This window comes from Pelobates fuscus, chromosome 11, assembly GCF_036172605.1.
Source record: "Pelobates fuscus isolate aPelFus1 chromosome 11, aPelFus1.pri, whole genome shotgun sequence".
Lineage (NCBI taxonomy): Eukaryota > Metazoa > Chordata > Amphibia > Anura > Pelobatidae > Pelobates > Pelobates fuscus.
Window position 1 is genome coordinate 82,861,927 of NC_086327.1, and position 125,401 is coordinate 82,987,327.

At 45.1% G+C, this 125,401-nt stretch overlaps 2 protein-coding genes across 2 annotated transcripts; both read left to right on the top strand.

Moving 5' to 3' along the window:
* The first annotated feature begins 8,785 nt into the window (after positions 1–8,785).
* On the top strand, positions 8,786–82,148 carry FOXR1 (forkhead box R1). Its single transcript, XM_063435570.1, has 7 exons — positions 8,786–8,906; positions 12,191–12,280; positions 13,319–13,515; positions 37,653–37,861; positions 47,750–47,982; positions 80,905–81,036; positions 81,979–82,148. The coding sequence occupies exons 1-7, from the start codon at positions 8,786–8,788 to the stop codon at positions 82,146–82,148; spliced, it is 1,152 nt and encodes a 383-aa protein (XP_063291640.1).
* Positions 82,149–87,393: 5,245 nt separating this feature from the next.
* TTC36 (tetratricopeptide repeat domain 36) lies at positions 87,394–104,562 on the top strand. The gene is made up of 3 exons (XM_063437041.1): positions 87,394–87,566; positions 95,638–95,826; positions 103,945–104,562. The coding sequence occupies exons 1-3, from the start codon at positions 87,455–87,457 to the stop codon at positions 104,208–104,210; spliced, it is 567 nt and encodes a 188-aa protein (XP_063293111.1). The 5' UTR covers positions 87,394–87,454; the 3' UTR covers positions 104,211–104,562.
* The last annotated feature ends 20,839 nt before the right edge of the window (positions 104,563–125,401 follow it).

The window sequence follows — 125,401 nt, forward strand, 5'->3', positions numbered from 1 at the left end:
AAAAAAAAACTGAATGGCTGCGTCTCAAATGTGGCCCTTCAATATCCGACATAGCTGAGAAACATATGAGGTATTATACAGTCGTAGCACACATACATTTCCAAAATATACTGTGCAAACTCACTTTGTGTGTAGGGGCGGAGCTAGCAGCGCAAGGAGAAGGGCGCCATTTCCAGCAGCTCCGGTAAACCGGAGCCAAAACCGCCGAAAATCATAGAAACCAAAGCCCATCTGCCAACAAAAGCAACGGGAACTAACCCCTGACACCCGGCGGACACCGCAGATGCCTTTTGTGCAGAGATCGGGCACCAAACGCCGCATCAAAGGAGCAGGGGCCTACCACACACGCGACCAGGCTCTAACCAGGGAGCTGACGTCGTGGCTCGGGGAGAGCCCATACTGCACTGAAGCAGACTTCTATACCCCAGAAGAAATGGGACGGAGATCCCACAAATCAGCCCCAGGTACCTCCATACCGCACAAAGATATAGGCAGCATGTTACAAGCTCCCTCACTGATGAGGAGCCGAACTGCCACGGCAGTCTCACCCGAGCGGTCTGAAGATGGAGACTCCACACACAGCACGGACACAGCAGCCTTAAACAGCACATGCACACAAACAACTGAAGACTCAATTCCAGCAACCAAGAGGGACATCCAGACAATGCTGACCGGACTCCAAAGAAACTTGCAGCAAATGTGGCAGGCGGACCTGAAAGGGCTGGCAGCAGAGGTACAAACGGTCTCGGCCCGCACCCAAGCCGCGGAACAAGAGGTGAGAGACCTGCGCCAAGACTTCACCTCCCTAAAAGACACAGTCACCCAGATACAAACCGCACAAGCCAACATCAACAGGCAAGTCAATGTCCTAGACGACAGGGGCAGGAGAAAGAATATCAAAATAAGAGGGGTATCAGAAGCTGTGCCACTGGAAGAACTGCCCCAATTTGTAAGGCGTCTGACGGCCTCACTTCATCCCAATAGGCAGGAGAAACAATTTACTTTCAACGGCGTATATCGCATTGCAAAACCACGACAGGCACCACAGGCGGCCCCACGCAACATTATACTGAGATGCCAATCACTAACAGACAAAATAGCCCTAATGTCGGCCATTAAAGGGAACTCACCACACGAATTCGAAACACACCGACTTACCTTCTTTCAGGATCTGAGCAGAGACACTCTACTCTGGCGCAAGAGCATGCAACACATCACAACCACACTGCAAACAGCGGGCATCCCATACAGATGGGCAACCCCAAGAACGCTGTGGGTAACTAAAGGCGAACTTCATTACAAGCTTACTGACCCGGGAGAAGGCCCAGCCCTCCTGACCACACTGGGACTGACCAACAATGACACGGCCCCACCCGCCGAGCACCCTGGACCTACGACCTGAAGCCTGCAGTGACCACGAGCCACGAATCACGTTTACATATTGTTTGTTCAAGTTTCTTTTGCACCAAATTATGCATAATACTCCCAACTCAAACCAAATTTAACGAACCAGACGAGGCCAGAGGGCCCAGTAGGGAAGATGCACGCAAATAACAGAACCCTACCCTTTCCCCCTCACCCCCCCATTAATGCCCTGGGGTTACAGGGCATAGTAAAACATGGAGCACCCACATGAACCACTCGATGGGATCACGGGCGTAGAAACACCTTCATCGGCAGCCAAGTAAGGCTCAGATAGCCAAGCTCCTACTCCAGACGTACCTACACATAGACGAACCACAGAAACCCAGCCCTCACGCTATCGCAAAATTTACAAACAACCTAACGACACGCACAGGGTTAGGGAACCCACCAGCACACACTTTGTGCCAGGGTTATACCATAGCCCAAGGACCCCAAGGGGCAGCACCAACCTTTCACATCACCCACACTAAGGGCACAGCCCTTACTCTCGATATGACCAACTAGCCCACTACACTAAAATGTGCAGAGCTCACCTCAGCCCAACACATTTAAAGCATACAGCAGGCTAAAGTGCTTTAGGGGTCAAGAGTGTTTATGTCCTTCAAAGCAAAAAAAATAAAAGAAAGCTTAAAGAGTACACGGCAATTAATATGATTTAATATGGTATTTTAAAGAGTTCTAAAGGCGCTTTAACCAGATGATTGCCCTATCCACTAAGGCGCAGCATTTAAAAGTATTTTAGATCTACACCGGTACCAAGACAGATAATAATGTTTTTAACGTCATAGTCAATATTATGTTTAGCAGCCAATATTTACTTATAGCCATGTAATTGTCTTAAACGCAGCCTACACTGGCGACGATTGATAATGCCACGTTTCAAATAGCATGTCATACTCACACTAGTGCACTAACCTACCAAGCTGCCTAGGATTTGCATAGCCTGGTATCACTCACTAAGCGCAAGTATCTTCTAGCCCCAGGGGCATCCAGAGGCAACTGTAATGCAGAACTAGCTATGCATCACTTGTTATCACTTACCCATATCAGTATAGCACTAACATCTCGCCAATAACGTGAACTTCATTACAAACGTAAAGCTCGCACATGTATATTTTAATCTGCATTTTCAAGTATCACTCACACGACTAGCAAGTCCATACAGTTAAATACCCAACTCCAGCTAGGACTAGACATGATTGTTTTGACTATATTGATTGCTTTGATGGTGGATACGCCTGTTTATAATTTGTTATCACTCGTGTTTTCAAAAACAAAAAAAGTGCAGCATACCATGATGACGCTAATGACATACTGTAACGTTCTCTCTAATGCCTTGTGATACTGCTGAAATGTACGTTTAACACTGCACTCAAAAATAAAGATTTAAAAAAAAAAAAAAAAAAAAAAAAAACTCACTTTGTGTGTCAAAAAGGCAGAAAAAACGCTTATTAACACTATACTTGGTACAAGCCAGCGGAAAAATTATCTCAAAATATGCCTTTTGAAATACCCTGGGATGTGTTCTTTAAGAAATAGTATGCCTTTATGGTGTAGTTGTAATATGTAGCCTGCTCAAGTGGTCCAAAGTGGGACACGGACACATCAAAACCCTCCATGAAAATTCACACTTAAAAACCTGAACTTGTCACGTCTCTTTTACAGTACTGTAACTTCACATTGCAGCTCTAAGTCTGCCCTCTGTAGCTACCAGACAGCCACTGGTGGCGTTTCCCAGATTCGTAACAGACTTTTGGTACGTTATCTGACGCTGGGCGTCCTCACAGACCTCCAGCGTCAGATTTTCCCCACAGGAAAGCATTGAATAATGCTTCCCTATGGGGAGGTCTAATGCGCGTGCAGCCATTGCCGCACATGCGCATTAGGTCTCCTCCGCCCACTGACGTCGGCCTGACCCAGCACCGAGGGACATCGGTGATGGATTCAGGTAAGTCGCTGAAGGGGTTTTAATCCCTTCTGCAACATGGGGTGGGGGCACTTCAGGATTCTCTAGTGCCTGGGAAACAGGTTTGTTTTCCTGGCACTTGAGAATCCCTTTAACAAATAATTAGTGTGTGTATATATATATATATATATTATATATATATATATACACACACACACATACATACATACACACACACACACACACACACACACACCTTTAATGTTGATTGGACCCTGGGCAAGCATTTGCTTGGGCCCCTGGACCCTGCCCTCCCACTCCATAGCATGCAATTACACCATCCATTCCAACATACAAAAAAACAGCAATAAAATATCAGTGCTCCTCAACCTTTTCTCACGTAAGGCACACCATAGCTCTTCTCAGAATTCCACAGCACACCACAAACAACAATATATGGCCACAGGGTCGCCATGCACCAGCACACTTGCAAAAGGGTCACACTGCCCCCACAGTGCCACACTGCCCCCACATCGCTTGCCATAGTGCCCCACAGCACTAATATGTTTCACATTTCCTCATATCAATTTCCACATTGCTCCACATCACAGTGGAAATTTAACACACAACACTTGCCTGTTACCAGTATCACTTTGCCAAACAGAACAAGCCAAAGTCAGTTTGCTCATTAAACATATGCCAAGCTAGGTGCCCATTATAAAATATCACGGTCAGTGTGCCCATTTGTAAATACCACAAAAAGTGTCCCCATTAATACCACAGTAAGTTTTCATTGTAATTAATATCACAGTGTGCCTGTTAATACATATCACAGTCCGTGTGCCCATAAATAAATACCACAATCAGTGTGCCCATTAATAAATATTACAGTCAGTGTGCGCATTAAAAAATAACACACTGATGCACAGACACACACGGACAAATAGAGACCTGCAGTCACAATGTGTATTGTAAGGCTGTCTGTATTTCTGCGTATGTCTGCCATGGTCTACCTGAGTAGGTGCCTGAGAGTAGCCTTGTATTTGAATGTATGTCTCTGTGACCATGTGTATGTTTGTGTCTTGGGCATGTCTATGTTTGTGTGTGGGGTAACTGCTTGCAGTGTGTTGAGTTTATGAGGGGCTGCCAGTGGTCCTTATGACAAATTTATGTTTAAGACATATATATATATATATATATAAATATATATATGTAGTCGTACATTTTTAAGTCAATTCTCCATAGTCCATCTACTATTTGGCACATTCTTGATCATTTCCAGTTATACTTATCCCTAATTAAGCTCCTGTCTCTCCATGCTTATAGGGTGTTATTTATGTACATATCATATTCTTTGTAATCTATATGGTGACACCTCTACTTGTATATACTGGCTCTTACAGATGCTTGTTTTTTAAATGCATGTTTTGTATCACTTTTAAGCACATACTTGCTGTCATTTTATATGTACCTTTTTAAATTCCAATTCCATTTTAAACCCCCTATCAGGACTTTATATCCTGTTCTATAAATTTCCCTTATATATATATATATATATATATAATACCATTTATTACTATTTTTTGATTGGAATTTAAATTATATTTACTACCACCTATGCTTATTATAAGCAATTTTTGTAATTTTTATTTTGTATTTCAATTATATGCCTTGTTTGGCCGAATCCACTTTCTCCATGAGCAAAACTGAACATTGTCAGCTAATTTTGGACTATTTTTTTCCTTCTAATCATGAACTCCTTTGATTATTCCGCCTGAACACAGCGACGCCATTGTGGCACTGTTTGCGTTCTACACGCGGAACGCATATACTACCACGGTCTTAGAGTGCTGCGTAACGTCCGGTGTGACGCGTGCGTTTCACCGGTGGTTACAGGAAACAGGAAGCAATCTCTACACGACACCAGGAGAAGATTATCGCTAATGAACTCCCTATATAAACGAAAGGTACCAGGACTTTATCCACACTTCTTAAGAAGCCTTTTTATAGGTGAAAATGGATTTTACAATACTTTTTATACAGCATTTTTATTATTTTTGTTGTTAAATAAATAGCCTTTTAATTTCAATACTTATTTGGATTTAAATTTCTTTTTACTTCCTGGTTACCATCCTTTTCCTTGGTGGGGATTATACCACCTACCCTATACTGACTAGAGCAAGTTCTGCTCTAGCAAATGTGAGTACAGTATTTTATATTTTCCTTTATTCATTTTATCAGTACATACTGCACTATCTGGATTGTCTGTCTCTCCACGTATTATCTGCCTGAGATTGCCAAGATACCTCCATACATATCCTCAGACGGGGATTGTTCCGTCCACGCGTATTAACAGCTAAGCTCTGAGTTAGCTCTGCAGAGTGTGTGTGTCAGTGTAATTAATGCAGTGTGTGTGTGTCAGTGTAGTGAATGCAGAGTGTGTGTGTCAGTGTAGTGAATGCAGAGTGTGTGTGTCAGTGTAGTGAATGCAGAGTGTGTGTGTCAGTGTAGTGAATGCAGAGTGTGTGTGTCAGTGTAGTGAATGCAGAGTGTGTGTGTCAGTGTAGTGAATGCAGAGTGTGTGTGTCAGTGTAGTGAATGCAGAGTGTGTGTGTCAGTGTAGTGAATGCAGAGTGTGTGTGTTAGTGTAATGAATGCAGTGTGTGTTAGTGTAATGAATGCAGTGTGTGTTAGTGTAATGAATGCAGTGTGTGTGTGTGTAATGAATGCAGTGTGTGTCAGTGTAGTGAATGCAGTGTGTGTGTCAGTGTAGTGAATGCAGTGTGTGTGCTAGTGTAATGAATGCAGTGTGTGTTAGTGCAGTGAATGCAGTGTGTGTTAGTGCAGTGAATGCAGTGTGTGTTAGTGCAGTGAATGCAGTGTGTGTTAGTGCAGTGAATGCAGTGTGTGTGTGTGTGTAGTGAATGCAGTGTGTGTGTTAGTGTAGTGAATGTAGAGTGTGTGTTAGTGTAATGCATGCAGTGTGTGTGTTAGTGTAATGAATGCAGTGTGTGTGTTAGTGTAATGAATGCAGTGTGTGTGTTAGTGTAATGAATGCAGTGTGTGTGTTAGTGTAATGAATGCAGTGTGTGTGTTAGTGTAATGAATGCAGTGTGTGTGTGTTAGTGTAATGAATGCAGTGTGTGTGTGTTAGTGTAATGAATGCAGTGTGTGTTAGTGTAATGAATGCAGTGTGTGTGCTAGTGTAATGAATGCAGTGTGTGTGCTAGTGTAATGAATGCAGTGTGTGTTAGTGCAGTGAATGCAGTGTGTGTTAGTGCAGTGAATGCAGTGTGTGTTAGTGCAGTGAATGCAGTGTGTGTTAGTGCAGTGAATGCAGTGTGTGTTAGTGCAGTGAATGCAGTGTGTGTTAGTGCAGTGAATGCAGTGTGTGTGTGTGTGTGTGTGTTTACTAGTGTATGTATGTAATGTAATAAAAGCTATTCCCCCCCTCCCTGTTTCTTACCTGGTCCAGGGAGGGGGGAGATTCCATGATCCCTGGTGGTCTGGTGGCATGGTGGGGCCCCCGGCTCTCTGTATTTGCAGAGGGGGCCCAGCGGACTGCAGGAGCACTTTACAGCTCTTCCTCTCTCTAACTCCTGCGAGATGCAAGTACATCCAATTCCCCTTCCTGCTTTGCTAGCTTAAAGGGACTCTCCAGGGAGGTGATTTTACTCACCTCGTTCCAGCGCCGGGAGCCTCGTGAAGCCGCGCCCCCTATTTCGTCAAAATGTCGAAATAGGCGGGCGCGAGCAGGGAGCAATCAGACGCTTCCATTTGGAAGCGTCATTGCTCCTTTGTGCGCATGCGCGGCTTCGCCGCACATGCGCACATACTCTGAACACACACTGCATTCTGAAGTGCGGTGTGCGCGACCGCGAGCTGAGCTGAGTGACAGCTCAGCTCGCGGTCTTTGCCCGCCCCCCTCCTCCGCTGACAGGCTGGAGAGAGAAGGCGCGCACACAGTGCCTTCTCTCTCCTGAACACGTCAGACGTATTTTAATACGTCTGACATGTACAGGGCCTTTTTAGGGCCCTGCGTGATAGGAAGTCCCTCTAGTGGCCGTCTGAGTGACGGCCACTGGAGGTATTCCTATCAATCAATGTAAACACTGTATTTTCTCTGAAAATACAGTGTTTACATTAGATTGCCTGCAGGGAGCTATAGATATTACCCGAACAACTACATTAAGCTGTAGTTGTTCAGGTGACTATAGTGTCCCTTTAACAATATTACAAATGCGACTCCTGTCTCTGTGTGCAGTAGCTCCAGGAAGACATCTCACAAGGCCACTATTGTACAGCCAACTCCACACCTGTTATGATAGAAACCCCATAACAACAACTGCTTTCTATCAGGCCTCACTTTATCCTTTTTGTCATTGGCTGCAGACTTGCACAACTTTGACATTGAGGATGGTGGTATCACAAACTCTGTGCCTGAGCCTGTCTCCATCACACCACTACACTCGGTGCCTGAGAATGTCTCCATAACACCACTACACTCTGAAAGTGCTGAAAATGAATTATGTAGAGCAACAGACTGTGCTTTTATCCACAAGTCTAGCAGATCCTACAGTAATCCATCTGCCATTCCTAGTATGGCTCTGCCGCAGTGACTTTAACCCCTTAAGGACCAAACTTCTGGAATAAAAGGGCATCATGACATGTCACACATGTCGTGTGTTCTTCAAGGGTTCGAAAACAAAAGGATTTAACCCTGTCAGAAAATTGAGCTGTGAGACTGCAGGGTTATAATCTATACACCCAAATTTCTTTGTTTTTGGTGCCTATAATATCCCTTTAAATTATATCCTCACTTATGCCTTTGTGGGATAGATCTGTGTAGTAAGAAAAAAAAAAAAAGTAATGAAAATAAACTGGATCAGCGAGATAAAGCTTCCTGGCAATAAAATGCTAGGAAATGAAACTCAGGAGGCAGTGTTGAGTTTCTTTTCTCCATTCAATTTTAAAACAGTACAGTATAAAACTGCATGATTTGATGGTATCCCCTTGAGTACAAAACAAACTGAAGCGGTGTCACTAAGGGGTTAAAATGCGTTCCTATAAGACACAGCATTTGCACAGGTGTTACAATCATGCAACCTGCAGAATAAAATACCCTTAACCCCTTCATGGTATGCAATGTACCAGTATATATTTGAATTGTTCTACCTTCAATTTACTTCACCTTATTTTAGGTGTTTAATTTGAATATTATTATGAAAGAATATTATGCTGAAATACAATGAAAACAGAACTTTACAGGCTTCTAACCTTGAAAGGGTTAATACAGATTACTCCCAAACTAACCATTTGGATTTCACCAGCCCTTTATAATAAAGGATTAAAGAAAGGTGTGATGGCCTTTTGGGTCCAAAAAAAAAAAAAAGAAAGAAAAAAAAAAATATATAATAAGAAAAAGAAAGCAAGTTAAAACTCCATATAGTAAAAATGTATTTACGGTTTTCAAATCGAGAACCATATGAAAAACTCCATCTAACAACTGGTTTGGAGGACTGGGACATGATGGAAGAGCTTAAGCTAGCCACAACAGCAGATCAGTACTTTGCTGGTAAGTTGCCGGATATATCAGCAGTGTTCTTTGTTAAACTGTTTTACATAAAAACACCCTGTTTGGTCTTTGTAGGGGAAGAGTGATGCACTAGCCTAAATACCTTCTTTAATCTCCAAAACTATACTAACATTACTCAATGTGCTTTCTGTCTCCAGAACCTGTATTGTTACTTGCGTGGCTTTGCAATAATTGATATTACAATGTATTCATTGTCTGTTTGACATTACTGAATCTCAGCCCTGGTGGGATAAATATTTTACCATAGTAAATAGGATTTATATTTTTTTTTTTTGTGGGACACTTATGAATTCTGTAGGCAATTGCATCAAAGTGCTGCCTGACAGTGTATGATTTATATTGGAAAATTAATGTACCATGGCCAGGATTTTAAATAAAACACTGTGAAAGACTTCATGTTAAGGAGTTTCACAGCGTCAGTGCATATAGACCTCGGTCAATGCACAGAGTGCCATTGCAGATCTTATTGTAATAAAACTATAAAAATACGATCCGTATTTGTGTGTAGTGTGGCTGGGATATGTCTCAGCACAATAAAATGCAAAGCACTATGTGATGTATAGAAATTCTCATACAGTTCAACTGCAGTAAAACTCCCAGAAATACGTATTGCACAGTAATGTTTAACTTTATCTTCATGAAGTGGTTTTGGTGTATAGGTCACGCCCCTGCAGTCTCACTGCTCAATTCTTTGCCATTTAGGAGTTAAATCCCTTTGTTTATGCAGCCCTAGTCACACCTCCCCTGTGTGTGTGTGATATCTACCTCCTGCTCTGTTAAAGGACCACTCTAGGCACCCAGACCACTTCAGCTTAATGAGGTGGTCTGGGTGCCAGGTCCCTCTAGGATTAACCCTTTTTTTTTTTTTATAGACATAGCAGTTTCAGAGAAACTGCTATGTTTATACTGAGGGTTAATCCAGCCTCCAAAACCTCTAGTGGCTGTCTCATTGACAGCCGCTAGAGGCGCTTGCGTGCTTCTCACTGTGAAAATCACAGTGAGAGCACGCAAGCGTCCATAGGAAAGCATTGTAAATGCTTTCCTATGCGACCGGCTGAATGCGAGCGCGGCTCCTGCCGCGCATGCGCATTCAGCCGATGACGTCGCGAGGAAGAAGGAGAGGAGGAGGAAAGCTCCCCGCCCGGCACTGGAGAAAGAGGTAAGTTTAACCCTTTCCTCCCCCCAGAGCCTGGCGGGAGTGGGTCCCTGAGGGTGGGGGCACCCTCAGGGCACTCTAGTGCCAGGAAAACGAGTATGTTTTCCTGGCACTAGAGTGGTCCTTTAATAGCTTGGTAGGCCCTGCAGGAGCCTCCTGTGTGTTTTAATGTTCGATTTACAGAGCAGGAAATAGAAACCTTTTAGTTAGCATTTCACTGAGAATTAAACCTTTTTTTTTCATGCATGCTGTGGGAGTCAAAGCCAATACAGGTGTGGCTAGGGCTGCATAAACAAAGTGATTTAACTCCTAAATGGCAGAGAAATGAGCAGTGAGACTGTGTGGGCATGATCTATACACCAAAACTACTTCATTAAAGCGGCACCGTCATGCTGAACTTACCGCTTCCTCTTCTCTTCCTCTCTTAGAATCTGTTCTTCCTTTTTTACTTTTCTGATCTAGTTTACTTTAAAACATAAGATAACGTAGGGACTACCTTGTCTTATGTATTTTTCCTACGCTTGACTTTGACCAAATGAGGAGCTTAAGTCAGCTTCATTTCCTGTGTCTAAATGACGAAATCGGGGGTCCCAATCAGACGCTTCTCTCACTCACTCAGTCAGTCAGTGACCCACTCAGTCAGTGACCCACTCAGTCAGTGACCCACTCAGTCAGTGACCCACTCAGTCAGTGACCCACTCAGTCAGTGACCCACTCACCCTCAGTCACCCACCCACACTCAGTCACCCACACTCACTAAATAAGTTTACTTACAGTTTGAATCCTCCCCTCCTGCTCGGTCTCTGGTCTTCAGCCTGTCAGCTCCAGACTGTGTGCTGATCTCCCACAATCCCGCGGTGCTGACAGGCAGACAGGATGCTCTTGCACAGAGCTGCCCTCTGTCTGCTGACAGCAGATCAGAGTGGATGGAGGCGTTTTATGCCTCCATCAACTCAGAAGTCTGAGTGACTGTAACTGGAGGTGTTCCTAGCTTTCAATGTAAACACTGTATTTTCTCAGAAAATACAGTGTTTACATGAGAGGCTGCAGGAAGCTATAGTTCTCACCTGAACAACCTCATTAAGCTGAAGTTGTTCAGGTGACTATAGTGTCCCTTTAAGCTAATGTGTTTAAGATGCCTATAGTGTTACCTTTAACGTGTTACTTTTCACCTATCCATTGCAACATTGTTGCTTTTCTAACTTTTAAGTCCCTTTGCCTAGTTACGCTACATGTTGAGGACTACATCTCCCAAAATGGTCTTAAGCCATAATACTGCTAAAGCATCAAGAGGATATAGTCCAAAACATCTGGAGTGCAGAATGTTGCCTAGATGGTGGTTAATACTATTTTGTATTCAAGTTGCTATTACTTATGAACTTTGCTTTGAACAGATATCTAGCTGGTAATGACATTTTGCACTTGGCATTTAAAGGAACACTATAGGCATCACATTAACTTTAGCTTAATGAAGAAGTTTTAGTGTGAGATCATGCCCCTGCAGTCTCACTGTTCAATGCTCTGCCATTCAGGAGTTAAATCACTTTTGTTTCTGTTTTTGCAGCCCTAGCCACACCTCTCCTGGCTTTGACTCACAGCCTACATGGGAAAAAAAAGCTTAATTTTCAATCAGATGTTAACTTGCTGTACAAGTCACATGCTGGGAAGTGTGACTAAGGCTGTATAAACAAACTAACTTAACTCCTAAATGGCAGAGAATTGAGCTGTGAGACTGCAGGGGCATGATCTGTAAATCAAAATTGCTTCATTATGCTAAAGTTGATTTGGTGCCTACAGTGTCCCTTTAATTATTGTCACAGATTTCTATATCAATTATATGGTAACATACTGTGCATACAAGAGTATTCTATGACCTCACTTGCATTGAAAAAGAGGTGGACGTAATGAGGTCATATTTGTTGTAGTGACACACTAAAGATTTTTTTATTAAATCATTTTGCAAGTGATATAATGGAATATGCTCTACGTATTTCAATATCAGAATTCTAAAACAATTTGGCAAATGAACTGTGCAACCTGTTGGTTTTTGACAGGATCCAAGGTTGAAAAAAAGCCAAAAGAGTTTTATTCTTTTTGTTTCCAACAGGTGCTGATGAAAAAGTGGAACGTTACTCTCTAAGACGTCATCAGAGTACTGAGCTTTCTCCTTGTAAGTCAGAAGAAGGCAATCCACAGGGTAAGGCTGTCAAGTGCCACCAGCAGCAATAGGTCCTCCAACACATTCACGTTGGGCACCAGTAATAATTGCTAGCAAATTAGTCTGGAGCTGACAGAACATTTAGACCTATCTATCTAAAATCATACCCAAAATATCAGTTGTGCACAGATGTAAACCTATGAAACATATCAACGTGACTTTGGCATAAGAGTTCCAGGGTTCCAAATGTGAATTCTGTGCATAAATACATCCGTTGTAGGTGCGTACAGTATGCTAACACATATAGGGCTTCCCCTTGCAGGCAGTGCTTTTCTCCCCTCCCCGTCTCCCAATAAAATATCTTTATTTATTTTTTTAAAGAGACCCACTCCTCTTCCCCTTGCCAGTTCAGATTGCATGGATATGGTTTCAGCCGGCAAAACTGTCGAATCACCGGCTTCTCTCTGAGAAGCCTGTAATTGGACCACACAAATCATTGGCTTAGGTCAGGAAGGCATGTGGAAGGCAGCGCTCGGGATTTTCCAGGTACGTAAAAATCTTTATTGCAGCTTTAGTGCACAGCTAGGGGGAAACATATTTAATAATGACCACTAGAGCATTTTACGTAGAAGAGGGTTAGAGTGACCCTTTAAAATAGAAAAGGCAGACCTAATAGGCAGAGGGATTTGGGTCCAAAATAAGGACTGTCCCAACTACTAATGGACACATGGGAGATATGCACTTGGGTTGTTTGTGTTTAACCATGTAGATCACATCTTTACATATACAGTATGCATGTAACGTTCAAAATTCAGTAAGTGTGTTTGTATGTGTCTGATACGTATAAATATGTATGCAATGTTTTAAGCGTGAAATATGTAAAATATAACAAGTGAATGTTGTGTCCATTATATGTTGGTGCAATGTGTGTTTTTATGTAAATATGGATTTCATTAAAATCTGTCTGCTTCATATTTTTCCTTCTCGTTCCATATTATTCCATTTTATGTTTCCCATCTAGCTCTAATCGAACCTATCGTGCCTACTGATATTCTGCTTGTTGTTTTTCTTATCCAGAGTGCAGTTTCCAGCCGAGCCTGTGGCTAATTGTGAACCCCAATCTGGTAATGCCAAATCCAGAGGGTATTGCTAGAGTGCCACCCGAACCTCCTAAAATTACTGGATTGCGCTCTCCTCTCCAATCATACATTGCCATTGATTATTCCACCATGGAGGATTCCGAAGAGGAATCCCAAACCTCTTGCAGTGAGCTGGTAATAACTAACGCAGGAAACAACCAAAATTAAAATATAATAGAAGGGACAACCAATTAAAAACATATTATTATTTTTATAATTGACAAATGTCACGTATATTTGTTTTACTGTAATTAATGTTTTTTTTTTTTTTTCATTAATCAAGTTTTATTGATGTACGTCAATAGGTAAATTTGGGCTCGCAGGCCCACGTTAATAGCAGAATACAAAGTTACATAGTAAAAGCACAACATAATATAATATACATCTGAGAGTAGAATCAGTGACAGTTGCAATATCAGGGAACATAAGATCGCTAGTGTCAGTCAATACTTTGTTCCTCCCTAGGTGGCACATCCCCACCGCTCTTGATAATCCTAGTTAACCGGATCATTCAACCGAGGGCTAGGGCGGTGCGGGCAAATCAATATGTATCGGTGCCTTGGAGTTGCGTGTGAACCAATGGTTGGTGTCAGGGCCGGACTGGGAAAAAAATTCGGCCCGGGCATTTTTCGATCACAGCAGCCCCCTGAGAAAGGGGTGGGGCTAGAGAGGGTGTGTTTTGTCATCACTAATGACAAGCACGCCCCCTCTCAAAGTGAGCATATTGGTTTAATGCGCAGAGCCCTGCTGAAGAGCTCTAGCATGGGAAAAAGGCCCTGTATTTGTTCTGCGCAGCGTAAGCAAATGTAATAACATGCTTGCGCTGTGTTTGGTTTTAACTTGTCTCTGGTGTCTCCATAAGGGGGATACCAGAGGAAAAAAGGGCCAGAAAAGCATATGGTGCATGTGTTTGGAGCCTGCTTGTGGGATTGCGTGTGTGTTGAGTAAGCTGATTGTGGTGTGGTATTGTGTAAATAGGTCAATTTAATTTGTGTTTGTGGTGTAATATATGTGGCTACGGGCTGTAGCGAGTGTTTATAGGGGGCATAGTGTGTATAGGGGATGTAGTGAGTGTGTACATACGGGCTTTAGTGTGTGTAGGGGTTGTTGTAGAGAGTGTGTGTTTAGAGAATGTAGTATGTGTTTGCTTGCAAGGAATGTAGTGTGTGCATAGGGGATCCAGAGTCTGTATGTCAGGAATGTAGTGTGTGTATGTGGTGCAGTGTGTGTAGGGGATCTTGTGTGTAAAGGACCCAGAGTGTGTATAGGAGAGTGTGTGTGTGTGTGTGTGTGTGTGTGTATAGAGGATTCAGAGTGTATATAGGGTAAGGGATCTAGAGTGTATCTGGAGCGTAATGTGTAGTGGTGCTGTAGTATATAATATTGTAAAGTGCTACGGAATCTGTCGGCGCTATATAAATGCCAATAATAATAATAATATTATGCATGCTGCACCCTTCACACATACACACAGCACACCCAACACACTGCACCCTTCACACATACAATACCTCCAAACACATATGTGTTTGGACGTATTGTATGTGTGAAGGGCGCAGTGTGTTGGGTGTGCTGTGTGTATGTGTGAAGGGTGCAGCGTGTGTGTAAGAGGGGTGCTGTGTGTGTGAGGGTGTTCTTATCTACTGTCACATTCTATGTTTCTAATGTATTTGTCTGTTAACTTACTGAGGGTTATTTTATATATTATACATACGTGTGTGTGTGTTGTATATGTGTGAGAGTGTGCTGTGTGTGTTGTGTGACTGAAGGTGCTGTGTGTGTGTGTGTGTGTGTGTCTGAGGGTGCTGTGTGTTTGTGTGTGTGTGTGTGTCTGAGGGTGCTGTGTGAGTGAAGGTGCTGTGCAGGCCCGGACTGGCCATCGGGCATACCGGGCAAATGCCCGGTGGGCCGCGATGGCCGTGGGGCCGAGGCCGGCAGGGGAGATCACAGGATCTCCCCTACCAGCCCCTGCAGGGCCAGCGCTACCCGAGCGCCGGCCCTGCTCTGTGCCTCCATGGGCCGGTGGGGAGATCAAAGATCTCCCTCACCGGCCCAGAGACACTGAGATGCGGCCTCCTGGGGAGTGAGGGAGGGAGGCAGGAGGAGGAGAGGACCGGCGGAGCTCTAGCAAGCAGCTCCGCCGGATTCTCTCGCGAGGTCTGAGCGTTGCCGCGGTTACCGCGGCAACGATCAGATCTTGCGAGACTCTCACCATTGGACCACCAGGGATGAGGCAGAACGGCACCCCCCTCCATGGAAACCGGGCTTCCCACCCCCTCCCAGGCTAAAGGTAAGAAGGGAGGGGGTGGGATACATAGTTTTTAGTTTTTATAAAAAAAATAATAATAATTATATTTATATATTACATTTATACAAACACTGTGCTATAAACACTCACACTAAGAGCACTCACACACATCACACTCATACTAACATCACCCTCAGACACACACACACACTCACACAGCACCCTCAGACACACACACACACAGCATCTTCACTCACACAGCACCCTCAGACACACTCAGCACCCTCAGACACAGACACACACACACACACACAGCATCTTCACTCACAAAGCACCCTCAGACACACACACACACACAGCATCTTCACTCACAGCACCCTCAGACACACACACACAGCACCCTCAGACACACACACACACAGCACCCTCAGACACACACACACACACAGCACCCTCAGACACACACACACACAGCACCCGCAGACACACTCAGCACCCTCAGACACACACACACACACACACAGCACCCTCAGACACACACACACACACACACACACACACCACATCTTCACTCACAAAGCACCCTCAGACACACACACACACACACACAGCATCTTCACTCACAGCACCCTCAGACACACACACACACACACACACACACAGAGCACCCTCAGACACACACACACACAGCACCCTCAGACACACACACACACAGCACCCGCAGACACACTCAGCACCCTCAGACACACACACACACAGCACCCTCAGACACACACACACACACACACAGCACCCTCAGACACACACACACACACAGCACCCTCAGACACACACACACACACACACATGCTAGAGCTCTTCAGCAGGGCTCTGCGCATTAAACCAATATGCTCACTTTGAGAGGGGGCGTGCTTGTCATTAGTGATGACAAAACACACCCTCTCTAGCCCCACCCCTTTCTCAGGGGGCTGCTGTGATCGAAAAATGCCCGGGCCGAATTTTTTTCCCAGTCCGGCCCTGGTGCTGTGTGTGTGTGTGTGTCTGAGGGTGCTGTGTGTGTGTGTGTGTGTCTGAGGGTGCTGTGTGTGTCTGTCTGAGGGTGCTGTGTGTGTCTGTCTGAGGGTGCTGTGTGTGTGTGTGTGTGTGTCTGAGGGTGCTGTGTGTGTGTGTGTGTCTGCGGGTGCTGTGTGTGTGTGTGTCTGCGGGTGCTGTGTGTGTGTGTGTCTGCGGGTGCTGTGTGTGTGTGTGTCTGCGGGTGCTGTGTGTGTCTGCGGGTGCTGTGTGTGTGTGTGTGTGTGTGTGTGTGTCTGAGGGTGCTGTGAGTGAAGATGCTGTGTGTGTGTGTGTGTCTGAGGGTGCTTTGTGAGTGAAGATGCTGTGTGTGTGTGTGTGTGTCTGAGGGTGCTGTGTGTGTGTGTGTCTGAGGGTGCTGAGTGTGTCTGCGGGTGCTGTGTGTGTGTGTGTTTGAGGGTGCTGTGTGTGTGTGTGTCTGAGGGTGCTCTGTGTGTGTGTGTGTGTGTGTGTCTGAGGGTGCTTTGTGAGTGAAGATGCTGTGTGTGTGTGTGTGTGTGTCTGAGGGTGCTGTGTGTGTGTGTGTCTGAGGGTGCTGAGTGTGTCTGAGGGTGCTGTGTGAGTGAAGATGCTGTGTGTGTGTGTGTGTCTGAGGGTGCTGTGTGAGTGTGTGTGTCTGAGGGTGATGTTAGTATGAGTGTGATGTGTGTGAGTGCTCTTAGTGTGAGTGTTTATAGCACAGTGTTTGTATAAATGTAATATATAAATATAATTATTATTTTTTTTTTTTATAAAAACTAAAAACTATGTATCCCACCCCCTCCCTTCTTACCTTTCGCCTGGGAGGGGGTGGGAAGCCCGGTTTCCATGGAGGGGGGTGCCGTTCTGCCTCATCCCTGGTGGTCCAATGGTGAGAGTCTCGCAAGATCTGATCGTAACCGCGGCAACGCTCAGACCTCGCGAGAGGATCCGGCGGAGCTGCTTGCCAGAGCTCCGCCGGTCCTCTCCTCCTCCTGCCTCCCTCCCTCACTCCCCAGGAGGCCGCATCTCAGTGTCTCTGGGCCGGTGAGGGAGATCTTTGATCTCCCCACCGGCCCATGGAGGCACAGAGCAGGGCCGGCGCTCGGGTAGCGCTGGCCCTGCAGGGGCTGGTAGGGGAGATCCTGTGATCTCCCCTGCCGGCCTCGGCCCCACGGCCATCGTGGCCATCGTGGCCCACCGGGCATTTGTAGTGTGTTAGGGTATGGCAGGACCCAGAGGGAGCCCGGTGTTGGTTGATAGTAGTAAAGAGGTATGGCACTGGGCGGCCATTGTAGATGTAAAGGGAAGGGAATTGTGCGGGTTCAGTGAGGACACATGATAGTATGAGAGGTTCCCTCCAGTGATATGAACTTCCAATCGTGGTGTCCTCGTTCGCACCCCGACTGCGCGGTAGGTTCAGTGCCGGAGAGCCCTGTCCCACCGTGGAGTCCCCAAAGATCCGACCGGACTGTCTAATAGCCACCTTATGACCCATGTCGGGCTATGTATTGTCGGGTTGTGCGTGTCGTAATTGGTGTGCGAGGGAAGTAGTGTAGCAGATGTCGTGTATAGGTGGAGGTGTGAGATCCAAGCTGTCTCGGGTTCCTCGCGGTAGGAATAAAGTCTTGTCGTCGTGTGTAAGGGGTGTGGGAGTGCGAGGTTCCCATTTGTGGTTGTCGGTGAGTCTTGCGCCTCCCTTACCATCAAAATGTGGTGTGTGTTTGGTCAGTTCCCGGTCAGTCATTATTGTCGCATATTGTAAGACCAGGGTCTCCATGAAGATCAGGCCAGTGCGTTGAGTGTCTAGTAACTGGTCGTGTGTGGATATCGTGTAGCGTCAGGTCTGTCTCAGTCCGTCCCCTCTCACCTGTGGGGACAGGGGGAGTCTGAGGTCCACCACCTTTGCCTGTGAGGGCTCGCGACCCGTGATTTTATCACGTTGTCTAAGCATTGGCGGCGTGTGAGTGTAGACCAGCTAAATAATTTTGTGCGTGTATGTACGTCCCCCTGGGGCGTCTTTGTTATTTCGAGCTATCCATGATAGTGCCTTATCCAGTCGGGGTGGCGTGGTCGGTTCGTGAGGTGTGGTGTCCACAGTCATTAATGGCATAGAGCAGCTGTAAATCGCAGTGCATGAGATGAGTATGTCGCAAGGGCTGCGCCATCCCCCGGCCCCAAGTCCCCCCCGCCAGCACCCCCCTACGGCCGCGCACGGAAGGTGAACCACGGCGCCCATATATCCGCGTATTTTGCCTCTCTGCCTGTCAATTCTGCTTGGAGCGCCTCCGCCGCCCTGATATCCTCAACCCTATGAATCCACTCTTCCCTGGTGGGGGTATCCGTTGTCTTCCAGTATACCGGGATGAGTGATTTGGCCGCGTTCAAGAAATTACGCAGTAACGTTTTTTTGTATGCAGACAATGGTTGTGAGGAGATGTGCAGTAAGGCTAATTCTACCGACCATTTGGTATCGTCTCCAAGGATTAGGAGAATGTCTGATTTGATTCGATTCCAGAATGGTGCGATAAGTCTGCATTCCCACCAGATGTGCAATAGAGTCCCATTGTCTTCCTGGCATCTCCAGCACGTTGGTGGGATAGAGGGGAAGATCCTATGAAATAGTACTGGTGTTCTATACCACATGGATATCAGTTTGTAATTTACCTCTTGATAGCGAGAGCTAGAGGAACTCTTATGTTGCCAGATCAGTGCTTTGTCCCATTGCGTCGGGGTGAAAGTCTTGTCCATGGCCCATTCCCAGCGCCGCTGGAAGGTGTTATTGTCCGATGTGGGGTCAGTCAGCAGATTTTACTGTAATTAATGTTACTGTCTGTGCCATATAAACTTTGAGTAGTAGACTGTGTTTGATTCTCAGTGTGAACATCTTGCGGAGCACTCCGCTATGCAGGTTTATTCACTAAAAGGAGACTTGCTGGGAATTCAAAATGGCAATTGTCTTATTACTGAAAGGTCTTGGTGGTGTTTTGTCCATTATTTCATAATCCTCTTCTTCCTCTTTTTTTTTTTTTTTTGTGATGAACAGCTTCATAATGAGGACAAAAAGGAGAGGGGACAGGGTGCACATGCCATTTCTAATAAGAACAGGATTGGACAGTTGTCCATTAATTCAGATTCTAGCACTGGGGTTCAAGTAAATTACATTTGGCCATTTTAGTCAAGTAGGTCATAAGCCCATAGTTTGTAAGGTTTGAAGAGTAGGGACAAGTCAACTTGTCGAATGCCTTTTTGGTATCAATTGAGAACATTCAATTTGAGCGTTGGAGTGTTTGGAGAAATGAATTACAGTAATCAGTTTGGTGGCATTATTTTAGCCTCTCTTCCTGGAATAAGGATGTACTAGCCCCTGTATAAAGACCACATGCCAGGATTTTGGTAAATAATTTTAAATTTAGGCCTGTGAGGTTTGAGATAAGTAAAATGTGAGTTTGGAGTTTGGTAGAGAATTTCTGTAGGTCAAAACAGTGAAGGTTTCTGCGATACTGATGTACCAAGGGTGGTATAATCTAGGTACGGGGTACAAAGAATTGTATCATAAGGATGCAACATTAACAAATGTGAAAAAAGTAATACTTTCTGAATTAAGTGTGTGTGTGTGTGTTTATATATATATATATATATATATATATATATATATATATATATAAAGAAAGGATGCACTCTCCGGTCTTCCAAAGTAAGAAAAGTATTTATTCCATCAAACGGTATATAATAAAGTGATCGACGTTTCGACCCATTCGGGTCTTCCTCAAGATCAACATATAACCATAAAGACAAACTTTATATAGAAAAAAATAAAGTGTACTCACCAATTGTGATTATGACCCTCCTCCCCTTACTCGAAACCCCGAAGTGTCTGCCGGTCGTCACGTGATTTGCGTAATGACGTAACCACATTGGGCGTGCGTGATTACGAAAGCGTGGTTACTAGGAAACCAGTGTATACAATAAACGACCGGTTTGATATGGTTCCGTGTAAAGTGAATAGTAAAGTCTGTGTGACTATCTATTGGGATATTAGTGAATATGATATATACTATATACATCATGATAATCATATTAGAACACATATTATGTGGAGCATTCCATAGATTCAATTAAGTGAAAAGAAAAACGTGCCATATGTGTATAAAAGCACCTGTGAAAATAATAACAGTGAAAAAACTATGGAAAAGCTGTGACCATGCCCCACTGTAACAGCAATGTGTATAAATTCATAAAAAAGTTAAAATAGGGGGCGGGGCCTGACCATCATGGCGGGGAGTCGTGATTTCCATGAGCTCCCGCACAGACTTGCCAAAAAAAGCAAACCACGCTCACACAAGCAAAACAAATAGCAATACCGAACACCCACTTGCCACCTGCAACAAAGGGCACACAGAGGGACGCTACTAGGCTCTATTGGGGCCAGCTGGCACCACAAACGACTTTGCGGCCTGGTACACACCGGGCGGGGGAGGCGGCCGCTCCCCTGACCTGCAGGGATCCTGAAGTCGCTTTCAGAACGAGCAAGCCCTGCTACCCCCCCCCTTGGACCGGCGGGGGTGATTCCGGTCCACCCCAGAGAGGCTACCCCAAGCATTCCGCGAAGTGGGATGTCGCTAGCAAATGAAAACCTACCTAAGATGGCGGACACTGCATGTGTCGATGGCCCTAAAGACGCTACACAAGACATCCTCACATGGCTGAATAACCACTTTGATGCATTCTGGAGGAAGTTGTAGGGAGTACTATATCAGCCTGCCCCACCACGGCCTCCCACTCTTTCACGGCGGACACCAACCATCTACTCCCATCAAGCGATCCAGCGCCCACAAAGCCGCCCAGCACCCACATGCATCCGAGCGGGGCACCAGAGGCGGAGGAAAAGACAGCAGCGAGCAGTGAAGCAAAAGCCACACAAGCCTCTACCTAACACCCGAGAGGCCAACAAAGGTCTGGCAGCAGGAGACAAGGTGAGAGGGGGTGACCAACTGCTCACAAGAGCCCACCCGCCTACATGTATGCCACAAGGCAAGCGGTGTGGCACACTCCCAGAGATGGGGGTCTGGCCGATGGAGGGCATAGGCTGATTGATGCAATGGGCAATGGACTCCCCTGGTGCTGGACTTAAGAGACTTACTCTCTCTCATGAATAATGTTGATATGCCGCCTGCCCCTAAGATGATCCTGTCTCAAGACCTTCTACACTCCCAATAGGGGGACCCTCTGGGGGACTTACCTTGTTATGCTCCACAATATACATCTCTCGCTGTATTATTATTTTATTGTTTAATTATTGCCTATTCAAACCAGACTAATCTGGGTGCATACAGCTCTTAAGATACCCATCTCAATCTGCACCTCGTTCTACTCATTTATCTTTCGCTAACATATATAAAATGTGCAGTTATATCTAATGCCACAGTTATACTATGTGTGTCTAAGCGCTTGCTCCTGCTGTTGTGGCAGCGCAAGACCGATTGTTATTTGTGCACAACAAAAATAAAGAATAAAAAAAAAGTTAAAATAATGTTGCTCGGAGCGAGCACACCAGCACCGTTGACGGACGAAGACATACCACACATGGCGTACACACCGGCTCCCCTGGTGATCAGATCTCAAAACTGCAGGGGCCTGAACACCCCAGAAAAAAGAACACACCTATTGCGGAGCTTCAAGAGACAGCAGGTCTCCATCGCCCTCCTACAGGAGACACATCTCAGAGAGGTCTCGAACGCCCTAGTGAAAGACAAGAATTACCCAGTCAACTACTTTAGCAATCATCCAACGTCACGCAAGGGAGGAACCGCGATACTCCTTGCTGCCCACTTACAATTTACGTCCACGGACACGATGATTGACGACGGAGGACGGTATCACTTTATCAAAGGTGAAATAGCGCGGAAAACATATACCATAGCCACGGTCTATACGCCCAACACCGGGCAAGCTAGCTTCCTCAGACGAACACTGTCAAAGTTATCAAGATTCACAGAAGGTATACTCATACTTGGCGGGGACCTCAACATCCCATTGGATCCACTCATAGACACCACCACGGGAAGCAGCAGCATACCTCACTCGGCTATCAGAACGGTACACAAAGCCCTCAGAGATTTGAGACTGGTGGACACATGGAGAGCGCTACACCCCGACGATCGGGATTACACGTACTACTCCACAATCCACGACAGGTACTCCCGTATAGACTACCTCTTTATCCAACAGGAGGGGCTCTCATACTTGCAAAAAGCGGACATCCTCACCACACCATGGTCAGACCATGGGGCAGCACAGATAACGCTACTATCGCCCCTGTACCGACCCACCAGGATCTCATGGAGACTCAATGATGCACTCCTGACGGACACGCTCCTCAAGACCCAAATCGCGGAACATCTCAACCACTACTTCGCTGAAAACGCAATAGAGGGGGTCTCGGATATGACGATATGGGAGGCACACAAAAGCGTCATCAGGGGACACCTGATCCAAATGGCCACCAGGAGGAAACAGGACGTCTGGCACCAAGTAGCCGACCTGACACGGAAGATCTCTGAACTGGAAATGGCCCACAAACGAGACCAGCAGGACCAAACCTACAGGGACCTGATAGCACATAGACGACAACTTTCCGATCTACCTGAGCACAAACACGCCAGTAACACCCGACGGTCGCGTGCATTTTTCTACATGCATGCCAACAAGAGCGGAAGACTACTGGCACGGATGCTACGGGGTGAACAGGGACGAGCGCAAGTCCGCGCCATACGCACAACTTGGGGCACAACCACCCAGTTCCCGGAAGACATTGCAAACTAATTTCACAGGTTTTACTCCCAGTTATACAACATACGAGGAGACGAGGACGACCCGGTTCGGAATGCGAGGAAAGAGGATACAACAAGATACCTAGAGAGCTTTCAACCGGACGCCCTCACCCAGGAGGAAGCGGAAGCATTGGAGGCACCCATCACCGAGGAAGAAATTAAACTGGCACTGAAAGCAGCAAAAACCGGAAAGGCCCCAGGACCAGATGGCTTCCCGATGGAATACCTCAAAAAATTTGGATCCATCCTCATACCACACCTAACTAAGGCCCTCAACAGCTTGCGGGAAGGTACAAAGTTCGGCAGGGAATCACTGGCCGCCATAGTCACGGTTATCCCCAAACCAGGCAAATGCCCGGAACAAGTAGGCAACTACCGCCCAATATCACTCCTTAACACCGATATAAAACTCTTCTCCAAGGTGCTGGCGATGAGACTTCAAACGCACCTGAAGAGACTCATACACCCCGACCAGACAGGTTTCATACCGGGCAGAGAGGCTAGGGACTGCACCCTCCGTCTCTTCGCAGTACAACACTTGGCCAGATTAACAAAGACGAAACTACTCCTACTCTCCACAGACACTGAGAAGGCTTTCGACAGAGTAGACTGGCACTTTATGACGGAGGCGCTACGCAAGATGGGCATAGGACTGGGTATGCTCACATGGATTACCGCATTATACAGTGGACCGAACGCTAGAGTCAGAGTGAATGGGGCCCTCACGAACAGCTTCGACATTCAAAGCGGCACAAGACAGGGCTGCCCGCTCTCCCCACTCATATTTGCCCTCACCCTGGAGCCGCTTCTAGATCGCGTTCGGAAAAACCAAGGGATCACGGGCCTCAACTTCAGATCGCATGAACATAAAGTCGCCGCATACGCGGATGACATGCTGTTTTTCCTCCGGGACCCTACTAACTCCATCCCGCGACTACTCAAGGAATTCGATGAGTATGGAAGCATCTCAGGACTGAAACTCAACTTCACAAAGTGCGACATCCTTAACATCACGGTACCCGAAACTGAATGCACACAACTGAGAAGACAATTCCCTTTTCACTGGTGCCAAGATCGGATGAGGTACCTGGGACTGTGGATAACACACGAAGCAAAAGACTTCTATATGTGCAACTATCAACCCCTACTGACCACCATACTGGGGGACCTGAAGAGATGGAGCTACGCACACATATCATGGCTGGGAAGGATAGCGGTAATTAAGATGAACATCTTTAGGATTTTATACCTCTTCCACGCGGCGCCCCACCCGGTACCTCCCGCGTTTTTTAAGACACTGAAAACGGCGCTTATACAATATGTCTGGAAGGGGGACAGAGCACGAATTAGCTACGAAAGACTCTGCCTCCCAAGGAGATGGGGAGGGCTAGCTATGCCGGACATTCGAAAGTACCACCAAGCCACCATCCTCCAGAGAATAAGAGAGCTTCATGTGGCCCCTCCGGACAAGCGATGGGTGCGACTGTGGAGAGACTACACAGATCACCGAATACACACACTGCTGTGGCACAGGGATGATACGGCACAGGACACCCTAGGGGCTGACTCACCAGTGGCACACACGCTCAAACACTGGGATAAGCTGCGAACCGACCAAAGGATTTCGCCCAAACCGAGCCCACTGATACCCATAACCCACAACCCAAACCTGGGGGACGGTCTCGCCCAGTCCGCATGGCCACTAGCTCATCAAGACGGATACATACCGATACATGCTGTGCTCACAAATGCAGGAGTGAAATCACTAAGAGAACTATCGGAAGATAGACCACCCACGCTCCTGCACCAGTTTCACTAAGCCCAATTGCGACACTATTATTTTAACCTTCCGCACAGAACCAAAATTCATAGAGAACTAACATGGTTCGAGACACTATGCTCGCAAACACCGGACTCAGACGGGAGAGTCTCAGTTCTATATCAGACCCTGATAACCCGCCCGAAAAACAACCTGTTCAAACGTCCATGGGAGGAATGGACAGCCAAGACCTTTTCGGACGATCAATGGGAAAAAATCTTAACCCTGCTGCACAAGAGTTCCTCTAGCACACACTTCCAGGAGGTCAACTACAAGTTGCTAACACACTGGTACCGCACGCCAGCCCAACTCAACCGATACGTCCCGACTATCCCCAACATCTGCTGGAGGTGCCATGACGGTGAAGGCACGCTACGCCATATTTGGTGGGATTGTCGGAAAATTAAAACATACTGGAGGAACATTGGACAGGAAATAAACATCATACTAGATGAACCTCAGGACCTGACAATGGAAGGGGCCCTCCTACATTACACAGAAAAACCCTTGCAGGTTTACAAAAAATCGATATTGAGGCACCTGCTAAATGCAGCCAAATCCTTAATCCCACTTCACTGGAAGAAGGAGGACACACCCACGATGGAACACTGGAAACGCACAGTGGAGGAAATAAGAACGTCCGAAGCACGGATAGCAGATCTTCAGGGACGGGGAGAGCGACATACGGAATCCTGGAGGCCATGGCTATTATACATAACGTAGGAGTTCACACAAAGCGGATGACGAATTGGACCCCACTGAGTGGTGCGGGGAACGGACCTGGGCGCGCCGAGGATGCGGAAGCATACCCGAGACCTCATGGTCTTTCCTACCCTCCCCTCAACCTCTAATTGTTCCCTATACCCCTACCCACATAGGACCCGCACACGAACACCTGCACTCACGACACAACAAGACACAAAACATTCGACACACCGATGTCGCCCGGAGTACGACTGGTGATGAGACTTGAGACACGAGACATGAGAGGAGTACACCTCATGGCTTAGACCGACTCACCACTGACATATAGGGACATGACGCCTCAACACGCCATATGGAGCCTAGGCTACAAAGTACAACTAAGATTCACAGAACATACCATCACCAAACACGTTACAGAGACTGAGGACAACCACAGATACACATCAACCAACACAAAGACGGACCGCTAGAAGACCGACATTACACCCAAGGGACCTAGAGAATACCCACACTTAGCCTAACTACCTCATGGACACACTTGGAACCCTACTGAACATACAGACAAACATTGACCGCACACGACAACACTGGGCTGTTCCCGAAGGGAGACCAGCAATTACAGGGCAACCTAGAAGACGATGCCATCCAGCATGACCTACTGGCAGGCAGATACGCAAGGGAAGAGCACCCTGGGAAGGAGAGACGGGGGAAAAAAAAAAAAAGGGAATAAATAAATATAAATAAAAAATAAAAAAAAAGACTAGGGAGGACTGACCACAAAACACTCGAATAACGCTGCACAACTACCAAATGCACACCGGACACATTGGACAGGCCTTAGATGTGACGCCTCCCTGAAGAGCCGACAACGACTCACTTTATGACACGAACCCGGGACCCAGCATAGGGACCATATATCTTACATGGGAACAACATTACAACCACAAATTCCCTACGGAGGTCCTCATAGAGGGTCTTGGCACACCAACCGACGACACGTACTACCCTAGCTAGACGACTCGCAGCCAGAGAGTCACGGTCATTCACAATGAGCCAGCGGGACCGATTAGGATACTTACCCAGAGAGGAGCCCAGAAGAGGCAAGGGACCCGAAAGGGAACCCATTACCAAGGGTGCCTAAGAAGTTGAAACAGGTAGTCACACAATAGGCAGGGTTGTATGAGCACAAACCCGAGACCTGCGTGGCCTTATGCTCACACAATCTATTACAGTATACATGCTTCCCCACACACGAAAATCGTCTTACACACCAGCAGAACACTGCCAGGTCATGCTGGAAGGGCATCGAAATTGTTACCGTGCATCAATGCAAGATATATGCATGTTGTCTGATGAACACTCAGTTTACCTTGAGACCTGTGTGTCCCCCTTACCATGGTTACACATGAGATCTGCGTATCTCGATTTGAATAATTACTAATTGGTTTTTTTTTAGTTCATTTGCTCATCTGAAACCTGCGCGATTCTTAGCATTTCAACCTTTCTTGTTAACTATTCTGAGAATCTTTTCAATAAAAAGATATTTACAAAAAAATAAAATAATGTTGCTATACCATAGGAAGATCATATATCAAATCCTCTATTATTAAGTAGACTAATGGGCAAACAATATCTTGTATCTACTCAGAAATTAGGGTTCTGTTAAGAGCATATAAACCTAGAACTGCAAACAGATATATTTGTATTGAGTAGGTTCTGTCAAGAGCGAACCCACAGTTTAACAATTATACCATATAGCATATATTATATATATATATATATAGATAGAGTAAACAATATTTTCGTTCAGTCCTTTAGGTGTCAGTGTCTAAACGATGTATCCAATGGGCCTCCCTTTGTAGCAGCTTTATGGATCGGTCTCCCCCTCTAGGTAGGGGGGAAATATGGTCAATAGCTGTGAAACGTAAAGTCGGTAGTCGATGTCCTAAGTCCAAAAAGTGTTTTGTTACCAGTGTTTTGTTCCAGCAGCTCCTCCGGGTCCTCCTCTCGCGAGATTTGGAGCGTTGCCGCGGTTACCACGGCAACGCTCCAAATCTCGCGAGAGTGAACTCTAGCCCTGGAGCGCGGGCTAGAGTTCACTCCTACCACTGGAACCACCAATGAACCCCACTGGACCACCAGGGAACGAAAGATGTCCCCCCTCCTCCCAGTAAAGGTAAGAAGGGAGGGGGGACATAACATTTATATTTTAATTAAATTTTAAAAAAAACACACACATTAAAAAAATAAATAAATAAAAGCCCCCCATCCTTCTTATCATACACACACATTGCCCCTGCCCCCTATACACACACACACACACATTGCCCCTGCCCCCTAAACACACACACACATACACACATTGCCCCTGCCCCCTATGCACACACACACACATTGCCCCTGCCCCCATACACACACACACATTGCCCCTGCCCCCCATACACACACATTGCCCCTGCCCCCCATACACACACATTGCCCCTGACCCCATACACACACATTGCCCCTGACCCCATACACACACATTGCCCCTGCCCCCATACACACACATTGCCCCTGCCCCCATATACACACACATTGTCCCTGCCCCCATACACACACACACACATTGCCCCTGCCCCCCATACACACACATTGCCCCTGCCCCCCATATACACACATTGCCCCTGCCCCCCATATACACACATTGCCCCTGCCCCCCATATACACACACATTGTCCCTGCCCCCCATACACACACACACACACACATTGCTCCTGCCCCCCATACACACACACACACATTGCCCCTGCCCCCCATTTACACACATTGCCCCTGCCCCCATATACACACACATTGCCCCTGCCCCCCATACACACACACACATTGCCCCTGCCCCCCATACACACACACACATTGCCCCTGCCCCCCATACACACACACACATTGCCCCTGCCCCCCATACACACACATTGCCCCTGCCCCCCATACACACACACACATTGCCCCTGCCCCCCATACACACACATTGCCCCTGCCCCCCATACACACACATTGCCCCTGCCCCCCATACACACACATTGCCCCTGCCCCCCATACACGCACACACACATTGCCCCTGCCCCCATACACGCACACACACATTGCCCCTGCCCCCATACACGCACATTGCCCCTGCCCCCCATACACACACATTGCCCCTGCCCCCCATATACACACACATTGCCCCTGCCCCCCATATACACACACATTGCCCCTGCCCCCCATACACACACATTGCCCCTGCCCCCCATACACACACACATTGCCCCTGCCCCCCATACACACACACATTGCCCCTGCCCCCCATACACACACACTGCCCCTGCCCCCCATACACACATTGCCCCTGCCCCCATATACACACACATTGCCCCTGCCTCCATACACACACACACATTGCCCCTGCCCCCCATACACACACACACACATTGCCCCTGCCCCCCATACACACACATTGCCCCTGCCCCCCATACACACACATTGCCCCTGCCCCCCATACACACACACACACATTGCCCCTGCCCCCCATACACACACACACACACATTGCCCCTGCCCCCATATACACACACATTGCCCCTGCCCCCCATATACACACACATTGCCCCTGCCCCCCATATACACACACATTGCCCCTGCCCCCCATACACACACACACACTGCCCCTGCCCCCCATATACACACACATTGCCCCTGCCCCCCATAAACACATTGCCCCCATATACACATACATTGCCCCCACACACATACATTGCCCCACACATACACTGCAATACACACACACACTGTAACTGTCACACACATACTGACCCACACACACACTGCACCCCTGACATATACTGCCGCCCTCACGTACACACTGCAACCTTCACACACACACTGCTAATACACTGTCCCCCTCACACACACACACACTGCACCCCTCACACATTGCACCACTCACACATACCACTGCTCCTCTGCCCTACTACAGCCCCATTTCCCAGAGGACCTCAGGTAAGTTGTCAAACAGTTCTTAAACAGTTTGACTACTTACTTTGGGAGGGGGTCTTGGCATTATTGGCACTAAAACCACTACACTGAGCTGTAGTGGTTATTGTGTCTGGATTATTTATTTAAATAATCTACAAATGCCCCTCCCGAGATCAGGCTCTGGATCCGCCACTGTTTGTAGGAATATATTATACATTGAGATATGCAAATCTCTGCGTAAGCTTCAGTAATAAGGAGATTCGCAGGTCTCTCAGCAAGATGTATATCATGTTTACGTTCTTCAGAAGCGAGATTGTAAGTCACCAATACCGGTGTTAGGCTGATTGACTTTAGTCGTTTATCGTACGGTGAACTATGTGCAGGTGTGTGTAGTAGTACACTCTACTATAAGTCTAGGGTTGTTTTCCTAGGTTTCGCTGTCGTCTCCGTCTCGATGACTATCGGTGTGGTCGTTTCTCTCGTGACACACAGGACTTCATCCAGAAGATCAATAAAGCACCTTTGATAGAAGACACTTCTCTGTTGGTCACCCTCGATGCAGGGCCGGACTGGCCCACCGGGATACCGGGAAATTTCCCGGTGGGCCGCGGCACCTGGGGGCTGCGCAAGTATGTGCCACCGGGTGGCCGGTCCGGTGGCACACTCAGAGGGGGGCCGGCGGCCGCGTTCCACACTGCAGCCTCGCCGGTCCGGCTGCACTCCTACTGCTGAGGGCTGAAGGGGGAGGGAGCATATCTTTACCATGCTCCCTCGCGGTTCCCACAATCCCCAGCAGCATCCGTGCGGGAGCCGCGAGGGAGCATGGTAAAGATATGCTCCCTCCCCCTTCAGCCCTCAGCAGTAGGAGTGCAGCCGGACCGGCGAGGCTGCAGTGTGGAACGCGGCCGGCCCCCTGACTACTCTAAGGTGGGTGGGTGGGTGGGTGGATGGGGGGGTGAATAGAGAGAGATACAGGGGGGGGGTTGAATAGAGAGAGATACAGGGGGGGGGGGTTGAATAGAGAGAGAGACAGGGGGGGTGAATAGAGAGAGAGACAGTGGGGGGGTGAATAGAGAGAGAGAGGGGGGGTGAATAGAGAGAGAGACAGGGGGGGTGAATAGAGAGAGAGACAGAGGGGGGTGACTAGAGGGGGGGGGGTGAATAGAGAGAGAGACAGAGGGGATGGGGGGTGAATAGAGAGAGACATAGGGGGTGGGGGGTGAATAGAGAGAGAGACATAGGGGATGGGGGGGTGAATAGAGAGAGAGACATAAGGGATGGGGGGGTGAATAGAGAGAGAGAGACATAGGGGATGGGGGGGGTGAATAGAGAGAGAGACATAGGGGATGGGGGGTGAATAGAGAGAGAGACATAGGGGATGGGGGGTGAATAAAGAGAGAGACATAGGGGATGGGGGTGAATAGAGAGAGAGACAGTGGGGGGGTGAATAGAGAGACAGAGGGGGGTGAATAGAGAGAGAGAGGGGGGGTGAATAGAGAGAGAGACAGGGGGGGTGAATAGAGAGACAGAGGGGGGTGAATAGAGAGAGAGACAGAGGGGGGGGAATAGAGAGAGAGACAGAGGGGGGGTGACTAGAGAGAGGGGGGTGAATAGAGAGAGAGACAGAGGGGATGGGGGGTGAATAGAGAGAGACATAGGGGATGGGGGGTGAATAGAGAGAGACATAGGGGGTGGGGGGTGAATAGAGAGAGAGACATAGGGGATGGGGGGGTGAATAGAGAGAGAGACATAGGGGATGGGGGGTGAATAGAGAGAGACATAGGGGATGGGGGGGTGAATAGAGAGAGACATAGGGGATGGGGGGGTGAATAGAGAGAGAGACATAGGGGATGGGGGGGTGAATAGAGAGAGAGACATAGGGGATGGGGTTGAATAGAGAGAGAGACATAGGGGATGGGGTTGAATAGAGAGAGAGACAGAGGGGATGGGGGGTGAATAGAGAGAGAGACAGAAGGAATGGGGGGGTGAATAGAGAGAGAGAGAGAGACAGAGGGGGTGAATAGAGAGACAGAGGGGATGGGGGGTGAATAGAGAGAGAGACAGAGGGGATGGGGGGTGAATAGAGAGAGAGACAGAGGGGATGGGGGGTGAATAGAGAGAGATACAGAGGGGATGGGGGTGAATAGAGAGAGAGACAGTGGGAATGGGGGGTGAATAGAGAGAGAGACAGAGGGGGGGGTGACTAGAGAGAGGGGGGGTGAATAGAGAGAGAGACAGAGGGGATGGGGGGTGAATAGAGAGAGACATAGGGGATGGGGGGTGAATAGAGAGAGACATAGGGGGTGGGGGGTGAATAGAGAGAGAGACATAGGGGATGGGGGGGTGAATAGAGAGAGAGACATAGGGGATGGGGTGAATAGAGAGAGAGACATAGGGGATGGGGTTGAATAGAGAGAGAGACAGAGGGGATGGGGGGTGAATAGAGAGAGAGACAGAAGGAATGGGGGGGTGAATAGAGAGACAGAGGGGATGGGGGGTGAATAGAGAGACAGAGGGGATGGGGGGTGAATAGAGAGAGAGAGACAGAGGGGATGGGGGGTGAATAGAGAGAGAGAGACAGAGGGGATGGGGGGTGAATAGAGAGAGAGACAGAAGGAATGGGGGGGTGAATAGAGAGACAGAGGGGATGGGGGGTGAATAGAGAGACAGAGGGGATGGGGGGTGAATAGAGAGAGAGAGACAGAGGGGATGGGGGGTGAATAGAGAGAGCGAGACAGAGGGGATGGGGGGTGAATAGAGAGAGAGACAGAGGGGATGGGGGGTGAATAGAGAGAGATACAGAGGGGATGGGGGTGAATAGAGAGAGAGACAGAGGGAATGGGGGGTGAATAGTGAGACAAGAGGGGGGGGAGTGCCACAGGGAGAGGGGGGAGAGTGAGACACAAGGGGAGAAAGAGGGGCGAATAGAGAGAGACAGAGGGGGAGGGAGAGTGCCACAGGGAAAGGGGGGAGAAAGAGACAGAGGGGGGAGAGTGAGACACAAGGGGAGAAAGAGGGGTGAATAGAGAGAGACAGAGGGGTTGGGAGAGTGCCACAGGGAAAGGAGGGAGAAAGAGACAGAGGGGGGAGAGTGAGACACAAGGGGTGAAAGAGGGGCGAATAGAGAGACACAGGGTGGGAGTGAGAGTGCCACAGGGAAAGGGGGGAGAAAGAGACACAAGGGGAGAAAGAGGGGTGAATAGAGAGAGAAAGTGCCACAGGGAAAGGGGGGGGAAGAGACAGAGGGGGGAGAGTGAGACACAAGGGGAGAAAGAGGGGTTAATAGAGAGAGACAGAGGGGGAGGGAGAGTGCCACAGGGAAACTCTAGCCCTGGAGCTACAGGCTAGAGTTCACTCTCACCACTGCGACCACCAGGGATTCCTGGTGGTCCCAGTGGTGAGAGTGAACTCTAGCCCCATACAAACACTGCCCACACACACACCATACACATTCACACACTGCCCCCCCATACACACACACAGCCACCCATACACTCATTGCCCCACACACCCTACACACTGAACCTTTCACACACATTGCACCCCTCCTCCTATACCCTACTACAGCCCCATATCCCAGCAGACCCCAGGTAAGTTGTCAAACTGTACTTAAACGGTTTGACTATTTACTCTGGGAGCGGGTCCCGGCACTCCTGGCACCATAACCACTACACAGAGCTGTAGTGGTTATTGTGCATGGATTATTTCTTTAAATAATCTATAGGTGCCCCTCCTGAGATCAGGCTCTGGATCCGCCACTGATTTTATATATATATATATATATATATATATATATATATATATATATATATATATAATTATGCCTATAATATTTACACATATATAAATGTACATTTATATATGCATAATACACTAAGAAATGTCATTGATATGTACAATATGTAATGAGCAGATATTGGCCCAGTCTTGTTTCTAGGTGCATACTCCAGCACAATAACATATTTAAAGTGAAGAGCGCACCCACAGGACTTCAAAATAAACAAGATAACGTAATTTTTTACAGTTGTGCCCTACATACATTCACCATTTCAGTCCCGTTACCAAGCTTTCCTTAATATGTCATGGTAGTTGGACTGAAACATTGGTTATATGCAAAGGCACGTCTGCTTAAAATAAATCTGCACTCTTTTTTTTTTTTTGCCTATATGTGCTTTTTTTCACGTTGGAGTAATAATTTTAAGTTATCTTTTCTAACTCTCTATCTGCACACTATGCTGGCGCGACGCATTATGGGGCTGGTAAATAATTTTTTTCCAGGGCTGCTTTTAATTCCCAGTCCGGCCCTGCCTCGATGTCCAGAGCCTGTACACGGTCATACCCCATAATGGCGGTGTGCAGGCTCTGCGAGAGATCCTCAGCTCCTCTCCACTGTATACAGTACCGTCTATAGAATTTCTGTTGGAATTTCTCTATATCGCCATATCCTGTAATTATTTCAAATTCGAGAACAACTTTTTCCTTCAACTCTCTGGGACAGCTATGAGAGCGGCGATGGCACCATCGTATGCCAACGCCTTTATGTCCGTCTTCGAAAACCGGCAGATTCTAAAAAAATATGGAGATCGGATGAGACACTACCATCGTTTTGTGGACGACAAATTCCTGATTTGGACTGGCACTACTAATGAACTAGAGCAGATGATACTGGAAATCAACCAAGCTCCTACCTCAGTAAAACTAACTATGAGCTATGATGTACATTCTATACAGTTCTTAGATGTGACCATCTTCAAACAAGATGGGAAATTGGAGTTCACACTCTATCGTAAAAAGACGGAACCGAATACCCTACTTATGGCTTCAAGTTTCCACCCGAAAAATTTCAAAGCATCTTTACCTATATCCCAATTTCTGAGAGTATATAGGTATAATACTACAATGGAACATCGTGAAATACAACTTCAAGAAATGTGGTACAGATTCAGGGCTAGGGGATACCTGGTCCATATTCTCAAAGTAGCTAAGAGCAAAAGAAATCTGGGAGTCTGAAAATGATAAAAAGATCACTAAAACTACATTGATGTCCAAGATATTCTTCCCTATTACATTCCACACGGGTACATCGGTGGTCAGAAATTCCATCAATAAACACTGGGGATTGGTACGAGCGGATAAACAACTACCTAAGACGTTTCAAAACTCACCCACACTCAGTTACAAAAGAAACAGAAATCTCAGAGAGATACTAGTGCGAAATGACCCTAGACACTGCTACCAAATACCTACCAAAATTGTCAGAAAGGGGTGCTTTAAATGTAGTGGGTGCGTCACCTGTAGCCACATGGTCAGTGGAACTTCGTTTGCCCACCCACACAGCGGCCAAAGAATTAACATCTCTCAATATATCACATGTACCACTGACCATGTGATCTACATGATTACTTATCCCTGCGGACTGTCCTATGTGGGTAAAACCAACTTGACCCTCAGAGATCGGATACAGGGCCATTGATCCACCATCGCCACCGCATTTCGTGACAACGCCAGTGACAAACCAGTTGCAAAACACTTTTTGGACTTAGGACATCGACTACCGACTTTACGTTTCACAGCTATCGACCATATTCCGCCCCTACCTAGAGGGGGAGACCGATCCAAAATGCTGCTACAAAGGGAGGCCCGTTGGATACATCATTTAGAGACTGTGACACCTAAAGGACTGAACGAAAATATTGTTTACTCTATCTTCCTTTGAATATGAGGTCCTTGCTCAGAACAGATATCCCCTGTATATATAATACTAGCTGTTTATCTTTATCTATATTTATTTCTATTAGTTATTTTTTATTTATTTTTTTTATATTTTTTATTATTCCTACTTTTTCCAGCTAGCTTATATTCTTGGCCGTATGCTATTTCTACAATATTACATTACAGTAGTATTATGCTTATGATTTTTTAAGGTGGCTATTGAATCCTTAATGCTGCTCCCTATGGTCCTTTTTAGCCATGAAGTTCTAGAATATCTGCTATATGGTATAATTGTTAAACTGTGGGTTCACTCTTGACAGAATCTACTCAATACAAATATATCTGTTTGCTTTACTAGGTTTATATGCTCTTAAAGGGAATCTCCAGTGCCGGGAAAACGATCCGTTTTCCTGGCACTGGAGGGTCCCTCTCCCTCCCACCCACCAATCCCCAGGTACTGAAGGGGTGAAAACCCCTTCAGTCACTTACCTGAGGCAGCGGCGATGTCCCTCGTCACTGTCTCCTCCTCTGCGACGCTCCTCCTCTCCATTGCGTTGGCCGGTGGGCGAGACTGATCCCGCCCACCGGCCAAGGAGACCTAATGCGCATGCGCGGCAATGCCACGCATGCGCATTAGCGCTCCCCATAGGAAAGCATTGAAAAATAATTTCAATGCTTTCCTATGGGGAAATGAGCGACGCTGGAGGTCCTCATACAGCGTAAGGACGTCCAGCGACGCTCTAGCACAGAAACCTGTGCTATGAAGGAGGAAGTGACCTCTAGTGGCTGTCTAGTAGACAGCCACTAGAGGTGGAGTTAACCCTGCAAGGTAATTATTGCAGTTTATAAAAAACTGCAATAATTACACTTGCAGGGTTAAGAGTAGTGGGGTTGGCACCCAGACCACTCCAATGGGCAGAAGTGGTCTGGGTGCCTGGAGTGTCAGAACAGAACCCTAATTTCTGAGTAGATACCTAAAATTTATATATAACAAGATATTGTTTGCCCATTAGTCTACTTAATAATAGAGGATTTGATTTATGATCTTCCTATGGTATAGCAACATTATTTTAACTTTTTTATGAATTTATACACATTGTTGTTACAGTGGGGCATGGTCACAGCTTTTCCATAGTTTTTTCACTGATCTTATTTTCACAGGTGCTTTTATACACATATGGCACGTTTTTCTTTTCACTTAATTGAATCTATGGAATGCTCCACATAATATGTGTTCTAATATGATTCTCATGATGTATATCGTATATATCATATTCACTAATATCCCAATAGATAGTCACACAGACTTTACTATATACTTTACACAGAACCATATCAAACCGGTCGTTTATTGTATACACTGGTTTCCTAGTAACCACGCTTTCGTCATCACGCACGCCCAACGTGGTTACGTCATTACGCAAATCACGTGACGACCGGCAGACACTTCCGGGTTTTGAGTAAGGGGAGGAGGGTCATAATCACAATTGGTGAGTACACTTTATTTTTTTCTATATAAAGTTTGTCTTTATGGTTATATGTTGATCTTAATGAAGACCCGAATGGGTCGAAACGTCGATTAATCTATATTATATACCGTTTGATGGAATAAATACTTTTCTAACTTTGGAAGACCGGAGAGTGCATCCTTTCTATGTATATATTGTATATAAGCACAGCGTGGGATAGCACCAGGGCATTGAGTTAACTACTGTGTCACCAGCAACAGTGAGTGCCATTATACTTGTAAAATATATATATATATATATATAAACTTTGTTTTCTCTTCAGTCGTGTGTGTGTGTGTGTGTGTGTGTGTGTGTGGATATATATGTATTTTTTTTTATTTTTTATTATTATTATTTTTTTTCAGTCATGATTTATACAACAGCTGTTTGGGGGCAAACTAAAACCCGACCTTCTTATTTTACAGTGTACAGAAGATGACGACACATTTGTACCCAGCCAACTTGCACACAAGCAGACAAAGTGTACAGGTAAAAAAGTGAGAGTGCAAAGAGGTCTGACCCAGCTGGACTCCTGGCCTCGTCCCCCCATTAACTACTGCAACCTCATCTCCTTGGCTCTGAGGAATAGTGAAGAAGGAAGTCTGAACGTGCAGCAGATTTACAGCTTTGTGAGGTGAGCATGATTTTAAACTGTACTATAAACACATTCCTCCACTGGCTAATTGGTAGAGATGGAAGCATGATAAAGATGGACTTGTACTTAAAAGACCAGAGTGTGTGTGCATTAGTTGGGGAAATTAGGCTACCTAGACAGTTGTCCAACCAGAGCACTTATGGGGGTCTAGTGAATCTTTGACATCAGTACCTAACCCTTTAGCTTTTATGATAAAGAAAATGAAAGTCAGAGATAATAGGAGGTCTACCATATGATGTAATGAATTTTGCAAAACATGGAGGAAGGGATAATTGGTGAATAGATGAAAACATGATGCCCATACATTCACCAATCAAAGTCTTATTGAGGGCAATAGATAGGACTGTCAGTAGTGGGCAAGTCTTTTTGTACCAACAAAGTCTACAGGAAAATGTTTGTGTCCAATATATTGTATTTTATCTTTCACCCTTCTCTCTTCCTCCCTTGTTAATGCGTTGTAGCTATAATGTATTGAAATATGTGAACATTGGACTCCCTGCATGTAAGCAGAAACCAGCATCATGTTTCAGACACCAAACTGCATTTCTGCAGATACCACCTAAGCATGGCTTTAGGCCGTAGTGCACGCATGACAGGACAGCAGTTTGGGTTGGGAGCACCTACTTAGAACAACCTGATTGCATGTGTGTTCGACATATGGGAAGCTCTGACAAGTCTGATTGTTCGGTGACAGAGATGATCTTGGATAGGCAAACCATATCCTCTGTAGTGCATTTGCTCTCTCTACTCGTTATATGGCCCCAGGTCCCTCGTGCCAGCTGGTCTCTGCCCCTTTCTCTTCCTCACTGGGCGGCTTGCTGCCGGTCTGGTTTTGAAGCACTTGTGGACTTATCGACCCTTCTGTTCGCCATTGCGTTGGAACCATTTCTTCAGGTCTCAAAGGTCAGAGGGGTAGGGATCGGAGGTGAAGAGTTCAAGGTGGCGGCATATGCCGACCATGTCATGCTCACGATAGCAGGCCCGCTGAACTCCCTCCCCCCTCTGATAGATATTCAGTCAAATTTCGGGATATAAGGTCAACTTGTCCAAATCCAGCGCTATGCCGATGCACCTGTCAGGCACTGACGAAGACACTCAGCTCCACATCACAGCTCTGCCTCACAGATTCCATCAAGTATCTGGCCATTGTGGTCACCAGAGATGGGCAGGCCTTACACAAAGCTAATTATCACGCTCTGTTTCAAGCCATCAGGAAAGATCTGAAAGCTTGGGGTTTGAGATTTTCCTGGATTGGGCGCATTGAGAGTGTCAAAATGAATGTTCTCCCCCGGCTCCTCTTCCTCTTTCAGGCACTTCCTATTTTAATATCCAAGCCTGAGATGGATGCTGCTCAGAAACCTATAGACCCTTTCATCTGGGCCTGCAAGCAGCATAGGCTGGTGCAGAACATGCTGTACAGGCCAAAGAAGAGGGGGGACTGGATCTAACGAATTTCCTTATGAATTATGCGTCCCAGTTAGCTCAGATGGTGATGTGGCATGTGGTTCCAGGTGACAGACAATGGGTAGATCTGGAATCGTAGCTTATGGGCTCGGACCTCCCAATGTTTTATATGTGGTGGTGAAGCCCCAGTGGGCTCTACTTTACACCGAATGCCCAGGGATACTCCCTTACTATTTGGGACATGATTAGGCATAGGTTCGGCCTCCGCTTACACGCAGACATGTGGGGTCCCCTACGCTATATCAAACAATGGGAGAGGAACCTGGGAGAGGACGTCGATGGAGATGAATGGCAGGATATGTGGGAAGCCGCAGCGAAGGTCTCTGGTTGTGTGACCTCCCAGGAACAGATGTATAAAATCCTTTTTAGATGGCACACCTCCCCCGCAGAGCTCCTAAAGATGGGCAATCGCCCCTCGGATGACTGCTGGGGAATGTGTGGAATGAAGGGGACTTACCCTTACATGTGTTGGTTTTGCCCTGCCCTACCTCAGTTCTGGGGGGACATAAGGTCTATCCTTAGGGAGGTCTTCGCTAGGCCGTTCGCGCTGTTTTTTTTTGCTCTCTAGGCCAATGGAGGGCCAGACCCATCATGAACAGAAACTGTGCAATAAAATTACACTGGCATCGCAACGAGTTCTAGTTGCTCACTGGCTTCAACCCACTCCCCCATCTGTAGGTGACATAAGGGCCAAAATTGACGAACACCATTTAATGGACCAACTTACTGCGACCTTGCATGAGTCCCTAGCTTCCTTTTATAAGACTTGGGAACCCTGGCACACCTACAAAGATGGACTGTAGATCTCATGCTCCATTGTTACCTAAGTAGCGCTTGCCACTTGGAGTGAGACTTGACATCTAACTCACTCATTGGCAAGTTAGGAGATCATTTTTGTGGGTATTGACGGTAAGGAGAGACCTGAAGGGCGGAGTGTTGGGTGGAGCGTGGGAGTTGGGAGGGGGAATCCTTTCTACCCTCGGCCCAGTAGATTCCCGAATCCCGCCCCAAGCACGTAGTTTTCTTTGAATAGGAGACACTCCCCATCTGGAGTAGGGCATGGGAAGATCACTCATATGATGATACCACATGATTCAGATCGGCCCTGGGTGGTGATCTTCCCTCTCCCCTTCCATTCCTTCTCCTCCTCCTTGTATTCCTTCCCTCTCCCCGCATTTCTTTTCTTCTTTTCCCTTCTGGATGCATCCTTCACCTATCTAGTGGATGTTCGTGGCTCCGTTTTGACCGATCGATTGCATAAGTAGAACAATCTGGTATCGCTTCATAAAGGCGATAGGATTTCACACCCTAGGGATATTTTTTCCCTTTATCTTCTTGGTTTCTATAATTGTTCCTATCACTGTTATGCCACACCATAAAATCTTGCCGAGAGTGCGTTTACTGGTTATGTCTTTTTGTAGACCTTCTGTCAAACGTTGGGGTCAATTGTGCACTAACTAATTGCCAAGATGTTGAATGTGGACTCTATATGACCTAATTGTACCTGCAACGTCTTTTGCATTAAGATTTCTGTCTGTTGGTTTGTGAAAATAAAGAATAAAAAACAAAAACAAAAAACTTTTGGGTGTTGTCCACATGGTTCCAGTTCTGGTCTGAAGGGGTTTTTTGTTTTTGTTTTGTTTGTTTTCAAATCTTTCTTTGTAAGAGTAGCACACAATGTTACATAAACAGTGTACAGTAAAGAAAAGATTCAGGGGTATAAGCACCTTTGCTGTGGCATGATATACAATTGTCCTGAAAATCACATCAGATTCCATTTCTCAGTTGTGCTACATATTAAGTCCCCAGCCATACAGGAGTAAGTCCACCTTTGAAAGAGGAGAGTGAGAAAAGAGAGAGTGCTAAGGTAAGGTACCTGTGATGTGTGAAGAAAGTGTCTTCTTTTTGTTAAATAACCAATTTCAATAGATTTTGACACATTTATAAATTAACAATGTTACATCCACCTGGCTGTCAATTGGTCCTGTTACTTCCTGGTTTGGTTACATGAGTTATGTGAAACTCAAGAGGCCGTAATTGTCCAGGTGCCACCTGCCTTGAAAAGACTTTTCATTGAGCTTCATTGGAAAGTCTGTGATTGGATAGCTACAGATTGTCTGGGCGGGGTTAGAAGGGGGACTTTTATAGGATTCAGACGAGATCTGTAGTTTTTGCAAGATGGTTTAGATATACCCTCAATGAGAAAATGCACATTTAAATGCATGCATGTTTTAATTTTATTTTTTTCTGATATTTACAAAATTGTAATATTATACATACATAATGGTTACACACACACACACACACACACACACACACACACACACTGAAACAAATGCATTTACACAAAGAAGATGTTGACACACACAGGGGACACTGACTGACACACTCACTGATTTAAACCAAACTGATGCACACTCACATTCACTGACAGGCACACATTCTCACACACACACACTCACAAATTATTTTTAAGTCCACCCAGCCTCTCTACCTTCTGGAAAGCTGGGATCCAGTGTGAGGCTTGTGTAATCTTCGTGCTCTTCCAGCACTGCTCCTTCGCACCTGTTAAGTGTGGCCAACGTGACATCATAACCCTGTTTCCAGTATCACAGCAGAGTGCACGAGGGAGCAGTACTGAAAGGTCATTGAGAGTACTTCTCCCTCACTGCCTCCATTCTCCCCTAGACGGCCTTCTTCTGGGTGGGTCGCTAAGGTGGACAGCTGGCCCCCTCATGCCATACCCCCTGCCTTTGGTGTGTGTACACATACAACAGGGTGAGAAACTGGGCCCCATAGGACAGAGATATATGTATTTTCTAGGACAAACTATTTTTCAGTTTGGCTTACCTGAGGGTTGTTACCTCAAAAGAGTTCAACCTTTTTTACCTTGGGAAGCATCAGATCCTGTCAGACTTTCCAATCCAGACCGACAAGCCAGAAATTGGGAAGCAATTTTCAAGGAGAGATTGGCACTTAGCTATGTTCAGCACCAAGCAAGCCTCACGTAGCTTATCGTTATGGGAGGCGTATTGTAAGGTGACAATGAGGTGGTACTTGGTACCGCAAAGATTAGCACATATGTATGCTGACTCATCAAGGTTGTGTTGGAGGTGTGAGAAAGACGTTGGTTCTATGCTGCATATTTTCTGGGATTGTCTATATTTAAGAGAGTTTTGGAAGCGAATTCAGAATTTAATATATGAAAAAATAAAGCTTATGATTCCATTGCATGTGGAGAAATTTGTACTTCATATTATTCCTGGGATTAATACACATGCTCACAGAAAGGTAATTTTAAATATCCTTATGGCAGCAAAAATAGCCCTAGCAGGCAATTGGAAGCAGAAATGTATTCCTTCAAATGAGGCAGTATATGCTAAACTGAACAAGATTAGCTCATATGAAAAGATGGCTAGTGAAGTTAATGGATGTCTTGACAAGTATAAAAAAGAATGGTACAGTTGGATAAAAAGCGACTGAATATGCTCTTTATATAGAGATAGAGGGATTAAATAGAGTACATAAAGGTAATGGGTGACTAACCAGGGTTCGGCGGGGTGAATGGTGGTAGGGTGCTTTCTGTTTTTGTTTTTTTTTTTTTTTTTTTTTTTTTTTTCTTGTTTTTTTTCTGTTTTGTTGTTTTCTTTGTTGTTTGGTTATGGAAATTAAAAAACTTAAAATTAATTGATACTGGACACACGCGACAACTTGGGCTGCAGTTTCCCGCTCAGGACCGAGCTCCGGATGCTCCGGGCCAGGCCTAACCAATCGGACTCACAGTGCCCCTGAAATTGATGCTGAGGTAACTGCCACGCCACTCAGGGAGAGCACAAAGGGCCCAAGAGACTACCACGCAGAACAAGCTGCACAAACTGCAAGACTAGCAGCGATATTTGAGGCGTTCTGGACTAAACTGGAGCGGCGCATGCAGCAACATGCCAAGCAAACACATGGCGCCCGCTCACAAAAGCACCCACGAAGAGAGCACAAAATGGCCGCAGCGAGACGACCTCAGCGCCTAAGGGGCTTACTCACTCGCCCAACCTCCCACAAACAAAAAGCGACTACCGTTACTCACCGTAACCACAGACGGAGAGCCGCAGGAGTGAGCTCCCCGGAGCACAGAGTACACCCACGGAGGAAGACACCACAGGGCACTGCGAACACTACACCGCACCGGCGCACTAATATGGGCGATACACGCAACCGGACAAGCATGGACCGTGGTCCCACTCAAGCCTGGAGCAGACGGAATCTCAAGTTGGGGACAACGCTCCAGCTGCTGCTCAAGCGGAGACCTGCTGGCTTTCTTATCTGGCGACAGCCTATGGGGGACAGACAGACCCGGATTACCAGAGTCTCCAGACGCAAGTCACCGACCAAGCAACAGATCGTGAAAAACAGAGCCTGCCGCCTTACCAAGCAAGCACGGCGCCTGAAACACGCAATATGCCGGGCTCCTGACGGGATGAGGCCTACAGCATGCCCTCACTCACGTGCGCTGCCGGGACTGGGACTCTCGCAAAAGGGCCATGTGTCCCGAATAGGCGATCGTAAGCATGAACACATCTTACCCCCAAAGGGTGTGGGATGAACACCGGGACAGATTACTCACTGCTCACTCCATGTTTGTTTGTTTTTTGTCTTCTCCTTTTTAATTTTATTTTTTCAACGGAGTGCGACCATATAACTGTATCTACATGTCTTAATTATTAGCTATATGCCTTTACTTAAATGTACCTAAATTTAATCTGACCACCGGCAACGCATCCTAGTCTGGAGGCGATAGACCAGCATGTTAATTAATGGAGACTCCCATTAGCACCATACTGACTCCAATGCCCAGTATCATACCAGCCACATGAGCATACTGCTGTTATCCTACCACTGGGCTTGGCAACTCAGAACTGCTAGAACAGATCACCCGCACGCCCCCCACTAGACTAGATAAAACCGATTTAATCAGATACTAGCAATGCCTGTTAGGCCCTATTTGCATTAGCGTTATTAGTCTAGCCAGTCTGCTCACATGCCCCACCGCGTCTTACTGTTAGCAGCGAGAGGAGGCATGTCAGTTTTTGACAGTACTTAATCATTTATTGGGCTTATCATTTTTATTTTACTAAATATTACTCTGCAATGTGTATTAGCGTGTTAATCGTAGCATAACATACCCTCATGCATTATGTCCTTCCCGCTGCATTTACCCAGCTAGTTAATTTATCTTTTGGAAACTCTAGACAGCGGGATGTACACTTCTCTCCCTTGATTATTGTTTTAGCTAAGCTTGAAACAAATGTAAAGAAATGTCTATGTTTTTTCTTTAACAAAACTAAAAAATTGTGCCGTATACTCATATGCCACGTTATGTATTAACTGTTCGTTACATTACTGCTTGTGACCGCTGTTGTGGCTGCACAAGCTTGTTGTTATAACATGCACGACAAAAATAAAGAATTTAAAAAAAAAAAAATTAATTGATACTGCATCAAATTAAAAGGAGTATATTACAATTGTAAGACAGATGAGGAAAAGATAAGATAGATGAGGAAAAGATAAACTAAACCAGAAAAGAAGGCATTCACTTTTCTCCTCTTTTATATAATAGGAATATAATATGAAGATAAATGATTACAATGCTAATGAACGATATAAAGGCAATGTAATAATGTAATGAGTACAATATTAATAAATGAGATAAAGGTAATGTTAGAATGTAATGGGGAAAATGTGCTATGAAATTGTGATGTACTGCGTGTTAATACTCTTTTTGGAACTAATAAAAACTAAAATGTAAAAAAAAAAAAAAAAAAAGTTCAACCTTTTTTACCTTGGGAAGCGTCAGATCCTGTCAGACTTTCCAATCCAGACCGACAAGCCAGTACTGACCAACCAACCTGACATTGCACGGAAGAGTGCAGTGGTGGTGGATGTGGCAATACCTAGTAACTATAACATTGGGAAGAAGGAACATGAGAAGGGAAATACCAAAGACTGAAAGAAGAGCTAGAAAAGATGTGGAAAGTGAAGGCAGTAGTAGTTCCAGTTGTTATATTGGCACTCGGGAATGTGACCCCCAAGTTGGCTTCAACATATTCCAGTTGGGACTAAGTTCTGAGCTCACTGTCCAGAAGAGTGCAGTTCTAGGAACAGCTAAGATATTGCACAGAACCCTCAGACTCCGAGGACTCTGGTAAAGGATCCGTGAAATATATACCATACCGGAGGGGTGAATAAAACTACTTTTTTATATATAATATTATAGTATTTTTTTCCTGCTCTCTTCTATTGATCTGGCCGATCAGAACTTTTCTTTTTTCCAAGTACACCCCAAGCACAAACTCATAGTGTCAGGCTAGCAAAGTTCTTCACAATTCCTGCCTTCGTCTTAGTCCTGCACAACAATGTAAACGAAAAAACATTCCTCCCACTATTTTAATTTTCAGAAAAATGGCAACCTTCTCATCCGAGTGGCCCCAGGGGTGGATCCAAAACCTAATCTCGGGAGGGGCATTGGAAGATTAATTAAAGGAACAATCTGTAGGGCTGTAGTGGTTATTGCAGTGTGTGAGTTGTGCAATGTGTTTGAGGGGGGCAATGTGTGACTGTGTTGGGACTTGTATAGAAATGTATTGAGTGTGGGCGGAGGGGCGGCAGATGGGTGTAATTGTCCCGTTCCTTTCGTTGTGGGTGGCCCAGGATGCAATTGCCTTCCTGCCCCCCTGACTGCCCTGGCTCTACTCTTTGCAGCTGTCACTGAAATGGTGAGGGGCTTAATAATGCTCTGACACTTTTACATCTAAATTTCTGCAGATTTTTTACATAATTTATTAAATCTGTTTTGTTAGATACACACAGGAACACAGACACACACACCCAGATACACACACACACACACACACACACACACACACACACACACACACACAGGCACATACACGTCCTACTTGATATATTTTCAGTCAACCTCCTTTTAGCGTACCTTTGTGTCCAGGAGAGTGACTTGCTTGGTGATCTGGTCCTGGCTGACACTGAAGGGAGTGAGAATGCAGAAGCAGCTCACTCCAGCCTCTCCTCTGCCTTCATGCTGCTGTGTGCGCCTCCGGTGCCGCCAGCCTCCTCCTCTCCATTCCTCCCAGGCGGCTCTGTGAAGCAATCAGGTAGTGACAGCCTGCCCCTTCCTCCCTGCAGGCTGATACTACAGGGGCCTGGTCGCCTCTTAAAGGGCCACGGCACCGGACCGGGACCCTGTTTAGGGAGTATTAGGAGGGAGGGTGGCGCAAATATGTATAGTATAATGAAAATCACACACACACACTCACATTGTATGTGAGATTGTGTGTGATTTCCAGAATATTCAATATAATTTGCAGGTGTCGGGGATCAAAATGCGGGGCACTCCCGGAACCTCTGGGAGATTTGGGATGTCTGTGGATACATAGATATACCTACAAGAAAGCGTACGGGAGGGGAAAAAAAGCACAAACCATGCCAAATTTAATTTAAAAGAACAAAAAAACAGTATCTTTATTGCTTCTTAGTTAAAATTGCTGCTGGGACCAGCAGTATAGGGAAAGACACTATCACGATAATGCTAAAACCTTTTGTACCTCATGGGCACTTCATCATATTAGGTCTCCTATATGAGATCTAATTTCAGTTTTAGTTAGGCCCATTAAATCCATCTATAAAAAAATCTAAGTCTCATTTTGGTGCTTTGTAGCATATGCAGTGGCATAACTAATGGTGGCGTTGGAGCAGCTGCCCAGGGCGCAGAAGTCAGGGAGAGGGGACATCACGCAAAGCCAGTAAAGTGGTGGATCAACCTCCCACAAGCTTTGGTGGCCAATCAGGTGGCTATGCACTTAGTTTGATCAGGGACCAGTTCAGGGTAGTGGCCCTTTAATAGTGCGACCGGGCCCCCTGGTATGTGCAAAGCCGTGGTGCTGGGAGGAAGAGAGTACAAGCTCAAAAACTAGCATGCCAAATACACTGATCGGTATGGGCAACTGGCATAGCCCAGCACTGATAGCAAATATCATGGAGGGACATGCAGGAAGACCCTGTCTGTTCAGATCCTCTGGGTCTACCTTAGAGAAGCTGCAAGCCCAGGATCACTGTGGCTGAGCATGTTCTCAATCGATTTAAAGTGTTTAATGCAGATTTTAGTTTCAACTCTGTATACAGCTCAACATTCAGTGTGGGGCCACTAATTTTGACCTCTGCTGATAGAAGGTTCCCCCGCTAAAATACTGCACGGCAGAATAATTACCTTATGGGTTGTTAAGGGATTAATAAATATGATTCTACATTTTTTGATAACTCTCCCTCAATTTTTCTTTATATTTTTCCTGTTAACATTTTATTTTATATAGAATTTAATTTTTCTCATTATCTCAGGGAGCACTTTCCATTTTTCCGGGTTGCACCAGATGGTTGGAAGAATACAGTCCGTCATAACCTCTGCTTCAGTACTAGCTTTGAGAAGAGTGCTGGTTGGGTTAATGCAGATGGGAACAGGCGCTCCTGTCTGTGGAAACTCACACGCCAAGGACGTCGGAAATTCCGTACAGAGATGCATTCACTATCGGATGAGCTACTAGGCATGGTACGCAGAAGCATGAACAATCCAGGTGAGAGATTTTTAGAGGGTTTCAATGATAAGCAGCCAATGGGTCACTGAATTATTGGATTCTGGGAGTCTGGTGGCTGAGGAGGAGAGAAAGGTGAATTCAATTTACCTGAGCCTGTCCCTTACGGGCGCCACCAACTTCCTCAGGTGTGATCTGTACAAGTCCTGGTGCTTCAGCACCAGAAGCCGATGTCACCGTGCCAGTAAACAACATTGAGATCTATGGACGATGCCACAAGACCGCCGGATCCTAACCAACGGGGTCAATTCCCTGCAACCATCACTGGTGATGGCTGTCGGAAATGACACTGTAGCTTTGCCCAGTGTCTAAGAAAGTCAGGCTTAATAAAAAAAAAAAATACATAGGACAAAGTAGTCCCTACATTCTTAGGTTTTTAGTTGGAAATAGATGAAAAATAGGAAAAAAAAAAGAATGACCGAGTATGATAGAGGTAGAGAAGAGGAAGCGATTGGGGAAAAGGGTAAGTGCGGCGTCACCGTTCCGCTTTAACAAAAGGAGCAGTGTAATCTGCTATGTAAAAAGTTGATTCTAGTAGCTGACTTCATATATAATGACCAATTCAGAAGATATTGCATGGAGTTTGAAAAGTTAAATGGACAAAGGTTACTATCCGTACCCTTGAGGGTAGCAAGACATAGAAGATTGTTCGTAGGAAGCACCTGGTCTGGAGAGAAATCTGACATTGAGATGTTCATGCATTAAGTTGAGTGCGTAATTTCAAACATGGAGCCAATATATTTCCTCTGGTCTGGTGATGGGATATGAGATTGAAAGGAGAGATCAAGTAATTTAATTACAGCAATATTAAATATTGATCCGCTGTAGCAAACTGTGCCTTGTGCTACAAGATAAAGATTTTAGCTAAAATACAATATTACTCAATATTCCAGTACTCTGGAAATCAATGTAACAAGTGGTACTGTGATCCCCACAACATAAAAGTTCACTTTCAACCACAAATTGGGCAGTGAAACAAGATCACAATCAGAGCAATGTGATGACTGGGATGGGCTAAGAATACACAGCCGCTTCCTGTTTCATAGAAAAGCTACAGTGTTTGTGGCTAACTTGGGAAATGTAATGCACTATATTTGCTGTTGTTTTCCCTTTGTCACCATCATGGCTTAGAATAAACTGTATACAATAAAAGGAAGAAAGGAACAAATAGAAAAAAGAACAAAAATATAAGATTGTACTTTAATATAGTCAATTACAGAAAATCCAGGCAGAATAATAGAATTATGCCCTGGAACATCACATGGCTTAATAAATGGAAGCACTATATGAAATAATGTACCAATCTAGAATCTTGTAACACCTTTACCAGAAAATAGAAATAAGAAAAAGAAAGACCGAGACAAGAAGAAAAAATAACCACCCAAGGGGGGATAAATAGACACAAATACTCCAGGCCGGTGCAAGGAATTTTAGCTACACAGGAAAAGACACTTCCACCCCACCCCCTAAAACAAAAAGTGTCTTTATCTCACTGGCGTACATATAGCGATCGCAGGGGTAGCAGCTGCGACCGGGCCAGTCACTCCAGGGGGCCCTGCAGACCCCTGCGACCAGGTTCCCGCCATCATCATTTGTGGCCCCGGCCCGCGCGGCAAACCGCCGGGGCCGCATGTTAAGGGGCCCATCGGGTAGCCCATGCTGTCAGGGCCACCCGATGAGAATGGATTTTCAGGATTAATAGCGCGACCGGGCCCCCTGTGATGAGATCATCACACGCTGGGAGGAAGTGACTCCCCGTCACTCCTCCCAGCTATCACTGAGCGCCCGCGCTGGAGGAAGCAGAAGGAGTCAGAGTGGGAACTTTAACTCCCATCAACCTGAGCTACCACTGGACCCCAGGGAAAGTCACCCTCCTGCACTTAAAAGGTAGAAAACAGGAGGGTGACTTAAATATTATGTGTGTTTGTTTGCATGTATGTGTCTGTCTGTATGTATGTCTTTGTATGTTTGTCGTGTGTGTCTGTATGTATGTGTGCCTGTCTGTTTGTATGCATGTGTCGTGTGTCTGTCAGGGGGAAGATAGAGGGGGTGGACCACATGGATCAGTTTCACACCGGCGCCCCATGGGTTGTGGATATGCCACTGCTTCATCTGTGTCTTTTAACCCCCTTTGCAATTTCCTACCCCCACTTTAGCCCACTTAGTGTTTCTTGACCTATCTTTTCAATGTCAGACCCCTTTTAGTTTCTTATCCCCCCGTTTAATGTGTTTTACAAACCCCTCTTGTTTCTCTTACTTCGCCCCTTCCCTTCTTGTTTATCTCTTACTCCCCCTCCCCAGTCCCTTTGTTTTTCACTTTCCACGCCTCCCCTGCACGTCCGTTTACCTCCAGTTTTAGTGTGGTTTCTCAAACTGTGGTAGATGTCCTCTTTATTCACTACTGGTCTGACAAGAAGCTGCTAGAGGATAAATAATAATATCCACTATTGCAGTCCGCGAGGCCATGCTGCATGAAGTGATTGGCATTAGGGAGAGCGCTGTGCGATCCCTTCTCACATAGCACCCTCTGGGCTGCTTGTGCCCAGCCCTGCATAAACTATTATATATTTTTTTATATCAATTTCCATGTCCATACCAATATAAATAGGTGTGTGTGAAACAGAAAAAGAGCAAAAACACAGAGAAACATTTCACAAAGGAAATGATCCATTGCTTAGGGCATTATATTTTATGTTCAAGAGGAAACAGGGATGGTCTTGCAAGCATTATCCAATCCTAACAAAATCATGTATCTTATCTTAACATTCTAACATTTTAAATTGCACATTACTATGCAGTTTATGATCAAAGTGAGAAAATTGGGAAATAAGGCCGACAGACAGAAACATACAGGATATAACACCTATTACTTGTTACATGATATTCTACAACTCTTAATTGTCTAGGGGTATATTCACTAAGCATTGGATAAAGATAAAGTATATTTCAAATAGCTGACATGTTAACCAATTTTAAACAGACTGAACATCATGTCATCTGTAGCTTGAGCCTTGGGTCAGTATAGGCAAAGTGTATTATTCCCAACAGTTTCCCTCCTTGGTTCACAACGTGAACGCATATAGTAAAAGTGGGAATAATACCTATCCCCCGTCCGTGGACAAGGGTCTAGGATTACCAGTCCACCCGGTGATCTGGGGCCAGGTAAAAAAAAAAACAGTGGCAAAATCCTCATATTTGAGGAAAAAGCACATCTGGGGAAACCCTGAGTGGGGGCCACGATCGTGTAGACATGTTAACACCACTTGTGACTTATAATACCTGCACCTGTGAGTACATAGCTCGGGTATCAGGAGGAATTGGGAAACACTTCTTGATTGTTTTTTTTGTTTTTTAGAATTCTTTATTTTGGGTGTGCACAGAGTTAACAAATAGCCTTGGTGAGCCACAACAGCAATACCTGGTAAGGTCGGTGAACATTGATAGTACATGTCATGGCAATCGTTATACAGGCACATATTATGGTAATATACTCTCTCTTACAGTAGTTCAGATCCGCTTTGGTTCAGATAAATTAGCAAAAAGCGCGCGTCATGGAAGAATAGGTAGAGGAGAGACAAAGGAGGAAACATGGTTTGTGCATAGATTATAGGAACAAGATTAGACTATTAGACTATTCCACTCTTGCTAGACTGGTTACATCTCTTTTGTTTGTGTGTGGTTGAATGGCTACACTTATTCTAGCTTTAACCCCTTAAGGACAGAGCTTCAGAAGCTTGTCTTTCACTTAATGACAACGGCATTTTTTGCATTTTTTGCTATTTGCGTTCAACTGCAATTTGCATTTTACTAATTTATTGCACCGACACATATTATATACCGTTTTTTAAAGGACAGAAAGGGCTTTAATTTGATGTAACACATGTATATATAAATGCTTATTTATTATAAAAAAAATACAGAAATATGCAAAAAAATGAATTTTTGTGTGTTTTTTTTTACAGTTTTTGCAATAATAATGTGCACATAATTAGTGCAGGTTAAGGAAAGTAATTAAAAATAAATTCATTTTGGGGCGGGGCCGGGCCGCCGAGCGGTCGCAGGGAAGAGCAGCTCCTGCAGACCGAGTGATATACACGCTATAACCCGCGATTTATGGGGCACCCAGCGACCAACTACCTTGTATGCGGACTACCGAAGTCGGGGTGAGGCTCGCTCTTGAAGTTCCAGTCCCCCGGAGGCGGGATCCCTGCAGCACCAAGCGGGACCTGACCTGGCGGTGAGTGAGGTGGACGGCCGCCACCTCGCTATCCTGCCCGACGGAGCCGATCAAGCGCACAACACATCGGCAGGTCCGGCCCTGTTCCCCCCCCACCGGACCGGGGGGGTGATCCCGGTCCAAGCCTTATGACCACACTCGGAGGCACTACTTACCCACCGAGAAGGCCTGAGACCCGCAGTCAAAATGGCGGCGGCCACGTGTGCGAGGCCAGACCGGCAGACCCAGAGGCAGACTACAGACAGGACCCAGCATGGAATACAAAGCTGCAAACCTGTGGTGACATATACCGGACAGCAACATCTAAATCCGGTAACTCACTGACACGCATCACTCTACTCCTGGAGACGGAGCTACCTGTGGGACCACACACCCCTCTTCTGGGCTGGGCGCTCACCAAGAGGATCCCCTCTACAGCCTGCCATATCCCCCGGGGACAGACCGCAACCCGGCGGAACCCGGGGCCCACGATCCTGTTGATGGGATCAATGGCGCAAGGGCGCGAGCGCCTACGAAGGCCCCAGGCCGAAGGCTGGTGACCCATGGTGCTGGCAATGTCACAACGCCGGGAAATCCTACGACCAAGCAACTGAGGTACCACCGACCACCAAATATGGACTCCCTATAAGCCTACCCATGTTCTGGGCCACACAACCCGGATACCGCCTACAGGAACCTGTCTATGGGCTGCTTTGGACTACCTGACAGCCTGACCACACTTGACCCATGGTTCAACGGACAGAACCCATACACCCCGGAGCACAGCAGGCATATTCCACTGGACGATACACAGTAACAGAAGGGACATTTTTATTCCAGGCAGTCACCATGCATGCTGCCCTATATTTCAGCGATGTAATATATGTCTCCTCTATATGTCCAATGTCTCATGTATACCCTTTAACCAGTCCTGCCCAGCGATATTTTTAAGCTGCTTGCTGCTCACACTAAGGCGACTATGCTGGTGTATTCTGTTAGGCTCCTAACCCACATATATCCTACTGTTACTTGCCACCATACGGTGCAAAAACCATAGGCCACTCGAGCGGTACCCCTACTGGCGAACCGACTTGCTAATAGGCTGCTGAAACCAGTGTAAACCCTCTATCCCGGTCTGGCTGACATAGGCCGTTAAACACCATACCTAGGCTTAGCTGCACGAGACACTAAGTGGCATTTCATGCGATATACTGGCCTACCTGTTATCTGTTAGCATAACTAAACTAAACGACTGTTATAATCCTGTGGTCTCAGTTTAACTTGTGCCTATCTTGGCCTCCACGGCTCAGCTTTAACCTGAATCACTCACTTTAGATGCTCCACATGACAATACCCTTGAATGTAAAGCTTTGATTTGCTGTATTGCATCTACTTCTAGCTTGCTTACAATCGTCTTCACCGAACGACCCATAAGCGTACTTAAACTAATGTGTTACTATTGTAAAGCCCGATCTCTTTATGTTTTTACACAAAATATGTTTGGATGTATCAACGTCATGTTAATTAAGCAGGATAACCGAGACATACATTATAACACACATGTTAGAATGGCTCAATGTTTTAAGCTTGTTTATAAAAAATATATAAAATGAGGCGGATAACTCTTGGAGATTTTGTAACTTGATATGACGATATTAACCTGTGTAACCCCTGCAAGTCTCCCTCTCTTTATTCTGTATCACCATAACCCTATGCCTCAATAAAAGAAAGATTTACAAAAAAAAAAAAAAAATTCATTTAGTTGTTCTGAATTACAGAATATATAATGTGTCTGGGATTTTCAGTTTTTTTTGGTAGTTACAGGTCACAAAGCACAAGGAGTAAAATAAACTTTTTATGTGGAGCGATTTTAGAATTTGGTATGTTTGTCTTGTAAGCCTAATAGCCATAAAAGAAAACAAAATTGCCACACAAAAGTATATATTTATATAAAGTAGACACCACAGGCTATTTACCTAAGGTTGTTTTGACACTTTCTACGTAGCCATTTTACCGCCAACCTCTGCTAAATATTGGAGTAAAATTGTGTTTTTTGGGGGTTTTCGCACACAAACTTATAACAAAGAACTTCTCATGTGTATTTTGTAAAGTTGGTGTGTGCTATTCCTGTACAAAGTTTTATTATGTGTTCAGTTACTTCTGCTGAGTACAACGGTACCCCCATTGTATGTCTTTGGCACTATTTCGTGAAGCTACAGTGCCATATAGGAGACCTGTCCTTTTCAGTATTCACAGTAGAATTTTGAGAGACGGATTTAATGAGCCTATGCTTCCATTTGGGGTATTATAGTAGTTTGACTGTTCAAAAAAACCCCACAAAGGCCTACCATTTGTAAAAGTAGACACTCCAGGGTATCTCGTAAGGTGCATATTGTGCCTTAACATGCCCCCATTTTTTTACCATTACATGCCAAAGTATGTGGTAAAAAATAATTTTGTGCATATTTTACATACGGATTGCATTTTTGCTGGGCATTTTGTATATTTCATGTGTGGCACTAAGTTCAAACCCCCCAAATTATGCTCAGCTAAGTCTTCTGAGTAAAAGGACACCCCCATTGTATGTCTATGGCACTATTTTGTGAAGCTACAGTGCCATATAGGAGACCAAGCCATATCAGTTTTGACCGAACTTTGAATTTTGACGCCGGGCCTATGTGCAATTTCCAAGCATCTTTGCAGGTTTTAAATTCAAACTACCCCACAAAGGCCTACCATTTCTTAAAGTAGACACCCCAGGGTATTTCAAAAGGCATATTTTGAACCTTAGCGTGGGATAATTTTTCCGCTAGCTTGTACCAGGTGTAGTGGTAATAAGCGTTTTTTCTGCCTTTTTGACACACAAAGTGAGTTTGCACAGTATATTTTGCAAACCTTATGTGTACTACCACTGTATAATACTTCATATGTTGCTCAGCTATGTCTGCTGAGTACAAAAATACCCCCGTATGTACCTTTGCCAGGTATATGTGGACATCGGAGGGGCACATTTGGGACACAGCCATTCCATTTTTTTTCAAATTTTGAATTTTTACGCTGTGCCCATGTCCCATTTTAGAGTATTTTACCAGGCTATATAATCCAAATACCCCATAAAGCCATACCATTTCTTAAAGAAGACATCCCAGGGTATTTCAAAAGGCATATTTTGAACCTTAGCGTGGGATCATTTTTCCGCTAGCTTGTACCAGGTGTAGTGGTAATAAGCGTTTTTTCTGCCTTTTTGACACACAAAGTGAGTTTGCACAGTATATTTTGCAAACCTTATGTGTACTACAACTGTATAATACTTCATATGTTGCTCAGCTATGTCTGCTGAGTACAAAAATACCCCCGTATGTACCTTTGCCAGGTATATGTGGACATCGGAGGGGCACATTTGGGACAGAGCCATTCCATTTTTTTTCAAATTTTGAATTTTTACGCTGTGCCCATGTCCCATTTTAGAGTACTTTACCAGGCTATATAAACCAAATACCCCATAAAGCCATACCATTTCTTAAAGAAGACATCCCAGGGTATTTCAAAAGGCATATTTTGAACCTTAGCGTGGGATCATTTTTCCGCTAGCTTGTACCAGGTGTAGTGGTAATGAGCGTTATTAAATGTATTTTTTTACTTTTTAAAACTTTTTTTACTTTTTAAAACTATTTTTTAAACTTTTGTTTTGATTATTCATTTTTTTAAAGTTTCCTAAACTTTCATAAAACTTTTTTTTACAGATTTAACATTTTTCTAAGCTTTTTTTTTTACGTTAACCCCTAACTAGCAGTAAGCAGCACTAACAGTAAATTCCCCATTTTCCCATAACTCCCACCCACCCCAGCTAGCAAAATATTTAATTATACAATATTTAAATTAGTTAATTAAATAAATTTAACCCCTGAGGGTTAAAAAATAAATAAAAGTTAATCGTCAGGGGTTAAAAAAAAAATTAGAACAGTATAATACTGTGATCTGTATTTTGATCACTGTAGGCAGTGATCGACTGGCAGGGAAGGGGTTAATTTTTATTTGGACTGGGTAAAGGGTTTATTTTTTTAAATTTTTTACTTAAATGTTATTAAAACTTTTTTTTTAACTTAATTTTTTAACTTTTTAAAGCGTATTTTTAAACTTTTTTTAACGTTAACCCCTAGTTAGCGTAATACTAAATTCCCCACTAACTTCCACCCTCCCCAGCTAGCTAAATTTATAATTTTAAAATATTTAAATTAATTAATAAAATAAATTGAACCCCTGAGGGTTAAAAAAAAAAAGAATTAACCCTCAGGGGTTAAAAAAAAAATCAGATCTTAGTAAAATGTAATCCCTGCCAATTGATCACTGTAGTCAGTGATCAATTGGCAGGGAAGGGGTTAATTTTTTATTAAAATGGGTAAAGGGGGGGGTAAAGGGGGGTGGGATTTTAATTTTACTATATTTTCTTTCCACCAGGGGGCAGGATCACTGAAGATCCGTCTCCCTGCACTTCACACAGAACCAGGAAGTGCAGGGAGGCGGAGGTGAGTATACACAGCACATGTGCCCGCTCTGGCATGCTGTCAGAGCGGGCACATGTACTCTGACAGCCCGATCCGGTGCTCCCGGTCTGCCTCTAATGCAGAGGCAGACCGGAGCACCATTAACCCCGCGATCGCCGCGATTGCGGCGATCTGCGGTTAATTTTAACGGGTGACGGACGAGGTCCGTCACTCGTCATTAACGCATTCCCCTGAGTGACGGACCTCGTCCGTCACTCGTCGTTAAGGGGTTAAGCTAAGGTGTGGGTGGCTTGGAGACCGAAGCGAAAGAAAAACATATAAGAAGCGGTAACAACAAAGATTGCGTTTCAAAGCTTAAAATAACCACCCCATGGTGGCCCCATGCCAGCCAGGCGAGAGTCCGTGATGGCATGCTAGGCGTTCCGTCTGTCTGCAGTGTAGGTTACTTTAATAAGGCAATATGCTTGGTGACTGCAGCAATACTCAGAGTCCCGTAGGGTGTCACTATAATGGTGCGAGGTTCCCTTCTTAGGTCAGTTGCCGTCCAGACTAGTGCCTGTTGTGGGCGGGAGGAGAGTCCCTGTATGGTGGCTATAGATGGGCAGACCTGTTTTGGACCCCTTGCGGGAAGCTGAGCACTGCGGCAGGTAAGTCCCAGGCCCTGTAGCATTGTACCTCCTCGGGGTCTGTATCCACCGGCGCTTCGGGTTTTGGTTCTGCTCCTCCTTGGCTTGTGGGGACTCTGCTCTTATTTGCCTGTTCTCTCTCCTTCGTGGTCGGTAGTCCGCCTGTGTGGTATCAGGAGGGGAGGGTGCGTCCGGTATCTCTCGCGTCTTAGTTGCCATGCGGTCCCCGAGGGACTAGAACCTCGCGGCAAGCCTCTCCTCGGGACCAGGGTTGCCTCTTGCACTGGGGTATAGTTATTAGTCGGTTAGTGAATATTATGCCGGTGTTTAGGGCCGAAAACTGGAGGAGTTTTCCGGAGCTACTCCACTGTGCGTCCGCTCAGCATGGCGGTCCGGCCCCGCCCCCAACACTTCTTGATTGTTGAAGAGGCCCACTTACATATTAAATCATGAGAAATTATAATCAGACTCGCAATTATTATAGTAATTATTACAGTAATCGCAACTAGGATCTTGCGTCCTATATCCATTTCCCTATTCCAAAGGTTCAGTCAAAACCAGTCATATCCCTATCCGTTACTCAAAACATGGAAATCCATCCTTGGCACACTCAACATATATCAAACACACATACAGTACATTCACCCCTGGGTCAGCTAACACTTCCTCTCTCTGGCTAACGCAACAAAAATAAAAAATAACAAAGTAGTTCAATAGTTCAGCATATTTCAGAAAAATAGAATGTCTTTCAAGGAGTATAAAATAAACAGTCGGGACACCATACATTTTGTTCCATAAAATAGCTAAGGGTAGCAATATGGCTGACAACAAGACAATGTCAGCTTCCACATAGTTCTTAGTTTTTCTTTTGTTTGCTGGATGTTCACCACAATGCTCTGTGTAACACTCCAATTGTAGAAAGAGTTATTGCAAAACCAACGGCATTAGACAGCACTGCACCTTTCCAGGTTCTTGTGTGCAAAGTTTATGTCCTCAAAAGTAAGCATCTCAGTTTTTAGTAAATGGAACCCTTAGTGACTTTTTAACCATGACATTTTAAATAATTTCTCTATGGGAATACCTTTGTACGGATGAGAGACGTACTCACTCTATATAAATGCTTGATTGGACAGGATGAGTACTAAAATACTTTCTCGAGCAAGTGACTAACTGACGAGAATATATATATATATATATATATATATATATATATATATATATATATTTGTGCTCGGAATTTAATATGTAATGGATAATGTCAGAGATAAAAGTTGGTTGTGGTGTGCCCTTGTAGTTGTAATAGTAGTGAGTCTGGTAGGTGTGTGCTATAAGCTGACCGTAATATGTCTAGTGTCTTAACTGGACACCAAGCATTGTCTGTTGGAAAGAGAGGAATGATAGTGGGGTGTAGGGACTGATTTGTTTTGGTAGATGGAATTGTGAGAACGTAATAGTCGTCTATTTTTGTGAGTTGTGAGGTTTTTAGGCTGTGAGTGGTATCCCCTTGACAAACAACAGTAAATTCCCTAGGTCTTAGGAACCCATAAAAAGCCAAATAGCAGATTTGATCACCAGGTTAGTGTTAGGATCAAAAGGGGATTCGTCGAGGAGGTTGCTTAGTAATCTAAAGATAGGCCCATCTATAGGTAGTCTGGTGGTGATAGGTGGAACCGATACTTTAGAGATCCCCTTTAAGATTTTCTTTATGGGGTATGATGATAAAAAGGGGGTGTTGTTAGGGAAGTTTGTGAGGCTGTGGTGCTGCACCCCCGTGAGGTATAATTTAATGGTGTTGTGGGAAAGTTTTTTTTTTTTTTTTTTTTTTTTTTTTTTTAAAATTCTTTATTTTTGGTATGCAGGGATGTACAATAGCGCCTGTGCCGCCACAACAGCTTTAACAGGCTCAAGTTACATAAACATAGGGTAACAGTATTGTGGCACGATAAGTATGCATAAATTTTTAGTAATATGGGTTAAACAACAATGATATACTAATGTGATGTAATTCCAGTAAAATACAAGTTTAGCAGGCTAAGATTGCCACAAGGCATATGTATGTATATGTGTTTGTAGTATCAGTTAGTTAATAACACGTAGCTAAGATACTGTCATCACTGTACTGACCAGGTGCAGGAATGTAAGAACTGGAATTACGCGTCCCTCTCCTTTGTATCAGATGAGCCACGTGGTTAGACCGGATGGATGAGTTTAGACTCTATTTATTAAATAGGTTAAGGGTATGTGTGGGTGTAGTTAATTGTGGGAGGAGCTACAGTGCTATATAAGGAATGTACTCTATGTATTCAGTACTCAGACTTTGCTGTATTTTGGTGACGCTAGTCCCTCTGAGTCCCGATCGGTGATCCAATAAAGAATCTCTTCCTTCCTGAAGAAACCTGTGTCCATCTCTCTGTGCTTGGCTTCCGTCAGTTTCTCCGGTATCATTTGGTGCATTGGCCGGGAAGCTCATCGTTCAACGGTAGCTGAGAGGCAGAGGCGTGAGACGGTCTATCTTTGCCCACGTTCTCTACGGCTGCACCCCTGAACTTCTGCGTGGACCTCCCTTCGTCTCGGCGCCACTGGTCTGTTGTCCAGGAGATCATCGGCCTCTACGTGAGAAGTGCTGGGGTGTCCCCGTCGATGAGTGTGAACTCAGGTTCAGGAACGAGGAGGTAAGATAACTGCTGTTTTAGACGGCAGGACCCGCTAGGGGTATACCGATTGTGCGGTAGGCCCAAAGGGGTTTTTGAATCTGTATCTGCCCCCTCTGTCGGAGGGAAGGAGCGAAGGCGCACCGCTCGATCGAACGCTCTTTAGTCAGACCGTTTGATTTGGTTAGTCAGGCGGGGTCCTGGTGTAAGATAGCCCTAGCCGGACACCGGTGTCTTGTCTAGACTAGCGTTCTAGGGTGTATATTACGTTCGCTAGGTCGGAGGGACCGGGAGACTAAGCGGCGCCTGTGTAAATTCGGTTCGCTAGTTCTCATCCTATCTGGGCTAAGTGGGAAGGCGTGTAAATTTGGAACCCACTAGACTTTTGATAGTACGACTAAGAGGCGCCTGTGTAAATTCGGATCTCTAGCTCGTTGTATAGTGCGACTAAGAGGCGCCTGTGTAAATTCGGATCTCTAGCTCGCTATGTATATGTGGTGATTGGGCAGTGTGGCTAACCAAAACGGGTGTATATAGTTTTAGGTAGTCCATTCAAGGTACTGGCCAATAGTTTAGTTGGGAATTGTAAATGTGTTAACGATTGTTTAGTAAAGTGTATATCTTGTTAGATAGCGCGAGCTCAGCCGTCTAGCGAGAGTGTTAATAGTGTGTTGCTGTATTATAGTGCACGGTACCATAACCCTGTATATTTACTGACATTATATAATAAGTACTAATCATTGTCGTCCATTGCATGTTTAACACCATAACCACTAATAATTGTATTGTGACCTTAACTTGTGCTTTGACCTATGCTAACCGTACTGTAACCGCTATTTGTAAAAGACGATGTTACTGGGGTGTGTTATAGACGGGTAATTCGTATATAGAGAATTATAGCGTGGGTGACTGTATAGTTACGCCAAAGGGCATAATATTGATTATATAGTGACTGGTGTAACAGCTGTGTGTGTACGGGAATTCCCTGAGTGTTTATTGTTATTGTGTACGTTTCACTTGGTAACCGTACCACGTGGTGCTGTTGCCAGAGGAAACGGGTGTGACTGTTGAATAGTACGCGTGTATAGTATTCGTTGTCGACGACGTTCCATTGTTAAGTATGGGTGCGTCGCAGTCAACGATTCCGGATCCCTTAGGATGTATGGTTAAGAATTTTAAAAAGGGATTCAAAGTTTGTGATTTTGGGGTAAAGATGTCTCCTGTACGTTTGGTCACTTTGTGTACTAGGGAGTGGCCTACTTTGGTTGCGGCATGGCCGCCACGTGGCAGTTTGGATCTAACTCTGGTACAGCGCTTACACGTGGCTGTATCAGGTAGGCCTGAACTTTACGGCCAGTTTCCTTATATTGACTGTTGGAGACAGGCCGTAAATGACTCGCCAAAATGGCTCCAGACATGCCACGAGGAGCAGTGTCGCCTCATGGTAGCTAGGACTTGTTCGTCCACTAGGACTGGTGTTAGGCCCATTTTGGACACGCCCCCTGAGTCCGAGATCCCTTTGCCGCCCCCTTACTTTCCGTTAAGAAGAAGTGACGCAAACGCAGGAAGTCCTGCACCCCTCCCCTCATTACCCTCATCCACTTCCGCTTCCTCCTCCAGTACAGGATCCACCCCCCCTCGTACTAAATCTCCCCTTCCGGAACCAGAATCCACCCCCATTAGAAACGAATATCCTGATTTGGCGCCACTTCAGACTTCCGGTCAAGCTTCATCTAGCTCGGCTCGAAGTGTTTTATTTACGACCTTTTCCCAAAACCGACCTCCCACATCCCCATACCCTATCTCTCCCCGACCGGAACCCATGACTGACGCCTCTCTACGTAGCCCCATCCAAACCCGACAGTTGACTGGTGCCCAACAATTAAAGCACTATCAGATGCCTCTTCGTCTGAATCCCGGGTCAGCTTATATCGATGCCGCAGGTCAAATGGCACACGCTGACCCAGTCTTCGTATATGTCCCATTTACCACAACCGATCTTTTAAACTGGAAGACCCATAATTCCTCGTATACTGAGAAACCACAAGCTATGACTGATCTGTTCACCTCAATAGTACAGACGCATAATCCGACATGGGCTGATTGCCAGCAGTTACTAATGACTTTATTTAACAATGAGGAAAGGACAAGAATAAATCAAGCAGCCATTAAAGCATTAGAAGATAGAGCCCGTGCTTTGAACCAAGCTAATCCAGCAGCATGGGCCGCAACACATTATCCCAACACTGATCCCGATTGGAACGTAAATGGTGCTGATATGGTTCAACTCAGAGCCTATAGAGACGCTATAATTGCTGGCATGAAAGCCGGAGGAAAGAAAGCCATTAACATGTCGAAGACAGTTGAGGTGATCCAGAAAAGCGATGAAGCGCCCAGTGTCTTTTATGACCGATTATTGGAGGCGTACCGCTTGTACACCCCCTTTAATCCGGAAGACGCAGACAATTCCCGAATGGTGAACTCCGCCTTTGTCAGCCAAGCTTACGGAGATATTAAGCGCAAGCTACAAAAGTTAGAAGGGTTTGCAGGTATGTCCATCACCCAACTAATGGAGGTAGCAAATAAGGTCTATATGAACAGGGATACAGAAAGTAAGAAAGAGGAAGAGCGCAAGATGCGTAAAAAGGCTGATATGCTAGCGGTAGCGATCGCAGGCGTAGATAAACGGGGCCCAGATAGAGGCAATAATAGATGGAGTAGGGAGCCTTTGAGTAGGGATCAGTGTGCGTATTGCAAGGAAGAAGGGCATTGGAGGAACGAATGTCCGCAAAGAGAGCAGTACGAGAGGGTCCTACCCAGGGCGGGGCTACTTACTTCACAGTCTTAGATCTCAAAGATGCCTTCTTTTGCCTCCGAATTGCCGCAGAAAGCCAATGTATTTTCGCTTTCCAATGGGAGAACGCTGTAACGGGCTCAAAACGCCAAATGACTTGGACAAGACTGCCCCAAGGGTTTAAAAATTCACCTACCCTATTTGGTTCAGCTCTAAGTCAAGATCTACTGGATTTCGAGTCTATCCCAGGAGAATGTGTATTGTTACAATATGTAGATGACTTGTTGATAGCAGCAGTTACAAAAGAAAAATGTCAGCAAGCAACGCACGATCTACTACATATTCTCTGGAAGGCAGGATACAAGGTGTCTAGAAAGAAGGCTCAGTTGTGTTTGCCAACTGTCAAGTATCTAGGATTCCATATCTCTGAAGGTCAAAGAATTATGGGGCCAGAGAGAAAAGAAGCTGTCTGCCAAATACCAATACCCAAGAATAGAAGACAAGTGCGAGAATTCTTGGGGGCAGCAGGCTTCTGTAGGATATGGATTCCCAGCTATGCGATACTAGCAAAACCTCTGTACGCAGCTATCAAAGGTACAGAGCACGACCCCTTCTTATGGACCCAAGAACAGCAAACGGCATTTGAAGATGTGAAGAAGGCTTTGATGAGTGCCCCAGCATTAGGTCTACCTGATCACACACGACCATTCTACTTATATGTACACGAGCAAAGAAGAATGGCTGTGGGAGTATTGACACAGTACTTGGGATCATGGCAAAGACCTGTTGCCTACATGTCTAAGCAACTGGATGCAGTGGCCAGCGGACTTCCACCTTGTCTAAGAGCCGTAGCTGCAGCCGCCCTGCTAGTAGCTGAAGCCGATAAACTCACTCTGGGTCAAGAACTTTATGTACGAGTCCCACATGCAGTACAGACGTTGTTGGATTACAAAGGAAATCATTGGTTTAGTAATAGCCGTATGACCAAGTATCAAGCAATGTTGTGTGAAAACCCAAGAGTGCATTTAGAGACTGTAAACACCTTAAATCCAGCTACCCTTTTGCCACAACCTACTGAAAGTCAACATGATTGTTTGGAAGTAATGGATGAAGTATTCTCAAGTAGACCAGATCTTCGTGATTTTCCCATCCAGAACCCCGATGTTCAATATTACACCGACGGCAGTAGTTATGTGAAAGAAGGGATCCGCTATGCAGGATATGCAGTAACAACCATAGACAAGGTGATAGAAGCTCGGCCACTGGCGAAAGGAACATCAGCACAAAAGGCAGAATTAATAGCACTAACACGAGCGTTACAATTGGCTGAAGGTTTAAGAGTAAATATCTATACGGACTCTAAGTATGCGTTTTTAACCACTCATGCCCACGGAGCTTTGTATAAAGAAAGAGGACTACTGAATTCAGAAGGCAAAGAAATCAAGTACGCAGCTAAAATCCTACAACTATTGGAAGCAGTGTGGGAGCCGAAAGAAGTCGGTATCATACATTGTCGAGCGCATCTGAGAGGAGATGGTGATGTAACCAAGGGAAATCGGATGGCAGATAGTGCAGCTAAGCGTGCTGCTGAATCAGGAAGACAGGAGTATGTGGGGCATATAGCTGCTCTTATACCAACTCCACTGTCCCAATGGACTCCAGTTTATACAGCTCAAGAAGAGGAGTGGTTAAAGACTGAACCGGGAAAGTATCTGGAGAACAAGTGGTATCAGCTAGAAGATGGAAGAATAGTTATACCAGCATCGCTAGCGGTAGAAATTGTCCAAAATTATCACAACGGGACACATTCTGGGAGAGACAGTACTGAAGAATCTCTCAGGAAACATTTCTACATACCAAGATTGTCCAACTTGACTCAGGCCATTGTACGCAGATGTGTAACGTGTGCTAAGAATAATGCAAGACAAGGACCAGTAAAGCCACCAGGAGTTCAGTTTATGGGGGGACTCCCCATGTCCGATCTACAAATAGACTTTACAGTGATGCCTAAATCGGGTGGACATCGTTACCTGCTGGTAATTGTGTGCACCTATTCAGGCTGGGTAGAAGCATGTCCTACTCGTACAGAGAAAGCAGGAGAAGTTGTGAGATTCCTGCTACGAGAAATAATACCCCGATATGGACTACCCTGTTCTATAGGATCGGACAATGGTCCAGCTTTTGTTCATCAGTGCCTACAACAACTGACTCATATGCTTGGTATAAAGTGGAGGCTTCATACTGCATATAGACCCCAGAGTTCTGGTAAGGTAGAGAGAATGAATAGAACTATAAAGAACCAGTTGGCTAAAATGTGTCAGGAAACCCAACTTAAGTGGAACGTTCTCTTACCCATAGCTTTATTGCGAATCCGCAGTACCCCTACCAGAAGGATGGGCCTCTCTCCTTTTGAAATCATGTATGGGCGACCACCTCCCGTACTTGGTAACTTAAGGGGGGACTTGAGTCAGTTGGGAGAAGGAATTACCCGGCAGCAGGTTGTAGAGTTGGGTAAGACTATGGAGGAGGTACAGAAATGGGTACAAGATAGATTACCTGTGAATATTTATCCCCCTGTTCATAGTTATCATCCAGGAGACCAAGTGTGGATTAAAGAGTGGAATAATGTACCGTTAGGGCCCAAGTGGAGAGGTCCTTATGTTGTTCTTTTGTCTACCCCTACAGCGATAAAAGTAGCCGAAGTAACTCCGTGGATACATCACTCCAGGGTTAAACCAGCAGCAGTCGATTCTTGGCAAATTACAGCAGATCCAGAGAATCCCTGCAAGATCCGGTTGAAACGCACTACTCAGTCGGAGTAACGAGGAATTATTGTGGATTACAAATTTTATTGTTACAGGTGTGAGTGAGAAGGCCATAATAAAGCCTGTCCGCTTACCAACACATAGTGTATAAGCCAGGAAAGTCTCGAAGGGACACCTGTGAAGACGAGCAGAACTCCATTCCCTGCAGCCCTCACATCCTGGAAGCTGAGGTTCCATCGCACGGACGAAGACTGAGGATGACGGCGAAAGATGTGCTTTTGATTGTGTTTATTTACATGTGTTTTTATATTCAGGAAGGTAGAGGTACCGACACTCCTAGCTGTGAGGTATGCATTAAGACTACGAGAACAGGTAACCATATTTCCCAAACCCTAATTTGGCATTCACAATACGAGTGTAAAGGAGATGTATCGAGATGTAGATACTTAAATATAGATTATAGTGTGTGCCATTTAGGAGTAGGAGAACCTAAGTGCTTCAGTCCGGAGTATCAACCTCGTACAATCTGGTTGACTCTCAGGAATGGAGATCCTCAGGGGACCCTAATTAATAAAACGGTGTTAGAATCCGTACATTCTTCGGGTGTTCTGCTATTTGATGCGTGTAAAGCGATATCGAGTGGTAGAAAGCCGTGGAATGTATGTGGGGATCTTAGATGGGAGAGGACGTATGGGTCTAACGATAAATATATTTGTCCCAGTAGCAAAAATAAATATGTAAGTCCTAGATGCCCAAATAGAGATTATAACTTTTGCCCATATTGGTCTTGTGTGGGGTGGGCAACTTGGGGACAGACAGTAGACAAAGACATGATAGTGACTAAGTTGCCGACTAGCCCTTATTGTAAGTCTATGGAATGCAACCCAGTCCATATACTCATTAATAACCCCGACAAGTTCTTAGATAAGTATGGAAATTTATTTGGGTTTCAGATATACGGGACGGGTTTAGATCCTGGGACATTATTGTTTATAGGAATAGAGACTGATACGGTATCCTCCCAGACTCATCAAGTATACCATTCCTTTTACGAAGAGATGAGTATAGATAATAAGATCCCCCATAATGCTAAAAACCTGTTCATCGATTTAGCTGAAAGTATTGCCGGTAGTCTTAATGTTACCAACTGCTATGTGTGTGGAGGTACTAACATGGGAGACCAATGGCCTTGGGAAGCAAAGGAGGTAATGTCCGGTTCTGAGGCAGTTGACCAACTAATATCTACACAAGCCGATTATCATTTGAGTGTTAGAGGTAAATCTGAGTGGAGATTAAAGACCTCCATCATAGGTTATGTTTGCATAGCAAGGAAAGGAATGATGTATAATACTTCTGTAGGAGAATTAACTTGTCTAGGGCAAAAAGCTTATGATGATGATACTAAAAATACAACTTGGTGGTCGGCTTCAAATGTCTCAGAACCATCTAACCCGTTTGCTAGATATGCCAATTTAAAGGATGTGTGGTTTGATCTATCCATCACATCTACCTGGAGAGCCCCAGCAAATTTGTACTGGATCTGTGGTAAGAAAGCCTATTCGGAGTTGCCACAGGACTGGGAAGGGGCATGTGTGTTGGGTATGCTCAAACCATCCTTCTTCTTGTTACCGATTGAAACAGGTGAGACTTTAGGTGTTAAAGTGTATGATGTGAATCATAGGAAGAAAAGGGGACCCTTAGAGATAGGCACCTGGGAAGATAATGAATGGCCTCCCCAGCGTATCATAGATTATTATGGGCCAGCCACGTGGGCTGAGGATGGTACCTTTGGTTATAGAACCCCTATTTATATGCTCAACCGTATTATAAGATTACAGGCGGTGGTTGAGATTATTACTAATGAGACCTCACAAGCACTCAATCTTCTAGCGAAGCATAATACCAGGATGAGGACAGCAGTGTACCAAAATAGATTAGCCTTGGATTACCTTTTGGCAGTAGAGGGAGGTGTATGTGGGAAGTTTAACCTGAGCAATTGCTGTCTTCAAATAGATGACGAAGGGCAAGCAATAGCTGAGCTTACTAGCCATATGGTTAAACTAGTGCATGTGCCTACTCAGGTATGGAAAGGGTACAATCCAAGTAGTTGGTTTGGTAGCTGGTATGAGTGGTTTGGAGGGCTTAAGGCAGTGGTAGGTGGAGTCCTACTGATTTTACTGTTGTGTCTACTCCTACCGTGTCTTATACCCTTAGTAGTTAGGTCTGTGCAAAGCCTGATAGGAAGTATAGCAGAGAGGAAGGCTGCTGCACAGATAATGGCGATATATAAGTATAAGGCTCTAGATCAGGGAGAACCAATGCAAGAAGATGAATGTTGAAGATTCACATCATAAGATAAGTCTGGTCTGGTTCATGGTAACCTGAGGTATATGCAAACCAAGGTTAAGTGATGCCTCAAGTAATTGTGAAATATCAGAGGCATCAAAGGGGGGAATGTGATGTAATTCCAGTAAAATACAAGTTTAGCAGGCTAAGATTGCCACAAGGCATATGTATGTATATGTGTTTGTAGTATCAGTTAGTTAATAACACGTAGCTAAGATACTGTCATCACTGTACTGACCAGGTGCAGGAATGTAAGAACTGGAATTACGCGTCCCTCTCCTTTGTATCAGATGAGCCACGTGGTTAGACCGGATGGATGAGTTTAGACTCTATTTATTAAATAGGTTAAGGGTATGTGTGGGTGTAGTTAATTGTGGGAGGAGCTACAGTGCTATATAAGGAATGTACTCTATGTATTCAGTACTCAGACTTTGCTGTATTTTGGTGACGCTAGTCCCTCTGAGTCCCGATCGGTGATCCAATAAAGAATCTCTTCCTTCCTGAAGAAACCTGTGTCCATCTCTCTGTGCTTGGCTTCCGTCAGTTTCTCCGGTATCACTAAGTCATGGTAAAGTAAACAGCACATTTAAGTTTTAGGTATATCAAGTTAAGTACATGTTAATAAAACTCTATAACATTTTATAACTGAGCTATACACGCTATTTGAATGAGTATGATACAGTTTTTAAGTTTCAGGCTTATTTGACAGAGTCAAAGTGTAGATTACTCCACACAGCTTAATATTGACCACCAGGGGGCAGCAAGTCACCGAGCCAGTCAGTTCAAGCTTTCATATAGGCTTAGGCAATTTTTGCTGCTATCTATACATGCTCCTAAACAGCAGAACAAAATGGCACGCAATTAAACAACACATTTTGATTAATATATCATGTTTCATTATCATGCTATACATGAAAAGTGTATTTATGCAAGAACTACGCTAAATCAATGCTGTTTTGTTTTTTTTTGTTTTTTTTTCTTTCTCATGTGTTCGGCTCGCTTAGGCTAGCTGAAACATAAGGCGGCAGATATCTTGACATGTGTGAGGTCTCTTCTTAATAGAGCAACAAGTCCAGGCGGGGCAGGCCAGAATTCAGGAAAAGAAAACTGCTACTCATAACAGTATACCATTGTGGGTAATGTCCCAAAGTGTCCCATAACAGCGTGGTCCCCACACTTGGGGGAGTTTAAAGTGGTGAATTGAGGGAGCAGGAACGTGGGTCAGAATTGCAGGTGAATTCTCTGATGGTATCAGGTTTTAATCAGGGGTTGTACCTGGCATCCCAGATGTATCATAGTCCTCGCTGTATGTGCCTTTGTGGAGGCACAGTGTGACTTTAGGGAGTCTCTGGGGACTTAGAGTTGGTACAGCAGACTCTGAGGTGGTAAGGTGGTGTGATGCCGCCATTTTAACAGTGCCTCTGTGTGGCTGCAGGGCTGTTAGTTGAGAGGCCTTGCATTGCCCGGTCCGCTTGTTGTCTGCCTAGATCTGCTGCTCCCATCCCGCTGATATCTTCCTCGCAGGGGTCGGTCGTCAACTCACCGTTGGGTTCAGCGTGTGGTCACTCGGTTCGGTGAGCAGCTTGGTTGCTCTCCTCAGGAGCTGGTGGAGCCGGACTCGGCGCGGCCGCCATCTTAAGGGGTAAGCCTCTGGTGCGCTTCGTTGTCTATCCTTCGCACCTTTCGAGCCCCCTGTAGTGGGGACCGGGATGACCCCCCCGGTCCAGGGGGGGGGGGAACAGGGCCGGCAGGCGTCTCGTGATGTCGGCTTGCGGTGTCCGGGAAGGGAGACAGGGCAGCGGCCGTCTACCCCGCATCATCCCCGAGTAGGCCGCGGCCCCCAAAGCCTCTTACCCCCTTCTGGGGTCCCGAAGCTCCCGATCTCGGGGTCCGCCACCCCATCCACAGCCGTGGGCAGATCTCCTGGGCTCTTTGCGAGTGTCAGGGCTTTGTTGGTCGCCTGAGAGGCCAGATTGCTCCGGAGCCTCTCCTGCATGCGACCGGTCAGCATGGCGGACCGGCCCCGCCCCCCGAAAGTTTTAAATGTAAATGGCAAAAAGAGGCAAAAGCCACCATGGTTTGGGTTGAGAAATCACCTTGTAATCCGAATTCAGCAGTAAATTTATTGAAAATGGTAAGTGCCCTACTGTAGGTGATAGTAGTGTTTGGTGATAGTGCTTGGTGCGTAAGTGTCCTAGCGTGGTGCATAAGTGTGTTTAGTCCAAGATTAGCTCGTGAAAATTCGGTGTTCTGGATGGGTGATGGTGGGCTGACGGGAGTGCCTGGAAAAACACCTGAAATTGAGATCGAGACAGAGCGTCAGCAGCCGTGTTGTGAATACCCGGGATGTGAAGGCAAATTAGGTGGAACTGGACGGTTGCTGCCAACCAGGCCGCATAATGGTAAGAGAGGACGAGCGCCCTTTATTGATAATATCGCAAGCTGACGAGCTGTCGGAATAACACTTTACTGCCTTGCCGGACCAGAGGTGACCCCAAGTGTGTGCGGCTGCCACAATGGGGTAAATCTCAAACAGAGCTGAAGTTTCTCTAAACCCCGGCAAGGCATCCGTCTCAGCTGGCCAGTGACCCCTAAACCAGTGATTACCAAATATAGCTGCAAAACCCGTGTTGGCTGCAGCGTCAGTGTAAATGCAGGGAGAGGAGTCTGAGAGGGGGGGAATAAACATGGAGATACCGTTCCATAGGGACAAAAACTGCCCCCACATGAGTAGGTCAGCTTTGGCGTGCTGGTCCAACGCAATTGGGCAGGCGTCCGGTACCCCGTGAAGCAGACAAAGGAGCCTGGACACAAAAGATCTGCCCTGCGGAACGATGCGCATCGCGAAATTCAGGGACCCCAATAGGGACTGAAGTTCTTTCCTGGTGCATACATCGCTCCGCAGTCTATTTCCCCTCTCAGGCGGACGAGTTTTTCAGTGGGAAGGCTGGCGCGGAAGGTAGCAGAATTTAGCTCTATGCCCAAGAAAGTGAGTTTAGTGGTGGGGCCAATTGTTTTAGCGGGAGACAAAGGTACCCCGAGGGTGGAGAAAAGTGCAGAGGTGCTGAGGATATCGGTGGGTGTGCGTGTGCTTGGTTCTATGATGAGTAAGTCATCCAAGTAGTGAATGACGGCGTGACACCTAATAATGTTCAGAAGCAGCCAGCATAGCGTTTCCACGAAAATATCAAAGAGTTTGGGGCTGCTTCTGGAACTGAAAGTGAGGCGCGTGGAAAAATAGTACCTGTTTCGCCATTTAACACCGTGCAAGTGCCAAAGTGATGGGTGCATGGGCAGTAGTTTGAAAGCGTTGGTAATGCTGGGTCAGATGGGTCGCCGCTTTCGCTGATATCGATTTGTGATAATCGTAAAAAGATGAGCCCCCATACTTAACGCCCAAATCCACCACTTTATGGAGATATAGGTCCAGTTCCTCTCTCCTGTGGGAATATACCGAGCAGATGACATCCCGGAATATCCCGAAGGCCAACACGAAATTGGGGATTGACAACTTTTTGTTGAGCCTTGGGTCTCTGTTTTTTTTTTTTATTAATTCTTTATTTTTATTGTGCAAGTATCAACATTCAAGCTTCATATGCCACAACAGCATTATCCAACATAGTATAACAAATAAAGGGTATTATTAGTATGGCGTCAATAGAAGTTGCACATTTTTATATTATAATGATAACAGGCGCAGAACAATAACATAACAAATGTCAGTTAGTGAGGTAAACACTATGGTTTGGTAAGCATTCTATATTAACTGACGTATATATTTATGAGTATTGCGTAGTTTAACAAGCATGTACGTGTCTATAGTTCCTGAAGCTTTTTCAGCGCGTTTTGTGGTGATGGTATGAGAGAGCTATGGCCCCTTCTGGTGGTGTCAGTGACAGTTAAATCTGTGTTTGCCTGCCTATGTGTCTGCGATTAAGGCTAGGTTGATACTGAGACAGTATGTGAAAGCATGTGTGTGTCAGTTGCTCAGTGTTTGGTTTGCTCATGTTATCTTTTGACCCAGGTAGGTTCAGCTTGATTCACTGTAGAGGAGTAATTAACAAACAAACAAAACATAAAGAAACTGTACATGAGCAGCGGAAAGTGAACATAGTAGCTTAAATCTTGCCGGAGGGTTTGGTTTGCATATAGGGTCTTGCCTATAAGGTCCCTTGTGATAGGTGTGGGAGTCATGTTCAAAGGGGTCTGTCCCAGCCGGGAGTGGGGGGCGTCTTGCCTCCGTGTCGGCATCAGCCGATGCCTTGTGGGGGGGTCCTCATGTCCCGGGGTGCTGTCTGTAATGGGCCTGATGCATGTAGGGGCAGCGTGGAGTTCTCATCTCCCCTGTTGCCGAGTCGTGCAGTACTCCCATAGCCCTTGTTGTGAACGGACTCCCGTTTCCCGAGTCCCCGTGCCTCTCTCACCATCCCTGGGGGGGGAAGGGGGGGTTGTCGGGGTCTCGTGCTGCCGCTCTGTTTTGCTGTGTTTGGGCTGCGGGTGCGTGCTTGAGCCTTCCGAGTTCCCAGTACAGGGCGGGTGTGCCGAGGCTCCGGAGCGTTGTCTGTAGGTAGCTCCACGGGTGCAGGTCTCGCTGTCGGCTTTCGCCGTTCCTCCCAGCCTCTCCAGTATCTTTTGCACATGTCGTTGAATCTCTGTGTGAATCCTGTTTCCCAGTTTCTGTGTTGCTGGGTAGGTTGTGCAGGTTTGCCGTTGGCCATTTTAAAGTAGGCCACGTTTGTGCCGTCTTCACTCGTGTAGTCAGGATGCATTGCAAGGGGGAAGGAGTTGTCTGGTGGGGGCCGGGATATCCCCCGCCGGCCCAGAGGGGGGGAGTGCGGGGCTCGGATTGACCGCTGGGCTGAGTGCCTGGGTGCCAGACGTAGAGACCGGCCGCATCTCCCGCCAAGTCGGCGCCAGGCCACAAACTGATGGAGGCCGCAGTTGCTGGTTTGCGAGGATGTAGGGGTTAACACCCATTCCAAGATCAATCCCGCGATGTAGGTTTAGATTGCTCAGGTAGGTAAAGTCCATTTTTGGGGTTTTCACCCGCTTTTATAGCACTTTTATTCCGATTTTTAGCAGGAGCTCGGCCTGCCTGCAACCTTCCAGGATGGCGTCCAAGCCCCGCCCCCGGGTCTCTGGTTTTAAGAACCACCGAGATATCGCCAAAATTATAAGCCCTGTTCTCCAGTACTTCTTGGGAGGCAATAAGTAATGACACCAGACACACGTCCTTCCCATCTAGGATTTCTTTCCTAATGGAGTCTGGGACGGAGTGAGCTGGTGACACGAAAGGCGACATGACTGGAGCAGGAGCTGGAGGGGGAAGTGTAGGGACGGGTGTTGGTGCCATAGGTACAGCCGGGATTGGGGCTATAGAAACAGGAAGGTTACCTGGAGAGGCTATGGCACTTTCCACCTTGCTTAACCTGCTGTTTAAGGTCTGCAGGTTGGCCAGGATTGCCGCAAGGGTGTCCTGGGTGGCAATGCCAGCGCCAGAAGCTTGACTTTGAGAGCTTGTGCCTGGCCTAGGCTCTGGGGCTTGGTTGGTTAACAGTCTGTATAATTCCGCCTTTCGGGCTGTAGCCGGAAAGGGGATGCCCCTGAGCCTAAGTTCGGCCGTGATTTTAGGTATAGTCCATGCTCTCAAAGACGTAGGGGTAGAAGGGGCGAGAGAAACTCCTGGGGACTCTGGTCTGATAGGAGTTGATATTATATCCTCCGGTACCTCGTCCATGGAAGATGTGTCTTGCGACATTCTAGAATGAATTAAATGAGATGGGTTTAGTAGGGGCGTCTGAGAAACTATTTCAAGGGGTGGGGGGGGGAAATTGCTCATGTGAACTGGACTGTAGGATTACTGCCGAAGCGAAAAACTTAACTTAGACTAGTGACGGTTGAGGCCCTGCTAATGCCAAGTGGCGGTGAGAGGCTCTATCTATGATTTGGGTGAAGTGGATTACGTTGCCACAGATGTGGTGGCGGGATGTTGGCCTCTCGGTGACATTTAAAAGGTTCAAACGTGTGGCCGTGACAAGTGAGGACCTGACTACGGCCCTGTAGAAGTGCGAATGAGGTGATTAACTATGATTTGGGCGTAGGGCCATACCTCCGTGTTGAGGTTTGGGAGATGGTTTGTAAATGCCTCAGTGAGCTAGGTCTGACGTCCAGACCCTGAGAGCCAGTTCACATAACAACTATGGGATAAATTGGCGGTTTATGTGCTGGTAGGATACTAACCTTGATAAAGATTATATGGACTTGTTCTTCAAGTATATGAGAGAGAGGTCCAGTGGTTGGTGATGTTGTAGCAGAAGCCTAAGGGGTTTGAGACAGATGTAGATCTGAGTGAGCGTGGCGAATGGGCGCCATATGAGTTAATGGGGGGCATGGACGGGTAAAACGAGTGGCAAAATGGACCGTAAAGGCTGTCTGCGGACTTACGTGGGAAACTGAAGTAACGTACCGAAGATTAAAGAAAACTATACCTGGATATAAGGTACAAATAGCAAGGTTTTCTCCGAATTTAGACGAGGCAAGTTGTTGATGCCATCGTAGTAGAACCTAAGGGTTTGAGACAGATGTAAATCTGAGTGGGCGTAACGTATGCGCGCAGAGTGAGTTGATAAATGTAAATTGTTGGCTGCCTGAGTTTCCTCAAACAGAAAATAAAGCAAAATAAATACTATACCTGGATTAAAGGACAAGAATCAGGGGTTTGAAATATAGAATGAGCAAAACAGTTGATGCTAGCATAGAATGGAAACCTGGATTTAAGGATAAGAACCCCGTTTTTTTATTGCAATTTAGCCGTAATATATGGCAAAGTGCGATCTGTGGAGATCAAAGAGATTTTTATTTATTTATTTTTTTAACAGGGCTGAGATTAATTTGCACGTTAATGCATGGTATAACATTGTGTGAATAGTCATTTAATTGCAGGGAAGCTGCATATTATACAGAATAAAACAGCAAGTACCATAAAACCACTAGGTGGTGATGTTAGCCCAATAAACTAGGTCTGTGAACTGATACACAAAATATATGGAAAGTACGAAGTGATGGTGATACATATGTCGTGCATAATATGGTAAAATTACTGGCAACCCTTCCTTTTCTCATACAATATAAAAGCATAGATTCTATACCAGCATGTGTTTTTACCCAAGTGGATTTAAATATATACCCCTAGCACAAAAAACGTTAGTACGGATTTTTTAAGACCGTGAGGGGGACCCCCCAGACGGGTGTTTGAAAGTGACCGACTAGATGCTGGGGTGAGGGGAGCGTGGGTGGTCCCCGGTAAGGTTTTTCCGACATTTGCGTTCCGGCCCCCCGATGAACCCACAGAGCGATGTGGAGGGGACCGGAATGAGAGGACTCACGGTTAGAAAGCAGGACCGCCGGTAGCACGGAGGATTCTGCCGGACCGCCGGTAGCACGGAGGGTACAGCCGGACCGCCGATAGCACGGAGGATTCAGCCGTGCAGCTGATACACGAGACGCCCGGAACGGAAATGACGCAACCTGAAGATACGCGAACCTGAAGTAGAACAAGGAACACTTGAACTCGAACGTCAGAGGTGAGTCGGGGCTGGGTGTTTAAGTAGGGGACTTACTCCTCCCACAAATTCAGGCCTATATATATATATATATATATATATATATATATATATATATATATATATATATATATATATATATATATATATATTCTTAATATACACATATGGGGATAATTCCCAATAAAATTCTGTTCCTAATCTTGAACCTTAATTTGATAATCCCAATTAATTCAGTACTCTTGGATTAATACCCCAAATTATATATAAAATATTAAAAACATAAACCATTTAATTCAGAATTACTCAAAAAGTATCAATATTTTACTATAAAATCCTAATTTATTGTCTTTGTTCCCTATAATAGACTGATCTCTATTAAAAAAAATACCATTTCAGCATTACCCTATGATCAATGAGGCATACCACTTATTGCCTTGTTGTGATTCTTGATATACCCAAGAGCACGTATCTCGTATTGGTATTCTTGTATTCTGACTTTGGCTACATTTAACTGTTCCCTCTTCTGTGTTCCTTTGACCTCGACTATTGCATTATCGTTGGTCCTGATTTCTGATACCCCTGACCTCTGCTCACCATTGACTATACTCTTTGCGTGTGTAGTGTTAGTCCGGCCATCCTAAGGTCTGGTATATATTACTAGTATTTGCATTCTGCGTGTAGAACGTCCCTGACAAGCTGGTGCTGGGAGCGATTTTTAGATACTGCTACTTCCCATATTAATGTCATGTCTGAGCCACTCACCCCATGGATAAATTATTTCACCTTATTCACATTGCCCGTATGACTGTACATAGTCACCAGATATTGGCCATAATACTGATCATACCACAACATAGGGATGGACTGTTTATATGAGACAAACTCGCAGATACCATTTACCACCAGAATAAAGTCTTTGAATATTCCTTTAGATGATTAGTACCCAGAGTGATCACTTTCAATGTAGACCCCACTCTGCAACACTCCTCTAGGGATATATAGATGATGCGTTTTTTTCCACAGGACCATATGTAGGAACCTATCACTAGATGAAGATTTATTCGAGACTTGTATAACTCAGTTCTAAATATTTCAGCCCAGCGGCATTTAGTCAACATTTAGATTCTTTTTGAGGGCGTGGATAACCATATTCCCAGATGTCCATATTTCCTTAAAACAACCTGCCTACAGCTAAAATGGAGAGTTGGGGGTAATGCCTGAGTATCCTGTTAAACGGGTTGAAGAATCCCATTATCCATTAGACAGAGTGGGTCATATTATTGATGCCTTTGTGTTACTTTGGTGATTACTATTTGTTTTCTTCTAATGTGGCAATTCAAATTTATTCATGTGTATCATGGGGACACGTAATAGGGCGGGCTTGAAATAGTGTGTAGTTATTGTACAGGTGTGGGGTGGAGCCTGAACTGCTTTCCTCAGCCAAGCTTGTGTATATTTTTACTTGGTGGGGTGTTGGGAGTTTCCGTTACCAGGTCTGGTTACCGGGACGACGCCCCAACGAGCTTCACCATCACACTAATTGTCTAGGTTTTTTTTTCGAGACCCTCTTTGTCCTGTCTGGGGTGCCCCTCTCTGGCATCTCATTTTACTTTCCTCTGGAACTTTTACTTTTCTTTCATTATTTCTTCTTCCTTCTGGAGCTTTTTGCGGCCTCCCTGGATGCCTTCGATTTCCCCACCTGGGGGTTGGGTGTGATCAGGGGACCCCTTCTTCTTTCTTTACCTTTCACCTCCTTCTCCTGGTTCCCTTTCGGGGAGTTGGGCATTTCCGTGGGTCCCGAGACTGAGTGTGGGAGAGTGATTTTGGGTGGTGTTCTGTGTGCTTTTTGGACCCAGACCGCGTGTGATCATGGCTTATCGCCCTGCTCCCAGGGCCGGACTGGCCCACCGGGATACCGGGAAATTTCAGCGGGTTTTTGATGATAACCATGTTCTTCTCAAGGAATTTTTGAATATTATCCCTTAATAACCTTTCAAATACTTTTCCAGCCACAGACATTAAGCCCACAGGTCTGTAATTTCCAAGCAAGGATTTTGAACCCTTTTTGAATATAGGAACTACATCTGCCTTCCTCCAATCCTCCGGAACACTTCCTGAAAGAAAAGAATCTTGAAAGATCAAAAACAGAGGTTCACTTAGGGTTGAAGGGGGGTGGGGGGGGGGGGGGGGGTTGTGTGCGTGTAGGTGAGTGATTGTGAGTGTGGGTGGTGAGTGCAGGTGAGAGAGTGGGTGAGGGTAGGTGAGTGTGTGTGCGTGAGTGGGTGTGGGTGGTGAGTGAGTAATTGTGGGTGATTGTGATTGTGGGCAGGTGAGTGATTGTGAGTGTGGGCTAGTGACTGTGTGTGTTGGTGAGAGATTGTGAGGGTGGGTGGGTGAGTGAGATTGAGTGAAAGTGAGGGATGGATCCATCCCTCCCTATCCATCCATCCCTACCCATCTATCCCTCTCCATCCATCCATCCCTCTCTATCCATCCCTCTCTATCCATCCCTCCCTCCCTCCCTATCTCTCCATCCATCTGATGGATAGATAGGGATGGATGGATGGATAGGGATCCCTCTCTATCCATCCATCCGATGGATGGAGGGATGGATGTGGATGGATGGATGGAGAGGGATGGAGAGAGTGTGTGTATGTTTGTAATTTTTTACTATTTGTGTGTTTGTATACAAGCACTGTATGTAGAGAGATCTCTATATATAGTGTTTCTATGCAAACACACAAAGTTTGTCTGAGGAGGGTTGCCGTAGGCGGGGGAGGGGGGGGTATAGAAAGCGAGCTGAGCTGTCAGACAGCTCAGTTTGCGAACGCGCATACCAAGCACATGCGCGGTTAGAACACTGATTTCAATTATAGGGTGGCATTCAATGCCACTCTATGAAGAACGCGATTGGTGCAGCACGAAGCCGTCCATGAGCACCAGATCGCGATTACACTTCTCTGAGAGAAAAAAGGGGGCGTGGCCTGACGGGGATCTCTGCGCTGGAATGGAGGTAAGTTTTAATGATAAAAAGGGCTCGAAATTAATTTTTAATAAGTGTAAGTTCATATAAAAGCAAGAAAGAAGGCTAGAGAACCTGTCTTTCTTGCTTTTATATGTTGACTATTGTAATCCTTTCATATATTTATATCTTGCCCCCTCCCCCACACACACACACACACACAATCCCTCCAGACATATTCACACACAGCACACTCACACTAACCGCATTCACGCACATACAGCACACTCACACTAACAGCACACTTATCCACACAGCACCCTCACACACACAGCACCATCTGACACACACACCTCACACTAACAGCACACTCTCACACACACACACACACACACACACATATATATATATATATATATATATATATATATATATATATATATATATATACCGGTGTGTGTGTGTGTATATATGTATATGTATATTTCTTTGTTGGTTAACTCACTATGGGTTATTATTTATATATATATATATATATAATAACCCATAGTGAGTTAACCGACAAAGAAAATTAGACACATAGAATGTGATGGCAGGTAAGAAAACCCTCACACACACCGCACCCCTCTTACACACATGCTGCACCCAACACACTGCGACCCTCACACATACAATACATCCACATATATATATACTCCAGCACCCCTCATACTGCACCACTACACACATTACGCTCCAGATACACGCTAGATCCCTTACCCAACTCTGGATCATCTAATCTACACACCGTAGATCCCTATATACACTCTGAATCCTCTATACACACTCTGAAATACCTAGGAGTTTAGTTAACTACAGACCCACAAGATTTATATCAATGCAATTTTCTTCCTCTGCTGAAGACGTTATTGGCTGGCTTACAAAGATGGGCTGACCCCCCCCGTGTCATGTCATGGCATGGTAGGATGGCAGTAGTCAAAATGAATATACTCCCAAAGATATGATACCTCTTCTAGACAATACCACTCACCCCACCATCAACCTTTTTCTTGTCTTTGAATAGAGCGGTAATTGGATATGTTTGGCATGGGGAGGGATCCTGTCTGCACCATGATCAGCTCTGCCTGCCCAGACATAGGTGAGACTTTACCTAAAATATATATATATATATATATCACCAAGCCACTTGATACTCCATGACCCACAAAAACAATGGGTGGCCTTGGGTAAGACTGGGATGGCTGTCTCCATGCCATCGTTTGTGTGGTTGGGGGGCTCTGAGCCCCTGGCACACAGGGATAAGACGGCGCCGGTCTCGCTAACACTCTGCACAGGGCGGGCGGTTCGTGAATTGCCACACATTTCATCTACGCCTAGCCCCCTCTTACCGGTGTCAGGAAAGTTACTTTAATTAGACATATTATTGGAGAAAAAAAAGAAAAGGGTAATAGGCCCTCACTATAGTGAATTGTGAACAGGCAGCAGTATACAGAACAAGGATTCCCAAAACCTTGTGAATAGATAACGAGAACAGAAAAAAGGCGTATAGCGCGCCTAATAATTTATATATACAAAATGTACATACATATATTCTCGAGTGTTACCAATAGATCAGGACCTCGGAATAAGTAAAAATAATAGTGCAATACAGTAAACTTATATCTTGAAGTGGTGAATATAACTATACACAATCCACTCACATTTATATGAGCTATAAAAGAGCTCAGCTGTGATGCGCTTGGACGGTACGATCCCTGTCTCAGGATATGTTGTTATAGTTGACACAGGTATTTCCAAAGTGCAGTATGCGTGATATATGTAAAAAGGAAATAGCAGCCAATGGTGAAGTAAGTACTTATGGTAAAATAAATAATGAATAGTATTGTACTTACAATTTCTAGAGCATAAAACTTGCTCTAGTGTGAACAGCTTGGGTGGTATAATCCCCACCAGGGATATGCAGGATCCAGGAAGCAGCAAAAAAGAATGAGTATAAAAATAAACTAATAAAAGTATACTTTAATATAAACAGATAAAAAACCATAAAAGGTATAAAGGAGAGTCCCACTTAACGCGTTTCGCCTGATAAGGCTTCTTCAGAAGTGATATTATTGGGGGGCAGAACGCAAACTCCCTTGATCTCTCTTCAATATATCCAATTGAAACATTATTACATTACGCTTCCGCATAAGGACACACTACACAGGGGCATTACATCGTTTGAGGATCTTTGCTCACAGGGCTCAGCGCTTGAGAAAGCAATTTCGATACTTTATCAACATCTTCTGGTCGGAAACAGACATGTGAACTATACTTTTCAAAGACAGTGGGAGGAACTAATAGGCAAAACTTTTTCAGCAACACAGTGGGAAAAGGTGCTGTTGTGGCAATACAAGCTTTATTGGCTCCCAGTACCAGTAGATGAATTATAAACTAATATCCCTGTGGTACAGGATACTGATCCTCCTCTGCAGGATCTTACCTCTTGTATCGCCCACCTCCTGGAGATGTCAGGCCGATGGAGGAACAATGTGGCACATATGGTGAGATTGCTCCTTACTGGGAGACGGTGACTGAAATCCTAGGGGACCCGGTTGAGTGGTCAGGTGAGCACGCTCTCCTACACGTCATCAAAACATATTTTAGTTTACAAGAAATCCATTTTACGCCACGTCCTAATGCTGCCAAGGCCCTGATCCCTGCTTTTTGGAAAAAGACCGAGATTCCCACAAAGGAGACTTGGCTGCGCAGGGTTGAGGATATACAGGCGGCGGAGGCACTCCATGCTTTTCTACTTGGGATGGGCTCCAAACATACTAAGACTTGGCTACCGTGGTTTGTGTATATGGCGCATGACTTGTAATGTTTGAATGGTATGCCGAACACAGTGGGCCCGCGGGAGGCTCGGCTCTCTGTAGGGGAACTCTCCTTGCTTATTCTTTCTCTGTCCTCTTATACACTATTCCTCTATACACTGTTCTCTCTAGCAGGCCTTACCTATACGATAAGTGACGGGCAAGGATTGGATTAAACATAGTACAGAATTACCTATAGTAACACAGGAAGGTACAGACAGAGGTGACTTTTGGAGAATGCTCCCCATCTCACAATAACATACTATATACCGTTACACTGTGGTTTTTGAAATCCCTTAAGTTAAAATGAAAATTTTGAAATTGTCTATGAGCCTGTACATGACGCTTGTGTCTTATTTACATATGTATCTCTATTGAGGCCTGCGTGCCTTCAACTGTATTTACTTATTTTTTCCGTTTTGCTTTACTACAATAAAAATAAGATTTTCCCAAAAACAATTCCCATCACCCCCGAGAAAACCAGTGAAACAAGCAATGTTATGTCCCAGCCTTTATTATTGGTTAGATATGTAGTGAGTCACTAAATCTAGCCCGGGAAATGGAGTCGGAAATGCAGAGTCTCCCTTTCCACAGGTCGGATTTGCCATTTTTAGCCAAGAATATACCTTTTTTTTTAATTCAGTCGAATATATATTTCTGTGTGTTTTAAAATTAATATTCTCTCTGGACAAGATTCTGGAGGAATTCTGGCAGAAGCTCGAAGAGAGGCAACAAAGTCCAAACTCGCAACGCCACTCACCTCCTACAACCAGGCGATCCAAGCCGATCCAACAGCGGCGGAACGGTTTTGCACCCAGGCGCCTGAGGAGAGCACAAGCCGGGCGGACAACCTCAAGGGGTAAAGCGACTCTCAGAGCTCCCCTGCAGAGATCCCCTTTTAAAATAGGAATCCAACAGCCCCACTGGGAGACACATGGCCCAGGCTCTTTTATCAAACAGTGCTTCCCGACGCCACCAGGAGCCTACCTTCATGCTGCACGGAGAGCCGGTGTGGGATGGAGATGGAGAGAGACAACAGGACACGGAGTTCAAGGAGATCCCTTCCAGCCTGTATACTTTAAACCTGGGATGGAAAAGGACTGCTTGAAGTGGCCCACCAGCGGCATTGGCTGAGACCCTGACCCTGCCTAACTGCCGACCCCAAACCGACACCAGCTCTAATATACCTACCGACTACTCCTAACGTTCTTAATATAGATGTCTTTTTTTTTTTTTTAATGTGCCTCATCGTGAACTCCTATGTATAGTCCATTATACCTCGTTATTTTCTGGGACTCACTGCTTAAGCCGCGACCCTCGCTGTAGTAACCATAATATTCACTGATAATTAAGTGCTCTGGGTGCTGCAGCTTACATAAAGCCAGGTCTACTAACGGTGGCTCTATTCACTGATTTATACTATAGCATGTAATACCGTTACTTTAGCTATGCTTTATCACAGCTGCCAGTATAAATCACGATCTTTTCTAATAAGCGACTACATACTGAATGCATGTCTCTTTGTACGTCTAGACTACTTATTCACTGGCAGGATGTATACAGTTAACCCGCTAAGGTTTAGCGTAGGATGTTTTATTAAGCATACTGGCTATCTAAATTTATTCTTACAAAAATAATGTGCTGTTTTGTCAACTGCCCTTCACTGCTATACTTTGTATGTCAATATTCCTGCTACTGCTGTTGGGGCAGTACATGCGTGTAACTCTGAAGCACAACAAAAATAAAGAATTAAAATAAAAAAAAAATAAAAAAAATTAATATTCTCAGCAAAAACATGGGGTAGAAGATGGGAGGTGGGTTACAAACGCACTTTCATGGTGGAATGGGGGCAGTCTTTTTAATATAATTTATGTTTTTTTTTTTTTAGCACTTCTGGAGCTGATGTTTGGAATGTGATTATCTCAAACCGTTTTATTTATCCAAATTGAAAATCCTGGGATTGGCTCACTAATTGCACCGCGGAGAAAAAGGAAATATTCTTCGTACAACCCTACACTAAAAGTATTCCAAATCACTTGCTGCATTATGGTGTCATATGTTCATACATAACAACCTAAAAAAAATAAAATACCTGGTTCATGAAACAGACTGTATTTATTTTTATATATATATATATATATATATATATATTACATGACACTGATTTATGTCACCTGGCCTATATTATGTACTTCCCCTTGTCAGTCAGATAATAGACTGGTGAGACTTATAATACGTGATGATCACAACGCATGATTGATCTGCCACTAAGGGACTTAAAGGGACACTGTAGTCAATAAAACAACCACAGCTTATTAAGTGTTCTTGCATAGCAAGACCACTTAATGTTATCTCACATATATATTATTATTATTATTCTTATTATAGCCAAATTTGCCACCCTAACTCCTCCCACAGTTTTTACACTACATAGACAAAAATTTACCAAAACGTGCAGATTGTTCCCGATCGCGTTGCTATTACTTTGTGGAACGTTTCGCTGAATGGTTCTCGGAATATCGTCGTTCTTGTGGCAAAATTTGTCCCATAGGAATGAATGGCAAAGCTAGAGTGGGAGCTGGCAAAAGCTGAAAAATCAGGACATGATTTCTAAACTGCCACCACTCCCTCATTTTCAGGCCCACCTACACAAATCTTATATCAAAACGTTCAGCTATCCCTGCTGCCACTAAAAATGTCCACAGCTAAGTCGTATTCCTTATAGTTTTCACAATATGACCATTTGTTTGCAACTCACGCAGTCCATTGACATTCATTGAAACTCCACTCTGCAAAGCTCACATTTGAAGGGCAATTTCTAAACTGCGACTGTGCCTTCATTGTTAATATCTCAGAGACATACTATACATCAAAATGTAGGTCTGGGTCTTGTGATTCTCACAATATAAAGCTCTTCACTGTAGGATTTATAGTTTTTAAAATACGACCGTTTGAAGATGGCAACCGCAAAAATACTCTGACCTGTGCAAGGCTGCAGCAGCAAGTGATGTCATAGACAGGGCCTTTTGCACCTGCTAATGGTTTCTATAACTGTATGTTTTGATGTAACTGTGAAGCACTTTGGGCAACAACGTTGCAATTAAATGTGCTATATAAATAAATAATAACAGTTACTCCGCCTACTCCAGTTGTAGACTACTGGTGGAGGCAAGAACACTTCACAATTTCCCCAGAAATTGTAGCTTTTCTAGTTGTATTTGTTCTGGTGAGTATAATCATTACATGCAAGCATTTTCATGCAAACACTGCATTTTCAGAGAAAAGCCACCTGTACAAGATTCAATTAATAGGTTAAATATTAAACCACTGTATGACTCATCTCCCATAGAATGGTGTCTGTAATTCTTCTACATCTGACCAGCAAGGGAGTGATTGCTCTTTCCATGCTCTTGATTTTTGTTTTACTGACATGCATACCTCCCAAGTGTCCCAGTTTAGGAAGGACAGTCCCTATTTCTGGCCCAAATCCCTTTGTTCCTCATTGGTGTCTAGCTATGTGCATATCTGAGTGTATCTGGCATTGTCTACCTGTGTATGTGCCCGTCTCTGACGGTAAGTATCCCTGTGTGTGTGTGATCGTACTCTGTGAACGTGTCTGGGATCATATGTGTGTTGGGGAGCTGCTTGCGGTGTGTTGTTGTATATGGGGGCTGCTTGTGGTCATGATTGTCATGGTAACCTGCAGCAACGCTCTGGTTGGAGCACGCTGACAAGTACGTCTTGGTCTGCAACTCTGCACCCTGTGGAGCTGCAGACTGCAGGTTGCTGGACTTTCTCAGTCTCCACCTGGGGAGACGGTGTGGGGGGCTAGCAACCAATCTCCCTTATGGTGTCGGGCCCTCTGTCACGGTACAAGAGCCTGACAGATCAGGGTGCCCTAAGACAAATTAGGCAGCTGTGAGGTCCCAGTGACCACGATGCCTCTAACTCACTTAACTAGAGAGCAGCTACTGATTAGGACCATGCACAACAAAAGGAAGAAGAAAAGCTCACTGGCTGTCTGATTAACAGCCAGGGAAGTATTTATACACATGCCAATTTCTCAAAGAAATTCACACTTTTATAACCTGCCATTAAAATGGGATACTTCATATACATAGAGCACTGCAGCTAACTGAAATACTTTGTGTGTGCCGTCATCCTTTAACATTCACGGGATTGGGTCGTACCAATAGACGATTATTCCCGGGTACCAAATAACCCAGATGTGCAGTACTCCTATGGTTTGTTCCCCTTTGTAAGCACATATTTCCACAATATTGTTTCTTGGCTAATAAATTGTTTCCCGATGGGACTTAGCAGGTGTAGATGATTATGTGAGATGTCTAACATGTATAGGTTAACGAATGTATATTGTTACGCAGTTGTAATTAGAGTTACTAGTAATCAGATTTTTTTTAAAGAGACCACAAATGTGATAATCTCCGTGACTCCTTACAATGTTGAGGAATGTATTTTAGATTTAGTATTAATTAGCTTAATTAGAGGGATCTGCTGTTAGAATGTTAACAAAACATGTTGCAAAACTGGCCGCACTCTGATAACAATCTCAGTGAATCCCTAAGCTTACAGGAATAACAGGAGTCACCAGAAAAGAACAATGTGCTCGAAACGGTAGGTATTCATTAGGATCAAATGAGAGCACAAGGACACTGCGTGTATATATATATATTGTAAGTTCGTATGTAAGAGCGAAAACATCTTTAACCATGTGAGGGCACATACCACCTAAGTAAGCTTTATCGTACAAAGAAGGAATATCTTGCACCAGCAGAAGAGATACCATCCAAGCCTATCTGCTACTCTGCTCTAGTCTTTACCAGTTAAGAAGAATTGTTATTTCATCATTTGATATTTGCAGTGTGGAGGATTCTAATGCCCCAGAATAAACCCTATTGGAGATTCTGAAGAAACTAGGAATGTTTATTTCCTCTGCTGATGTACTGCATCGGAAGGAAGACGGTTTGCAGCATATACATACATACAAATATTTCATTATGTTTAGCAGGATTAGAGAGACTTGTGGTTACAGGGTACGAGGTAGACGTGTACAAAATTTTATTGGAGCTGGTTTGTCTGAATCCGATTTCTTTCGATCCACATCCGAAATAATTATTCCTCGAAGATTTACCTGGGAAGTCTTATTCAGGGAATAAGACTCCACAGATAAATGCCAGGCAAATAGAGTCATTCAGCTGTGGAATAAAAGGAATTTTATTTAAATTGGCTAAAACTAGTTTTTGCACAAGTCTAGTGCTATGAGGAATATAATATAATAATATAATATAAGGCATATATAATTAGAATGACATTAGTGATGTGGTATCATGGAGTAAAGTGCCCACTAGAACAGAGGTGGGCAACCTTCGGCACACATAATGCTCTTACACCCATAATGCTGACAAAGCATCATGGGAGGTGTAGTCCATAACATCTGGAGTGCCGAATGTTGCCTATGCCTGCACTAGAACATACACCAATAAATACTGTACCCAGAAATGTATGAACCCCCACCACCCCATGTGAAGGGATGATTGGTCCTAACCAGGTGAAGAAACAGAAACTGTTCACGTACTTCTGGTCTGAGATTCTCTTCTACAGACACAAGTAGGGTTTAGTCCAGAGTAACAAATTGTGGGGAACTGAAATCCAAATGATCAATACTTGGCCAAAACTGCTGCACCCCAGTGATGGATTCAAGGTAAGTAAAACCTTTTTCCCCCAGCTTTTATTGTAAACGGAGTGGAGACCTCCTTTTTAAGGCCAAATACAGCATATTACACAGAAAAGGTCCCCCGTCCAAAGGGTGAATGTAACACTTTAATAATTGTATCCATATTGACTACAAAAATGTTCTGCAGTTTTAGAAATGTCAGTTTGTGACTTCTTGAATTCTTCTCTTAAACCGAGAGGGTCAAGTTAGTCCTAATCTGCGGCATTCTAGGACAGAAGCCCATTCCTCTTTGTATTCCTGTTTGTGTTTAGTAAAACAGATGTGAGATGCATCTGGTCAAAAGCCACATCCACCCCTCACTGCTATTGGCTGACACTGTCCCTCCCTGAGTTAATGGAGATAAGAATGCCTACAGACTGATTTAGTTACCATATCTAAGAGATTCAGTTTAGCTAGGGTTCAGAATCAGGAGTTATGGGTACTCCAAATGATTTAGCAGTCCTGCACGCTATATTTAATCCCAATGTTCCTTTTGGAGATTTTGATGAACAGAATAGGAACAACGCAGAAGTCGAACTGGATTCTGGTAAATATCTAAGACTAAAACTACTTATTTCAATGTTATATCAAATTTGCACAGTGCAATATGTTTAAGAGCAGCTTGTATCAATACATTTTCTATTGTAAATGTATTTTATGTATTTTGATTGTTTTCCTAGCCACAATCTGCTTTGTTGTGTTTTGTCATCTCAGATTTAAAGTGGGCTTTTAACCTCAGGCCAGTGGATCTGTAATGATATCTCCACAGTGCGCACATTATTTTTATAACAGATGCGCACTTCATAAATATACCTCGAAATCTGTCTGTGCCATATGCTATGGAGATGTGGCATATTTCATTATAAGTTAAGAGGGGTTCAACATGTCATATATATATATATATATATATATATATATATATATAAAAATCCAAGTGTATGGCTGCACTCACGATTAAAAGTCCAAAGTTTAATAGAAAAACGATTTAAAACATCAGTGGATCAACGTTTCAGTCATATACGACTTTCATCAGGATCATGTATATCAGGATCATATATATAATTGAGGCCTGGGGGAGTCCATAATATTATATTCATGTAATCATTTTTTGTAAAAAAAAAAAAAAAAAAATTAAATATATATTTTATTCCCCATATTTTTTGTTGATTCCCACCTCCAGTAATGGGGGAGGATTTTTTTTTTTAATTTGTTTTTATTGATTTTCTTTTCTTTGCAAAACATTGGTACAAATAGGGTATAGAAAGCAGAAAGGGAAATATGTATTCACAGCAAGGGTGTTGACTAACATTGAAATAAATACTCGCATTGTAACTAGGTACTCAAACAGTCAAACATCAAATATTCATATCTAGCAGTTTACCCTCTTCAGTTATAACCTTTGTAACAATCTTAACCTTTATATCTCAGCCCTTGGTCTCGATGTATTGTTTAGTCGGCTTCCACAGGGTGGTCTCCCGGACCAGAGCTTTCACATCTAATCCCTACTCGAGAACCCTCAGCCTGTCGGATGTGGCCTTTTGAACCTGGGGTGGGCCTCTAGTATGTCAAGTGTGTGCCCCTTCGTGGGGTCTCAATCGGAGCTTGAGGGTCGCTATGGGTTGTGGATTATCTATCAATACCTGTCAGGTTCATAGTAGGAGGTTGTGCATGCGAGAGGTCTTTCTGGGTATGGGGGTTAGGTTCTAGAGAGGGGGTGGTGGGGGTGATGGACCGGCAAATCTAGGAGGGGAGGTTGAGTGCTGTTGCCATAGCTGGCTGTATTGTCCTTCGGGGGTGGGTGGGAGGGGAAGACAGGTCGCGATGGTGTGTGTAGTCTAGGCTTAAAGATTATGTGTCGTCCATGAACCTCCTCCATGGTTCCCAAAGATTGGATATTTGTGGGAGATGGAGGCATGAATTTCTTCCATGGTTTTAATTGAGTCTACTTTAGTGATCCATTCCCTGATCGTGGGGACTGCTTGGTTCTTCCATTTAGCTGGAATAAGCATGTTGGCTGAATGGGGGAGGATATTGTGACAAACACATTACACTGCACAGAATATTGGCAGCAGAATGTTTAAAAATTGTATTCAGATTTAAAGCATCTACTGTAATTATATTGATATTTAAAGGAATAGCATATTGTTAAAGTGTTTCTGGGGACTTTTAGATTTAGATAAAAACAAACAAACAAACAAAAAACACTGTTATTACTCATCTTTTATATAGCTCCAGACAGCCACTCCTTTTCTGAAATCATCCTTATGGATGATCTCTGCCAAGTCCAATGATTTTTCAAGAGAAGCATTGGGAACCTACTGGGCATGCATGGCTATCACTGCGCTCAGCAATATATGTATCTGTACTCCAGATATAAAAGTGCAGGGGTAGGCAACCTTTTAGTAGTACTGTGCCAAAACAATATTGAGTGCTAGATATTGCTATGTATGTATATATATATATATATATATATATATATATATATATGTTTTCCTGGCACTATAGTGGTCCTTTAATATATCCTGGCACTATAGTGGTCCTTTAATATATCCTCCCCCCCTTGACAGGTGTCATTGTAACAATATAATCAAGTTATTTACTTCACCTGTCAGTGGTTTTAATATTGTGGATGATCAATGTGTATATATATATATATATATATATATATATATATATATATACATTGATCATCCACAATATTAAAACCATCAATGTATATATATATATATATATATATATATACATTGATCATCCACAATATTAAAACCACTGACAGGTGAAGTAAATAACTTGATTATATTGTTACAATGACACCTGTCAAGGGGGGGAGGATATATTAAAGGACCACTATAGTGCCAGGAAAACATACTTGTTTTCCTGGCACTATAGGGTCTCTAGGTCTCCCCTCCCCCCCACCCCCACCCTCTGGGCTCCCCCTCCTGCCGGGCTCTAGGGGTGGAATGGGTTAATCCCTTACCTTTTTCCCCCGTCGGGCTCCCTGGGTGCGGGGAACTCTCCTCCTCCTTTTTGCCGACATCGGCTGAATGCGCATGCGCAGCAAGAGCCGCGCGCGCATTCAGCCAGTCCATAGGAAAGCATTCTCAATGTTTTCCTATGGACGCTGGCGTCTTCTCACTGTGAAAATCACAGTGAGAAGCGAAGAAGTGCCTCTAGCGGCTGTCAATGAGACAGCCACTAGAGGCTGGATTAACCCATATGTAAACATAGCAGTTTCTCTGAAACTGCTATGTTTACAGCAAAAAGGGTTAAACCTAGATGGACCTGGCACCCAGACCACTTCATTAAGCTGAAGTGGTCTGGGTGCCTATAGTGGTCCTTTAAGCATCAAGTGAACAGTCAGTTCTTGAATTTTATGTGTTGGAAGCAGGAAAAATGGGCAAGCAAAAAGATCTTTCCCAAATAGTGGTGGCTAGAAGACTGGGTCAGAGCGTTTCCAAAAACAGCATATCCTGTGTGGTGTTCCCGGAAATTCAGTGGTTAGTACCTACCAACAGTGGTGCAAGAAAGGACAACCAGTGAACCGTCCGGGTCATAGTCACCCTAGACTCATTGAGGCATGTGGGAAACGAAGACTAGCCTGTCTGGTCTGATCATACAGAAAAACTATTGTAGCTCACAGTGCTGATAAACGTGATGTTGGCCATGAGAGAAAGGTGGATGGCCAGGTGAATGTGCAGCGTTTACCTGAGGAAGAGATGGCAGCAGGATGCACTTTGGGAAGAAGGCAGGAACCTGGGAATCTTTGGGTACTGGCATTCATGTGGATGTTACTCTCACACCTACCTCCTACCTAGAGATTGCTGCAGACCACGTACACCACTTCAAGGCAATGGTGTTCCCTGATGGCAGTGGCCTCTTGTAGCAAAATAATGCAGCCTGTCACACTGCAAAAATTGTTTAATGAATGGTTTGAGGAACATGACAAACAATTGTTGCCATGGCCTCCAAATTCCCCAGATCTCAATCCGATTGACCATCTGTGGGATGTGCTGGAACAACAAATCCGATCCATGGAGGCCCCACCTCGCAGCTTGCAGGACTTCTGCTGCTCATGTCTTGGTGCCAGATAACACAGGCCACATTAAGAGGTCTTGTGGAGTCCATGCCTCGATGCATCAGAGCTGTTTTGGCAGCATGAGGGAGACCGACATGAAATTAGGCAGATGTGTTTTTTGTTGTGGCTGATCAGTGTATATATAAATGTGCAGCAACCATTAACAGGCAAAAACTGTAATAAAAAAAACACAAAACGTAAATAATACTTCAAAAAAAATGTGTAGTCTGCTTGCTTATATATATATTCTATACAAATGCAAAACTGTACAAGAAAATGTTTATGTATTAAAGAAACCAGAGGAAAATCACTTAAAAGGTCAGAGGGATAAATAACCACTCACAACCGTAGCGCTTCAGCAGGATCAAACCCTCGTGAAAGTTGGATCCCAACTCTCCTTTGGCACATTCAAAGTAACAAAGTCACCGGTACCCAGATCCAAGTAACACCGAAAATATTTATTCAATTCTAAAAACACAGGAGGCTAGACGCACGTACACAAGGAACTTAATGTAAAGTCCTGAGGTGTCTCAAAAACTTGCATCCTCATAATTACAAGCTTGCATCCCCCCTCACTCTGTCTCCACCCTTGTCCCAGTAATGTGACATATAGCGCAATGCATTTTATCCTGCCTATCAAAGCTTTGTCAAGCATTTCACTGTTCCGCAGTGTGCCTCTAAAATCACTGTGTTGGATTTGTTACTTAATGTTCATGTTTAAGGGTTTGGTCCTCCCAAAGTGCGTACAGTTGTGAGTGATACTTTACCACTCTGATCTTGTAAGTAATTCTTCTCTAGTTTATTTTATAGATACACATTTTTTTGCACAGTTTTGTGTGTTTTCATGTTGTATTGGGAGAAAATAGAAGACACTAAGTAATTTTTAAGTTTGTTTGCTGCGCACCATTTTTGTGTAATTTTTTTTTGTAATCCCTGCGCTCAGCCAATTGGAGAGTAGCACCGGGGGGACATAGTCGCCCCTGTGCCTCCAACTGTGGGCATTGGGTAGAAGACATTAAGAAAAATAAAATGAGGGGAAAACAGATCACTTCCATCATCATGTCCTACTCATGGCAGGTGGGCGCCTTAACTATAAAACTAAATGGGGGAGGACCTCATCATAATTATAGTACAGGGGGGAACCTATGAACTGCAGGCTCTGCATAAGTAAGCAATTATGAGGGCATACCATTTTCAATCCCTCAAACAGTGGCATGCCCAGCGCGGATGGCTACAGGTCCCCAACCCCCTTGTAACTCCCCATTAAAAATAAAGGGCCCAACTAACCCCACTACACTAATGATACTGAGGAGAGGCCAAGAAAACTAATACCTCTAAAATAAAAATATTATTTACCCATCAGAAGTATTTTTTTCCCTTACACTTATTTTCTTCAGCATCCAAAAAGGCCAAATTAAAATCCATAATAACTGATGAAACATATACAAATTAAAAAAAATATATATTCACAAGAAACCCAACAGAAACACAACGCAATAAAATAAATCCACCTTTGACACTAGGCCAGCTACACATAGCGTGGGAAGCTTTCCCACTCTATCCAATATAAGTAAGAGTTGGAAAACCAACAAGAGCACTCTTACAGCCAAATCTTTAGAGAAATTAGACTTCGCTGTCAGACTGCTAGCCAACCAATCAGAGCGTGCATGAAATTTAAAAAAAATAATTTTTAATCTGTTGGCTGGCCTAATATGCAGCTGGCCCACTTGGTATGAGGGCACTCGGGCTTTAGTGAATAACCCCGTTAATCACACAACATATCGTCACATGCGCACCTAGACCCACAGTCAGTCGCACACAGTATCACACACACAGGTGCACACATTCACACACATACACACATGAGAACTACAGTCACATGCACAGAATCACTTATTTTCTACCAAAGAAAGGCAGTGTGCTGGAATCTAATAAAGGTGCTTTCCTGTTCCAACTCATTTTATCAACATGAAAAGCCATTTTTGTCAGTAAGTAAGTCTGTGAATCTGAGGGAATATTGCTGGCATTAACTTACACAAACATATTCCAAGCACCATAACAAGCTCAATGTAGTGGTTATGGTGTTTGGAGTGCCCTGGTGCTCCTTCCCCCACCCTCCCATCCATTTTAAGTAGTCAAACCTCTAAGCAGGAACTTCTGTTAGTTCTCCTGAGCTAGCTTATTGGTTAGTGTAGTCTGCTGACACTCTCAGCTATAGAATGATGCCTTGCACTGCAGAGCTTAGCTCTGGAGACTCAACGTACGTTGCTTAGGAACTTTTGCGTCTATGAAGTTTGACAACTGACAAAGGAGGGGAGAGGGCGCCAGGACACAACTAGCACCATATTTACACTCGAGCTAAGACTGTGAGGTAGTGTATTTACTGAACATTGATTTTTAGAAAATTGAAGCCCAAAGTGCAAAGTTGAGGCTAAAATAGAAAAGATGGAGGTTTTTTTTTTAAATTAGCTATTTTTGTCTAAATTGTGCAGTTTAGTTTTCATTTGACTGACATTTGGTATTTAAAAAAAAAACACAAAAAAACATGTGGATTTCAAATGTACTGTCACTACCCTGTACAAATATATACAACCACTTTTCGATAGTGCACTTATTTTATTTACAGTGGAAGGAAAGAATGGTAAAACCAAGAAAAGTAAAAAATGCAAAAAATAAACACTACCAGCAGGTGTCTAGAGAGATAGGTAAGTACAGGCATACCCCACTTTTAAAGGACCACTCTAGGCACCCAGACGACTTCAGCTTAATGAAGTGGTCTGGGTGCCAGGTACCTCTAGGATTAACCCTTTTTTTTTATAAACATAGCAGTTTCAGAGAAACTGCTATGTTTATAATGAGGGTTAATCCAGCCTCCAAATCCTCTAGTGGCTGTCTCATTGACAGCCGCTAGAGGCGCTTGCGTGCTTCTCACTGTGAAAATCACAGTGAGAGCACGCAAGCGTCCATAGGAAAGCATTGTAAATGCTTTCCTATGCGACCGGCTGAATGCGAGCGCGGCTCCTGCCGCGCATGCGCATTCAGCCGATGACGTCGCGATCAAGATGGAGAGGAGGAGGAAAGCTCCCCGCCTGGTGCTGGAAAAAGAGGTAAGTTTAACCCCTTCCTCTCTCCAGAGCCCGGCGGGAGGGGGTCCCTGAGGGTGGGGGCACCCTCAGGGTACTCTAGTGCCAGGAAAACGAGTATGTTTTCCTGGCACTAGAGTGGTCCTTTAAATACACAATGGGACCAGAGCATGTATGTAAAACGAAAATGTACTTAAAGTGAAGCAATACCTTTTCTTCACTTCCAAATGCATGTACTGCATTTCAATAGTAATTTACAGGCATAACTGATACTGCAACTGCAGATTTCAAGTGATTTATTTAAAAAAAAAAATAATTCTCATTCCAAATTGTACCATTTATCTTTACTGTTTTACTCATGTGACAACCTTAAACTGGGAGGAAAAGTAAAATAAACCTGCCCACTGGGCCATTTTCTGTCAATACAATGACAGTGACTTTGTTTAGAAATGCCTCTTCATCACTTTAAGCATTTATGGTTTAACTTTGAATCCTCAGAATTGTGGCTAATGCAGCTAAGCTGCTAAGTCATAGTTATAGAAAATGGCAGGGTAAACCCTTTCACTGGATGGCACCCGATTGCAGAATATGGACAATGTATAGGCAGAATATATATATATATATATATATTGAGCTAGGAGTAGACATTATAAATTTGAGATGATTAACCTGTGCCATGTCAGAAGGTGTGAAAAGTTCTTGCCCCTAAGACACTGAACAGAGCTGCTCCGGGCGAAAATAGAACCTTCCATGTACTGTTCACTCGCCGCGGACAGAAAAGGCACGGGAATTTCTGTACTGGCGAGGCACCTTTACGTACACTCGCGGGTATGTCTGTACTCGCGAGTGTACTTAAAGTGAGTGTATGTAAAGTGGGGGATGCCTGTAATATCTAAATGGAGTCTTGATTTATAACATGTATTAAAACTTAACTTTTAATGTGGTAATTTATAATAAAGTAAGAGGAAGAGACATAAAGCAATAATTATTAAAATAGGGTAAGCAGTCCTTATACTGTCAGTATAATGACAGTATAAGGACTGCTTTCCCTATTTAATTACCACATTAAAAGTTACGTTTTAATACGTTATAAATCAAGACTCCATTTAGATATTACTTACCTATCTCTCTGGCGACACCTGCTGGTAGTGTTTATTATTGTTTTTGCTTTTTTTTTTAATTTTTCTTTGTTTTACCATTCTTTCCTTCCACTGTTGACAAATTATTCCCCCATTTTCTCCTCACTACCACTGGAGTGTCCATCTCAATAATTAAGGCTCTACTCTAGCTTTAACTTACCTATTTTATTTACCATTACTCTGATACTCTATAAAGAAAAATAAAAAAAATCTTCTTCATTCTGAACTCTTGCATTTATTTGTCTCTTTTTATTCACAGTCTTTTCTGTATTTCTTATATAGTATGAGATATAATAGAGTGTGTTCTCGCTTTGTTCACAGTTTCAGATTTCTCACCAGCTCTCCTTGAGCAAGTTCAAACTCTAGAGAAACATGGAGTGGAGGCAGCGGAGTCTGGTGAGCTAGAGGCAGCACTACAGAGATTTAACGAGGCCATCGTACTCCTTCCAGAGTGGGCATCTGCGTATAACAATCGAGCTCAGGTCTTGAGACTGCAGGGAGATGTCATTGGTGAGACCAGGATGCAGTCTGTATTGTGGCCACAGAGTTGGAATAATTTCTGCTCATAACGTAGAGGAAAGTAGGAGGAGTTATATGTAACATCAACAATGCACTGAGCGCAATTGCTAAAAAAAAAACCATAATTGCAGATTATAATTCTCTTTTTTTATTTAGGTACATGATTAACAAAACAAGTATATGACAAAATATGCTTGTACGGTGTGACAATGCAATTGAAACAATGGTACATTTATACTGCAAGCATTGTATTGAAACAGACCTCTTTTTATGTGGTTTTAAAAGAAGAGAGACTAAAGGAAACAAAAACCAAAGAAAGATAGATTATGCTTATTTACACAGGCGTCTGACCAACCCACATGTTTGCTTTACATCCTAGGCCTTCAATTAGTTAGAAAAAATATTCCTTTGCTTCTGCTTTGGGACGGTATTATTCCCTAACTATGCTGGTAGTATCAATAAGGGTAGTGTAAAATAGAGAGTTTCCAGCAGTTATCCTTGCCCAGGTACTATGAGTTAAATGGACACAATAGTCACGTGAACAACTTCAGCTTAAAGGGACACTCTAGTCACCTGAGCAACTTTAGCTTAATGAAGCAGTTTTGGTGTATAGAACATGCCCCTGCAGTCTCACTGCTCAATCCTCTGCCATTTAGGAGTTAAATCCCTTTGTTTATGAACCCTAGTCACACCTCCCTGCATGTGACTTGCACAGCCTTCCATAAACACTTCCTGTAAAGAGAGCCCTATTTAGGCTTTCTTTATTGCAAGTTCTGTTTAATTAAGATTTTCTTATCCCCTGCTATGTTAATAGCTTGCTAGACCCTGCAAGAGCCTCCTGTATGTGATTAAAGTTCAATTTAGAGATTGAGATACAATTATTTAAATGACATCTGTTTGAAAGTGAAACCAGTTTTTTTTTTATGCAGGCTCTGTCAATCATAGCCAGGGGAGGTGTGGCTAGGGCTGCACAAACAGAAACAAAGTGATTTAACTCCTAAATGACAGTGAATTGAGCAGTGAAATTGCAGGAGAATGATCTATACACTAAAACTGCTTTATTTAGCTTAAGTAATTTAGGTGACTATAGTGTTCCTTTAACCCCTTAAGGACACATGACATGTGTGACATGTCATGATTCCCTTTTATTCCAGAAGTTTGGTCCTTAAGGGGTTAATGAGGTTGTTCATGTGAGAACTATAGCTCCCTGCAGACTTTCTCATGTAAACACTGTATTTTCTGAGAAAATACAGTGTTTACATTGAAAGCTAGGAACACCTCCAGTTGCAGTCACTCAGAGTGAACCAGAGGGACTTCAGAGTTGATGGACTCAGATCTGCTGTCAGCAGAGCACAGGGCAGCACTGTGCACAGCATCCTGTGATTCAGTATCTCCTCCCACTGCATGCAGACACTGAACTTTCCTCATAGAGATTCATTGATTCAATTAATCTCTGTTAGGAGATGCTGATTGGCCAGGGCTGTGTTTGAATCATGCTGGCTCTGCCCCTGATCTGCCTCCTTGTTAGTCTTAGCCAATCCTATGGGGAAGCACTGTGATTGGATCAGGCTATCACATGTCAGCAGACTGCTTGTTTTTCCTGAGTCTAACAGCATGCAGATTTACAGCTTCTGGCTTGAATACAGTAAGATTTTTACTATATTAATGGAGGCATGAGGGGCCCAGGGGGGCTAGATGGTCGTGTTAACACTATAGGATCAGGAATACATGTAGTTGTACTGGTGACTATAGTGTCCCTTTAAGGTATTGGTCTTGACGTTCTTGGGTAAACCAATGTCATGCCGTTATACCTGTCAGGGGTCTGCGTACGCTGTGCCTATAAATGTCAACAACCCATAACCAAGGGGGGCACACTGGTGGGGAGGAGTTGCAAAATTTATGAGCGCTGTTAGCCCTCTCGTTCCGTTTAATGTGTTCACTATATCAAACAGTAACTAGAAAAGCTACAATTTCTGGGGAAATTGTGAAGTGTTCTTGCCTCCACCAGTAGTCTACAACTGGAGTAGGCGGAGTAACTGTTATTATTTATTTATATAGCACATTTAATTGCAACGTTGTTGCCCAAAGTGCTTCACAGTTACATCAAAACATACAGTTATAGAAACCATTAGCAGGTGCAAAAGGCCCTGTCTATGACATCACTTGCTGCTGCAGCCTTGCACAGGTCAGAGTATTTTTGCGGTTGCCATCTTCAAACGGTCGTATTTTAAAAACTATAAATCCTACAGTGAAGAGCTTTATATTGTGAGAATCACAAGACCCAGACCTACATTTTGATGTATAGTATGTCTCTGAGATATTAACAATGAAGGCACAGTCGCAGTTTAGAAATTGCCCTTCAAATGTGAGCTTTGCAGAGTGGAGTTTCAATGAATGTCAATGGACTGCGTGAGTTGCAAACAAATGGTCATATTGTGAAAACTATAAGGAATACGACTTAGCTGTGGACATTTTTAGTGGCAGCAGGGATAGCTGAACGTTTTGATATAAGATTTGTGTAGGTGGGCCTGAAAATGAGGGAGTGGTGGCAGTTTAGAAATCATGTCCTGATTTTTCAGCTTTTGCCAGCTCCCACTCTAGCTTTGCCATTCATTCCTATGGGACAAATTTTGCCACAAGAACGACGATATTCCGAGAACCATTCAGCGAAACGTTCCACAAAGTAATAGCAACGCGATCGGGAACAATCTGCACGTTTTGGTAAATTTTTGTCTATGTAGTGTAAAAACTGTGGGAGGAGTTAGGGTGGCAAATTTGGCTATAATAAGAATAATAATAATAATATATATGTGAGATAACATTAAGTGGTCTTGCTATGCAAGAACACTTAATAAGCCCATGAATGGGATTTATGCAGCCTTCGGTGTTATAGCAACACAGTAACGGCACTTAGCAACTAGTTATAACTAGTTGGGAGGGAGTGAGAGGACAACTAAGGGGAGAAAGGGGGGAGTGAGAGGACCACTAAGGGGAGAGTGAGAGGGCCACCAAGGGGGAAGAGGGTGGAGTGAGAGGACCACCAAGGGGGGACTGGAGAGGACCACTATGAGGGGGGGAGAACACTAAGGGACAGGGAATGGAGAGGAACACTGAGGGACAGGGAAGAGAGGGGAGAGACCACTAAGGGACAGGGGCAGGGGAGAGCTCTAAGGATGGATGGGTAGAGGAGATCACTAAGGAACAGGGGAGATCACAGGACGGGTGGGGAGAGCACTAATGGACTGGAGGGGAGGGAATATCACTAAGGGACGGGGGGGCCAAGGGAGAGCACTAAGGGTCAGGAGGGGAGGAGAAAGCACTAAAGGACTGGAGGGAAGAACACTGAGGGACAGGAGGGGAGGGGAGATCACTAATTGATAGGAGGGGAGAGCACTATAAACAAAAACAAAAAAATAGCTGCTCCCCTCTCAGCCGCTATCCTACCTTACAAACCCTCTCTTTTACACTACACACATACACAATGCATCCTTACACATACACAGAAACACACAATGTATCCCTACACACACACACATAGAAACATACAATGCATCCCTACTCACACACAGACACACCAAAACACACAATGCATCCCTTACGCACGCACACACACACACACACACACTGCTTCTCTTACACACACAGAAACAAAATGCATCTCTTACACACACTCAATGCACCCCTCACAGACACACACTGCATTTAATTACATTCACAGAAACACACCTTGCATTCCTTACACACACATACACCAAGGCCACCATCAGGGGGAGACAACCATGATGGTTGTCACGGGCCCGGCGGCCCTGGCCCCACGTGGAGCGGCCGAACTGCCACCGGTGCATCTGCACCGGGGCCCACATGCTGATGGAGCCCATCAGATGGTCCAAGCATTTAGGGCCACCCAATGGGCCCTATATCTTCAGGCGCCCGGTCAGCGCTGTAATAGCGTGACCGCGTCCCTTGAAAAAAAATTGCAGCTGCACCGCAAGAGGAGGGTATACGTGTGTATATGTCAGTATGAATGTATATGTGTATGTATGTATGTCAGTATGCATGCATGTCTGTGTGTGTGTGTATGTCAGTATGTATGCCTGTATGTATGTGTCTGTATGTCAGTATGTATGTCTGTTTGTCAGTATGTATGTGTGCGTGTGTGTGTGTATGTCGTATGTATGTATATCAGTATATGTGTATGTATGTAACAGTGTATGTATGCCAGTATGTATGTGTATATATGTGTCTGTATGTCAGTATGTATGTCTTTTTGATAGGAATAAGAAGCCTAAGATCTTTTTCAGTGTTTTTGGAGGACATAGTTGAAACACCCAATGCCTGTCCTCCAGAAGGTCTTAGGTGCGGGAGTTTTTCAGCCTGCTATGGCATGATAAGCAGAAGTGCCCTTTCTTACCGCAATACATACAGAGACCTTCTCTTCTCAGGTATTGCCTTTCTACCTCTGATAATGTAGTTACCCCTAGTTGCATGGGCTCAGGCAACGAGTCAGCAGGGTTAAAAGAGGGTGCTAATCTTAAAACAACCCTTTTGGGTCTTTCCCTGGTATTCATTCTCTGTCTCAACCTTTCGGCTATACGAGACATGTAAGTTCCTCCAGATTTGTAGGTAATTCTCTGGTAGCAACTTCGTCTAGAAGGCTATAAGACAGTCCATTAAGGAACACATCTACATAAGCCCTGTTATATCAACCAGCCTCTTCCACTAGATATTTAAATTCTAGTGCGTAATCAACCAAGGAATGACTGCCTTGTCTAAGATGCAAAATGGTCCTTGCCGCACTAGCTTTTCTAACTGGAGGATCAAATGTTCTTCAAAATGCCTTTAGGAAGGCAGAATAGTTAAAAACGATAGGGTTATCATTTTCCCCAAGTCAATTCCTTATCTATAAGTAAGGTGGTGATGAACACTATCTTGGCTCTATCTGTGGAACAGGATCTGGGTTGTAGTTCAATGAGAATTCTTACTTGGTTTAGAAAACCACGGCAAGCCTCTGGAGCTCCATCATAACGTAACGGTGAAGTCACATGTGTAGTGGCACCATAGAGAGTTAAATCCAAGCCAGTATACACAGGAGTAGCCGGAGGATTTTGCCCTTCCATTGGCAAAGTTGATGGACGTGTCATCAATGTTTGCAAGGCACGGGCAATCTGATCCATGCGATGATCTATTTTCTCAAATCTATTATCATTCTTAACCCCTTGAGGGCTAATACCTGCAGGGTCCATAAGGTCTTGTTGTAATATTACGATATCTAGTGACCCAACACACAGAGTATATATACGATAATAGATTAGACCACGTTTACCGGGCCTTAGAATGGACGGGCTATTCGTTGTTAGAATAGCAATGCTCAGGGACAAGCCCCTTCAGGTAAGCCAGAAATCAGGGAAGCGAAAAACAACTAACCGAGTCAGGGAGAGCAGAATAGAGGATAGTCAGGAGAAAGACAAGATCAAAATATCAAAATAGACACAGAATATAACGCACTCTTGGGAACTGTAAACGGAAACCACAACAGGGCAATGACCAGCATTATTTTTATAGTCTATGCCTTTAATTGATAGCCAACCCCCCAAAACAAATTAGAACGTTTTGGCGGGTTGTGATGTCATTAGCGTCATGACGTGCCACGTCATAAAAGGGTGCAGAGCTACAGCGGGAAGGGTCCCTCTCCCCTTAAGGGCCTCCCCAGGCTGTGTCACAGCCTGGGCAACATAAGGTAATGTGACACCCATTCCCTTTGTGTGTCTCTCTATTTTCCCCAGCCCCTTTGTGTGTCTCTTTCTTTACTCCCAGCCCCATTCTGTGGCTCTCTCCCCCCAGCCAGTTTTGTGTGTCCCTCTCCCTCTGGGCCCTTTGTGTGTCTTTTTCCTCCCATGCCTCATATACATAGGTATATAGCAACACACAACCATACAGGCACACATAATTATTCAGGTGCAGAGTCACAGAGATATGCAGGCACACAATCAAACAAACACAATCATACAGGCACACAGTCATACAATCTACACATACAGGTCCAATGTCATACAAACACAGGCAGTCAGACACTGTCATGCAGAGACATTCACACACTACACACTGTCATATAAAAAGACACAGGCATACAAAGACATACATATACAGTCATATAGTCATACAGACACAGGCATACAGAGCAGGGGCGGATGCAGAACCTAATCTTGTGAAGGGCACTGGTAGTAGGTTGTAGTGGCTGTAACTGAAAGGTTAGAGGGTGTAGTAGGGGCTGTAGTGGAGGGTATGGGCTGTTTAGGAAATGTAGTGGGGGATAGGGGCTAAAGTAGGTTGATGGCTACAATTTGGGAAATGGGCTGTGGTGTGGGTGATATGGGCTGCAATTGGGGAAGAGGGGGCTGTAGTAGAGATGATATGGGACTGTAGTGGGAGGTAAGGACTGTAGTAAGGGAATAGGGGCTGTAGTGGAGGTATGGGGTGTAAAAGTTGGGTTATGGCTGGACATGGCGGGAAAGAGGCTGTAGTTGGAGGGATGTGTAGTAGAGGAGTTAGGTTGGTGGTGGGGGGAAAAAGGGGCTGTGGGCAGGACAGGAGCTGTAGAGGGAGGCAGGGGCCGTGATAGGGGCACAGGTACTGTAGAGGGGACGCTTGGGCTGAAGAGAGGGGACAGGGGCTAAGAGAGGCGACAGTGGCTGTCTTTGGGGGCACAGGAGCTTTGGTGGGGGGCACAGGGGCTGTGAGTGGGGACAGGGGCTGAGAGAGGGGACAGATGCTGGGAGAGGGGACAGATGCTGTGGGGGGGCACAGGGGCTGTGGTGGGGGGCACTGACAGAGAGGGGACAAGGGCTGTAGTGGTGGGCACAGGGGTTAGGAGAGGGAACATGTGTTGAGTTAGGGGGAAGGGGCTGTGGTAGAGGGCACAGGGGTGGAGAGAGGGGTGGACAGGGGCTGAGAGGGGGGGACAAGGCTGTAGAGGTGGGCACAGGGGTTGAGAGAGGGGACATGTGCTGAGTTAGGGGACAGGGGCTGTAGAGGGAAGCACAGGGGCTGAGAGAGGGGACAGGGGATGTAGAGGGGAAACAGGGGCTGTGAGAGGGGATATGGGCTTTGTTAGAGGGCAGGGGCTGTGGTGAGGGGCACAGGGGCTGTGAGAGGGGACATGGGCTTTGTTAGAGGGCAGGGGCTGTGGTGGGGGCACAGGGGCTGAGGGAGGGGGGACAAGGGCTAGATTAGGGGACGGGGTAGGCAGGAGCTGTTGAGGGGGCAGGGTCTGTTGTGGGGACATAGGTGCTGTAGAGGGGTACGCAGGAGCTCGAGGGGGGGGGGGCACAGGGCTGCTGTTGAGAGACAAGGTCTGCCAGGGAGGAGTGGGACAGGAGCCTGGAGCCAGCACACAGCAGCCTTGGAAGTTGGCCAGCCTCTTCTGATGATGTCAGGAGGAGGGGGCGTGAGTTTCACTGCTCTTCTCCAGGACTCTCAGCGGTCTGGGAGAAAAGCAGTGGAAGTCACGACCCCTCCTCCTGACATCATTAGGAGAGGCTGGCCGACTTCCCTGGCTGCTCTGTGCTGGCTGAAGGGAGAGAGGTGATTTGAAAAAGCCAGAGGCAGGGGATTAAGATTTGTGCGCCCCCCTGCTCTAGTGCCCTAAGGCCTGTGCCGCCTTACAGGCGCGCCGGCCCTGAGTCCAGAGCGACTGAGAGGACTTGGCTCAGGAGAGTCAACAGAATTAAAAGCCATTTAAGTTTGAGTCGTATTTTAGCCATCTGAATTGTTTTAGTTTTAGTCTAGTTTTAGTTGCCTAAATCTCAAAACTTTTAGTCAACAAAATTAACATGGATATACAGGGTTAGTGCACAGATTTTTGGCTTCATATTAGGCGAATATACATTTTGCATCCGCCCACCAACTTGCTTGAATAATTCCCTACATGTAGTTTTACAAACACTACTCATAGTCTTGCCACAATACATATCTCAACCCCAGGTCTTCTCTATGAGAAGCATTTGATTGGACGAAAAAAATTTTCTTAAAAATTTCTGGTTAAAAGTCATATATGTGTGCTTCATATATTATGAAAAATACGAGAAATATATCTGAGATTCTCTTCTGTAGGTGCAGTACGAGACTTGGATCAGGCGTTGGAGCTCAGTGGAGGGAAGGGGTTAGTAGGGCGCCAGGCCCTGGTGCAGAGGGGTCTGATCCTGCTCCTCCAAGGAAACCACGAAGCAGCAAGGAAAGATCTTCAAAACGCAGCCCAGGAAGGAAGTGCATATGCCAAACAATTGTTGATTCAGCTGAACCCATATGCTGCACTCTGCAACAGCATGCTGCGGGATATGATGCAGAAACTGCAAGAACCAAACTCCAAGAGTTGCTAAAACAAGCAGCCAAGGGGCAGCTCGAGTGTTGATAGTACTCACTGGTGGGACAATGACCAAAAAAGATAGAGACAGAATCGGTAAAATTTTGTAAGAAGATTCCTTCTAAGATGGGAAAAATGTGAAATAAACCATTTTTTTATGTGTGACATTATTGATTGTACAGTATTGTATAGAGTCTGATATGTATGTAAATCTTATGCTTTTTTATAAATGTATTTACAGTAAAGTGATCAAAGGAACCAATGACAATATGTACACCTCTATTTTCACCCTGAATAGCACACCAGAGAAATTCTATACAACCTCCAATCAGCAATCTATGGCACAGCACGCAAGGCTGCCAGACCCAAACTAGTTGTGGAGATTTAAGGATCTTCCCCGGAACTGGCCTGACAGAGGTCCAAGTAGGACTTTTTTGTCAATCTTTCTTTTATTGAGGCGTAAAGTTGCAGGGGTACAGAATAAAGAAGGGTAGACGATAAAGTTACATACAGGATGGGGAGAAAACAGTACAATATATATCATCTCTGAGAATTGTTGGCCTCTTTTTATATTTAGTAGGTTAATGGCATGCCCATAACAATAATGTAAAATTATTAAAACATCACTGAGGCAACGCTTGTAACAGTACGATTAAAGAATAAACAATATGCTGATTGTTAGAACACGAGAGTGCGGTTTGTTTGTTTAATTGCGGAGTATGTAGTAACATGCTAAGCTTCTGCGTCTTAACTGTATGTGTACATAGAGAATGTTAAGCATGCTGGTTAAGCCTAGTGTAGTCATTGTCTTGTAGTCTACCTGATAGTTAACCGTTGTGCAGCAGGCATATACTATCTTGCAAGAAGGTCTAAGCTTCTGTTACCAGAAGCAAAACGGAAACTTTAAAACAGTTGAATGGCACGCCTAGGCAAAGTAACTATTCCCTCTCGGACTTATATGCTAGTCTGAGTAAACATGTCTTGCAAACTGACAACAGGATCAAGCAAAACGATACAGGTGTGCATGTGTAAGTATGTGTTCCATGTTTGATCTACGTGCTTAACGACTTTAAACAGCTGTTGAGGTAAAAGTTAAATCCAAGTCGAGTTGTATAGCCAATACAGTTAAAGACATGCTATATATGAGTATGGTAAATGTACATATGGCATAAACAGTAACGAATAGTCACAATTCCGCTGCATTAGTTTAAGCGAACAGGCTTATTACCACCTTAGAACCCACGTGCTGCGCTTTGTTTGGGGTATTAATGAGTCCTGTTCACGCAGGATTCAAACTGTACACTTGGGATTGAAACACAAACAAAACGAGAAAAAAGAGGAAAAACAGGAAAGGAACACTGGACGATTAGTCCCAAAAGGTCTAGTGGCCTTTATGATGGTGAGATTAATATGCGGGAGGGTTAAGAAGTGCCCTATGCCCAGCAGTGTCGGTCATGTAGTGTGGGTCTCTGTGAGTCCTCCGGTTGCCGTAGTCAAGTCTGGGGGCTCGACATTGTCCTTTCGCGTGGGACGAACGGCTTGCTGGTGGCTGGGTCCCCTAACTCATACTGTGGTTCTGGCGGTAGGGTGGCAGGTAAGTCTGGTAGGCCAAGATTTTTCAGAAGTGCTGGCGCCTCTTCGTCCGATGTTATCGTGTGAGTGAGTTCATTGTGGGGGATTAGCAGGGATCTTCGTGGTCCCCATCTGTAGGGCACTCCCAGGTTGCGCAGGTGGCTCGTCAAGTGTGATAGTGTCTTCCGCCACTGTAGCGAGGCCCTGGAAAGATCTTGGTAGAACGACAGCTGGGATGTTTCAAAGGTCAGGGGGGTTTTACCTCTGGTTGCCGCCAGGAGTTGTGCTTTATCGTGGTTGGAGGCGCATCGTAATATGACATCCCTGGCGGGCATGTTAGGCATCCTGGATGAGGTTGGGAGCCTGTATACGCCGTCTAGCCCGAATGTACGATTAACTGCCGGTGGCAGGATGGTGGTTAAGAGTCTACGGACATAGTGCGGCAGTTCGGCGGCCTGGATCTCTGCAGGTATACCCCTAATTTTTACGTGATTTCGCCTGGCTCTGTCTTCCAGGGCGGACATTTGTAGCGTCAAGCTGTGTTGTGAGGTTTGCAGTTGATGCACGGCATCCTGAATGGTCGCCATGCCGGCTTTGAGGTGCGTGATGTCCTGCTCCGTGATTTGGACGCGCTCCTTGACATTGTGCATGTCGGTTTTCAGGCGTCCCACGTCAACAGCTAGCGTTTTTTGTATGTCCTTGACCCAGTTTTGTAGGTCCTGTTTAGTGGCAAAATCAGAGTCTCCCATTGTTGCGGTCTTTGCCGGCATAGTGAGTGCTGTGTCAGTTTGGGTTGATGAGTGGGCCGGTGAGGTGGAGGGAGTGTGGATCGTGGTGGCGGCTTTGGGCAGTGCTGGCCTCTGGAGCAAGGTTCCGATGTCCTGTGCCATACCTGGGCCCATGTGTGCCTTCTGCGAGCGTTTCCCCATGGGTTCGGGGGTTTCCGGCCTGTATGGCTCGAAGTCACTTTCCGGATCGGAATCACCCTGCAGGTATGTCCCGCTGAGTAGCTGCTCGAGGCCGTGCAGGCTTGGCGCGTGGTAGGCCTTAGGCCTGCGTTTTGTACTCCCGGACTTCGGCGTGTACCGGAAAGGCATCTGCCGGTTCGGTATGTGGGCCTGGACTCTGTTCCGACGTGCTCTGGTTCGGATGGCCGTCGGGTTCCAAGATTTCGGCGGATTTTGGGCTACAAGGTGGGAGCCCGCGAGAATGGCGTCCGCTCCGTTTCAGGTCCTGGCCCCGCCCCCCAAGTAGGACTTTTTCAGATATATGCTCTTGCCTGAGGGCAGCCCTTACAGGGACACTACAGACACCAAATCAACTTTAGCTTAATAAAGCAGTTTTGGTGTATAGATCATGCCCCTGCAGTCTCACTGCTCAAATCTAGTAATGAGGAGTTATGTAAGCTCGTTTGAGCAGGGTCCGCTTTAACCTATTGTTTCTGTACGTTTTTGTAATTGTCTCATTTATTGTTAAATCTCTCTCTCTTGTAACATTGTAAAGCGCTATGGAATTTGTTGGCTCTATATAACTGCTAATAATAATAATAATATAACTTTTGTTTCTGTTTATGCAGGCCTAGCCACACCTCCCACAGCCTACATGAAAAAAATTGGTTTAATTTTCAATTAGATATTAACTTGGTCCTGCCACTTAAATTGAAAATGAATCATGCCCCTGTATGGTTTAGAAGGCTTTTTACAAAGCAGGAGATAATACATTCTAACTTAAACATACTGTGCAATAAAGGGATTTTAAATATTAGATCTCACTTTACAGGAAGTGTTTAGGAAGGCTGTGCAAGTCACATGCAGTAAGGTGTAGCTAGGACTGTTTTAACTAAAAAACCTAACTCCCAAATGGCAGATAATTGAGGCGTGAGAGTGCAGAGGCATGATCTATACGCTAATACTACTTCATTAAGCTAATGTGTGTTTGGTGTCTATAGAGTCCCTTTAATTTACTTGTTGCAGCACTGGGAGGAACTGGTCTCAGATCACTTGTTCCCTTTGCTGGTGAAGTAGAAACCATGCAGGAGAAGAGCAGTCCGCTGAAGCACCTTCCCTTGCCCTGTTCTTGGCCGTCTGGTCCCAACTGGACAAGAGTTAAACCAACTTCCTGCTGCTAAATGGTAAGCAAAAAGGAGGTGCCATTATCAATGTGTGGCTGTAGTAATGTGTTGCATGTAGTGTGTTGCATGTGTGTTACGCATAGTTTGTATCTAGCAGTGTGATTGTCTCTGTGGTTAGCAGTGTGTGTTAGTCAAGCAGGGTATGTGGCAATGTGTAACTGAATGGCATGGCTGTTGTGCATTGGCGTGGTACAAACCCAACCACCAAAGCAGCTGCAAGCATTCACATGTAAACAAACAGAATTTAGAGATTGAGATACAATTATTTAAGGTAAATTACATATGTTTGAAAGTGAAACCAGTTTTGTTTTGTTTTTTTCATGCAGGCTCTGTCAATCATAGCCAGGGGAGGTGTGGCTAGGGCTGCATAAACAGAAACAAAGTGATTTAACTCCTAAATGACAGTGAATTGAGCAGTGAAATTGCAGGGGAATGATCTATACACTAAAACTGCTTTATTTAGCTAAAGCAATTTAGGTGACTATAGTGTTCCTTTAAGAAAAAGAAAATTTAAATTTGTATCTGCACAATATTCTAAATAGTACGATGCAGTGGCTGGCCATTAAGGTGTAAGCTCAGCTGCCAACATCAACGTAAATCTCTTAGATGAGTTCTACGCTCACAATTTACCTTGCTGCTTTCAGTTGAAACTAAAGCTTCCACTGCCCAAACACCAAAGAAATAAAAATCCCTGTTTAGTAGATATATCCCCACTGAAACCATATTTGTATTTAATTATGCATTTTTTTTCCTTAGTGGTTTATCTAAAATAGATTGTAAAACATGCGTTTCTCTTGTTTGCTGCCTTTACAAGCCCTCCCCTTCTAAACCCGCCCACATTTTCTGTGGCTGTCCAATCACAGACTTTCCAATGCAGCTCAATGAGAAGTCTTTGCAAGTCAGGTGCTCTTTGTAATTGCGGCCTCTTGAGTTTAGCTATATTGAGCTAACCAAACTGGGATGTAACAGGACTGGTTGTTTGCCTGAAAGCCAGAGGTGGTGTTACTAGGTAAATTCATAAAAGTGTCAAATTCTATTGACACACTTTTCACACATACAGCTTTTCAGCAAGCTAAAGTGCTTTAGGGGTCTGGAATGTCCTTTTTTTTCAATTCTTTATTTAAATGTCGACTGGCACATTGCATCGTATTTCTTTTGGCCTACGCAGAGGCCCAATCATTAGAATCATCGTAATAGTTGCAATACAGAAAGGAAGGGTGTGTTAGTGCATAGAAAATACTTCTCAATTGGCTTGCGCAGAAGCCTTTCAGACATATCTTTGTGTTGTGCCGAGTCCACATGTATTTAGATTTCGTCTCAATTCGTAGGTACATACATACATAGAAGACTATTGTGCAGTGAGACATATACAAGTAAAAATATCCATCAAAATATTTTATAATAAAATAAGGTAATATTTGTACAGTGTATAACAAGAACTGTAAAACCTGTAACATTGGGTATGTCATGCTGTATATTGTATCTTCACGACTGTCGGATTTGGGGTTATGCTGGTATGTTATATGTCATATTGTTCCCAGAGTGCCCAAGTTTTTTGGAAGGAGGCATTGGAATCGCGAACCTGTGCGGTTAGCTTGTCCATCAGGTAATTATCCCTGATTTTGGAGAGGACTAGGGAGATCGGGGGTACTTCGTGTTTAATCCAATATTGTGCTAATGCTCTACGAGCTGCCAGGTTAAGCATATTTAACAGTTTTTGGTCGTGTTTATTTAGCCCCTCTGTTGGCCGTGATAGTAGGCATGCCCACGGGTCAAGTGTTATCCTGCGTTGCATAATATTCGAGGTTAGGTCTGTAACTTTTCCCCAGTACTCTTTGACCTTGACACAGTGCCACCACATGTGGATGTATGTGCCCTTCTCTCCGCAGAGCCTCCAGCAGGTGTCTGTGGGACTTAGTTGCATATGGCATTGTTTAACAGGGGTCGTGTACCACCGAAGCAGTATTTTGTAAGATTGCTCCTGGAGGGCCGTGCATACGGAAACTTTTGCATTAGCCTCCCAGATATCCTGCCAGTCCGTCCCGTCTAATGTCTCCCCTAAGTCCGTCTCCCATTTGTCTGTGTATGTCTGATTGCCCCAGGTCCCTGATTCTAGGCATATATGATTGTATAATAGCGAGATTAGTTTGGTTGGCATACGCTCTTGCAAGCAAAATTTCTCATAGAAAGTGAGCGGCTTGGCTATTGCCGTTCTGACTTCTCTGGTCTGTGCGAAGTCCCGTACCTGGAGATATCTGAAGAAGTCACTTGTTTTTAGTGGGGCCAGGGATTGTAGATGTTGGTAAGTAACTAATTGGTTGTTTGAATACAGGTGTGTGTAGCGTTGTAGACCTGTGGTCTCTATGCCCTGAAACTCTCGTGCCCTCAGTCCGGGTGGGAATGCCCTGTTGCGCAAGACCGGAGTCATTGGGGACGGTAAATCTGTTAGTTGAAGTTTCTTTGCGACCCTGTCCCATAAGCTTAGGGAGTTAAGGATCGCCGGGCATTCTGTCCGTAGGAGTACTCTGTGTTCTCTGGGCACCCACATTAGGAACTGCGGTAGGTCTGCCCCAGTCATGAGGGATTCTATGTCCACCCACCTACGTTGGTTAGTCGGGCAGTGCCAGTGAGCCATTTGAGCCAATTGTGCAGCCTTGTAGTAATGGTGCAGGTGTGGCATACCTAAACCTCCCCTCCATTTAGGGTTATACAGAGTTGCCTTGGCTATCCTGGGTCTCTTTCTTTGCCATATAAAGGCGTCTATTGCCTTTTGTGTGTCTGCTAGGTCATTCTTGGTGACCCGGACTGGGAGCGCTTGGAAGAGGAATAGTAGTCTTGGCAGTATATTCATTTTTACTGAGTGTAACCGGCCAAGCCATGTAATCGGTTTGTCTGTCCAGTTGTCTAGGTCTGTCTTAAGTCTGTTGAGCAGCGGTGTATAGTTGTGACGGTAAAGTGCCTTGTGGTCTGCGGTTAGCCTGACGCCTAGGTATGTGAGTGTGGTCGTAGACGTTTTGATGTGGTGCGTTCGTCTAATGTATTGTAACTCTTGTTCGGGAATGTGAAATGGTAGTGCTATTGATTTGGTGAGATTGACTTTGTACCCGGATAACTCCCCGTAAATTTGAAGTAGTTTTTCCAGATTCGCCATTGAGGGAATCGGATCTGTCAGTGTGAGGAGGATATCGTCCGCATATGCTGCTGTTTTAAATTGCTCCCCCCCAATTTGCACCCCTTTAATATTTGGATCTGTTCTGATGAGATGCAGGAGTGGCTCAAGTACTATCGCGAACAACAGCGGCGACAAGGGACAACCCTGTCTTGTACCATTGCTCACTCGAAATGGTGTCCTCGGGGCGCCCGTTATTATGGTTTGTGCCTGTAGGTCTGTGTATAGGGCTTTTATGGCAGTGATGTATGTGTCCGGGAAGCCTTGTAATTGTAATAATTGGAACAGGAAAGACCATTGGACCCTGTCAAAGGCCTTCTCTGCGTCAAGGGACAATGCCAGGGCTGGTGACTTAGAGTTAGACATGAGCCACATCAGATCAGCTCCTCTGCGTGTATTCTCGTATAATTGGCGCCCTGGCATGAAGCCAACTTGGTCTGGGTGTATTAATTTTGGGAGCAGTGGGGTTAGTCTCCTCGCCAATATCTTTGCGAATATTTTTAAGTCCGCGTTTATAAGTGATATTGGTCTGTAATTAGTGGCTAGTGTTCCGTCTTTGTCCGGTTTGGGGATTAAAATTATGTTGGCCGTGGCCATGTCGCGGTCTGGGGTGCCGCCTTGGAGGAAGTGGTTGTATAATTTGCTGAGGTAGGGGGCTAGTTCCGGTTTATATCTTTTGTAATAGCCCATATCGTACCCGTCCGGGCCCGGTGCTTTGCGACCTTGAAGGGTTGCTATCACCGATTCTACCTCCTCCTGTGTGATGGGGCTCTCTAGGATGTTGGCCTCCGCTGTGGACACCTGGGGGAGGTTTAATTGGGACAGGAATTCTGTTATGCGTGTGGTATATTGTGTCTGCGCTTCCCCTTCTCTTGGTGTGTGGTTGTATAGATTCTGGAAGTATTCGGTGAACGTGCTATTGATGTCTTTTGGGGTGTGTACCAGGTCATTGGCAGCTGTTCGCAGCGTGGTTATGGGTTTACGCCCTGGTCTGGGTCGGAGGGTCCTTGCAAGTAGTGTGTCCATCTTGTTGGCTTTTTCATAGAAAAAGCGCTTTGACCAGACTAAGGAGCGTGCTATGTCTGCTATGGTGAGTTCTTTTATAGCGTGACGTATGGTTTGTAGCTTTGTGTATATGGTGGTTGTGGGCGCCTGCTTATGTCGTAGCTCTAGTTTCCTCATTGTGGTTTGTAGTTCTAGGAGGCGTTTCGTTTTGGTTCGTTTTTTATGTGTGGCTGCCTGTATGAGGTGTCCCCGTAACACCGCTTTGTGGGCTGCCCACAATGCGGTCGGGTTGATATCTTCCGTGTCGTTAGTGGTGAAGTAGTCTAAGATTTTCAGTCGGGTAGTGGCGGATATGTCGTTGTCAGTGAGTAGGTCCGTGTTGAGTCTCCATGTCCATGCGTTGCGATGTTGACCTATGCCTAAGGTGATAGTCACATCTGCATGGTCCGACCATGTGATATTGTTGATCTCTGAGTGTATTAGTTTTGCCATGCCCGCTCCGTTGAGGAGAAGGTTGTCTATTCTGGAGTATGTAGTGTGGGGTGCGGAGTAGTATGTATAGTCTAAGGTGTCTGGGTGTTGAAGTCTCCACGCGTCCATTAGTCCAGTGCGTTGTAGAAAGGTATGGAGTAGTTTGTCCTGACCCCCTCTCCCCTGTGAACGCTGAGTCCCTATTTTAGAGCTACGGTCGGTCGCCGGGCTGGGTACGGCATTTAGGTCTCCTCCCACCACCATTATGCCTCCCTGTAGGGAGGTGAGTAGGGATGTTATTGCATTCCAGTAATCACTATCTGGCTTGTTGGGTGCGTACAGATTAACTATGTGCAGTTTGGTATTGTAGTAGTTGCCGGTGATAGCCAAGTATCTGCCTTCAGAGTCCTTCTGTGTGTGTGTGACCGTATAAGGGCAGCGCTTGTGTATGAGTACGGCCACGCCTGCGTGTTTACGTAGCGCCCTGGCCTCGTGGATAATGTTGTATATGTTATCCCCTAATTTGGTTGGCGAGGCCTTCGGTATGTGGGTCTCCTGTACCAACGCTATGTCTGACTTTTTTGCCTTGAGATCCCGTAGGAGCAATCTGCGTTTGGTAGGTATGTTTAGGCCTTTGGCGTTAATGGATAAAATTTTTAGCGTCATGTGCCCGTTACTTCCGTGTGGCGTGTGATTGCTGAGTGTGCGTCTTCCCTACCTGTCCGTTGTCTGTTGGTCTCCCTCTCTTTGACATACTGTATGTCTTGGCTCTCTAACCATAGCTGTTTCCTACCTCCAGTCGTGTTAGTCATACCCAAAATCATAAATAAAAACATGAACATAAACTTAAAATAACAGTTAACCTTTGGTACATAGTAATATAACAATTTGCGCACACTGGTCTTACAACTCGCCAGTGTCGGGTGGGGGTGCCCCTCACCTTCGCAGGTCCAAATTTTCTCCTGCGAGGGGGGGGGAGTCTCCATTCCACTGTGCCTCTGTATGAGGCCACTAAAGCTGTAGCAAGGTCGTGGAGCCCGGCTCCATGTCTTGAAGCCCTCTGAGCTTAATGGGGTAAAGGCGGGAGGAGGGGGGGGGGGGGGGGAGTGTACAGGGGCATTCAGCTTATCAGGTCTACTCGTTAAAGATGAACCTGCTACCCCTTGCTACTAACGGCGCTCTGGGTCTCTAATTGATCCAGGGACCTATTTGATCTGCCGTATTGATGTCGGGTAGGTTATAAGAGTGTTGCTACACATGCTAATGCAATAATCCCAATTGTAACATTTATGCGCGTAACAAGATCTAGTTTGCAGTTAAGTGGTTGCGATGCTTTTTTTTTTTTTTTTTCAAAATAACATAGTTTTTAACATTTTGGTGTTGCCCATTACCTATCACATGTCACTATATAGGGTGTCGCTACCTTGGGGGGGGGCCCCAATGAACTGGTAGTGTACCGCATGTTGGGGTACTCTGTGTGGGGGTCATCATATCACAACATACAGTACACAAGCACACCCCACCTCCACGGATCGCTCTTTCAGAGCTGGGTGCAAAAAATTAAGTCCCATGTAGAAGACTTTAACTAGGCAAAGGCAGCATACGATACCAATCAGCTGACAGCGATGAGGTGTACGGCAGTTCAGGTGAGTCTTTCTCTCCTTAGGGACCGGGTCCCGTCAGGTTGGGAGAGAGAACCATAGGTGGTTGTGAGGTGACCGCTGAGAGTCTCAGGTGTGGCGGTCCGTTGAGGCTTTAGCTGCTTTGACGACTGTCCAGTCTGCGGGTAGATCTTGGGGGGGGGGGTGCCCCATTGAACTGGTAGTGTACCGCATGTTGGGGTACTCCGTGTGGGGGTCATCATATCACAACATACAGTACACAAGCACTCCCCATGTAGAAAACTTTAACTAGGCAAAGGCAGCATACGATACCAATCAGCTGTCAGCGGTGAGGTGTACGGCAGTTCAGGTGAGTCTTTCTCTCCTTAGGGACCGGGTCCCGGCAGGTTGGGAGAGTGAACCATAGGTGGTTGTGAGGTGACCGCTGAGGGTCTCAGGTGTGGCGGTCCGTCGAGGTTTTAGCTGCTTTGACGACTGTCCAGTCTGCGGGTAGATCTTCAAGCTCGGGCGGTGTTTCTCCGGATAGGGCAAAGCTTCTTGGTGGTTCTATCTGGAGGCTCCTAAGAAATCTTAGTGGGTCTCCTCCTGGTTGCAGGGTGTAGGTAGTCCCGGCCTTGAAAGCCACCAACTTGAAGGAGTGTCCCCATGTATATTTGATTTCCCGCTCTTGAAGCAGAGTTGTCAGGGGTCTCCAGTTTCTCCTGCGTTGCAGTGTGGTTGGGGAAAAGTCCTGGTATAAGGTGATGATAGAGTTTTGATAATTTAGCTCATTGGTCCTAGCATACTTCATCACCGCTTCTTTTGTGGAATAGTAATGAAAACGGATGATGATGTCTCTCGGTGCCTGTCCCTCCGTTCTACGGGCTCGGAGCGCTCTGTGTGCTCGATCGATTGCCCAGTAAGTATCAGGGATATCTGGGAGTAAGTGCTTGAAATAGTGCTCCATTTTGCTCACCAGGTTCCCTTCCGCGGCTGTTTCGGGGAGGCCTCTGAGTCTCACGTTATTGCGTCTGGAGCGGTTGGCGAGGTCTTCCACCGTAAGTTCCAATTCACAGATCCGCTGTTCCATTGCTCTTGAGTATGATGCGGTGTTGTTATGGGCCTGTGTGACCAGATCCATTTTTTCCTCTAGGGCCGCTGTCCGGGCTCCCAACGCCTGGATTTCTGCCTTGACCTCTCTCGTGCTGTTAGAGATTTCCTTGGCAAGGAAGCTTTTCACCTCCTGAAGTTTAGCCAGTATTTGTGCAGGGTCCCCTGGTTGCGTTTCTGGCAGGTCGCTGCCTGTGGTAGAGGCCGGGGAGAGGGATCCACGCGGGCTGTGCTGGCGGCCATCTTGTGAGGCCTGTCTGCCTCGCGGCGTAGTTAGCATGTCGGCCACCGATCTGCCGGTTTCTCTCCTGTCACCCCTCTTTTTCGGGTCTTGTTTCAAGCCGGAGTGTCTGCCTGGCATAGTGGAGGGTGTTGGGCTAGTTTTTGGGTCTCGATGCTTATGGCTAGTGCCGGATTAAGAGTGGATTTGACGGAGCTCCGGAATTATGCGGCCATCCCGGTCGGTGTCTAGGCCACGCCCCCTGGAATGTCCTTTTAATGGCAAAATCTCTAACAAGTTAGTAAGGAGGATTCCTATGAACCCCTACAAACTAATTAACCTTTAACTTATTGATTTTTTTGATTGGGTAACTAAAATAATAGATCAGGGTGGTGCAGTAGACACTGCTTACCTAGATTTCAGTAAGGCTTTTGACACTGTTGCACATAGAAGGCTTATCAATAAACTGCAATCTTTAAGTTTGGATTCCAATATTGTTGAATGGGTAAGGCAGTGGCTGAGTGACAGGCAACAGAGGGTTGTAGTCAATGGAGTATATTCGAAGCTTGGGCTTGTCACCAGTGGGGTACCTCAGGGATCTGTACTTGGACCCATTCTCTTTAATTTTTGTTAGTGATATTGCAGAAGGTCTTGATGGTAAGGTATGTATTTTTGCTGATGATACTAAGATATGTAACAGGGTTGATGTTCCAGGAGGGATAAGCCAAATGGCAAATGATTTAGGTAGTCAGAGTTGTGGCAACTGACATTTAATGTGGATAAGTGCAAGATAATGCATCTTGGACGTAAAAACCCAAGGGCAGAGTACAGAATATTTGATAGAGTCCTAACTGCAACATCTGAGGAAAGGGATTTAGGGGTGATTATTTTTGATGACTTAAAGGTAGGCAGACAATGTAATAGCGCTGCAGGAAAAGCTAGCAGAATGCTCATGCCATTGTACAGAATACTGGTGAGATCTCACTTGGAGTATTGTACGCAGTACTGGAGACTGTATCTCCAGAAGGATATTGATACTTTAGAGCAGTGGTAGTCAACCTTTTTTTACCTACCGCCCACTAATGCATCTTTCTTGATGGAAAAATTTCCTTACCGCCCACCAGTTTTTGCACAAGTGCGGGATATTGGTTAAGAAAGGAGGGTGTTTTAAAAAAAAAAAAAGAAATGTACGTACATTTATCTTTTTATTTCTACTTTATGCATGTTTATAATGTTTTTAACTTTATAAAGTTTAATTAGAAAACAATAAAGTAAATTGAAATTAGCTTTACTAGTGAGATCCTTGAGGCTGATGCTGCGAGACTAAATATTTGATATCTGGTTCGATTTTCGTAAGGAACAAACGAAGGTCTCCTCTTTCGGTGATATTCAGACGGTTTCTCTGTTTGCTCATAATATAATTAACAGCACTAAAGCCTGATTCTACAAGACATGTGGTAGGGAAAGGTATCAATAAATTGAACATCATTTTCCACATGTTTGGATATAACGCAGGCATTTTTTTATTTTGCCAGAGTTTTTGGTATCCACCACTGCCAAAATTACATTTACTCTCTTCGTCATATTTAAGTTCTAATAGTTCTTCTTGGCAAGTGATATAAACCTCAGCAACATTTGCTGTAAAAGGATTTATCATCCAGTCATGCACCTTTAAGTTCAAAATATCTTGAAATCGTTTTTCCATATCCAATTTGAGTTCCTTGAGGTGGCTACTGAACCTTTCAATATCCCCCAGAGTTACATCATGGTTTATAGAGGACAATTCAGGAAACTGATAAAATTCTCTCTTGAAAATATTATGACGGAGAAGATCAAGCTTTTAGATAAATAATGACACAATATTTTTGCAACTTATGCGAGTTATATTGGCTCCTTGAAGCTGCAAATTTATTTCATTAAATCTCTTGAAAATGTCTGCCAAATAAAAGGCATCATTCTTTAAGTTTTTAACTGTTCATAGAGACCAGCCTCATTATCACTTTCAAAAAACTGTACGACACTATCAAATAATGCAACAAAACGAGACAAGCATGTACCTCTTGAGAGCCATCGAACTTCTGTATGTAAAAGTAACCTAATAAACTGCTCGTTATTATCCTGGCACAGCTGTCAAAACATTCTATCACACTTGGCATTAGATTTTATCTTATTTACAGCTTTAATTATTATACTTAATGATGAATGGAGACTTGTACTTAAATGTTTTCCTACAATATGCTGTCTGTGCACAACACAATGAATACACAAAACGTTTGGCACTTCTTCCTTCAAGTAAGCAACAAACCCACGATAGCGGCCTACCATTGATGGTGCTCCATCAGTAGCACATGCAACAATATTGTTCAAGGGTATATTATTTTTTGCAAAGTATGATTTCACAGCATTAAATATTGATAATCCTTTTGTATCTGTAATCAGATTGACAGTGAATAGCATTTCTTCTTGCAATGTATTGTTTTCATCAAGGTACCATACATATGTCATCAGTAGAGCATTATTATATGCAATGACAGACTTATCCAATTGTATGGAAAATTAAGAATTTTGGAGAATACCTATAAGTTTATTTTCAACATTAGCCGCCATTTCGTCAATGCGTCTCTTTACTGTGTTATCGCTAAGGGGCAATGTTTTTAAAACTTCAGGTATATCCTGATGCATTACTGTTGAGATAAATTCTTTGATAGAGGGTATTATCAAAGTTTCTCCAGTATTATGGCTTTTACCACTTTTTGCAATTAAGTGTGATATACGATAAGCTGCAGTTAATCCATCCTCATTCTTTGCATGTTGTTTTTGAAAGGATGTAGCTATTGTTGAACGATTTTGAAATCTTTTATAGATCTCCTGAAAATATTCAATGGGCTTATCTTGCGATTGCTTTGTAGCGAGATGTTCTCTCAATCGACTTGGCTTCATTGCTTCATTAGATAATGAATATTTTTGTTTGGTATTTACAGCTGAAAATGAAGGAAAGGGACCTCCGTTAAGAAAAAGGATAAATGAGTCATTTATTACACATGAGTTTACAGAGGAAGAGGTTCTATTTCAACTGTCAAAAGTAAAGACAAATAAGTCAATGGGACCTGATGGAATACACCCAAAGCTATTAAAAGAGCTTAGTGGTGTACTATCAAAACCATTAACAGATTTATTTAACCAATCATTGCTAACAGGAGTAGTCCCAGAAGATTGGAAGTTAGCGAATGTTTTGCTCATTCACAAGAAAGGTAATAGGGAGGAGTCGGGCAACTATAGGCCAGTAAGCCTTACTTCAGTAGTGGGGAAAGTGATGGAAACCATGTTAAAGGATAGGATTGTTGAACATCTAAAAACACATGGATTTCAAGATCAGAGACAACATGGGTTTACTTCAGGGAGATCATGCCAAACTAATCTTATTGATTTTTTTGATTGGGTAACTAAAATTATAGATCAGGGTGGTGCAGTAGACATTGCTTACCTAGATTCCAGTAAGGCTTTTGACACTGTTGCACATAGAAGGCTTATCAATAAACTACAATCTTTGAGTTTGGATACCAATATTGTTGAATGGGTAAGGCAGTGGCTGAGTGACAGGCAACAGAGGGTTGTAGTCAATAAAGTATATTCGAAGCTTGGGCTTGTCACCAGTGGGGTACCTCAGGGATCTGTACTTGGACCCATTCTCTTTAATATTTTTATTAGTGATATTGCAGAAGGTCTTGATGGTAAGGTGTGTCTTTTTGTGGATGATACTAAGATATGTAACAGGGTTGATGTTCCAGGAGGGATAAGCCAAATGGCAAGTGATTTAGGTAAACTAGAAAAATGGTCAGAGTTGTGGCAACTGACATTTAATGTGGATAAGTGCAAGATAATGCATCTTGGACGTAAAAACCCAAGGGCAGAGTACAGAATATTTGATATAGTCCTAACCTCAACATCTGAGGAAAGGGATTTAGGGGTGATAATTTCTGATGACTTAAAGGTAGGCAGACAGTGTAATAGAGCAGCAGTAAATGCTAGCAGAATGCTTGGTTGTATAGGGAGAGGTATTAGCAGTAGAAAGAGGGAAGTGCTCATGCCATTTTACAGTACTGGAGACCATATCTTCAGAAGGATATTGATACCTTAGAGAGAGTTCAAAGAAGGGCTACTAAACTGGTTCATGGATTGCAGGATAAAACTTACCAGGAAAGGTTAAAGGATCTTAACATGTATAGCTTGGAGGAAAGACGAGACAGGGGGGATATGATAGAAACATTTAAATACATAAAGGGAATCAACACAGTAAAGGAGGAGACTATATTTAAAAGAAGAAAAACTACCACAACAAGAGGACTGTCAGGGATCTTACCTGGAGTGGGAGTCCGGCAGGCAGAGTTAAGGCACCCTTTGCAATTCGGCACAGACCAAGGGGACTCAGGACAGAAATCCCCAAGGGTGTGACACAGTGCACTGGGGCTGAAATAACCAGTGCTTCCTGGAACGCAGTACAGACAAGGGAAATCCAGAAGAGTAGTTGGTAACAGAATCAGAAGTCAGGGCTGGCGGCAATCAGGCGAAAACAGTAGACGAACAGGAGATCAAAACCAGGAGTCAGATAAACAGCAGTGAAACCAAACGGAACAGGAAACACTATCTGACAACGAGGACCAGACTTGCGAGGTTTAAATAGGGAGTCTCAAGCAATGATCATGGAACCAGGAACAGGTGTGCAAATCCCAGGCAAACAGGCTCAGGCTACAGGATACCAAGAACATCTAGAAACAGTCAAAGATGCGTGGAGACCACTGTAAGGATCCTGACTGGGATGCAGTCAACTCAGGTTCAATCCCAGCCAGAGCCAAATACACAATATTGTGTAAAACACAATGATGATCCTGACAAGGACATAGTCTTAAATTAGATGGGCAAAAGTTTAAAAATAATATCAGGAAGTATTACTTTACTGAGAGGGTAGTGGATGCATGGAATAGCCTTCCAGCTGAAGTGGTAGAGGTTAACACAATAAAGGAGTTTAAGCATGCGTGGGATAGGCATAAGGCTATCCTAATTATAAGATAAGGCCAGGGACTAATGAAAGTATTTAGAAAACTGGGCAGACTAGATGGGCCGAATGGTTCTAATCTGCCGTCACATTCTATGTTTCTATGTTTCTATAATTTCTTGTGGCACAGTAAACACATTGGAATCTGTTTATTTGTAACAGATTCAATGAAACCCATCTTCAGATACTCTGGTAAATAGCCACGAGCATATTTCTTTTTTTCAGACATGGGTTCTAAATTAGTTTCACAATTTAACAACTACTTTTACTCTTACCACGTTTTGATCTGCACTACACACAGTGCCCCCTCCCCCTCTTTTCTCTTTTATTAGAAACTCCAAAAACAATGCTGTATTAGGTGCCAATTTTTATTAAGTGTCACTATCAAAAGAAATTCCTTTTCCTGCCTTCTTCTTTACCTTCCTTAGTATATCACCAGGTCACCGGTCACGGAGCAGCCATCGGAGGGGGACAGACGGAGACGGCAGGAACCCCTGCGGGGTTGTCCACACCCGGGGGCGGCGTAGGGTGCCCCCTGTCAGGACAAGGGGATGAAGGCAGCGGGACGATAGTTCCATGAGCGGGAGTTCCCCGGAGGGAATGCAGGCTGCTGCGCAGGCTCTTGCCCCTCGAGGGAGGACGGCTAGAGGGGAGACGGGTTACAGTTCCCAGGACGAGAGGGGACAGGGCAGGGTTTCCACGGCCAGCCTACCCAGTATGTCTTCTCCTTGTAGGTCTCGAAGACGGTCACCCTCGGTGAGGACATCAGGACGGTCGCCGGCGGGCAAGGCGGACCCGGCTGCAGGACAGGAGTCGTCAAGGTCTCCCGCGGATCGGGTGAGACCCAGCGCCACGGGAATACGGCCCGGAGCAGTGGAACGCTTGGGGCAGGACATCCACAGTCGGACGGCAACCCCACGGCCTTCGGCGGCAAGGGGTGCGGAAGGTGAGACACTGTCATTGCAACAGTCGGGGGAGCTTTTAGAGGGCATCAGGCAGTTAATTGATTCCTGGGGGGTGGGAAAAAGGAAGGACGGGGACTGTAGCCAGGTTTGGGCTCTGCTGGGGGAGGTCTTTGGGTCTAGTCCAGTGGTGGTTTCGGGGGCCGGGGGCAGCGGAGTTGGGGCCGGGAGCGCGACCCCCCTGGTAGAGGCGCCCGGATTGGCGAGCGAGAGGGAGAATTTGCTTGGTGGTGTCCCGGAGGCTGCGCGACAGAACGTGCATGTTTCTTTCGCAGGCCGTTGGGCTGTCATCTCAAGCTTGAGGTTAAGGAGAGGATCTGGAAAGGGGAGTTCGTGGAGCTCTTTTCGCCTCTCCCCCTTGAGGAATACATTGACCTCAAGGAGGAGGATAAAAAGGATGCGAAAAAGGAGGAGGAGGAAAAGAAACAGCGGTATAGGAAGATCCCCAAAACGTTTGGGAACTGGCTGAGGGCGTTCTGCATCTTGGCCAGCGTGATGGGCGAAAAGGCGGCGGAGCGCTGTTCGCAGCTCTTCTGTTACCTGGACGGGGTTTGGGAAGCGTACCGGACGTACGGGGGTCTGGCATGGTGGCGGTACAACGAACAATTTCATCAGCGACTGGCCGCTAATCCGGGGATGCGGTGGGACCAGATGGACCTACCGCTCTGGATAAAACTTATGATGGCGCAGAAAGCGTCTCCCTTTCAGACAGGGGCCGGCACGGGCGCTTCCACCGCCGTGTCGGCCAACCGGAAACGGGGCTATTGTTGGCTATATAATGAGGGGCAATGCAAGTGGGGGGCCACTTGTCACTTCAAGCACGAGTGCTCCGTGCTCACGGACTTCACAGGTGCTTTAAGAAGGGGAAGTCAGCCTCTGCAGTGGGGGGGCCCGGAGGTTCGGCCACGTCCCCTGCCACTGGGGGCAACGCCAGTGAAGGTCGGCGCGATGTTGCCTTGGCTAAACCACTACGCTAACCGGGAAGATGCTGGGTTGCTTGAGGAGGGGTTTACCAAAGGGTTTGTGATACTGTTTCGGGACCGGGAGGTGACTCTTCGGCTTTGCAACCCGAAGTCGGCCAGGGAATTTCCGGGGGTGGTCAGGGAAATGTTGCTTAAGGAGGTTCAGTTGGGCAGGGTGGCGGGGCCGTTCAGGGAGCCCCCCTTCCCTAACTTGAGAGTATCACTGTTGGGGGTGGTACCCAAGAAGAAGCCCGGCGAGTACCTCCTGATTCATCACCTGTCCTACCCCAAGGTGTCGTCCGTTAATGACGACATTGACAAGGCCCTTTGTTCGGTGTCGTACGCTTCATTCGACCAGGCGGTGAGTCTAGTGCAACGAGCAGGACGGGGGACGTTGGCTAAGGCGGACGTGGAGGCGTTTTTTTGCCTTTTACCAATTCACCCGAAGTGCCATCACTTGCTGGGTTGTCACTTCGAGGGGGAGTACTACGTGGATTTATGTTTGCCCATGGGGTGCTCTATATCGTGCGCATACTTCGAGAAATTTAGCACGTTTCTGGAATGGGTGGTGAAACTGAAAGCGGGCACTAGGATGGTAGTCCATTATCTGGATGACTTCCTATGTGTCGGGCCTCCCGGATCGGAGGAATGCCGCAGGGGATTGAGGACATTGGAATGGGTGGCGGACGTTATCGGAGTCCCCCTGGCAGGTGACAAAACGGTGGGGTCTACAACGTGCTTGAGTTTCTTGGGCTTGGAGATCGACTCAATCAAAGGGGAGTGTAGGCTGTCGCAGGACAAGTTGCTGGCTCTGCGGCAGGCAGTGGCGGAGGTACGGGGAGCTAAGAAGGTCACGCTCCAGGCGCTTCAGTCACTGCTGGGGCGGCTAAACTTCGCCTGCCGGGTGATTCCGGTTGGAAGGGTCTTTAACAGGTTCCTAGCCAGGGTGACGGGGGGAGGGGTGGTGTTCTCGCACCACCTTATTCGGGTCTCGGCAGCTATGAAGGCCGATCTGGACATCTGGGGGGAATTCTTGCGGGACTTTAACGGGAAGGTGTTCTTTCGGGAGCCGGCAGCTTCTTCACAGGAGCTGGAGCTGTTCACGGATGCTTTGGGTAGTGTCGGTTTTGGGGCTTACTTCTCGGGTCAATGGTGCGCGGGGATTTGGCCAGAGGTGTGGAAGGTCAGCCCGCTGATCCGCAACTTGGCATTCCTGGAGTTGTTCCCGGTAGTCGTAGCGCTGTCACTATGGGGTCCACAGTTGAGGGATAAGAAGGTTGTATTCTTTTCGGACGATATGGCAGTAGTTGACGCAGTGAATGGGCTGTCAGCGTCCTCTATCCCGGTGGTACGGCTTCTTCGCCATTTTGTATTGTTCTGTATGCGTTTTAATATTGTTTTTCGGGCCCGTCACGTGCCCGGACTGTTGAATGTTATTGCCAATGCGTTATCTCGTTCGCAGTGGGAGAGGTTTTGGCAGGCGGCACCTGGCGCACGGAAGGAAGGGATGTCTTGCCCGGACGAGATGTGGCGCCTCGGGACATCATGCATGGCGGACTGATGAGGGACTCCCTGGCACCCGCTACCTGGATGGCGTACAGTAAGGTGTGGGGGGAATGGGACGAGCTAGTGCAACAGTCGGGGGGTCAGCTCTCAAGGGAGGCCCGGTTGGACACGCTGTTGTGGCTCGTGTGTAGGTAGGTCACCACAGGGGCTTCGGCCGCGGTTGTAGGGCGTAAGCTGGCAGCGCTATCTTCCTTGTTCAAGTTTAATGGATGGGAGAATGCCACTAAACATTTTCTGGTGAGGCAGGCGCTGAAAGGTTTCAGGAGGGGTAAAGTGTCAGTGGATTCCAGGAGGCCGGTGTCGCCGGCCCTTTTTACACACACACTACATTTCTGACATACACACTCTGGATACGCTATGCACACACTAGATTCCATTTAAGCAAACACATAGTGTCTCCATAAATGGGATACCGTGAGTATCCCAATTATGGAAACCCCTGAGACAAGTTTCATGTTATTAAATTTGCTTGCGCTGTGCAGAACAAATACAGGGCCCTTTTCTCATGCCCTGGAAGAGCATGCTCACTTTGAGATGGGGCGTTCTTGTCATTGGGGATGACAAAACACACCCTATCTGGCCCCGCCCCCTTTTCAGTGGGCCGCTGTGAATAAAAAATGCCCGGGCCAAATTTTTTCCCCAGTCCGGCCCTGCTTGTGGTGCCCTTTGGTGGCAATGGATGGTGCCCTTTGGTGGCAATGGTCATGTTTAAATGTTAAGTTAAAATGTTACAATGTTTGGGTATTATGTTATGTGGGGGTGGGTCATTGTCAAGGGGTTAAATGGTAAACTACTGGATGGTAATTGTGCAGGCCAACGTGGGCCTGCTGTTGACAATTACCTTTATAATTTATGTTAAAAATCAATAAAAGCTGTGATATAATTTTGCCAAAACCCTGGTGTCAGTGTTTTATTGAAATGGGTATTGGTGTTTTTTTTTGCATATGCCGACAAGGCAACTGTGCACATGTCATGTAGCCCATGGAGCAGCGTAGCTAAGGGGAGTGGGCCTTGACATTGCCAGGAGACAGGCCATCTAAGGGTCAGTGGTTAGGGATGGGCCTAAGGATATGGAGTGGGGTGGAGTTATAAAGGGAGTATAAGTAGTGGCCATTTTAGATCTAAGGATCACTTTAATCTAAAGTTGCACTTACCTGTTGTTGTCCCACCCACCCTCCCTTTGCTTTCAGGTGTTTCCGTTTGGTCACGGCTGCGGGGGATGGAGAGTAAAGGCGACTGGGCACATGTCATGTTTGAATAGAATGCTAGGGTCTCACAGTCTTATATGTAAACATCATGCCCTTTATAAAGTGAGAGCTTATTATATAATATAGACATAAATGACAACCTATCAAAGCCTGTCTGACTCATTCCATCCTTGAAAT

What these genes read in the sequence shown, in the direction of transcription:
- TTC36 (XM_063437041.1), top strand. Translation starts at nt 87,455, where the DNA reads ATGGGTACTCCAAATGATTTAGCAGTCCTGCACGCTATATTTAATCCC. An exon ending in AGAAGTCGAACTGGATTCTG is followed by an intron (nt 87,567 to 95,637) that starts GTAAATATCTAA and finishes CTTTGTTCACAG; the next exon opens with TTTCAGATTTCTCACCAGCT. An exon ending in ACTGCAGGGAGATGTCATTG is followed by an intron (nt 95,827 to 103,944) that starts GTGAGACCAGGA and finishes TCTCTTCTGTAG; the next exon opens with GTGCAGTACGAGACTTGGAT.
- FOXR1 (XM_063435570.1), top strand. Translation starts at nt 8,786, where the DNA reads ATGTATTTACGGTTTTCAAATCGAGAACCATATGAAAAACTCCATCTA. An exon ending in AGAAGAAGGCAATCCACAGG is followed by an intron (nt 12,281 to 13,318) that starts GTAAGGCTGTCA and finishes TTTCTTATCCAG; the next exon opens with AGTGCAGTTTCCAGCCGAGC. An exon ending in AAACCTCTTGCAGTGAGCTG is followed by an intron (nt 13,516 to 37,652) that starts GTAATAACTAAC and finishes CTTATTTTACAG; the next exon opens with TGTACAGAAGATGACGACAC.